Source organism: Pseudochaenichthys georgianus, chromosome 1, assembly GCF_902827115.2.
Source record: "Pseudochaenichthys georgianus chromosome 1, fPseGeo1.2, whole genome shotgun sequence".
Lineage (NCBI taxonomy): Eukaryota > Metazoa > Chordata > Actinopteri > Perciformes > Channichthyidae > Pseudochaenichthys > Pseudochaenichthys georgianus.
Window position 1 is genome coordinate 16441682 of NC_047503.1, and position 120831 is coordinate 16562512.

General features: G+C 40.3%; 4 protein-coding genes across 6 annotated transcripts; 1 reads left to right on the top strand and 3 right to left on the bottom strand.

Annotated features, from left to right (window-relative positions):
* Window positions 1-15328: 15328 nt before the first annotated feature.
* inab (internexin neuronal intermediate filament protein, alpha b) lies at window positions 15329-20251 on the bottom strand. Its single transcript, XM_034096302.2, has 3 exons — window positions 19077-20251; window positions 18512-18636; window positions 15329-18312 (listed from the first exon to the last, which is right to left on the bottom strand). Exons 1-3 carry the CDS (start codon window positions 20199-20201, stop codon window positions 18024-18026), a joined length of 1539 nt encoding a protein of 512 aa, XP_033952193.1. The 5' UTR covers window positions 20202-20251; the 3' UTR covers window positions 15329-18023.
* Window positions 20252-23480: 3229 nt separating this feature from the next.
* Window positions 23481-52302, top strand: nt5c2b (5'-nucleotidase, cytosolic IIb). 2 transcript variants are annotated; one of them, XM_034096104.2, is made up of 19 exons: window positions 23481-23696; window positions 28295-28414; window positions 32983-33056; window positions 40992-41109; window positions 41754-41849; window positions 42376-42467; window positions 42656-42713; window positions 43293-43386; window positions 44126-44179; window positions 44270-44353; window positions 44461-44502; window positions 44635-44742; window positions 46022-46088; window positions 46330-46500; window positions 46783-46863; window positions 47376-47427; window positions 47671-47731; window positions 48168-48344; window positions 49315-52302. In XM_034096104.2, the coding sequence occupies exons 2-19, from the start codon at window positions 28314-28316 to the stop codon at window positions 49555-49557; spliced, it is 1773 nt and encodes a 590-aa protein (XP_033951995.1). In that variant the 5' UTR covers window positions 23481-23696; window positions 28295-28313; the 3' UTR covers window positions 49558-52302. The 2 variants fall into 2 exon arrangements, with proteins under 2 accessions (XP_033951995.1, XP_033952074.1); XM_034096183.2 differs by lacking the exon at window positions 46783-46863.
* Window positions 52303-54912: 2610 nt separating this feature from the next.
* Window positions 54913-113485, bottom strand: cnnm2b (cyclin and CBS domain divalent metal cation transport mediator 2b). 2 transcript variants are annotated; one of them, XM_034096915.2, is made up of 8 exons: window positions 111737-113485; window positions 76762-76905; window positions 73020-73157; window positions 69728-69897; window positions 68279-68372; window positions 67397-67459; window positions 58925-59103; window positions 54913-58282 (listed from the first exon to the last, which is right to left on the bottom strand). In XM_034096915.2, the coding sequence occupies exons 1-8, from the start codon at window positions 113232-113234 to the stop codon at window positions 57986-57988; spliced, it is 2583 nt and encodes an 860-aa protein (XP_033952806.1). In that variant the 5' UTR covers window positions 113235-113485; the 3' UTR covers window positions 54913-57985. The 2 variants fall into 2 exon arrangements, with proteins under 2 accessions (XP_033952806.1, XP_033952872.1); XM_034096981.2 differs by lacking the exon at window positions 67397-67459.
* Window positions 113486-114191: 706 nt separating this feature from the next.
* Window positions 114192-119904, bottom strand: as3mt (arsenite methyltransferase). The gene is made up of 11 exons (XM_034092289.1): window positions 119749-119904; window positions 119409-119457; window positions 118581-118708; window positions 118336-118486; window positions 117799-117935; window positions 117628-117697; window positions 117470-117551; window positions 117261-117392; window positions 115906-116045; window positions 115710-115832; window positions 114192-114772 (listed from the first exon to the last, which is right to left on the bottom strand). The coding sequence occupies exons 1-11, from the start codon at window positions 119763-119765 to the stop codon at window positions 114668-114670; spliced, it is 1134 nt and encodes a 377-aa protein (XP_033948180.1). The 5' UTR covers window positions 119766-119904; the 3' UTR covers window positions 114192-114667.
* Between the last annotated feature and the right edge of the window lie 927 nt (window positions 119905-120831).

Here is a 120831-nt window from a genome sequence, read left to right on the forward strand (position 1 = left end):
CTCAGCTTCGTTGTCCCTGGCCATAGAATCACGATTTTATGGGGCCGGAAAAAACTGGGGTAAAATACACACTAGCCGGTACTACGCTATATGGAAAGGCCACCAAAAACTGTCCTGGCCTGGACGCTAAAGGACGTTAAAACGGGACTAGCCGCTGCAATGGAAATGCGCTATAACATACCTTATTCTTACTCCAAGCACTACTTCTGCTCCTCCGTCGCTTCACACTTGCAGAGGGCGATTTCTCAACTGGCCGAACTGGTGTCCTGGTCGGTGATGACACCAGAAAGACCAATGGTACTGCATCTCCATTAAGTAATGGTTGTTCCATAAATCCCATGTTATGTTTTATCATACTCTCAGAGTAGTCGTCCGGAAATTTGAAATGTTCGCTGCATACGTGAGCCTGTGAATCTTTCGGTTCGGGCCGGCCACATTTCGCTAGCCACTGCCTCCGAATGTACTTCTTACGCTTACATTTTGGCAACAGATGGAACTAAGCATTCCGTGGATTGTTCCTATCAGAATTATGGCAATATTTCGCGATACAGTGAGGCATATTTGAATAGAGAAACTACAGTAAATAACATGGAGATCAACGTGTCCTCGAAAACCAAACGCATGGATTACGTCACGTCCGGAAAATGGCGGCGCCCACAGTGTTGATGTTATTTCGGTATATAATCAGTTTAAAATCACTGATAATGTCATCGGATTAAAAAAAAAGAAAGAAAGACTGGCAGAGACTGGTCTGTTTTATCGGATGATAATTATTTGAAAATGAGTGTCATGAGCATACCATTCCTTTAACTAAGTCTGAATGCAGAAGTCTAGGGCAAATCATTTCAAGTCTCTTCAATGTTCCTATAACATGTGGAGTCCCTCAAGGATCAATCTTAGGTCCAAAACTGTTCCTGATTTATATTAATGACATTATCAACACCTCAGACATGTTAAAATTCATTTTGTTTGCCGATGATACCACCATTCTCTGCTCCCATCATAATCTTGGTGATCTTGTTAAAATTGTTAATGCAGAATTGGAAATACTATGTAACTGGTTTGCAGTTAATAAATTATCCCTTAATGTGGCCAAAACAAATTATATGTTATTCAATACAAAGTCTGTGAGTAGAAATGACTGTATTATACGGATTTGCAATACTGAGATAGAGAAAGTTGGTGCATGTACATTTTTAGGACTCATTGTTGATGAAAAACTCAACTGGAAGCATCATATAAATTATGTACAAACTAAACTGTCAAAAATAATAGGTATTTTGTATCGTACTAAGAACATTCTCGAGGAAAAAATACTCAGAACTCTTTATAACAGTCTATTTCTCCCTTACCTTTATTACTGCTCCGAAATATGGGGAAACACGTACGCAACAAATCTACAAAAAATAATAACATCCCAAAAAAAAGTATTACGAATAGTCTGTGGTGTTGGTAAATATGAACACACAACTCCCATATTCAAAAAACTCAATCTATTCAAATTTGTTGATATAGTAAAACTTAAAACAGTACTGATTATGCACAACATTTACCATAACAAAATGCCTACTAACATTCAAAAGCAGTTCCAAACCACAGTTAGGAAATACCCAACCAGGCATCCTAACTGGTTGTATAGCAAGCCCTGTAGAACAACCATCAAATCACACAGCTTATCCATAATCGGAGTTAGAACGTGGAATGGACTTCACTCAGACCTTTCAAGTATTACTAGTCATCAACAATTCAAAACTAAAGTAAAAACAATTATATTTGCAGATTACTCCAGCTAACAAGTATTTGATATTCCCAGTGTTGCTTATATATGCATTTACTTTTTTCTTGCCCTAACTGTTATTTTATTTATTTTATTTTTTTTCCAGTTTTCGTTAGTTTTCTTTATTTTTTTGTACTCCTTAATTTCTATACGTTTTTGACGAAATATGTGCCATTACTATATTGATGCTAATGGTGATGCACGGGAGGGCTACTCCCCATAAGCTATGCTTCAGCCCTCCCGCTTCTACTAATTTTGTTCATTTGTGTGTATGAATTATACGTTTTTGTTTTTGTATGATTTTAGTAGAATAAATTAAAAAAAAGATAATTAGACCCGAAAGATTAATACTAATTGTAATTCAATTAATCCTAACTGAAGCTGACTGCATACTGGGGAAGACAACAACTCCCATGATCCCACGCTACTTTAACACCAACCAAATTATTATTTTTCTCTTGATTGAGAGACTCCTGGTGGCAGAAAAGGACACATTGTGCCTTTAATGAACTCAGCTGTAGACACTCTTGCATTGGTGTTGAATGTTCAAACCTTCCCCCACATATAATGCAGAATGTGTGTCGAGCTTGTGACGCTATAATATAAGTGAAATAAATGGGCTGTGCTGACCATTAAATTAGAGACTACAGTGTGTCTTCATGCCCGGCCGGGTAACACCGCAGCTGACACTGCCAAAACAAATTGAGTGAATGAGTTAACAACATCTGTTCCTCCCACTCGATAGGGCAATACCTCTGATCAATGGTGACGTTTGATTAATGAAAGCAGCCATTAGTGTGATCTGCTGCCATAACTGTCTCTGCTTTTATTAAGAGGACAATCGCTCTGTTAGCTTCAGCCGGCCAAGAGAATCATAACACTCTAAAGTCATTCTTTGCCGCCTTAAGATCTTGAATGATGCCTTGTAATTACCCTGCACTCACCCATGACTTGCAGGTTAGCTTGAATAATTTACTTCCAGGGTAACAATCAGCCAGCAGTACGACCCTAATCTTAATGTCATTTTTGTTAAAGCTTCAAGGTGGAAATAGATACCGCCGCTCAAACGGGCACAGGGGAGTAAGCTGATGGCGGTACTGCTCGATACTTTAGCACCACTCACCTAAACACACACCATAGGCACACACCCACACACCACACATCATCCCCTGCAAATACATTATCACCTTCTGCGGGTGAAGGCTGAGGGATGCATGCGGCAGTAAAGGGGCAATAAACCCCGGCGGTCGCTTTCCCAGCTAAACCATCCATAGAAATAATTCAACTCACAGAAAATGGTGTATGGTACACTATGGCATGCGACAAATGGCTTTATTAATGATTAATAAATCATTTATGTTTGCATTACAGATCAGACAAAATTACTTCTAGGAAAAACTCTAATTCATTAGTAAATGAATTCAGGTTTCTTATATTAATACAATACAATGGCTTGGCTTGTTTATGTTCAAATTCAAATGGTTAAAAGATGTTATTGTCATATGCACATAAGCTATACAGTGTAGAAATGGCAATGAAATTCTTCTGACCCGAGCTCCTCCTACAATGCAACATATATAATAGAATGTAAAAATACAAATAAAAAAATAGTGCAAGAAGTATACATGTAAACAGAATATTATATGTACAAGAACAGAATATTAAATTAAATAGTCTACATTAAGACAAAAATTAAATATGGTTTATTGCGGTGATAACTATTTATATAAATAAGTATATTGCAAGATGACAAACAGGAATGTTTATCGGGGCACTTAACAGAGCTCAGGTCAGTCTTATGGCCTGTGGGATAAAACTGTCCCTGAGTCTGGTGGTTGTACTCCGGTTTGTTAATAAGTTGTCAAAGGGCAAGTTTGACATGTTGGGGAATATACTGTTTTTCAGGGAGTTATAAGAAGAGTCTCGTCGCATATTATACATGTGATCGGCCACGATATTGCAATTTTTTTCTCCATTAAACAGATTCACACACTCACTTACAGACTTCAGATTATTGCTATGTTACGATGACCAAGCAAACCCCATCCTGCAACCAACCAGTCAAAGTGCCCAATTCATTAACGCTAATTCAACAGCCTGTAATGGACTCATCGGGCAAATGTTATGGTAGACACTGATACCAGAACGATCTCATTTTCTAACATTTACAAAGTATAAATCCCATTGCTAAACCCCTGCTGCCACTCCTTAATGAAGTTGCATGACAAAAACATTGCCTTCCTCCATTCTGACAGCCTCTGGGATTCTGTGTAGCTGCACTGATCGTACCGTCAATATTTACGCCATTGGGTGTTTCCCAAAATGTTGAATTTTTTATAAATGTGTTCTGGTAAGGAATGCTCTGCACCAGGGAGAAGAATACAAAAAGCCAGCAAATTAGACAAAGCAAGAAAGCACAAGCACCAGCCAAAGGGATTTTTCAAAACATGTCATAGCAAAGATTGTTCTTTTAAACAGCTTGTTATGGATCTCAGATTGATAAATTACATGTTAACCACTAAAACACTAAAACACTTGTTTTTAACATTATATCCTTAGGCAATTGATGTATGCCATCCATCTCATTGAAACATGACTGGAGTTATCTGCAAACATATGTAACACTATCATGCTCTTCAGGGTTTATCTTTTTATAGCCAATTTATATTAATTATCTGGTAGTTTAAACTGGTGTGCAGTGATTTTTGTCTGATTAATTCACGTTGTGTACTTCCTTTTGAACCACATTCGCACAATTATTACTTTCTCTCTCAAAACACATTGATGATATTGGAGGATTTTTTCTTAAACCTATAGTCAATGTGGACAGCATGGTGTGTTTATCATGTATTGTCTAAAACTTCGCCTGAAGCAGTTTTCCGTATGAAGAGGACATGTTCAAACATGACCTTCGTGCCTTTAACAGCACAGTGCGTGTGCTTTGCATTTTGATGCAATGAGATATTTTTAATCCAGACCTGATGCAGGTTTTCCAAGGTGTGGCAGCCACGTACGCAGTGTGAAAAAACATGCCTTCTGCAGGCTTCAAGTCATTATCTTTCATATGCAAATCAAATAGGGAGAAAAAGGTTGTTGACAATGAACATTTCATGATCCTTTTAACAATGCTTAAAATGCTTAGCATGACAAAAAAAGACATAAAAGAGTGATTTATTAATGTTTTATTATTGGTTCCTGTATATGCAAGATTTATTGCTGACAGAACAACCAAACACAATATCTTATACGCCTGGCAGAGAAATAGTGTGACATTGAAACAGGTCAGTGGTGTATAATCAGAAGTCATTAATACACAGAGATGTTAACAGTTCTTAAAATTAAGATTATATAAAGAATTAGTTGACAATATAAAGATAAAGCTATCCTACAATGAGTGAACATGTAAGAAAGTGCTTAAGTGCTATCAATCCCTGTCGGTGATTGATCAATGCTGAATGGTAATGCTGTTGTTTTGCAGCAGCAGAGAATATAACATCTCACCTTTATCTCATTATCAAAGAGGGGGCAGGGGAGTATATGGACAGCACCATCCCCCCCAAAACCCACCCCCTCCAATCGGCCCCTGTGCACGTCTGGATGTTTGAAGACTATATACTGCATGGGAGCTTTGACAATAAGCCGGCCTCTGGAGGCAGGTAATCTTTATTCCTCCAGCCTGACAGCCTGTGGTCCTTTGTGTGGGGAGGGGAGTGTCCCCTCTGTGTCCTTTTCCACTTCACACACCCTCTGCTGCACATTGGTAGGTAGCTACTGATGCAGTTTGATGCAAGGTATATATCAAACCGTAATCTCACTCACAGTGGGAGACTGCATGAGAGGACAACTTCAAAAGGGATCTCTTGTATAGTTTGTTGATAAGACAAATAAAAGCTGCTGATTGTTGTGTTGAAGCTAGGCCCCCGTTTACACGGAGACGAAACGGAGACGAAACGGAGACGAAAACGAACCTTAGTCGATATAAAAAAAGTATTCTGTCCACACGGAATCGGCTCAAGAAACGTGTCCGTCCACACTGGAGACGCTGTAGTACATATGCCGGGCCTATAAGTGGTGCTGTACTTCCGCCACAAAATACACCAAAAGCAGCGAAGAAGACCCTCGAGCATGGTTGCCATGGTTGCCTGGTTGCCCTGGATTTAGCAACATGTAGTTCATGTAGTTCTCCATGTCCACTTGTTGCTGATGGTTATGGTAGAGGAGCTGTAGATTTTGCATTAACATCTGTATCATGGTCAGTAGCGTCTGGAGCACGAAAGGAACCCTGTAATCCGCCATTGTTGTTGTTGTTGGCGAAACACAATGACACGGGTGACGCGGGGGTGAGCAGCAGAGGTGGGGAGAGGCAGGGCTATGGCGTCATCGTTATCAGGAAATGATCGTATAGGGCGTACACACGGAGCCGTTTGCCCCCGCCAGAGCGTTTCGTCCGCAGATCTACCCACCTTGGGAGCCGTTATCGTTTGAGGGCTCCGTTTCCGCGTCTCCGTGTCGGCCTCATGTGAACGAACCGTCCGTACGATAGAGAACTGTAGCTGATACAACCTGTTTCGTCTCCGTGTAAACGTGGCCTAAAAGGATCACTTGGGCCTGGGAAGCAGATCGATCCAGTTAAGGCCAGATTAAATGTTTTCAAAAATGTGTTTTATCCTCTCTAAACCAACAATACTGTGAGAAAATTGCAGTGATTCAATTGCAAAATGAACACAATATAATGAGGGGAGTTTTCAAGGTTGGACACTCATCATCTCAAAGATAATCAACACCACAACTGAAAAAACATTGGAGAGAGAGGCAACACAAGCTTACAGCAATTGCCTCATGATCACCTAGGGATCATTTATTTATCATGATGGGTCAAACAGTAATATCTAATGACAAAAAGGCCCTTTTATGAACCCAGGGAGAATTCACCTGCCTCTCTGAGACGTATCCCTCTGAGTGTTTCATTATTATTCAGGGCATCATCTTGGTATAATGTGTCACGTCTGTACCGTTATAGTTCTCTGACTAATAGCGGCCAGATGTTTTAAGCGGGTAAAGACCATTAACCTGGTGTAAAGGGGAAAAGGGAAACTGCAAAGATAGTAACTGGTCCAGCATTTAGCAATATTTCTTTCAGGAGTCTTTGGAGACCATAGAAGTAAAGAGGAGAACAGATAAGATTGTGTTTGTTGATGCGTAAAAGGTAACACTTTGCTAATACACTCACCATTTTTATGGTGGTAATAGAAAAAAAGTGATACTTTGACTGTTGATATACTGACTTGTCGATCCTGCAGAGAGTTGGATAAGAAAATAAATACCAGTGTTATATTTGTCTAATGAATATCAGGCTTCAGCCAGCTGCTGGTTATCTTATCTTAACATAAGAATGGAGACAGGGGTCATTAAATAGTCCAGAATATAGACCCCCTTTGAAACTGAAAATTGGTTTTGTTACACTTCGGTTTTTGTGTGGAATAAACAAATAAAAGCCTATGACTAGCGCCACATCTGACAGCTTGTTCAGAGGCAGTATAGCATCAAACTGTGAGGCTCTACGAACTAGCATCAGTTTTGCACATGAAATATGGCTTCTAGTGGCCACGGGATTAAAAGTGGAAGGTGACATACAATTATTGTTAGGGTTGATGGACACAGAATACAGCTGTTCTTGCCTGTATGAAACCTGACGATGACTTTTTTAAACCTTTTATCGTACATGCCTTACGAAACGACCATAACATACGTACGTGACTTAATTAGTGAACATACTTTTTTTAACCTCAACTATTATCTTTTCCTAAGACCAACGTGTTGATATAGTAGTATGTGAATGAGTGAGCTTTAAAGCTACTGGTAGGCTGATTACCTCTGGACAGAGCCAGGCTAGCTTTCTAACTCCTGTTTGAAATCTTGATGCTAAATTAAGACGATTGTTATCTTTTACATTTATTTCCTTAAACAACTTGAAACACTTCCAGTCTTATCTATGTCCAAAAAGACTGTCATCATTATGAATCCTCCAATTTGGTTTGTTTTCAACTGAGAGGCAAAAGATCCAATTATTAACAATCTCCGGTAGAAGGTGACCTTTAGTATGTCCTTCAGACCAGGGTATTCATTATCTTGAAAATCAGTCATCATGGCAATATCAGGTTTAATTATCCCCTACATGTTGTAGTCCTTTTCCTAGGTTAACCACTTAATTCTGGTTCAACAAAAAGAAGACCATTCTCTTAGAGCATAGTACCTTGTTAATGGGAAATGTGTTCCTTCTGTGAAATAATGGCCTTATTAAACATGATCCTTTAATGTATTTGATAAAATCCTGCAGTGTGAAGATTAATGATGGCACAACGACTCTTTCTGACCTCTGACAGTTTCACAGCTGCTCAGCAGCAGAGGAAATGAATGGTCACACTGATGTGGCCTAATAATGCAAAACAAAGCTAATGATCAAATGTTATATTTAATTCAGGTGAGGCTTGATAATATCACAGGAAATAGATGCTTTTTTAACATGTTGTGAAAATCTGCACACACTATTCAAGAGCAGGTATTTAATGGCAAGTCGGTGGTGAATACTTTTAATATTTTCCTGATCATGTACAAGAACAAAGAAAGAAGGAGCCTTGAAGAAAGATCATGAAAATATTTCATGTTATCTTTCAACTGTTCAGGATGTGTCATTAGGGCCCTAACATAAGTGTAAAAAGGAATTTTCAACACTGAGCATTGAAACAGAATCCGAGACAGATCACAGGAAACCCTTTCAGCTCCTTATTATTAATTATTCCATTTGTCACACACACTTCTTGTGTTTTTCAAATGATTCAGCTGGGTTTGAATCCCAGCTGATTTTCTCCCATCATTTTTATACTTTGAATTTCTCTTTGTTCTCCCTCAGAATGCTGTGTCACAGTCTGCAGGCTGGAGGTTGAATAGAAAGCCCTAGATGGGCTCAGCTGCTCTATTATGGATTAAGCAGCGGCAGCACACACCCCAAAGAGCTGAAGGAACATTTTCGAACATGACGTACACTGTGAACTTATACACCAATTATAAAAAAAACTGTCACATTGTGTGTGCACTTATCCATTTCTGTATCTGAACATGACAGCCCAGGATCAAGATTAAAATAACTGATACAATGTATTTTACTCGATTATGGAACAACAATCTTGAACTGACATTGCTAATATGAAAGACATTTCTGAAATTGGCCTGAGCTTTATGAGGATTGCTTTGTTATGGACCTATAAGCCAGAATGTCACCACCTAAATGGAGTTTTATTTCAAAATACATCCGGCGTTGATACTGTGAGGTTGCAGCCTTCACCTCCAGGTTTCTCTAAGGACACATCCCTGCAGATTGAACTTGTTTTTCAAAAATAATGAGTCCCGTCTGATTAGGACCAAGCATCAATTCACTCTGTAACCCACTGTGTGTATTTCTGCAAACGTTTGACAGAAAGTAACTGTAGGTCAGAATTCGAATTTACTGTATTTGTCAAATCAAAGTCATCACCTATTTCTTCAGGCATTCTTTATGGCTGGAAGACGTTTATCACGCAACAAAGATAATTCCTTAGGTAACTGAATAATGACAGAATGCATAAATAAGAAGCAAAACTAAATATTACAATTTTCTGAAAGGCACGTGCAGGTACTTTTTAACTAGATATTATTATATTAAATTATATTCCACACTGGCTTTGTGGCTCCTGTGCATAACATCAGGGTGCAGTGCTTACGTTTCTAAATGTACATTACTCCCTCTTAACCAAAAATATCTTCTTTTTAACATCTTATCAGACCCTGTATAGGAATAGGTTTCAGTCATTTCCGTTTAATAGCTGCAGGTAGCGATGAATCACTCTTCAAAAACTGAATAAATGATTAGATGTCATCCAAGATAGTCCTTTGCGATGCGTTTTAAATATAGCCTCCATGAAGGTTCGGGAAGATTCCAATGTTGCAAACTGCTTTGACATCACGAATGCAATCATCACATTTGTTTTGGTGTAGAATATTGCAGTATGCATGTGTATATAGCTACTACTCTTTCTCTAAAACGTACGCACACTGTATAATAAAGCATTTGTATTAACCCGTTTCCATTTACTAATTCAACCAACATTTCAGAAACCTGTCTATATGTCTATAAATGTTAAATATAAGTTGATTGAGCGATACATTTGCTTTGTCCGATCATTTGACCAAAGAAAAAGAAAAAAAATGATCAAATCCATAGTTGATAGGGTCGGTTAACCTTTACTCTACAAATGAAATCTTCACACCTAAATCTCTCTACAATATCAAAAGTAATTGATAAAGAACAGAGGCCATGCCGTTTTCCATTTTCTGATGAATGTAATGCGCTTTCCTCCTAATGTGATTGTGTTTCTCTGGTTGAATACCCCCAATATCACTCCATCCTAAGACAGAGGTCCAGAATAGGGCTGTGACCTTCCCCTTTGTTCAAGGTGTTCCTTCTATCCGTCCGTCTGTCTGCATGTCTGGCTCTGCTGGCTCTGTCTATGCTATTATTAGCACAAAGGGAAACAAAGATGGCCTAATAGAGAGAACGCCACGTCACACAAAGGGCCACCTCAAAAAGACTCAGTACTTTCTCCCAGGCATGGAAACAGATTTAATGCTTAATACTTCCTTAATAACTGCTATTTTACCGACAGACTATAATGTTTCTTGTCAACAAACCATTTTTGGGTGTTACTTTCACATAAGGCTTATCCAACATACATTACACCTACAGTACCTCAGTGTGCCATTATCTAAAACTCTGACTCTTCTTCTACTCCCCATAACGTTGGCTTGAATCTGACTTTAGTATGATTTTTATAATCCTCTCTTCAGTCGTATCTTTGTCTGCCTGTCTGGACGAGGGCACACTGTCTCTCTGAGAGCTTTCATTCCCCTGAGGTACTGAAGGATGCTAGCAACAGATTCCAAGGAAACAGCAGCATCAACTCACAAATTAACATTCGGTTAACAGGTTGAAAGAGAAGGAAAACATGCATCTCCATCTGTTGCTGAGTCAAGTGGTTGAATGATTCCTAATAAAACAAAGCTTTGAAAATGTCTTCCTATGTGTAGATAAAAGAGCTCTGATTTTAATCAACCAATTAGCTTACCAAATAGCTGTTTCATCTCTGTGCAAGGTCAGCTACGTACATGTTTAGCCTAGCTTAGCATAGTATGTTTTCTTAATATGCCTCTAATAAATCTTTACGTTGTATGCGAACAAGAGAACTATCTTTCCAGACCAATTGTATCACAACATGTTTGTGTTTGGTCAGAAAAGAGCTTTAGACTCGTAGAAGCTTAGATTAAGGTTAACAAATAATGTCACCATCTCCCTTGTTCAGGGAATAACTGCCTGAAAATGTCTACATTCTATAGTAGTGTGATAAAGCTTTTGTGTGTGTGTGGAAGGTCACACGCCATCACATTCTTAATGTCTGCTGAGCCAACGCCTCAGTCCAGTGAAGAGGGATGGTTTTGATCCCGAGGCGCTGGCATATAGGCGCAATTTACGGCTGTGGCCCCCTCGCTCCACGTCCTGATTCTCATTCTCACCATCACAGCCCCACACAGACACTTATTACTAGACAGAACATAAAACATGCTTTCCCCTCGACACAGCCTCCTTTATTCATCTAAGACCTGGGAAGGAATGATTGCAACAGTCAATGAGAAGTGTGCATTTAAATGATTCAATAAATAAACTACTAATTAACCTCTCCAACTCATACTGTACATCAAAACATTGTTGAAACGTACATAAATGGAAGTCATTTTGAACCCTAGGGTAGCTCCCCAAATGTCTCAATGTGTCCAGACATGTTAGGAAAAATGTTGTAAAAGTGCTTAAAAAATGCACAAGATATGTAGAATATGAAGTAAAATGGCGAATGTAGAGGTTGCATTTTCACTCAGAGTTAACATGTTAAAGCTTCAATAAATGATACATAATCAGTGTTTCCCCTATATACAAATAGTGGCGGCGCAGCGCCGCTGCTGAAATATGCACGTCGCTGCTAGGGGGCGCCAGCCAGTACCCAAAAAAGGAAAAAAAAAATGTAATTTTAAAAAAAAAAATTATAATAAGTGGCGACCCTTTTTCTTTTTTGATTGTTTGTTATGTCGATTTGTAGTATTTTTGTTACTGTATGTTCAATAAAAGTGTATTTTTGCTAAATGTTGAGACATTGCCACTGTATGTACTAGGCAGGGCCGATTTTTGGTATTAACAGGCGGTCGCCTTGGGCGCCAGATCTGGGGGGCGATGCACTGGTAGCTCTGGGAGGGAAAAAACATTTTTGACCGTTGGCGCTCATCCAAATGTTCGGCCTTGATGTAACAACATTCATAATTAAGTAAATGTAACACCCTTTTCACCCCGGTTACACTTTTCATTTGCCCTGTACGATGCGCTGTAAGTGATGAAAGTTGGGGATGTTGGCTTATCAGGCGCCCGCAGCTCACAGCCAAAGTGCGAGCGAGAGAGCGAGCGAGGGAGAGGGAGCACCGGTACCGGCGCTGTTGTTATTAGAATCTAGTGCTCGTAGCGCTAACGGATATAAGAAGTAGATGTTTCTACAACCAGGGTGGAGGAGAGCTCTCCTGTCAGACTGAGAGGCTCAGTGAGGTAAAGGACTCTCTGAGTGTTTAGATAAATTAATTTTAGTCTAAGTTATCTCAGTGGGTCTCAAACATTTTGACCACAAATTATGTAAACACATATTTCCAAGGCACTCCTTTATAATTATTAGGATAAATAAAAACAGGTTTGAAATCATTCCAATGTATACTATAGGACAGTAATCCAAAAATATCGTTTAAAGTTGGAGAGATACAAAAATATGCATAAATAAATAAATTAAGTAAAATAAGTTAACTAGGTCAAATAAGATATGAATGAACAACAAAAATCAAATAAGCTACATTTATTTGTTATTGGCTATGGTAGGTTATTGGTTATGTTCATATACTTATTTGATTATTAAAATGTAAACCGATCTTTTTCATATGGGTGTTTTAGAGTTCCCCTAGATCAGGTCTCTAGTAATTGTGTGCTCAAAGTGCACCAGATTGAAGCTTTTACTTTAAAATGTTCAAAAAAAAATCTTCCCGGGGGGGCATACCCCCAGACCCCCCTAGACGATGTGACCACCCTCCAATTCAAATATGTTCATACAATAATGAATACATTTGAAGCTATTTTGAAGTATATGAACTATGTCAATAAGTTTCTGTTTTTGTAATGTATTTGCCTTTTGTAGAGATTTTTCATTTATTCTTTATATATAAAATCTCGCCTAGGGCAGCAAATTGGCTAGAACCGGCCCTGGTACTAGACCTCAAGAGCCTTTCTTGTGCTGACACATATAAACAAATTGGCGGGGCGCACTTCGCACGTGCACACACCAAAAAATTCCACGCGCTCCACGCTCACATTATACTGGGCCCACGTGCCTTAGCACCGCTGCTATGACTCCATCCTAGGGGAAACACTGATAATGAACATGTGATACTTGCAATGGGTGTGAAATAGGAGGGGATTTGTTTAAGCTTAAAGGTGGGTTAGGTAAGTTTGAGAAACCGGCTCGAGATCGCTAGAATTTGAAAATACACAACCGGAGAAAATCTGCCACTTCCTTATAGAGCCCCTCCTCCAACACACACGCCGATAGAAGGCTGACAGGCAGGTAGGCCATCCAATCCGTTTAGCCGGTACTTTTTACAGTATTACGGCTTCTACAGATAAAAAATTTGTATGGATTTGTTGTCAAAGCACTTAAGATATTCATTGCTATCGGGATGTTAAGAGTATTCCGTGGAATATAACAAAAAGTGTATCTCGAGCCGGTTTCTCAAACTTACCTACCCCACCTTTAAAGCAACATAGATGGAAATAAAAGGTTTGACTGCTTTATTAAAGCATACATTTTACAAAACACAGCAAGTATTTTAAGACAAACAATAGTGCAATAACTACAAAGTGACTCTTGAGAAATCAGCCATTTTGCAATGTATGCTGATTGCATTGGGACTGAAGGACTAAACCCCCTCTGATAGCTTTCAGACGCTAAGTGTCTAATTATTCCCGGAGTTACATAAGAGGCGTTATCGTCTACATGGTATTCACAGGTCTTTATAGCCTCGTAATACTCTCCTGTGTTTTCTATGGTTATTGCGAGGAAGGGGAGCTAAGGTGAAACGTAAAAATAGAAAGTTGAAGCACTCTTCAAGTTTGAAGCATGAGAAGGGAGGGCTGTTTCATAACAGCACTTTTACACCGGCATCTTAGTGGAAGGCTCCCACCACACCTTCTACTCAGCAGCACTGCAGGGGTATAAATCTTTGAAGAACTGCAACCAGCGTCACACACACACGCACATTCAGCGCTGATAATGTCCCACCCAGTTTGTGGGCGAGGGGAGATGAACTAATAAGAGACACAGGAGGCCCAAGGTCTCAGGGTCTAGGACTATCTGTGTGTAAGTGTGTGTGTAAGTGTGTGGAGGGTACAAAGATCAACGTACAGTACAGCGGCTGGTGATCCATCATATTTCCTTTAATACACGTCTGCACTGTGGCCCTGTGGAATGAATATGTCCAGAAAAAGGTCACGGTGACATTGCTTTCCTGCTCGTCTTGTTCCAAAGCAACATTTATGTTATGAGATAAATCAAAGCGAAGATGATTATCTCCTTCCTCGGACCTGAGAACATGATGGAATAATATTTCCATTGCAACACTGAGAATTAACATTGAACCTTACATGGTAATTGATCAAATGGTTTTGCTTTAGATGCGGATTGTTCTGCATTTACTGCATCATTCTAAGGGTGCAACAGATATAAATACATGCATACAGTTGTGAATATTCTCTCCATCCTTTCATAATATGTAATCGTTTATTTGGCAGGGACAATGCGCAGTAATGAACACTTAAAACATTCAAATGTATCAACCAGATTTAGCTTTGAGCTCATTTCCATCCGCAGTCCCTCATAATATCGTTAAATCACATTTAAAAATGAATGATGGACAAGGTCCTCAGATCTTTTACTTTAGTAAAAAGTAAACAATATAGAAATGCAATATGTTTCCACTGAAAGTACCAAAAGTTAAAGTATTCATTATGCAGAATTGCCCCTTTTTGGAATCTTTATATTTGATTAATGGATTATTATCACTGATGCATTCATGCATGCTGGCAAAGGGCGGGCTTGTATTTATTCATTTGCATACTGCTGGATGGCTCGTGAAACTTCCCTCAGTAATCAAAAAAGTATTCCTTAATACAACATTATGGTTGTTTTGTTCATAATATTATGTTTTATTAACTTGAATCTCCATTAAATATGACTGTATATACCAAATATATGTAAATAGTACAATAATACTTTCTGTAGAAACAGCACCTCAATATTTTACTTCCTAAATGTACTTTGTGTTTTACACCACTGTTATAAACATGAAAGGTGGGTGTTGCATCACAAATAAACACAATGAAAATCGTGGGCAGCCTCAATAATGTCAAGTCTTTATTGATATATATATGGTGTCATACAGCAATACATAGTTATAACAGTAAAGAGAATGGTATTTCAACTACATTCAATCCCTATGCTTTGTGTAGCCATGGTAGCTCTAATAAGACATTATAATGATTAAACACCCCACTGGACAGAATCATACACGTCACAAAAAAAGCTGCTTGTGTTTTAAGGCATTTCACATCCTACAGTTATTTGTTCTATGGCTAAATCTTGATTGTTGGTTTTGCACTGGTGACATACTGTATTTTCAGAGAATTCTTGATTTTTTATTCCATGAAGAAGTGGTGTTGCATGTGCACTAAGAAACGTTTGGCAGTGCAGGGGTAGTAGCAGTATGGATGGGTTTCGTTCCGACACCAATGACAACTATTTTGGCTTACAGTGTAAAGATAAAGGCTTGACATTTCCAACCATGAAACATTCATCCATTGTTATAGCTGTATACTATAACATGCTGCTAACATTGGTATGTTCTTGTACATCTCACATCTTTTCTTCTGCTTTACACTTGAATTCAGTAATCTGTTAAACAAAATGCCCAATTTTCAGATTGGCTGCCGCTCTGAATATTCCCTGTTATGATAGGCCACTGTGTAGATACAGTGCAGACACACTCACTACAGTACTCATGAATATCACAATCCTCAAGTAAAACAACCAAACTCGTTCCAGAACAGTCTGCCGTACAATCAGTCATTTTTTTGTTGTGAGTGCAGTTTGTCAAGGCGCGGGTCGCCATGACCAGCAGCAGTACAATAAGATGTGTTAAAGTCGGCAATGTGCAAGCAGAAAAAACAAGCTCTTCCTTAGTCTGTCATTCTGAGTATTCTAGTGGTGAGGTCTTACTACAACAGACATTTGATTCAGTCATGGCCACTGTAATAACGAGAGAGGTCAATTTGTTTCAAGTGTGTTGCAATCTGGCGTTTCCAACTGATTTTGCGACGTATTTTGTGCATTGATTATAGGGCTGGGTATCAGTCATCTGTATCGGGAAAGTCTTGTCCGAAATAAACCAAAACACTCGAAAAACTCTCCAGTCCATCAAAACCTGCATTTGATGCATTTGTATACTCACATCCAAAAAAGAAAGCAACTTTGTGTATGGGTATGCTCACAGCCAATCCATGCAAACATTCTTTGATTTATGCGACGTCTGATTGGCTTACATTCAAAATGTAGTGGTGTGAAATCATTTGAATTTACTGGAGGCAATTCACATAACAGGAAGTTTCCATTTACGTTTTATGTATCCATGAAGTAGGGTAAAAAAAAAAGGTATCAAATCAAGTTCTCTGTTATGGTATTGGGATACTAGTGTGTTGATACTGGTATCGAAAATGTTTTACGATACCCAGCCCTAGGTGATGCCATGGTTTTCTTCTGGCGGGGTGATGGTATGGATTATGGGGCTCACATGTGCTTCAAGCAACATTGATGGCAACATGGGAAATGAAATGGCGTAGGCATACAGCCATATGGATCATACAGAGTCTTGCTCATTTGTGCTGAAGCGCATGTTTCCACTTTAATATCATATTAGCTGCATTTCGTCTCCATTAGGGCATCTTCGCTTAACTTTCACTGTTCCTTGAATCCTTCGACAAACTGTGCAATCTGCTCTCTACATTTGCAAGATAACTTCCTGTATAAGTGCCTAAAGAGATTTCCTTATTCTTATCTTCACAGCGTTTACATCTACCTAACTCCTACCTAGCCTACAGGCTAACAAGCGCACGTCTATGACTTCTATGAGTTTTGTGCATGATGACGCTCAGCATGGAAGATGGTGAAAAGGAAGACATGAGTCGGCCTTTTAACTCCGAACGATGACATTGTGTCCAAAGAGCCATGGGCCGATGGATTCCATGCAATCATCTACATATACAACATGCAAATTATGCTCGATTATTATTTTGCTGTTTGACTTACATTATTAAATAGCTCAGTGAATCCACTTCCGGGAATGAAACTCCCCCGGGGAAGTCAAGAAGGAGTTTAAAGAGAACGCTGTGAAAAAATTGTGCAACGACACTATTTGCTCATGTACCTGATAATTAGTCTTTTAATTATTGGCTCAGCAATGCGCTATGGGTTTCCTTGAACCGTGTGCTTCCTCACTGAACTGGTCGTTTCTTCCGTGTAAGTGGATGCACACACATGCTTCCATTGGAATGTGTTGAGAGTACCTCACAGCTTGTGGTAGCTGTGCCTGACCAGAGTTGTTATTATCTGTCGTGTTTCAGTCGTGTGAAAGACCAGTATAATATGACTTTCGGAAAGATCTGTAAGAGATGCTACGTAAGTGCTTGTTATTGTTTGAGTGTGTGAACTAGAAAGAGAGAGCACTGTGTATTTTGTAAAGAGTGATTGTTACAGACGATTTATAATGGATTTCCTTTGGGGAACACATGTGGGGGAAAGGGGAAAACGGGAAGGGTAAAACACACATCTAAATCCCACACTCACTCACACACTTGTGGACATTTAGCAGATAGAAACCATGACCATGTGCTTATAATACAAGGCAAGGCGTTCAGCGTAGACGCCCACAAGTGTGTAAGTGTGGAGAATCAGGGTTTGTTCTAGCTTGGGAAATGAATAGAAGTATGGCAGGTTAGGGGTCGAAAACTAGCTTACAGTATAGGCTCTTAGTTGTTCTGATTGGTGGAATTGTCGATGGGGTCTTGCTGCTTCTCCATCTTCTTGGTGGTGACAGCGGTCTCCTCGTAAACCTCGCGCTGGGTCACCTTGCCCATGGACTTGCTCTGCTGCTGCTGCTGCTGCTGCTCCTCATCCTTGCTCTTGGAGCTCTTGCCGGAGCTGCTGTACATGCGGCTCTGGTAGTTGTAGCCTTGCCCGGAACTGATGCTGCTCATGGAGGAGCCGGGAAAGCTGATCCCAGTCCCGATGCGGGTCTCCTCACCCTCCAGCAGTTTCCTGCAGAGAGAACCATAGGGGAAAGGTTTGGAACAGATAGAGACTAATTGGAAGAAACAGCATTTTTACAATGGAGAAAGTGATTTTCCTCCCATTTTATGTCTGTATCGTGTCTTTTTAATTCATTGTTATGGTTATCATAACTTATAAAAGTGATTTGTAATAGTGATAGTGAGTTGTCTATGAGAGAACAGCCTACCTGTAAGCGGCAATCTCAATATCCAGTGCCATCTTGACATTCAGCAGATCCTGGTACTCCCTGAGGTGACGAGCCATCTCGCCCTTAGTGGCCCGCAGGTCGTTCTCCAGCTCCATCATGTTGTCCTAAGGGGAATCAAACAATACAGGAAAAGAAGGCCAGGGTTCAACACTTGTTTGAAGAAAAATAGTTACAAAAAGAACAGTTTGTTTGTGCACCTTTCTCTAAAGGGAATGATGGCAGTGCCCAGACATAGACCTCTGTCGATCCTATTTTTAATCCAGTGTGTAGCTGGCATTCTAGTCATTTATAAGCAAAATTGTGTTTGGTTTAAAAAAAAATCCACTCAGTGGGCGTTGTCAGATGCAGCAGTGGCGCGCTGTCCCATGGGAGTGAGTTTCAGCACCACGGACAGAGCTCAGCTGCTCCTTATTACGGCACCGACAATTATTTGTAATATAAGAAGAAATGCCCATACGCAATGTTTACTGTTCAATGTTACAACATCGTTATTCAACCGAAAATGAAATTATTTTATAGCATTTAAAAAAGTCATTAAAGGTACCTGGTAGTTTCCAATCTCCATATTGTGCCTTTCCTCCATCTCCCGCAGCTGCTTTTCCAGAGACTCGTTGGATCCCCTCAGACTCTCTACCTCGATGGTCTTGGACTGCAGCTGCCTCCTGTACTCGTTCAGTTCCTCCCTGCTGGCGCGGATGGCGTCATTGCTCTTGCCGGCCTGCTCGGACAGGTCGGCGAACTTGGTCTTGTACCACTCCTCGGCGGAATGCAGGTTCTTGGAGGCCATGGACTCGTACTGGCCTCGGATCTCCTTCAGGGCGGAGGTGAGGTCCGGCTTCGCCACCTCTATCTCCACGGACACCTGGGCAGCCTGGATCATGTCCGTCAGCTCGGCCACCTCCTCCTCGTGCACCTTCCTGAGGAAGTTGATCTCGTCCAGGAGAGATTCCACCTTCTTCTCCAGGTCCAGGCGCACCATGGTGGCATCATCCACATCTTTCTTATAAGCCTTGAGGGTGGCCTCAGCTTCCTCCCGGGCGCGGAACTCGTCTTCGTATTTTCCTCTGACCTTATGCAGCTCGTCCTCGACGGAATCCCTCTCTATCATGAACTGGGACTTCTCCCCGCTCAGCTCCTCCAGCTGGGAGCGCAGTTCGCGGATCTCTTGCTGGTAGAGCTCCGCCAAGCGGGACGGTTCGGCCTGCCTCTGGCGCAGAGCAGTCAACTCCGTCTCCAGCACTGCGTTGTGCTGCTCCAAGGTGCGCACTTTGTCGATAAACATGACAAAGCGGTCGTTGAGACCCTGCATTTGTTCCTTCTCATTGGTACGGACAATTTTGAACTCATTGTTGAGGGCATTGCTCTGTGTCAGGTCGAAGGTCTCCAGTGGCATGGAGCGGCCGGACTTTCTGTTGTACGAGCCCAGGGCTGATGCGTTGCTCCGGGACGCAGAGGAGGACCGGTAACCTGTCCTGGAGGACATGTTAACGGTTGACCGCGACGGAGAGGACGCATAACGGGGAGAATCCCCAAAAATCTTGCGGTAGGAGGAGGCGGAGAAGGATTCAGACCCGAAGCTCATCTTGGCGTGTATGGAGAGACAGAGCAGAGCAGTGGGCGCGTCTCCTTTATATAGGGGGACCAGCCCAGTCTTATTAATGCAGAACATATGAACATCCGGCTCATTGCTTCCATATGCGTCAGGTAGAACAGCAAATATCAATGTTGCATTTTTTTCTTATTACTATTCTACAATTAGTCTGAGGTAATCCTACTATTGGTCCAGATGTGCACAGTGGGAAGTTTTCTTTTAGTGGAGCAGATGGAACTGTCCTTTTTGGCGCAGTGGTGCGTCAAAGTTGTATCGCTTGTTTTACACTTAAAACTAATAATATAGGAAATGCTCCTCCATAAGCAAATGCTTATATAATTCATATTAAGGGAGCCTCTCCATCTGTTTCTGAAGACGAAATATATTTGCAATGTGAAAAACAACCCTATATTTACATAAAGACTGACATTATTTTAAGGAAGGACAATGATGATGCACTTTCCTTCAAAACGTTTGAAGATAGGCCTATTTGCAAATAGCACCAGAGAATTATAGTTATTCTCTAAAACATTTCAGTGACACTGTCCCACAAGTGTCCCAAGAAATTAAACACGGTGAGACATCGTTTTACAGGTTTACATTTACAGAAACTTTGTATCGTGTTTCTTTACAATGACACTAATATATTAAAAGTTAATTAAAATGGGGGGGGAAATGACGTCTGAGTTTGAACTAGAACCACATCGTAATTCATATTAATTTACCTTTTTCAAAAACAATAGTTGATAACTTTAGTTTGGCAGAGGCTACTCAAGTTTGCTCAACATCCCTTGAACACATCTCTCCACTTACAGGCCTTTGCTGCCCTCTGTCGTCAAATTGCAGCACACTGGCAGACGGGACATTTTAATATAAAGGCAAGGACCACTTGGCACTTTAAAAGCTGTTTTATATCCTTTTTTACAATGCTGATTAATTTGTAGTCACATTTTTAAAGCTCGAATCCCAATTAGTCCAACGTCCATCTGATGTGGAACAATATTAACACAGCACATCGTTTTCATGTCCTCATTTATGGATATGTTTATCTTTATGCCATAAATGAATGAAACAAATATGTTCAAAACCTTAAATATTGCCAAATAAAAAATCTAACTGTAAATTGTGGATTAGAGCATCAGGGAAGGACATGGCATGCTAAGTGTTTCTACCCAATGTGCACAGTATACGATGTAGACGAGAAATGTTAATAGAACTTCCTATTATTGTTTATTTGTATTTACACATGAGTAACCAATATGTGTTTGAGAGTAGTTTTTTGAATTCTTGTTGAGTTACTGTATGTTAGAAAAAATCGGTTTCCTAATGATCTATTGTCTGTCATTGTGCTGCATTTATGTTCTTGGATGGAAAAAATGTGCTAGGGTTTTGATTGGATACTGAGGCAGATTTTCTGTGCAATGAGAAACAGACCACAACCAAACAACAGACACAAAACATACATCACTTAGGGCTTTAAAGAATTAAGAAGCGCTTGTTAGAAAGAATGTTAAAAGCAACACCACTGCTGTTTAGCAACTGCAGTTTCAAAGTTTTTCTTAACCAGTCAAGATAGAGTTAAGAGGTAAGTATGCCTTGCAGCTCATTCAGAGCTTTGCAGGGCATAACAAGATGTGCATATTTGTCAGACTCCACAGTCACTATAATTAGAAGTTTGAAGCGGCCCTATTATGGTAATTCTTAGGTTTTATTTTCTGCCTCTACTGTGACATGTCTCCATGCTTTATTGTTCAAAAAGCTCTCTATTTTTCTCATACTGCCTGTGCTGCAGCACCTCTTTTCACCCTCCGTCTGAAACCAGAGCCCAGTCTGCTCTGATTGCTTAGCTGGCTGGCTCTGTTGTGATTTGCCAACCACTTATGACGTACAATGTGTTGGAGCCAGCTAATAATGTCGAAAAGTGATGTCACTATTATGACAACAAAGGAGTCCACTCGAGGCGTTACAGAAAGGGGGGGGGGGGATCTGAGGGTGGGAGCCATTAAATAAAAGGGTGTTGTTTCGGCCTCTTATCCCAGTTTTTGGTGAGTTGTCAGCAGTTTCACTAAAGAGTATAACTTCTCAAATGGTTTCACTTAGTCGTTTGAGGCCCATAGAGGTTATTGTACAACATTTAACAAAAAAAGCTGAGAGTTGACACATGTTGTGTCACAGAATTTTTTCTTATTTCCTTCCCCATTTTTTATTACTAGACTTTGGAATGGCGACCTCTAAGATGATAACCTCATACACTCTTAACTATCTTAAGCAGATAACTAGCTCCACATTGACCAACTACATAAGGTACATGTTATTGGACATGCATTTATTCATTATCAGTAGTGGACACCGTACATTTACCACTTCAACTTGTTTATTTACATTTTCTGTATATTTTATACTTTTTACTCAAATACATTACTTTGTTTACATTCATTAATTTGGAAATTCAAACTCGGACTATACACAAAATATTATCAATACATGTCATATTATAGATTAGGTGAACATTCACAAGCTACCTGGCATTATAAAATTAAATTACCAAAGTAAAACCTGTAGTAAAGGAAAATGAGAGCTCCACGTTTACTATCTTCACCAGTAAACACGTGATAAACATATTCATTAATGAATCATTACTATTAAACAGTAGTGTAAAGTAGCCAAGTATTTACTTAAGTAGAGTACTTAAGTAACATTTTGAGATACTTGTACTTTACTTGAGTATTTCCAGTATACAAAGTCATTAAAACTAGCTGCACCTTTACCAGCTCTGATAACACTTTAATGCATCAATAATTGCAATCAAAACATAATATAAATTATTCTGAAATGGGCCTATCTGCATAAGAGTACTTTTACTTTTGGTACTTTAAGTATTTTTTGATGCTGATACTTTTGTACTCTTACTTGAAACATTTTGAATGCAGGACTTTTACGTAACAGAGTATTCCTACTCAGATCTGAGGATCTGAGTACTTCTCCCACCACTACTACATAATCATCATTGAGCAGGGTACTTTTCGTACTATATTGATTTACTAGTTCATTGATAATATAAGTAATATTTTGTATGCAAGTCTTTTGTTGTGGTATTGCTGATTTCACCAAAGTAAAATATCTGATACTTATCACAGAATGCATGTTATCATCATAATCACCTAATTTGTGCGGTTTGTTGTGATTTTAATAGGTTTGTGACTGTCTTTAATCCTGAGTAGATAACTCGGTGATCTTTTCACTGCTGCCTAGGTGTCTCTTGTAGTGAACTGATAACAGAAGCAGGACCGCGGTGTCACGTGTCTGTGCCACGACGACAGAGAGTCCCGCCTCCTCCTGACAGACAGGAGACGCGTCGCCCCTGAACGCCTCACAACAACAGCTGGTAGCACAGAGGAAGAGAGTGAGAGCTAAGCAGAGAGCAGGAACAGCACTCATCTGCTGCCTGGCGTTTTACAGTGAAGACACTTTAGGAAAACACAGCGGCTATTTTCCTCCGACTTTTACACAGCTCAAGGCGCATGCTCAGACAGACAAAGTGACGGTGCAGTTGTTTTATTCAGGAACTCGGAGGTGAGTACAGTAATGCCAGTCACGACTTAACGCAGTCAAATCTGTCCCCGACACTTTGTGGCTTTTGTTTTTGCATCAAAGCCAGCTAGCGCGTTAGCTTTGCCCGAATCACTTGTATCCGTCCTTCTCAGTAATGTCAGCTATGAGATACAGAGCCGGACAGAGACTGTTTGAGCGGACTGTTAGCTAGCTTCACAGTTAGGCAAATAACGGGACGTTGTCTTGTACCCCGTCGTTAACCCCTGCGAACAAGGGCTTTATTTGCTGTTAGCTTGAAAATATACTTTCACAGTAAGTTAGCTTAAGCTAATCTCGCACGCTTCACCCATCGTTGGTTTAATAATATCTCTTTTAAATGTAAACAGCTATGTAAACGCTATTACTACACGTAAACCACATCCTATGTTGAGTGACAGCTAACGTTACGTGTACCATTGTTTGAGATGAGCGTCGACCCTCTTTCTCAAGTCTGACCTGCGGCATCAAAGCCTGTAACAAGTTATGTTATGCCCTTTCTCCAGAGAATGTTTGCAGGGTAGAACTGAAGTTTTCCTATTGTTGCAATGTGAATCTCTCCAAGCCACTGCTCCCTTTAGGCTGCGGCCCCACGAGGACGAATTCGGTCGTTTGCGTTACTGTTTAGTGTCATATAGACCGTTCGGCCACACGAGGACGACCGAATATGGCACTAAACGACTGAGGAAACGACAACGGGTCCCAAGGTGGATAGAAATGCATACGCCACTCTCTGGGGGGTCAAACAGCTCCGTGTGTGCGCCCTATACAGACATTTTCAGATCACTGATAGTGATTGCGCAATAGCCCCGCCTCTCCCCACCTCTTCTGCTCACCTCCGCTTACCCCGCGCCAGTGCTGAAGTGTTTCGCCACCAACAACAACAACAACAATGGCGGATCGCAGAGTTGCTATCGTGCTCCGGACGCTATTGACCATGCTACAGTTGTTTGTGCAACATCTACAGCAATAATGATGAGGCAATAGCCCCGCCTCTCCCCACCTCTGCTGCTCACCCCCACGTCAAAGTAAACTGCACCCTGAATTCAGATTATTTATCTTTCTCTCGCGAGTGAAATCTAATCTGACAGGACGGAGACACCAGCTCTGCTCACCTGCAGCTCCTCCCTCTGCAGCAAAACACACACTTCAAGTCAGATCATCACCCTTAGCTATTTTAATTACCTCTCAAACTCCCTAAACTAGTTATAAATATGTTTATGTTTACAGTCGGCCGGGTCACTGATTACTGGATGAACTGCTGCATGAGACAGACACTGGCGCTGTCCGAAGAGTGGGAGGAAAAAGAGAGGCTCCGTGTATTTTATCATTATATTATATAGAGTCGTTATTCATTTGTTTTAAAGCTCAATAAATAACAAAGAAGACCTTTGACCGGCACTTTTATAATTTTGTCCGGAAGATTTCAACTTTAATACACGCTGGCTGGCGAAAAACTCTGCCCGGTTCCCTCGGCCCCCACCGCGGAGAATACACAGAAGGGCAACCATGACAACCATGCTTCTTCGCTGCTTTTGTGGAGGAAGTTACAGCGCCACGTAGAGGCTCCTGCATATGTACTGCAGCTTCTCCAGCGGATGGAGCTAAACGGAGCGGTCTCGTGTGGGCAGACACTATCCGGATAATTATTGCATGTGGACGGAAGCCGTTTGCGATTGCGTTTGCGTTAATCCTATGCGTTTAGCCGTTTTCGTCCTCGTGGGGCCGCAGCCTTAGTTTCAGAGCCCAGTGGACCCAGTTCAGGCAATGGGCCAAGGTGTCATAAAGGCATTAGCTGAAATAATAGAAATGCATTACCACGATTAGAAACATCTTTGAAACTGTCTAGTTATGTTATTTTCAGACCCTGTACAAAATTAGATTCCAGATTGTAAAAGACAGACATGTCAACGCCTTTGTTTACCCTCATGTATATATAGTCAATATTTATTGCGTTGTTAGTACTCTAACGCAGTGTTTGTTGACACTTGCGACAGCGTGCTAGTTCAATTAGCATTTTGTGCTGGCACCAAAAGCAAGAAAGCTGATCTGCCTTTGCTTCCTGCAGCACAGCCTCTCCAGTGACAGGAGAATGATAGGGAGAAAACAAACTTACAACTCTGGCCTTAAGGACAAGACGAGGCTTCATAGCATTCACGAGACATTGATTCCGCACATTATCCTCTCTGTCCTTTCCTCTTTGATCCTTTGTGTGCATCATCTGATGATTCATTGTCAGAGAAAGACTTGATTGTGTTATTTCCGTAAAATACCGTACTATTATGACCTGGCCGTGTTAAATTGTTTCATTAGCTTTTGATTCAGTCTTTTTGCTCATGGCATTGTTCTTTGACTCTGCCTTGTGATATAGTTATGGTTTGATAAACAGACAAGGTTGAATCTTCATGGTTTGATCTGTCTCATAAATGAACCCAGTGGCCTCACTGGCCTGACACAGTATGCCCCCCCTCCCCACCCATCCTCTGCTCCCCCACCATGACCTCTATTTGCAGTTGAACACACCATGACAAAGTCTGCATTAAATGATGATGATGATGATGATGAATGACAGTGCAATGATGGAAAACTACAATTATCAACAGAATGTAAAGGGATTACAGGTTGATGTTATGTCAGAGCGGTTTTGTATAGTTATCTGCTGAAATGAGCATGCTAACTGACTAGCCTGGGCCTGTCCCATCATGTCATTTAGTTTGGTTATAGGAATTAAATCACAATGGCTGAAATGAGAAAACGCAATTCCATCACAGCTGGTTTATCCCAGGGGCTTCAAACTTGCTGTTGCTGCCTTTGCAGGTTACACCAACACTTCTCCAGCTGTGAAACGGGGATGTTTTGATAGGAACCTTTTTTTCTACCATATTGCATCCATTAAAAAAAACCTGCTTACTAAGCTCTTGGCTGCTAAGATGCGTTGTGTAGGTGGTTGAAGCTTTAGGGCTGCACTGCACTCCACCTAAAGAAGATTTATATTATACTCTGATCGTCTGCTATAGCATTCTGGATCAAATATTGCCTCTGTCAAAGGATACTAAGGAAGCACTCAAACCACCTCTCATACGGCTTAGACGATAATATTGGCTACACCATGATTGACACCAATGTTCCTCTGTTTTAAGCCGTCAACCAACGCCTTATTGTTCTTGACCCAACAAGTGTGGATTCCCGTAACTGCATATTGGAACACTTAAAAAGAACAACACAAGGTACCATCGGACCTGTCGCATTCGCTTCACAATCCTTAAACCGCCAATGGGCATAACAAAGAAGAACTTCTGGTCAAAGTTATCAGCAGACAGAAGATTGCTAAACTTTTGGTAGAGCAAAAATGAAGACCGAGATGCGGAAACTGTGATCAAGAAGCTCAAGTACCAGGTAATGACAATGCATCCGAATGAACGGTTGAATGAAAGTCTGAATGAAAACATAAGGACAAAACAGCTGGTCGCACTGCTATTGCACAGCAGTTCAAATACCATGTTGCATGTTTTGAAAAGACCTGCATAACATCGAGAGACGGCAGCAGTGTGTGGCAAGAACCGGTCTACAAGGCACAACTGGGATGCTTCTGTCAGCAAACTACTCAAATCTACCAAACGTGGTCAATGTGGACTTGAACGCCTTCGGAATATTGTGGTCAAAATGTATGACGAGTCAAGTGAACGGATGGTGTTGAGGATGGAGGGCCGGACGTGTTTTCTCGAAGCCATCTCTCCTACTCTTGCAGCTATTCCTGCATGTAATACTGTGCTGACAACCAAGCGGAATGCATATGGGTCAATCAATACTCTCAACCAGAAGCACAAAGTCCTGCAGACTGGGGATGTATCGGGAAAGGTCATCTGCGGCAGAGCTATTGCAGAGCGAGAGTTGGTCCAAGATGAAGTGTGGATGCATATACGAATGCCGTGGAAGGTGCAAATGCTCCAGCTTTGGTTTTGCCTGCACAGCGTTGTGTAGGTGCAGACTGGAAGACTAGGTTCTGATTCAAACCAGAGCATAGTTTGATTATACATGTATATTTAACTATGAGAGGACAGACTAATGTTCAGGTTGTTTAAGTTACAGATGTGTTCAATGATAAGACATTTACATAGATGCTCAAGTGGTCAGTTTGCACATGACTGCATTTTACATATTGCATTTTGTATGCTGGAGAAGTGGTTTGAATAGTATGGCTTTGTTCAGTTCTTCGTTTGCAGATACATTTACCATTTTAGTGCAAAACTTCCAATACAATTAGTTGAAAAAATGCTGTGTTCATGCGTATTTGTTCACAGTGCATGAATCTGAATTTGTTCTATATCTAGAAACTTGTCATTTGACAGCACAAGTAGGTGCACGGACAAAGAGGTTAGATGAAAACAAGCAGGGCTTCTTTTCAGTCAAATTTGGGTGCTTCTTTTACGATTTACAACATGTTCTCTACTTAAATGTGAAGAACCTTATAGTTTAGCTTGCTTGTTACTCAACAATCGTCTAATGTAATGGCATTGGATTGTGTTTGTGTCTAACTGAATATTTTCTAATTGAACCCCTCCATTTGTGTTTCTTTCTCCCAGACACTGAACGGTTTTAAAGATGACCACTTCATGGAGCGACAGACTGCAGAACTTTGCAGACTTGCCTGCAAACATGGACCGCGTGACAATGAAAAAATACAGAAGAGAGTCCTACCACAGGTGAGGGACACATGTGGAGGTACAAGGTGCATTTCTGACTAACTGAAAGTACATCCAGATGGGAGTGTTTCAGGCCATAAAATACACAGTCAGACTTTGAAGTCAGTCCACACCAGTGAGTTGTGTTTGAAATGTATCAAGTAGATGCATCAGCAGCATATTTGATCATATTTATCATGAAACTAAAGATTGAAAGTCATGTAGAAATATACATCCAACATCCATTCCCCTCTCTTACATTTCCACTTAGAACTGACCCAAAATATGTTACATTATTTAATTTTAACCAGACTGTTTTTAAAGCAAGGCCTTTGATAATCATTGAACTCAACTGAAACGTTGACTTTAATTAAATGTATAATGTCAACAAAAATACACATAATTGTGTTAGGTAAATTGAAAGCAATACTTTTGAGTTCAACTTCATATAATTGCTTTCAACCAACCTAACTAAATGATGTGTCAATTGTTGACATAACACTTTTAATTAAAGTCAACATTTCAGTTTATTCAGTGTAGTATGTCTCTTAATGCAGTGTTTGCGCCGCTGCTGAATGTATGCGCGCCGATGCTACGGGGCGCCAGCCAGGTACCAAAAAAAAAAATGAAGATGATAATAATACGTGGCGCTCGCGTCATCGCCACGGAGGAGCACACGGCCTCTGCAAGCGAGACAGCGAGAGAGAGCTATTGAGAGCACACCTTTATCTATTTAATATAGTTGTAAACAGTAAGAAATCATTCCAGTGTGTACAATAGGACAGTAAAAAAAACGCCATTTTGAACGGCGCCCAGGGAGCAGTGAAGGGAACGATGCCTTGCTCAGGGACACCTCGGTAGCACTTGGTCTTGCCGGGACTTGAACTGGTGACCTTCCAGTTGCCAAGCCAAGTCCCTATCGACTTCGCCACCACCGCCCTAAGAGACTAAAGAGTCTCATTCTAGTGCTCACTGCTCACTGGAAACACCCTGCAGTCATTCTGAAAGCCTCATGATAGGAAGCATTCAGCCCTGTGAGAGCTATAAAACATGTGTTGCTGGTCAATGTTTAACTCAGCCTGAAATCTGCGTGTGTCCACTTCTGCTCTCTCACAGGGTTTATGAAACTGTCACTCATCTGTTAGCTCTGCATGTGCCCAGTTGTTGTCTCCCCCCCCCCCCCCCCCCCGCTCCAGACACACTCCTGCAAACAACTACACGTGCAAAGATAGAAACAAAAGGTACAAAGGTGGAGTAGAGCTCAATAGAAACAATCTAAAGTGAGTAGTTCAGCTTAATTGAATTAACCATTGAAAGTGACGTTTTTGTTTATCTCAAGAAGGGACGAAGAGCATTCCTTTTTAAAGTAAGTGCTCGGCTGAAACAATGCAGCCTGACCGTGAGTTGTGGGTATCACATAGCACAGGGCTGACGACTCTGCTCGGAAAAGATAAACTTTCTATCTCAGGGAGTAGAACCACTGTCTGCAGGAGATTAGAGAGCAGTGGAAACAACCTGACAGATTGTCACACAGCTGAGCTCACATGGAGTAGAAGTGGTTAAAGGATTCTGTCCTCGGTGTGGTGCGGCCCATGATATTTGAGGCTATTGTGTTGTCAGTCGGACCAAAGTCCAGGCCGACTCCGTTAATCAAGGTGCCCCCACCCATCGCATCCCCCACCCATTGTCAATATGGGCAAGCTTTAGACCCTGATCTCACTTAGGTTATGATTTATGGCTCTCATTTACTACACCTCCCACATATATTAAGCAAGAGGTCATACATGAAATGACAACTGCTCAACAAAATAGTAAAGAATTCAATTTGAATCCCTCTCTTGAAAAGGCGTAGGCTCGATCAACGCTGAGAAATTCTGACAGGAGTAATATATTGGTTTTTATTCAGGCATATCTGTGCTTCAGAGACGATGTCGGTAATGGAGGGACAGTAAGGCCATACGAATTTGAATTTGATTAGCAACTGTATAGCCAGATAAACTATCAGAAATGGTATTCAAATGCCGCTGAATGCATAACATAGAAATATGTTAATATTTAAGTTTGGCTATTTAAAAAAAAAAGAAAAAACTTTCCCAAAATAAATTCAGATTTTATAACAAAAAAAAAAAAAAAAAAAAAACCGGTCATAGAGCCCATAGAGTTAAAGGTGGTTAATTGTACCTGTAAAATCCATAGATTTAGGAGGTTCCCTAGTGGCCGTTAGCTGTACAAAAGAAATGGGGGAAAAAGTCGCGGCTTATAGTCCGAAAAGTACGGTAGTTGTTCTGGGTTAATGCTTGTTCTAAACTTATTTTTCTTGAAACAACATTTTCTTTCTCTGCTAGCAATTTAGTGGATTTGAGCAATTTAAAATTTGACTTACATTTGAGATGCAATTTGACCAATCAAAATTGAGCATCTTAAACATTTCTTTTTATATTTAACTCTTTTTTTTATGATGTAATGAATGTCTTAAACAACATTCACTATTAATTACATTTAACAATCAGGCAGTGAGGTGCTTAAAATACATCCATGTTTTATAAAAGGTACAATTAGAAAAAACCTAATGCTCCCGTGAGAGAAGTTATCCTTTAAGTGTTTACATAGAACCAAATCTCAGGATGGTAAGCAGCTGCCACTCTGTTGGCGAGTGTGTGGAGGGGGGGGGTTGCTTATTTCTACCTGACTTGTGATTGCTCTGGATGTCTTTGAGGGCGCACAAACACCACGCTGCGCAGCAACAACAACAACAACAACAACAACCCTGACTGACGGCTCACAACAACAGAGAATGACGCAGAATGGCCACAATCATTTTTGCAACAAGTCCGAAAAATGTGTGAATGGCAAGAAAGCAAAGAGAGAGAGAGAGAGAGAGAGAGGAGGGTGGGGGGCTTTGTTTGTGAGCCAGAGCTACAGTGTGTGGCCCGAGCAGTTTAGACCAACGGAGCGTCAAAGTGAGCTTTAATTTTGCTCAGAATGCATCGCCACTCGTCTGCTGGACTTACGTCTAAATGGGAACTTGTTCACTATGGATCTGCCGCCAGGTATTTCTCAAGAGATTTACAGATTGGTGATGATGATAAGATGCCTTGCTGATGGATTAGCTAGAGAGATCTAACCTTGTTTTTGTTTGAGTGTTTGATTACCCTTTGGCCGATTGTCAGCCTATTTGTAGCTTGACTAAATATTGACTCGTGTGGAAAGATCTAGGAACAGGCTCCGTGTTCACTTCAGACACAGATGCTGAGGATAAGATATGAAGGTCCGTCCCGACAGTTTAACTAGCAGCATGTGTCCTTTGGTTGGTAGCCCTGTCACCGTGTCAACACTGTCTGCCAGTGTGAGCTCCGCGGTCTCCTGATGGATTTATGACTCATCACAGGAGAGCTGATCCGGTCAGATGTGCTCAGTGTGGTTTCAACACCCCCTGGTTTTCTGAACTTCCTGTGGTTTTAGCAGCCGCTGGACTCGAGACATGGGGTTTACCATTACTCAACCATTTTGAGTCTTTGTTACCCAAGTCTATCCTTATGTTGTGCAATAATGTGTCACAAGTTTCTGATCCCCGATTAGTTGAACATATTCCTTTTGAATATGTTGATCAAAGTATCATCAATTGCTATGTACAGTTGTGTCTTTTGGTGCCTCCCTGGACTTTATTATATTTAAACAACTGCTGATCTTTGCTTAAGTATCTGTACTTTTGCTTTTGATTAGCTAGGTGTGCTTTTCACCAAGCTAGAAATACAACCCAGATGTAACACTTAGTAAACTGCCTCCTGGTACCTCATGAAGTTTTCACGCTGTAACAGTAGGATTAAACTTGAATGGCGTTCCCTTCTTTAATAGTTGTGGTTGATTTTGGAATTCTTGCAACGCAGAGAAGGTTGTTCGGCGACTGATCATTTAACCTGAGGGAAAAGTGGAACCTCCGCGAAGGTCAATGGTGTTCTGATTTATGGGATAGGAAGTTGTTTTTACAAGCGCTATAAAGAAGATGTGTTGTCTTTATTGCTCAGTGTTAAAGCAACCCGTTAATTGTTCAAGCCGAGTTGTTGGTCCTACTCAAGAGGGCGTTGGGTACAACATTGTTTGATGATTCCGACGTCACATCAAAGTAGCAGAAATACCCTACGGCACTGTTAATACAAGTGAAGCATGAGCTTAATGCCCCGTGATTCGGATCACTTGCAAAATGTTATGGATGCTTCCTTGGCCCTATTTCACGTCAACAAAGTTTCATGAAAATACGGCAAGTCGTTTGTCTTCTTTGATCGGATCAAAAAGAATGTCACCATTTATCCCCAAAGTTCTGAATGCAAATGGCCAAGGGCTTGATCTTTTGTAAATGTCATTGAACGTGTAATTGGCTTGTTGAGTTGCAGCAGTATTTTTAGACCGTTTCACATTGCCATCCTTTCTTCATACCGAATAGACCGATTATCTAGGCCCACAAATTGGTTATAGTGAGTCCATCCAGTTGGAGACACAACTTCTGTTGGGTCTGCCAGATTGCTCATGCTAATCTTATTGTTGAAAATGGCATTGAAACTAAAACATGTACCTCTACTTGTGTCCCACAGAGTGTTTGTCAACAGAAGCTTGGCAATGGAGAAGATTAAATGCTTTGGCTTTGACATGGATTACACTTTAGCAGGTAAGTTTGATGCACCTTTTGATATATTTTCTATCTTTTAAGGAAAATAAGGATTTAAGTCGATGGGTTTTCTGACTTCTTTTTAAATGTCACAATTGAACTTTGGCGAAAGGTTTTACAGAAATGTGACGTTTATTCTAAAACTGTGGCATAAATTCTTATTGTTGATTGGAACACAGTTGATAAAAGTCTTGGTTGATAAAGTCATCTATCGTTCCAACACTGCGCTTTACTTTTTGGTACTTTTAAATGTTCGGTAGCAGTCCAAGTTGGCCAGAGGATTGCATAACAGATCTTCAGTCTCCTGGGTGAATTTTTAAAACAAAACAAATCTCCAAGTATTGAACATATTTTGCATGGAAGTTAAATTCTCACTATCCTATCTTTTCAACTCTATATCTGGCCACCCTACCATCCCCCCAGGACTGCAGCAAATCCACAAAATATTATTTATGTCAACGCCGGTGACACTTAGATAAGAACATGTTAAGCCGAGCTCCCTGGCACACAGAGTTGTTCTTGTTCCTACTGACATCTAACCTGGTTGAAAATACCCTGATTTTAAAGCCACTCTGCGCTGTGACTCAGCTGCAGTTTTTGGTCTCGCTGTCTCTATAAATACATCCTCCCTGACTTTGAAAAGCGGGTCACGTTTGTTTTTGTCCAGTGATGGCTCCCATGAGAACGGGGATCACTCGTAGTCCCTCTCCGGCTCCGCCGTCCGATCCCCGCTCAGGCCGCCGGAGATATTACAGACGCTCAGCTGTTGACATGAGGCTCTTTATGGGCGCTCATAACCGAGTGTTAATGTTTACTTAAAAAGCACGGCTATCATGTATCTTTCTGGATGCTGTTCAGGTTTAGATTCACAGAGGTACTCCATCATCATGGTGTCACAGCCCCGCCGGTATTTGTGTATCAGGGGGTTGTTAACGGCATTTCAAATGTGCAAAATGCTCGAAATGTGGGCTTGTTTATACAAAGTATTTCTGTGAGGAAAAATCCAAAACACAACTTTTTCCGGAATTCAGTTAGAAAGTAGGAAATATCAAGGTGAAAAGTAAATAAATGTGTCTGCTATATATTGAGGAATTTTGCCTTGAAAAATCTAGGTATGAAAAACACGGTACACCCTTTCTGATTGGCCAACAGGAGTCCATTAATGTTGGATACCAATTGCTAAATAACAACTTATGTGAATGATACTAATCAGATATTCTACCATAGAGACGTTTATCCTTAATGACTAGCACAGCAACCAGTTGTTGACTAATCAATAAGTTGGTTGACATATATATGAGTATTTAAGTAGTATTGCTATATTAAACAAGGCAAAACAGATTCTTGATCAAAATTGCCGCTACATTCTTTACTGTTCATCGGTGTTACCTTATTTAAGTTACTGTGCAGAGGTTTGGGGCAGTAATTATAAAACTACAACACAATCCCTATTTATTCTACAAAAAAGAGCAATAAGACTTATAAAAAATGTCTGCTATTCTTAGAGCTAAAATTATTAAAACTGTCAGATCTTGTTGAATTCCAAATTGCACAAATCATGTTTAAGGCAAACAACGTTCAATGACCTGGGAATATTCAGATATTGTTCCATGAAAGACAAGGGAATTATTATTTACGGGGTTAATTTATATTCACTAATGTTAGGGTGCGCACAACAAAGAGACGTTTTTGTGTTTGTGTTTGTGGGGTGAAGATCTGGAACAACGTGAGTGAGGAGCTAAAGGGATGTCCAAACATCCAACTATTCAAAAAGAGGTATAAAGACACACTTCTCACAAGGCACAGGGAGGACACCGCTAAACCATAACTGTTTATATTCTTGTTTTGTGTTCTATTTATGAATTTGTGTTTGTATGAATTTGTGTATGGACATATATATATATATAAATATATATATAGAGACCATTCTCCTAACTTGCCTGTCTATATTATATGAATCATTATATAAATTATTCAAGGTTAAAGTATACATTGATATTGTATGTTAACATATGATATACAAAGAAAAAAGAAAAAAGGGGGAGAAGGGGTCGGATTAAATAAGTGTAAACTTCTTCCGACCTTTTCAGACGTGTAATTAGCTAAAGCTTTGTTGTTTATTGATATCAGACAATGATACTACAGACTATTCAATTATTAATTAAACATTTCGTTTTATTATTGCATTCATTTGTATAGTACTGCATCATGTCTTTATCATCTTTTGTTTCATTTGTATTTTCTTTGGTTTTACACGCTCGAAAAAAGAAAAAAAAACTAAATATTATATTGACAATTATATTATAAGATCATAATAATCACGAGTAATAATACTGTCATTTTTAATGCCAAAAATGTAGATTTTAAAATGTGGAGATTTTCTGCTTTTCTCTGTTTAATAACATATTAGAAAATAATATTGTTGGTTTTTGGAGCGACAAAACAAGACATTAAACATTTCTCTGGGCTTTTAGAAATGTTTTACACATTTTCTAAAACTGAGACTGTTTTATCTAGAAAATACCACGCATACCACGTCACATGTTGTAGTATTTCATAAGACTGCAACCAACATCACACAACATTGCCTCGTCTGTTCTTTGTGGCCCAGAATGTTACCCAACCACTAGCCAAGTTTTACCGAGAGAAACACATATTTGTGTCCTCGTTTCCAAACACACTTTTGGCTGCCCTGTAGACCCAGAGGCGGCGCTTCTATTTTATTCCCGATATCTTTCATGGTGTCATACATCTGTGACAAAGGCCTACATTTGTCAGCAGCCGCAGATAAAATAAAACCGATGACGCGTTCTTCTAATATAGATAGCGATGTGGCATGGTTCAGATTAAGGCACACTTTCATGGGATTGTGTTTGAGGGCTCTATTAGGAAAAGGGTGCGGGTTGTTTACCTTGTGTGTGTGAGGGGGGGGGGGGGGGTACATTACATTTAGGCCTGCGGTGACCTGGCCCGTACACTCTGGAGAGAACTCACACCTCAGCTATCGGAGCAGCGGGAGTATAATTAACTGGCAACGATCTCATCAGACTGGACGTAAAAGAGCCGTGTGTGTGTGTGTGTGTGTGTGTGTGTGTGTGGTGTGGTGTGTGTGTGTGTGTGTGTGTGTGTGTGTGTGTGTGTGTGTGTGTGTGTGTGTGTGTGTGTGTGTGTGTGTGTGTGTGTGTGTGTGTGTGTGTGTGTGTGTGTGTGTGTGTGTGTGTGTGTGTGTGTGTGTGTGTGTGTGTGTGTGTGTGTGTGTGTGTGTGTGTGTGTGTGTGTGTGTGTGTGTGTGTGTGTGTGTGTGTGTGTGTGTGTGTGTGTGTGTGTGTGTGTGTGGTGTGTGTGTGTGTGTGTGTGTGTGTGTGTGTGTGTGTGTGTGTGTGTGTGTGTGTGTGTGTGTGTGTGTGTGTGTGTGTACACTCAGATCTTGTACTTGAGTAAAAGTAGAAGTACCAGAGTGTAGGAATACTCTGTTACAGTAAAAGTCCTGCATTCAAAATGTTCCTCAAGTGAAAGTATAAAAGTATTCTCATCAAAATATAGTAAAAGTAGTCATTGTGCAGATTGGTCCATTTCAGAATAATATATATGATGTGTTTTATAGTGATTGATCATGAAAGTGTTCTCAAAGCTGGTGAAGGTGCAGCTAGTTTGAAGTACTTTGTAGACTGCAGGGTAGCTGGTGGATTTACTCCAGGTGGAACTAAAGTCTGATTTAACACTTGATTATATTTCACATCATTCATCCACATCTGTGAAGTAACTAAAGGGATTAAATACATGTAGTGGAGGAGAAGTACACCATGTACCTCTGAAATGTAGTGGAGTCGAAGTACACCATGGCTGAAGTCGAATAGTCCATTTAGCTTAGGAACCTTCCTAAAGGAGTGAAATGACCCGGAAGTCCCTCAGTGGCAGCCATGATAAGTGCCGTTCGAATTCTCTAGAATGATGAGAATGATAGGAAAGGAGGTTTCAAACTTCCTTTATAACCTCCTTTAGCTTAGGAACCACTGGACCTCCCTAACCGGCAGGAGAAGCGAAAATGCTGCCCCACAATGCCTTGCAGCCGCAGCATTTGCCGTCACTCAACAGTCGGCCGTTCACGGAAACAACCGATTATGACGGAGAAATGATATCATGAAAGTTACGGTGCTTATTAAGCATTTTAAAACATAGGTGGTAAGTTGCCAAAGTGCTTTGTTTTGAACGTTCATCAGTATTATAATCAAAAAGAGAAATATGAACGTTAGTTTTCACTGAAGTTATCAAATAAAGTCAACATTTCAGTCTTTACTGAGCTGTGTGGGGTTTGTTCAACTTTTAAAAGATGTTTGAATGGTGATATACACAGTGATAGATGTTAAGGACCACTAATGTTTATAATAAATACATCTGTATTGATTTTAAGATCTTTAGTTCATACAATCATACGTATTGGGATCATTGGTATTAATGTGGACCGGAGGGAGAGGGTGACGAGCATAAGTTTCACTTTCCTTTTTTATTTCAATTCCAACTTTGGTCCTGAAGAATCTGTTTCTCTGTTGTCTACGTTCATAAAGCAAAGCAGCAGCATCAGAGCACGGGGCAGAGTCTCTAGATGAGTTCACAGCAGTCCCTCGTTCTTATTAAACATCCATGTTGTCGTCCGCTGTATAGAAAACTGTGGTTTCCATAGTTTCCCCACAGCAGCAGACGCACACAATGACGTCCGCTGGCGCATCATAAACACGTCGGATAGTGAAAGTGCATTCGGATTCTCTAAAGTACCGCAGTCTCTTCTCCTAAGTCCTTTTGAATTCTCCTATCCACTATCCCTTAACCCCGTGACGTTTCACTCAGAGGTCAAGGAATAGACGATAGGGTTAGAACTTAGGAGCTGATTTTTAAACTATCCGACTGCAGCCCAAGTACCTCTGAACTGTAGTGAGTAGAAGTACACCATCTACCTCTGAACTGTAGAGGAGTAGAAGTACACCATGTACCTCTGAACTGTAGTGAGTAGAAGTACACCATGTACACCATGTACTTCTGAACTGTAGTGCAGTAGAAGTACACCATGTACTTCTGAACTGTAGAGAAGTCGAAGTACACCATGTACCTCTGAACTGTAGTGGAGTAAAAGTACACCATGTACCTCTGAACTGTAGTGAGTAGAAGTACACCATGTACCTCTGACTTGTGTTCACTGCCAACCTAAAAGTACCTCAACAATTAATCAATAATGTGTTGAAAGGTTGGCTGATAGTTGTATATCGGCTCAGCCAGGTTATATGGGAGGCCCAGTCTACGTACAGGTCACTCCTTTTGAAATATTAAACTTAGTTTTCTTTTCTTTAATTTTCCATCCTCGTGTAGAAGGCTATCACAAAACACACATGTGGTTGTTTATAGCATAAGGAACATCTGATTTAATGTGAGGTAGGGAAATAATCATTTGAGTATGTGTATATAAATATGTAATTTACAACAGCTGTAAGCTGCTGGAAAATGCACCTTGAAAGTGCTTGACTTTGACTTTGGAAAAGGTGTAAGAACCCTGAGTTATGATTATGGTCAGGGTGTTTACTTTTCTGTGAGCACAGATCTGGTTATTATGTCAGACAACATGTTTCTGTGAGAGGGGCTCAGAGGGAAACAAGGTGTTGTGTATTTTTTTGGACAAATCAGATTTAAACATTTGATCTTTTGGTTTCACCTTTCCTTTAGTGTGTTTTTTAGGTCTCGATGCATGAAACGCCTCCATTGGACTCCTTAGTTTACTTCTGTGACATAATGACATCACTATGTAACACTCGCGCTTCGGTTGGCTATCGCTCTAACACAGTGTATGGATAAGGGGCCGGACATCTCTAAACAGTTGACCTATCACAACAGAGCCTGCCAGCTAACCAATCAGAGCAGACTGGGCTCTGGTTTCAGACAGAGGGTGAAAAGAGGTGCTGCAGTAAGAGAAAAATAGAGAGCTTTTTGAACATTTAAGCGAGGAGACACGTCCCAGTAGAGGCACTACATACAAATATGAACCTGAAAATGAGCCTTTTAGATCCTCTGATTTGAAACCAGGTTTTCCATTCGGTTCAATTCAGTTGTGAAATTGATGGCGTGTAACAACCCTTATCTGGTTATTATGTAATAAAACCACTTCCTGCTCCTAAATGACAAGCGTGACTCACTTTGACATTACCTAGAGATGCGATTTGATTGCCTGCTATGCGAGTGGGAGGACCGCCCCAGTGTCCCAAGGTCAACACGTGGAAAGAGCCCCAGAGAGAAGGAGAGAGTGATGATAGCAAAGGCGACGGAGGGCAACGGCTCTTAAAATAGGTTTCTTTGTAGAGCTTAAAGAAGATTATGACAAGCGATGGACGAGAAGCAGGAGGAGTACGGGCAGTTTCGTGGCTGTACGCTGCTGCTCCGGGCACCCGGCCCAAAGCCTGAGTTCTGCTGGGAGACCACAGCGGGGGGGTTGTGGAGGGAGAAAGGGGGAGAGGTTACGTGATTATAATGCAGAAACAGGCTGATGCTTTCAGAGCTGCATCAACAAAAGCTTTGCTCTACACAAGATGTTCCTGTACCCCCGTGCATACATTAAGCTTCTGTGTGTAACTCAGCACGGAGCAGGACACAGATGTGTGTCCTCCAATGCTGCCCCCCCCCAACCCTTTCTAACTGTCCTCTATCCAAGCATCATCAGCCAACATTTCTCCCCCCACTGGGACTGTGGAAAGCAGGCAACAACACAAGCACATTCTCCCATCGTATTTATAACATCTGACATAGTCTCTTCCCAGTGTCACATAGCATTTAAATCCTCTGCGGGGTTATTCTGAGCGCAGCATCAATCTGAGTTTTGTTTATTTTCAGACCCCCCCCCTCCTCGGTTTTGGTAAATATGTAGCGGTGACATGGTTGGGGAGGGCTCATCAGTGACTTTTCATTTTCACGCCTGATCCTGTTTCTTTCTGTGGATTTGTGTGCAAAACACAGAGGGCCTTGTTGATGGCGAGGAAAGACAAGGGCAAGTGTGTGTGGGGGGGGGGGGGTTTCACTGGAGAGTGAAAACATGTTGAGTGACACTGAGCTCCACTGAGTGTGTGTCACCTCTAATGAAACCTTGTTAGTTGTGTAATGGCAGGTCATGTTCCTTTAACTGTATACATATTAATATAGTGTACATTTGACATGTATGTGACATGTTCCACAGGCTTGACCTTTACCACTTCAACAGCTATACATTAGTGACTGTTGTCTCTCAAAGAGCAGGACAGCTTCACTGTCACCTTTTGAAGACATCTGTAGTTATTAAACCAAGGTTCCATACACATTTTTAACTGCTTTGTGATTTTCTGACCAACATATACAACAATTTAACATGTTTTACTTTCAAATGTTGTTTATCTTTTATATTGATCAATTGATCAGATTCTTTCTTGTTTTTAATATGTCAGAAAATAGTTAAAAATGGCCATCACAAGTTCAAATAGTTTGTTTTGTCAGATCAACAATCAAAAAACCTAAAAAATAATAACATTATATTTAATAATAATACTTAAATCAGAGAAAAAGCTGAAGAAAAACTTCATTTTTGTAAAACTGAAATCACGGGACTTTTTGAATTATTTTCTTCATAAATGTCAAATATGATATTTATTATATATTCCTTGTCTGACGAGCGACTAATTGATTAATTGATTCGTTATTCAGTTCAAAGTGACCAACAAAGTCTAACAATAAAGCAGTGATCAGAGTAATCGCTTCAATAAGCCAGAAATAAAACAACATACTGTAAACGTAGCATTGAATCTTTTTTTTTTAAATGTCAACAACAAAAACCTTTTATATAGCAGATTAGACCCCAAATTGTACTGTAGCATCACATGCATTGTTACCTTTTATTGTGTTGAATGTGTGTGTCTGTTTAATTTCCAGTGTACAAGTCACCAGAGTACGAGTCCCTGGGTTTCGAGCTGACGGTGGAGCGGCTGGTCTCAATCGGTTACCCCCAGGAGCTGCTCAGCTTCGTCTACGACCCGACCTTCCCCACCAGGTCAGATTTCATTAATGCTTATAAACCTAGGTATTATGTCAGTAAAGTGTGTGTGTGTGTGTGTGTGTGTGTGTGTGTGTGTGTGTGTGTGTGTGTGTGTGTGTGTGTGTGTGTGTGTGTGTGTGTGTGTGTGTGTGTGTGTGTGTGTGTGTGTGTGTGTGTGTGTGTGTGTGTGTGTGTGTGTGTGTGTGTGTGTGTGTGTGTGTGTGTGTGTGTGTGTGTGTGTGTGTGTGTGTGTGTGTGTGTGTGTGTGTGTGTGTGTGTGTGTGTGTGTGTGTGTGTGTGTGTGTGTGTGTGTGTGTGTGTGTGTGTGTGTGTGTGTGTGTGTGTGTGTGTGTGTGTGTGTGTGTGTGTGTGTGTGTGTGTGTGTGTGTGTGTGTGTGTGTGTGTGTGTGTGTGTGTGTGTGTGTGTGTGTGTGTGTGTGTGGAAATACACACTGGAAATGTCTCGATATACAAATCTATTTTTCAGTCTCTTTTGGTTACTTATTGTACTATACAACTACATAGTTTACAATACACCTATGCAGTTTTTTTGTAGCGCTGTATTACACGGAGAGTTTTATATGTCAATAATGTTCAACATTGTGATACACGGTGTAAATGCTGCACTGTAGACTAATGCTGTTCCCTCCGACTCTCAGGGGTCTTGTGTATGATACCATGTATGGAAACCTGTTGAAGGTTGATGCCTACGGTAACATCCTGGTCTGTTGCCATGGATTCAACTTCCTCCGAGGGTAAGTGTGTCCCACATCCCCGCCCCCCCTATCATCTGAAAAGGATCATAAATCATAATCCAGTTTGATAACTTTGCAGGGTTTGTTCAAAGTGTTGAAAGTTTGGAAAATGCTTAAAAAGAACAGTTTGTTTTCTAGCTTGGTATTATACTTTGATTTCAATTAAACTCCTTTAGAAATGCTTGATTATAATCACATGTTACAAATATGTTATTGAATTATACGCTGTTTGTTGGTTGTCTTCTGGGAATTTAGTTAGCTCAAAATTAAATAAGCGTGATCAAGAAATGAAATGAATGTTGAAATGAACAGCTGTTGGAATAAGCAGTTACATTAGGGTTGACAAATGTTGGTTAAATGACCTTGAAAGTGCTTAAAAAGTGTTTGAGTTGAACTCTTAAAATGCTTTACCAACCTTGATTTAGCTTTTTTTCCGACATTGTCAGCTCTAAATATGTGAGTGAAAAAAAAAAAAAAAAAAAAAGGACCAACACAAATGTACTCTTGTCTCTTTCTCCTTTCCCAGCCCCGAGATCCGCGAACGGTACCCAAACAAGTTCATCCAGAGGGATGACACGGAGCGCTTTTATATCCTTAACACACTCTTCAACCTGCCAGGTAAGGCCTCTGAGCTCAGAGAAGCATCACGGGACTGTTGCAGCGAACATAAACCTGCAAGACTTTTAATCTGATTAAAAGCTGAACATGATGTAATGGGAGATTCAAACGGAACATTTCCCCTGTCAGATGATCGAGCTGCTTCCTCACTAAAGACCCCCCTTCCCTCCTTTCTTTTTCTTTCACAGAGACCTACCTCTTTGCTTGTCTTGGGGATTTTTTCTCCAACTGTGATAGATACACAAGGTAAGGAACTTTTTGTAACGCTATCTGTCATGCAACAAGTGTCGGGTGACGCAAAGACAGTTGCTCACCAAACCTGGGTCAGCATGGGAGGGTGCAGGTGTCTCAACCGCTAATCTAAGCTAATTGTTTTAAATGGAAATCAAATGGGAGTACAGCCATCTTTGTTTCTCTGTAACAATGATTTATATTAATCTCTTCTACTAATGGTAGAAAAGCATGGATTATTATCAGAGTGAGATAGAATGAACGATGTTCTCACTAACTATTTAAAGAGAATGCAATCTTGATATAGCTACGAGATAATCTTTTAAAATGTTACTCGGAGCAGACCTAATTTCCTGTCAATCTGTTGAGAGTGTAATCTGGAATGGTTGCATGTCCTTTGTCCTCTGAAACCTGGTTGTTGGTCTTTTAGGGGGAGAATGCTTTCCTGTTTGGCTGGGGACCCCTCCAACAAGGGAAGGCTATCCCATTTAAAAGCAAACAAAAAAACAAAATGTCATGTTTTTGAAAACCTTCTGTAAAAATGTGGCCTGTCCAACGGCTGTGCTCGTGTGTGTCTGTGCTCCTCTCCCCCAGCTGTGAAAGTGGCTTCAAAAATGGCGACCTCTTCATGTCCTACCAGAGCATGTTCCAGGACGTCCGCGACGCCGTCGACTGGGTCCACTTCAAGGTGAGACCCCTTTGAAAGTCCTTTTCTCAGTCTGTCAGTTAGTCACTGAGTTATCTGCACTCTCTTGACAGCCACCAGTCACAAATGACAAAAAAAAAGTCATTATAAAGAGGCCCTTAAAAATCACGTAAAATTAGTTACATTTTGAAAATGCTCATCTCCAGTTGAAGTAGTTTGTTATCCACCCCCTGTTCAAAGCCACCAGACTCATTCACAAAAACAGTCATTTCACCTCACTGAACGTGGGATTCAAAAGATATTCAGACATTTCTTTGACAAAAAAATAACTTTCAATTTTGATTGATGGGTTGGTTATTTGTTCAGATTCATGAATTCATTGTATTGTCTTTAAATGTTACAAAATGGTGAACAATTCTCATTACAAGTTTAAGTAGTGTGTTATCTAAGCTCTCTAATGCCACCAGACACAAACAATAATTTTACCTCGTGGAAGTTGCAACATTTCCCTCAAAATCCAGAGGCCATTAACTCTCTAGTTGTGAGAAAAAGGGCCAATACATTCGATAGCATAATCACTTTCTATTTCAAATCATTTCTGTTGCAACTGCTCTCACATTGTGTGACCAGTTGCATCTTTTCACTATCTAAAAAAAGAAAAACCTTGCTTACCGCTAAATGCCACGAGTCCTTATGTGCTCTGTGTGGGTTGCCACTGACAACTGTTACTCAACTGTTACCGTGGCATTAATTATTCGGACTCTCGTGTCTCTCGTTGCAGGGTACTCTGAAGCAGAAGACAGTGGAGAACTTGGAGAAATATGTTGTGAGAGATGTAAGTAGTACTTGTATTTATATAGGAACACATTCTTGTTATAATCTGCTGGTTTGTAAAGATGCTAAAGTCTTTTTATTTTCCCTCCAGGGGAAGCTGTCTCTTCTCCTCAGCAGGATGAATGAAGTAGCCAAGGTTTTCTTGGCTACCAACAGCGACTACAAATACACAGAGGTGAGTAACGGTGCTTTCAAGGATTATGATGAACTGTGCACTCCAAAGCTCCCGGTTAGTCTGTTTTAGCTACTCTAAACACTGCGGTGTGTGTTGTGTTCTTTCAGAAAATCATGACCTACCTGTTTGACTTCCCCCACGGCCCCAAGGTAAAACATTGCCCCCCCCCCTGCTCTTCACACTTTTTAATGTGTTGTACATGCAGGTGAAGGTGGAAGACACATTTCTTGCTCTTACCTCCGCGTGGCTTTACTTCCTGTGTGTGTGTGTTGGTTTTACAGCCTGGAACCTCCCACCGGCCCTGGCAGTCCTACTTCGATCTGATCCTGGTGGACGCCAGGAAGCCGCTGTTCTTCGGAGAGGGGACGGTGCTCAGACAGGTGGACACGGTGAGCAGACGCAGAGCTGAGACAGTGTTTATCGATGTGGAACGCAGAGAGTTATGGACATGTTGAAGCCTCTTTTCTAGAAATACATGACCTTTCTCAGACTGAAATTATAATATGTGTCACATTGTCTCCCATTTAGTCTTTGGTCAGTTTGCAGCCATGCTCTGCACACATCTGACACTGCTTCTTGAAAAAACGCTTTTAAAGAATGGATTTCAAATGTGTTGTCTTGACATATAGTTAAAAAATACAGCACCCAGACAAAAGTAGACAACATCTAGATGCTCGTGCTCTTATTCAGCTTCACTCATGATTCAGATCAGAGTGGGCAAAGCTGAATTGATGTCACAACAACAATAATTGTCTCAAACAACCCTAACCCTAACCCTTTCACACCGGAGTACTTTTCCCAGGAATAGTTCCGATAGTTCCTGGGATTTTGCATTCACACCAAAAAGATCTGGAACTAGAAAAAAAATTCGGGAACCTTTTCACCCTTTTTCAGGCCCTGCTAGAGAGGTGGTACTTTCCTGGGGAGGAAAAGGTTCCAATTTCTGATTGGCTGGGCGAATTGCAAACCACGCCCCGTGAAACTCCGAAAAGTTTTGTGAAGCCGCCATTTTATTTGCTTGCATTAGCATTATTAGCATTAGCATTGGCCCAGCGCACCAACGGAGAGAGACTAACTTATGGCAACACAAAATAAAACGTGGGAGCGGTGGAGTGATGAGGAGGTGTCGGCGCTTCTGGTGATTTACCCGGGACTTCGGGCGGCAGTAAAGTTGTTTGCGGCCTGCCAGTAAACCCAAAGCAGAAGAAGAAGTGACGGCAGCGGCTTCATTTGCGTAATGCTCCCTCAGGGACTTATTCCGGTGTGAACGCGATCTACTAGATAGTTCCGGAACTAAAGAGTTCCGGGAACGATTCCTGGGAAAAGTACTTGGTGTGAAAGCGCCTATTATGAGTTGTCTTTGTTTCCCCATTACTTTCTAAACAATCTGATAAATTGTAGTCGTTTGCAGATAGGTTGCATTCTACAAATAAGGACAGATATTCTCTTTGAGCTAACAATTAGCATGAATGACATGGGGAACAACTACAGAGTTTCTAGTTATGCACGAAAAAAGAAAACGTGTATATACTTGATGCATCTTCAAATCTGTTAAGGTGTAAAATGTAGTTTTAGCATGTGGCTTTATTCAGGTCCATTTGAGTGTTTCACCTCTGTGATTGTGCGCAGGCCTTTCTAACCAATCGGATGTTGTGTTCTTTATCTCAGATATCAGGGCGTTTAAAGATTGGAACCTACACTGGACCTCTGCAGCACGGCATCGTCTACTCTGGAGGTCTGATTATTGTCTACCAGTCTTCCCTTTTTTGACCTTGTGTTAGTTTTGTTAGATAGGCAAGGCAAGTTTATTTATATAGCACCTTTCAACACAAGGCAATTCAAAGTGCTTTACAACAATGAAAGACATTCAGAGAATTAAGAAATAGTGCAGAAGAAACACATTATAAAATGGGATTTTAAAACGCTCATTTAAAAGCAAAGATAGATACAGGTATTTTAAACTCCTTCTACTCCAGGTTCCTCTGACATTGTGTGCGACCTCCTGGGGGCCAAGGGGAAGGACATCGTGTACATCGGGGACCACATCTTCGGAGACATCCTCAAGTCCAAGAAGCGCCAAGGCTGGAGGACGTTCTTGGTGATCCCCGAGCTCGCCCAGGAGCTGCACGTGTGGACCGACAAGAGCTGTGAGTATGAAGGCAAACACGTAAACACGGGCCCTAACACACGTGTGTAGTGACATTTAGAAATACTAGCTTGACCGCATATACTAGAGATGCCCCGAAATACCAGCTGCTGAGCGGATTTGGACCATTTTCAGTGTCAAATTGACATACATGCACAATCGTTTACATCATGCACATAGAGACACTATGGCCTGTAAAAAAGCCACAAGCCACATTTTTAGCAAAAATATCATATTGTAAATCATATAAAGTAACCGTAGTGACTGGCTCTTCTGCCAACAGCGGGGGGTCTCTCCCCCTCATCTTGCTGTGTGTGCAGTCAGTGGGTGTGGGTGAAGGACAACGCTTGCTGCAGGAGTGGGAGTTAATATAATTTAATAAACACCTTTTCATTCTTTTAAATGAATTATACAATTTATTTTACATATTTTTAAATGTATAACATATGTCTCTGTGTATTTCTTGTGTCTTATGTATTATTATGAGCACACAGATTTTTTTCAAAAATTACACAAATATTCATGTTGTAAATAATATTGTGTAGAAAGAAGAAAACAAGTCAGAATGTCCCACTTGAAAGACAAGAAAAGTGAGCCGGTGCACCTCTACCATGTATATGTGTATGTATCTGCATTTAGACTGGCTTCCCAGTACTGCAGTCCTAGTGGCATAGAAACCGTCTCAGCAGGGATGTGACCTAGAACAGCAGCCGCAATGTCAGACCTGTTAACGCAGAGAAACACTCTAAGTAAATACGCTAAATGTGATAAAGATCATGAGACCAGAAGGTACAACGGCAAAGCACTGCCTCCGGAACGCTTCACTGATACACTGATACTCGAACCCTGTTTTCACGCTCTTCCTGTGTTTTTCAGCGTTATTCGAGGAACTGCAGGGCCTCGACATTTTCTTGGCAGAACTCTACAAGTAAGATCTCCGACCTTTGACCTCTTCACGTGACTTACATCAGTTTTCTGTTTGAGGGAAAACAACAGGTTCGACAGAGTAAAGTCAAAAGGGTCGACTCTATCCTGATAAGCGGGGTTCACTGACGTTATTTTTAACTGGGCACGACTTGTCGTTGCATCAACTCTGTGACAGATTACCTTTCAGCAGACATATTTATACCCCCTCTCATCATCTCACTGTCTTCTTCTCGTCCTTCCTCAGACATCTGGACAGCAGCAGTAATGAGAGGCCAGACATCAGCACTATTCAGAGAAGAGTCAAGGTACGGCCTTAATCACCCCCGTTTCTATGACAACAGGAGACCTTTCCACATGCCGCCCGGAAACGGGTTAGTTATCAATGCCCGCATTTACAATGTGTATGATACCGTTTATGAGCCTACTATTGGTGAATCATTAACATTGAGTCACTACGGTCTTATCAATGAACGACCACACCTATATTTCTGATGAAGATACTACACTTAATTTTTTTTGACTTATTTACATTTCTTATATTATCTTTTATGTTATCCTTTTATGACACATTCTTACTTTTTATGTTATTATAAATATTTGAACCAATTTCAACTGGGGTAAAAAACTGATTCTGATTTTAAATGTGTTTTTATTGTACCTTTTATAAAAAGTATTTCTGAGCCAGTTGAGCCTTTATCATAGAGACATATATTTTCTTTTCTTCTGCTTTCTCTCTTTTAGAAAGTGACCCACGACATGGACATGTGTTACGGCATGATGGGCAGTCTGTTCCGCAGCGGCTCCAGACAGACCCTGTTCGCCTCCCAGGTGATGCGTTACGCCGACCTGTACGCCGCCTCCTTCATCAACCTGCTGTACTACCCCTTCAGCTACCTCTTCAGAGCCGCTCACGTGCTGGTGAGTGTCTGTGTGGAAATGAAAAAGTACTGTCATGAAGGGAGAAGGGAAACACAAGTGTCAGCAAAGGTCTTTCCTTCCCCAGTCACCAAACATAAGTCTCAAGATTAAAATGCATTTTAGGCAAATGATACACAAGTATGTTCAAATCACAATAACTGAAACAAGGGCGGGATCAACTGCAAAAGTTGTGGGTAATGGTAAACAAGTAAACAAACAGTCAAAAGGACATTTACTAAATGTTGCCTCTAGGACAGCAGACACAGGATGAGACGAGGATAAAACTTAATGCTAGTTCCGCCCTACAGCTTCAGCGCTATCTCAAACTCAAAGTAGGTTATCATATCCTGTTACACAGATACCCACAAGGCTCATAAGTAGGGCACTAGGTCTCATTTAGGTAGTTCTTTGAACTTACCCTGCGTGTGAATCTGGCCATCAGCCCTGAGTGACTCAGGCAGTAGAGGAGTGTGAATACTTTAACATCAAACATCATATTTCAACTCAAAATAAATGTGATTTTTTTGGCAGTGTTACATATGTACATTTTTCAATGATAGGAGCATTTTATATGCATGTAAATGAGTAGAAGGAAAGTAGAAAAGCATCAAAATAAATCTTGGTTATTAAAAAAATCCCCCTACAGAGGTAACACAAATGTACGTTGTTAATGCTATATCGCTCTGGAGGGCCGGTGCCTTGCTCAAGGGCACCACGGCAGGGCCCAGGAGGTGAACTGGGACCTATCCAAGTAGCAGTCCACACTCCATATTTAGATTAATTCGGGGACTTGAACCGGCAGCCCTACGGCTCACAGTCCAAGCCCCTACTGACTGAGCCACTGCCGGACTTCTTCTCTTCTTGTTTTTTTAAATAGGGGGTTATGCTTGTAATAAATCAGCAAGATCATTAAACTGTTCTGTTAAACGATCTTTTTATTCCCCTCACATTTCTACTTCCTCCTCCCCAGATGCCCCACGAGTCGACGGTGGAACACGCCCACGTGGACATCGACATGGAGTCGCCTCTGGCAACGCGCAACCGCACCCACTGCAGCGACTGCAAGGACCTGGAGTGCAAACGCAGCCAGCTGACCCGCTCCTTCAGCGAGATCAAACCCCCCAACCTGTTCCCCCAGACTCCTCAGGAGATCACTCACTGCCATGACGAAGATGATGATGAGGAGGAAGAGGAAGAGGAGGAGGAGGAATAGGCTGGACATGGAGATGAAAGGCACTTCCTGCTCCTTCCTTTTCATGTTCCCAGTAGAGTTGGGTAGTTGTCTCTCAAAGTGAGGCATCTCCAGTGTGTGTGTGTGTGTATATCAATACTGTATGCACACACACACACACACTGCAGATTCCTGAGGAAAGAAAAAACGGACCAGTAGCAAACAGATCATATGACTGTCAGAAGACTGTATGCATGCTCGGTCCTCTGAAAGCTAACTTTCCCTAGCTTCCTTCTTATAGAAAAAAGAAACACTTTATAATTTTTTTTAATTAACTTAATTATATTTTCTGTTTTATTTTCCCCGTCAGACTTAAAGAAAATCCCATGCTGTTTTTATAATCTGACTTTAAAGGCCTGCTGGTGAATGAAGCAGATTGCGTAGATTCCTAACATATTGTTCGCTAAAACACTGCTCAGCTTCAGTGTACACAAAAAGATGCACACTGTATTAAAACACTTTCTTTTTCTTTGTATGCAACATGGGAACAATGTTCAGTGTGCCACCTGTTTAGTTTCTCTGTGTCTCTTTCACTCGTACTTTGTTTTGAACCTTGTGTGTGTGTGTGTTTGTGTCTCACTCAGAGCGCAGCATCCTGAGTGACGGTAAGCTAAGAATGCCTCGTACTAAACTGAAGCACAAGTCGGCGTTAAACAGATGCTTTTATTTTTGGTTGAGAGAAAACACGATATTTTGTTACCAAGCAACAATAAGTACAGAGTTCTGTACATGTGTATTATGCCTGCCGCAGTGTTGCTGGAAATAGCAAGCGAGCGGTTTAATGCCACCAGCTGTTAACATGCAGTGTTTCTTCTGCACAGTGAAGTTGAAGATTGCCTTTTGAAAGGGTAGATGTTGCAGCCAAGCTGATTTAGAGATGGGATCTGTCCAGTGTGTACTGTGTAGTGTGAAAGTGGCCTTAGTATGCAAGGACATAAGGTGTTTTCAGATAACTTTAGATAGACTGTCTTTCTCTTTGGTTTTGGGGCTTTGTTGGGTGTCAAATCTGCTGTGTGTCTAACAGTTGTGTATAGTATTCTCCTGTGCAGCCTCTCAACACTGAAGTGACTATATGCTAATTCTAGCTCTGTTAGCAGTTGAAAACTAGATGATGATCTGAGTTTAAGCGCTTGACTTCACATTTGCATGGCTAAAACGGCAACTCGATAGTTATCAAGATATATACATCGTTCGGTTTCTTTATGAAGAGTTCCGCTTACATGCATCATCAGGTCGTTGTGTTAGGACTTCATTGACAGTACATTATTTTCCATCCATCCATTTTTTTACTCCAAAAGGATTGGAAACGCCAGGAGTTTGAAGACATGACAAGACCTTTTTGTATGCCTGTGTGAGGGGGATAGCACCAGCAAAGTGGGACAAGTGCAATGGAAGCAGTCTTTTTTTAATGAGTTTTTAAATATAATAACTTGTTGCATGCTCCTCTTCTGCAATGACACCACCAACGGTTTGATTCAACTCCTAATATATGCCGAACAGCCGTGTATGTAAACTAGCATGTTCAAGAATGTGCATTAGCCAATTTACTGTCATTAGATTTTGATTGATATGTTCCTAAATTCTGATTGGTTAACAGAAGTGACATCACCGGTTTTAAACAGAGCCCCGCCCACTTCACATACTGGGAAGAGCACAGAGACGAGCAGAAACTCCGATATCTGTTGTGTGAAACAACACAAACTGTTTCCGTCAGTCAAAGGAGTGTTCATGTAAAGACTCCAACACCAATGATAATATCTTTTTTCATCCTTTATTGTTAATTTGTGTTCTTTAAAAACGTCCAAATGCATCAAGAGAACTGCCTGATTTTTTAAAAACACATTTATTTTTCTTTTAACCATTGTATCCTGTATGTTAACGTTCCTCACCTTTTTATATTTAGTCTCTACATGCTGTATTGATACTGTAAGTGTTGGAGCGGCAACAAAAGGGAAGAAACATGCCGTCTACTTGTTGCATCATTTCTTTGGTTTGGCTTGATCTGCTGTGGAGACAGGTGAATTTGTTTAACTGCTACTCAATGGAAGAACAGCTTGTAGGACATTATTTTATATTTCCTCCTTTTTCTTTACAAATGAATCATTTGTATCTTCATTTTTGATTCGTTAACATAGAATAACTGGATGTGCTACACCAGGCAGCTGCACTGCTAATAGGAAGTAGTCTTTTCTTTGCATATTTTGCATATGCATGTGAAAGTAACACACATATCTGCTCTGCTGAGGCGGTGGTTATGGTAGCGTCTGTTGGAATTCTATGTGGACCGTTATAGGAAAGCTATTCTTTTCATTTGTCATTGTAGTTTACACGGGGAGAAAAAACTACAAACCTGTAAGATAAAAGAAGAAAAACGTACATGAGGGGACTTTAACAGATGTTACTTGTTATCAATACCATGGGGTTATTTTTATTTTATAAGCTAGTGTTTTTAAATGGCCCTGGTTTACAGAACTGTAAATAGACCTTTCCATTTTCTTTTTCTTACCTTTTTACCTGACTTAATCCTGGCAAATATGCCCTAATGCATCAACATGAACAGGTGCCAAGACACTCACCTTTCATTTTCTAAACTATCTTTAGTTTTTATGCATATCACTTCATGTTCTCTTGAACAGTGTTTTGTTTGTTTGTTTCCTGAAATTATCCTACAGACTGTACATTGAGGTAAATTACATAAAAATGTAGAATAAAGATAGTTTTTCATAATTTTCTTGTTGTTTTTTCTTTGTACTACTGTGATATAATTATTTACCTCAGGTTCACCTTGTGTCAGGTTGTTTTTACACAAAGGGGCCCTATTATGTTTACTTTCAGGGTCATAATTGTATGTTGTTCCTCTACTGTGACACTTCTCCATGCTTTAATGTTCAAAAAGCTCTTTATTCTTCTCATACTGCCTGTGCTGCAGCACCTCTTTTCACCCTCTGTCTGAAACCAGAGCCCAGTCTGCTCTGATTGGTTAGCTGGCCGGCTCTGTTTTGATAGGTCAACTGCTAAAAAAATCTCCTGCCCTTTAGAAAACCCCACACAATGTGTTGGAGCGCTAGGGGGGGAGACCAATTACATGCACAACAACCTTAACACACTAAAGGGAAACCCCCAAAAAGAACAATAGGGCCTCTTTAATTGCTGATAGCTTTGTTAATAATAATTCAATCAAAAAGTGGACTGTATTCAAGTACACAGAAAACCTCTTATGGGTGGCCAAGCCTTTTTTGATTGTGGGCCATACATTAAAAAAAATTGCAGCCACGGGCGAACAAAAGTAAATGCATAGTTTTCAACCAGTTCTTGATCATTGTTTCTAGACCATAACACCTACATATTCAGATGTAACTATCAAACAGGCATGGTCAAATGGGTTTGTGCCAATCGGAAGACTTCACAAAATGTAGTTGACATCTAGTGTTTGAACTAGGATGTGCAATGTACATCGATACCACAACTTATTATAAATATGCTGAACTGTATTACAGTGTATACAGTATTTAGTATATTCATTTGAGAAATGTTGAAAGAGTTAACAACATTTTGTAAATAGCAATGCTGTCCAAAATATTAATTTAGTATATTGTGTGATAAATATAAAAATGTAAATTGGATGGTAATCTACATGCGAAAAATATAAATATATATTGGTATACAAATCAACTGCTTATTGTGATAAATGTCTTCACGATTAGAGGTTCAAACTCAAATACTGAATTTTGAGTTACTTAACTCGAGTTTTCCATTTTATGATTATCTTTACCTCTACTTCCTCATATTTTGGAAGCCAGTATTGTAATTCAAATTCTAAATATAAAATATAAATCCAATAAATTATGCTGTATTTTTATGGACTTAGTGAGATATTTAATATGAATTGGATATTCTAAATAGTAATTTATTGTTGGTCATGTTTATTTTATGCTGGTATTTATGTACACAACTAGCTTTTGCATGCCAGACTCTTGTCTTTTTACACTGTAGTATTGTTGCTTTTAACTAAGTAAAACAGAATATAAACAGCATTTTGAGTTAACAAGGTACAAATGAACAAGATCTATCAGTAGACCAACACATATCCATAGCTAATACATGTGAGAAAATGTGAGAGACAGGAGGTCAATGAGGGCACACAGCTCATTTTGACCCTGAGGTTGATCATCATCATGGATCTAGAAAGAGGAGAAACAGTAAAGAAGACAAAGGGGTGGAGGCTGTAGAAAGTTCTACAAGGTGATGTTTCCATTGGCGTAAGACTTATGCAATGCCTGATAGCAGACGTGCATGTCATGGTGGTTCACACACGCAATAATAAGTTCAAGGGCAGTAAATACGAACCGCTGTAACTCAATACACATTCATGTTGCGCAGCCAAACGCTGTTCAACCCCTAATTCAATTCAATTCAAAACCTTTATTTATCCAGGTGAAATCCCATTGAGATCATTGATCTCTTTTTCAAGGGAGACCTGCAGGACTAAGAATCGTTCCTCTATTTACCAGCTGGGTCTGAACGCTGGTGGTGTTTTCACTTTGTCAGTCTGTGTCTGTGTCATCATGGCAAAATGTGCGAGAACTACCACAGTGGTGGAAAATAACTAAATGCATTTACTCAAGTATTATACTCAAGTAAACTTTTGAGCTACTTAGACTTGAGTATTTTCATTTTCTGCTATATTTGAAAGGCACAGGTTATGTTTACTTCACTGCATTAATTTTATAACTGCAGATTCAGAATAATAATACATCAAATATATATAACAAATCAATTATGATGTAATGCAGATTAAGATACAACTTGTATCTATTGGGGTAATATTATACCAACAAAATAAGTATGAAAAGTAATTCAAAGATCTCCAACTCTTCAATTCAGTGCATAATGATTATAATGTAGTAATATAATTCACATTATTCTTTATAGGGAGTACTTTTAGTATATTTTTAAGCCAATACTATTATACATGAGTAAAAATGTGACTTTCCAAGTCTTGAAGTGAGACTATTTGGTTAAAAATAGCCACTTTCGTCACAATTACAGGATAGTACTATGCTGTAAAGTAGTATATACAGCAGTAGCAAAAAGCATTCAAGTCAGCAAACCGACCACAGGGTCTGTCACAAAGCAATATCCAGCTAAAGTTTGATTAGGGGTGCATTTTATTGCCCGTGAACTTCACTTAGAATTGCTAATCTTGTACAATACTACAAAGTGTTTGTACATTTCTAAAGCGTACCAATAAAAAACCTGATAAGAGAACATTCAGAAGCAGCAGAGCTTTTAAATCGAGGAGATTAAGCCACTGTCTGTCTGTTAATCATTCACTTTTTTATTAAGCCACCAGCTGCAGGAGGCAATGGGAATGTTGTCGTCAGGAAGAAGAAGCATTATGGACAGCACATGGGTACAGAAGTAGCAGCATTGGGATGGACAAAAGACCAGTTCAACATAGGCCAGCAAAGCATTCACATAATGGACGGATAATAATCTTGTGTTCAGCAGAAGATGGGAGGAAAAGAAGATAAAACGTGTGTATAACAGAATATTCAGTCACAGGTGATGCTTCTTCCCAGTGTTTGCTGTTGTGCGTTTTTTTAATTGTCTCCATGCTTCTTGTTATCCTGTCAGGCACTGAGTCTGTAAAGCACAATGTCACAATCTGATCTCATTCATTGCTGTATCTCCGGAGTGATTGTCCCAGCAGAGCAGGAGCAGCCCGCTGCATAGGAGCACTTTCAAGTAAACAATAAACAACACAGCTGCAAACAATGCAGACGTACTCTATTTCTGGTTATGCAACCGAGACGACCCTCGTAGCCAAGCAGATGGAGGGGCTGTTTGTCCATGTGTGCTGTGTTACAGATACATTGGATTACATGTGGAAACAGCGACCACCAGTGGATTCAAACTGCAACTGAATATTTAAAATAATTCAGCTTTGAGGACACTGTTTGCCTGTAGGGTGGCCAGAAAACTGCCAACCAACAGTTATGTTAATGAACAGGCCTGAAAGTGGAATTTAAGTAATTTTTGTTAGAGTTAAAAATCTACGCCTCTACAGATATTAAGTAAACTGAATATACTCTACATTAAGACATAATGTACTTTTAGGAAACATTTCAAGCACAAATAGCCTAGTATCTTATCACTCATTCCTGTCTTCATGGGGTAAAACAATTAGGGCAAGAAAGTACAAAAGAAAGAAAATACTAATAACATAAAAAATACTTTAAGGAATAGTTTGACATTTACACTTATTTACTTTTTTGCCAAGAATTCCGTGAGAAGATTGAGACCACGTATCCTAAATTGGAGCAAGGAGTGTTAGCTTAGTTTAGCGTGTAGACTAAAGATTATTAATTACTACTCCAGGAGGGATGTGATAGTCCAAGAAAAAAGTTGTTTAAGACTAAGGAGAAATTAATAGGCTTCATATATGGTAGAGTAGTAGTGTTTTTTATTAGCTTGTGGGCAGACCCAGGCTTGCTAGCTAGCTGTTTCCAGTTGTTATGCTAGGCTAAGCTAACCGACTGTAGCTTCATATTTGAAAAAATGGTGGTATCAATCTTCTTGTCTAATTCTCAAAAAGAAGACATCTTAGTGTATTTCCCACAATGTCAAACTATTCCTTGATTGTGTGTTCTTTAAAGTGTGAAAGAAACAAACATATATGGGTACAATGTTTCTAAGATAAAATGAAATCAATATAAATATATCTCTTTAATAGCAGCCAACATTTGTGAAGAATATACTTAAAACGTCAAACTGAATTAAATCAGGAATTATTAAACATGGATTAAAATCCACAATGTGTGGGGAGCCAAAACAAGGAAAGTCTAGTCTCTTTCACATTCACTCCTGTCAACAGCCTTTATCAACTAAACCAAAGGGCTATGTTTTGTAGACACACAAAAAAACACATTCACACACAAACAGTGGAAAAGCATAGCTTTGTATCATTCATGGACATGTTTAATGTCGAGGTTACTTTTTGTGACGTTGATGATGCTCAACATGTTAGATGAGGTCATTAATACTGTGCAATTATCAAGCTTGATTATGCGTAAAATTGGCAAAAAAAGGACAACCTTCCCACAAATAGGTGCCGTGTTGGCACTTTTACACCCTATCCGTTTTCCCCCTCCCCATTTCATTACACTGTGGTGAATAGTGTTGGCATCATTAATCCCATATGGACGTGAGGTCAAAGGATGCAGAAACATGAAAGAGACGAGGAGAAAGAGAGACTGACTAGGACAAATTTGCTTGTGGATGGCTGCTGTTTAGCATTTTTCAAAAAAACAAATATACATACAGTACATACAAATATATCTGTCAATTTATAATACAGTGATTTTTGAAAAATTCATAATCATCTCTTAAATAAATTGCTTTTCATTGCACTTTGTTAAAAATAATTAATTATATGATTTCTCTTAAAGGCAATAGTGTGATTTTTTTAAAGGTGAAAAAGATAGTGTACCATAAGCCTGATTTAGGATAATAGTAAAAATAACAAGATCTGTAATATACATACTGTATCTGTAAAAGACCCTCACCTCCTCATTTACATGAATGGATGTTCGTCTCCATATATGTAGCATGTCCTTTTTGATATGACACGTGCGCCCCTGCGCACACCTTTGTGTACATGCTTATAGGCATGCTCTTATGCCAGTTTATGTCATATCATGTCTCCACGCGTACATATATACATACAATATTATAAAATAAATAAATACAGGATAACATTCTTGGTTCGTGGTTTTTAACGGTTTTCCTTCAAAGCGGTTTTTGGTGCAGTCTTTGACCAATCTCTGCTTGTTTGGGTTTGAGTCCTTGCTGATGGGATCAACAGTCGACTGAGCCTCCCTGAAAGATGCACGGGTGGGGGGGTTGCATTTGTGTGTGTTTGGGGATTGTGACTGTTTGAATATGTGTGTGTTGCAAAACAGTCTGTGTCCAGTGTAAGAAGGGGGGACCAAAGTCTTTGGCCTGAGAAGAAAATACAGCGAGTGTTGCGTTTTGTTGTGTGTTTCAGGCATAGGAACTGGGTTTGCATGCACTCTGTCATCTTTTAGTCAGCGCTATGAAAGTGTCAGATTGTCCCAAAAAGAAGCTCAGTCGCACATACTGTCTGAGTGCACCCCCTGTGAGAGGGTGAGTACAGCAGGGATTCTGACAGCGTTCAGGTAGGGGGCGTTCAGGGGGCGCAGCACCCGTCTTACCCACTTGCCCCTCCATGAAAGGGTCTCACTGACTGACTGGGGGCTACTGGTTGGAGCAGAACCCTCACTCCACCCGCCTCCACTTCCCCGCTTTCCCTCATCACCTACGCCACAACGCTGCGCGTGTCCACGAGACAGGGTGGAGTCTGGGTCTCCACCGGGCTCGGCGGGGGCTAGATGGGTCCCTCGTTGTGGGCGGTGTGGTTACTCCTGTTGAGACCCACACAGTTCTGCTGCTGCTGGTTGAGCAGGTGGGACGTCTCGTTGGCGACGGTTACGGACACGGCAGGGGTGGTGCTGGTGGTGCTGGTGGTGCCGGCTGTGCTGGTGACAACGACGGTGGGGGTCTCCACTCCGTCGTGGAGCTCCGTCAGCGTTAGCTCTATCTTAGTGAACTCACTGTCTGTCGACTGTGGCGTTTTGTCCATCCGGGACGCCATTACAGCGTTCTGGTACTGCTGGCGTGTTACCTAGGATAGTAAGGTCAAATGTCACAGCAGTTGTGATGGTAGGTACTCCCAGAGCAACCTGCCTGATGACCTCACACTTAGAAAATCGTAATTTTTTTTATTTATATACGAAAACGTTATCATATGTGTATTTATTTGTGTATTCAAGTTCCTTTGTGTAAAATAAATAAATAATGTATACAGTATACTATATTATAAGTATAGCTAGTTATTAAAATGTCAAAGTATTAAATATCATAAGAAAGTCACGGTATATGCTTTGATATATTATTCAAAAGAAATTGTGAAGCTGTCATAAAACATAGTCATCATATATTATTCCAAAAACAGTCAGTATTGTATGTCTTAGACAAGATATAGTATTGTACATTATGAACTTTTTGGAAAAGTCATAATATATGATGTCATAAAAAGGTATGTCAAAAAGTCGTAATTAAGTCGAGCATAAAAAAGTAATAGTTTAGTATATGTAAAAATATCATAGTGTGGAATGTAAAAGTAATTCTAAATTATATAATGAAAAAAGTTTTCAAAATAAGTCATAGTTTAGTAAAAAGCCTGTAAGAATCTTCTATTCCAGCATTTATGTTTACACATTTGAGTCTCAGTGGGCCGGTCTTGTTCATCTGTGTGTGTTCTCACCTTTATATACTGCAGGTCTGTGCGCGCTCTGACTGAGTAGTCGGGTACGTAGATCTGCAGGAAGGAGTTGAGCTGGTTGTTGCTGCTGCCGAGCGTCGGGGTGATGGCGTCGATACGGTCGCTTCTGTTCAGGGAGTCTGAGTGGTTGAGTCCAAACGGCCGCGGAGGAGATTTATTTTCTGTGAGGAGTTGATGAGAGAACAGAATTGATTTAAACCAGGAAATGTAAAAGTATCTCAGAAAATATATTTTCAACCTTGGCTGTTGTCAGTGCCTATATGTTTCGTTCACAACTAAAAATGTTTAAAGGTCCCATGTCATGGCCATTTCTACTGATCATAATTCCATTGTTGAGGTCTACTAGAATAGATTTACATTGTTCAATGTTCCAAAATCACATTGGTTTCTCAGCATCTCTGTATAGTATGTGTATTCACTCTCTGTCCTTAACGGCTTGTTGGAGCTCCTCCCTATGAGCCCACTGTGCTCTGATTGGTCAGCTCGCCGACTCTGTTCTGATGAGATCACCACCGTTACAGCGGAACATCAGTGTTTATGTGTTAGAATGGCGTTTGTTAGCAACCAGAAAATGACACCAGCAATGACAAACAGATGAGAATGCTGCGTGGGGTCTGGGTGCCGTGTTGGCGGGACGTTGCGGGGCTCGCTGCTCCGCCCTTTGAGGCTTGAGGAGTGGACAGTATGAGCTGGATTACTGGTGTTGTTTCCTGGTTGCTGCGTGGGGTCTGCGAGACAGCGAGACACCGCGGAGATCCGCGGAGCCGTGGTGTGTGTGTGCTCAGGCTGAGTTCCACGGAGCCGCGGCTGAGAAAAGATAAGGCTGAGTGAGTGCGTCACTATGACCGTTACGTCACTATGACCAGGAAGAAAAAAATGAAAAAAGAAAAATCTCCAACGAGGCGTTCTGGGGCAGCATAGACAGGTCTTTTCTGTGTTAGAATTTTACTCGCTACAGGGTGTACTTTGAGGGTTTGCAGACCGTTTACAAGCATAAAAAGCTACATAACACACAAGGGGACGGGTAGTAACCGGAAAAGCATGTCATGGGACCTTTAAGACGTGGAAAAACAAATCACCCAAAGCTATAGTCATTCAACAACAGAGAGCTCATGTCACAGTCTGATCTCTGCTTGAACTCATTATTAGGGAATGCTTTTACTTCACATGTGTGTTGTCATCTATTCTGTAATTTCAATTGTCCTTCCTGGGTTGCCATATCCAGAGAAAAATAGCTTGAGGCCATTTTTATATGCAGAGTTTGAAGCAGGGACTATTCTACGGAGCCCCCTAGGGGACATGGAGAAGAAACAAAAAATTGGTTAAAAAATATCTTGTTTTGCAAGATCTTGCAATACTTTTGTGAGATCTCGCAAAACTTTTCATTTAGCTCAATGTTATTCCGGGTAATTTCAGCAACACAGAAACCCAGAAACCACAACAATGGAGCGGTTCATCGATTTTTACTTTGAGCTTGGCCTAAAATATAAAGATATAACATCAGTGCTTGGCAATAGTCACGGGTTTCACATACGTGAAAGACACCTCAAGAGAACACTCAGAGCGAGGGGACATGCACGTCGCAAAGCATAACCTACTCTGAGCTGAGTTATTGACAGATTCAAATTTCGCAGATCAATAACTCCCATGCACATAACGTTGTACAAATACAAACAACATGACTTTACAATCATAACGAGCTACAGAGTCGTTTTTATCCAACAAGTCCTCCAACTCATACGACCAAATGGGTCGATTGTTCAAGCGCTTAATACGACCTATAATTACGTTTTAAAGTTGTCGGCCTCTAGTGCTCACGTTGAATGCAAACGTTACAGAGGGTTGTTTATTCACAAATACGCCACATCCGCCAAATCCGCCAAAACTGAATACGTGACGTGGACCATAAATATATCAACAATTAAACAACATCTTCCATTTCTTTTCACACAATACATCTCCTTGCAGTATCAACACTAATTCGGCTGACTTTTATATTTGATCCAATTAGTAGATAGTCTGTATTTACACCATAACGGTGCACAGCTGATAGAAAGGGGCTTTTTTGTAGTTTTTAAAGATATTACTGATTTTCTGAACTCCCTTTCCAACTCCTCATGCAGTTGACTGTTACAGGTCTATACAAGTTCATGGTACAATGCATAAGCTTCACGTCGAGAGACTGAAACAGTATTTTCCTTTACCGTTCTGTTTTAAACTCACAATAAAGTGAATAGTCATATTATGTTTGATATTATTTTGTTTTATTAACTAGACCACTGTTTTTTTAAACCGCAACTCCTAGTGGTTAAAGCACGTTATTGAATTTAGTTGTTGAATAAGTTATATTTGATGAAAACATTTAAATATTAAGAGTAGCCTACATACAAAATAGGGGTCAATAATAGAAATATAGAATAGAAAATATCAAGAAGATACTGTCGTGATCTCTACAATAAAACAGTTTAGTGCAGGACGTCCAAAGATATTAACAGGAGGATGTGCAAAACAGACAAACTGATAAGGCTGAATTTTACTCAGGTGTAGTGTTGTCACGATACCAACATTTTGGTTTCGATACTGATACCAAGTCAAGAATTGCGATTCCGATTCTTTTTCGATACTTTTCTTAAAAAAAGGGAAACACGGAATATCGGCTTTAAAATTAGGAATAACAGATGATTTTAGCAGTCAGAACAACTAAAGCAGCAGTATTACTAAGAACAGAAACGCCAAAGAGTCACATCTAATATAAATATATATAAAAGCATTTATTTTAATTGTGTAGCAGTGAGTTTAACATTTTGGCTGCACTGTTGAGCATTTTGAAATGTATTGTCATGCCTCTGTGCAAGGCTTAGTCTTTCTATCTTTATAGCCACTGGTGTAAAGTAACTAAATTCATAAACTCAAGTACTACTTGGGTACAATTTTGAGATACTTGTACTTTATTTAAGTATTTCAATGTTTCTTTTGCTACTTTGTACTTCTAATCCACTACAGTTCAGAAATAATGGTGTACTTTTCCTCCACTACATGTATTTAATCCCTTTAGTTACTTCACAGATCTGGATGAATGATGTGAAATATAATCAAGTGTTGAATCAGACTTTAGTTCCACCTGGAGTAAATCCACCAGCTACCCTGCAGTCTACAAAGTACTTCAGACTAGCTGCACCTTCACCAGCTACCCTGCAGTCTACAAAGTCATTCAAACTAGCTGCACATTTACCAGCTTTGAGAACACTTTCATGATCAATCATTATAAAACATATCATATATATTATTCTGAAATGGACCAATCTGCACAATGACTACTTTTACTGTCGCTACTTTAATACTTTTACTTGAGGAACATTTTGAATGCAGTACTTTTACTGTAACAGAGTATTCCTACACTATGGTGCTTCTAGTACAAGACCTGAGCACTTCTACTTTTACTGTCGCTACTTTAACTATATTTTGATGATAATACTTTGTACTTTTATTTGAGTAACATTTTGATTGCAGGATTGTTCCTACATTCTGGTACTTCTACTTTAACTCAAGTACAAGATATATACTTATACCACCTCCGTTTAGCCTATGAAAAAAACTAATAGAAAACGAAGGCTAAAGCTAACGTTAGCAGATAGTGATGCTAGTTTGCTAGTTAAGTTTGCTCAACGATAATATTGCGACAGAAAAACTTTTCAGTGCACATCACGCTCTGCAGCTCCGACAGGGAGCTCTGCTCTGAACACCTGAACGGCCCATTCACAGACTTCTGGCGTCTTTTGTGTCAACAAGCCGAGGCGCAGCGGCAGTTGCACTCCCACTTGCAGCCATGCTTCTCGTTTTCTCACATGCTCTGGCAGCTAGCGCGTGGCCGCGTGCACGAGAGAGGGGAGGGACTTAGAACGTGCTTGAGAGGAGCGGGACTGCAGGCACGGCTGCAGTGCAGGGAGTGGAAGCAGAGCGCTGAACACACACGGCTCTTATTAAACGGCGTTTTTTCACGGGAGTACTTTCCCCCGTCATTCTTAAAGTACCGATACTAATGAAACGGAGGAATCGTACCGTTTTTAACGCCAGGGTATCGCGGTACCTTTCAAGTATCGGTACACCGTGCAACACTACTCAGGTGTAACTAAAGTCTGATTTAAGTGTTGTTTATATTTCACATCATTAATCAGCATCTGCAAAGTAACAAAAATAAATGTAGTAGAGTAAAAATACCAGGTTAACCTCTGAAGTGGAGTAGAACAAAGTAGTACATGCTGCTGTAACAAAAACATTTCCCAACTTGGGATCAATAAAGTATATCTTATCTTATCTTAAGATGATCGATGGCTACTGCCATATTTGCTAAATGTGCATCTGAACCTTGACAAGTGCATGTTTCAGGCTTATCAATTAACAACAGGAGGGGTCACAGACATAAGACCAGCTGTTAAATAAAGCTCTTCTGACCTTAGCTGTCATGTGGTATATTAATGCTGCCCATTATGGACACAAGCAATTTTCACCCATGTATTAATTATATGTTTTAAATTTGATAACACCAATGTGTTTCGTATCCCCTAAACCTCCAGGGATGTATACAGTTTAATACTGGCAACTTCTAATTGTGGGAAATACGAAAACGTCTTTTAAAACTACAATTCCCAGTAGAGACGTGCCATAGAACATGTTGTGAAACACACAATAGCCAGCATGTGTAATTCTGGGGGGGAGGGCCGGGCTGGACCCGTCCAAGTCCAGTTTTGGATAGTCTGGCGTGGTTCCATTCCATTTCAAAGAGCTTTGACGCTCAGCGTAACCTTGTCGCACTGCCACTCCAACATCCAATCACAGAGCACGAGGGCTAATCACGGGGTTTGTAAAGCAAGGCGGATGTTGTAGTCCCAAACGATAGCTGGGGATTCTGGGTATTGTAGTGTCTTCGGAAACTCTGTTGTGTCTAAACTCCGAAAAAACAATTTGTTTCTCCGAATCGAAGGTTAAAAACACAAAAGCATTGTACACAATTTAAACCAGTCAATATTGTGTAATTAACAAGGATAAACTGATGTTTTTTAGTGGATGAGTAATGGAGATATCACTGCGTAATCATTTGACAGTGTGGGGAATACTTCCGGTTTTATTATGAAAACTTCGAGACCGGAAATACTGTTTTCACCCACGCTAACTTTACATGGAAGCTGCCCCATATACAGTACACGTTCTCCTGGCGAGACCTCAAATCATCTTCGTATATCTATCAAACTGTAGATCCTACACATCCACTGGACGTAGTACAATAAAATAAAAATAAATAAATAAAAAGTACAATATACACTTCTCGCTAGAAATCTAATAAAAAAGCATTGTAATGGCCAAACTATTCCACAATTTAGGATTTTCCAGAGAGGGTTATTTGTGAATAAACGACCCTCCGGAGCGTTTGCAATCGACAGGAGCATGTTGTTTCTTACACGACCACTAGAGGTGCTACACTTTAAAACGTGACTCTGGGTCGTATTTAGCTGCTGAACAATCGACCTATATGGTCGTTTTTTGTAGGAGGACAGGCTGTTTTTATCAGAACAGTTCGAGACGCGCCGTCAGGGAGGAGTGCTTAGGGACCGTCTACAAACTGCAACGCCGAAAAATATAAAAAATATAATTTTTTTTAAAGATGTAGTGCTACCAAAATCTCTTAATACATCAATGGTTATGTTGTTGTTACAGTATAACACTTATTTTGAATAAATATGCTTTTAAACATTTTTCAGGCTTTTTTATTTAAAACTATTTAAAATTATTTTGACATTTTACAATGTATTGCAACCAAACCCCTTTCACACATCAATAGTGTATTGCTGCTCATTCTACATCAGGGTTGTCCAAACTACGGCCCGGGGCCACATTTTACTTCTTGATCTGCGCTTTTAGTCACACCTGCAGCAGCTTGGTGCAACATGGCAATGTTGGTCAGTCGGTCAGCAAGTCCACGACTTTGGTCCATATTTCAGTAACTATTAGATGAATTACTATGACATTTAGTATAGATAACTGTGGTGCCAAGGCGATAAGTCCTAATGACTCTGGTAATCCCTACACTTGCCCTCAAGCAACACAATGAGGTTCAAATGCGGGCTTTACATGAACTTGCTTCATAACAATTAGACGTATTAGCAACATTGGCTTTGGTTTATGGCAAACATATCTGCAAAACTACTCAAAGTCCTGTCAACCACAGATGTACTTTGTATTGTTGTAACAGGCTAATGCTAGCTTGCTAACATTGTAAACTAAGATGGGGATCATGGCAAACACTAAAACTTCTAGCATCAGCGTGTTAGCAATGTCATAGTGGACATGTTAGCATGCTGATGTTAACCTTTAGCTCCAAGCACCTCTGCACTCAAAGGGATAGTTCCGATTTTTGAAAAGGTATGTGTATCGCTATATTTGGTAGATAGGTGTATGCTATATTTGAAACATTTTTTAACAGAAGACAGTATCTATGCTTTCTTCAAAGCAGACCAGACTAGACTTGATTGACAAAAACATACATGTTATCTCACAGAAATGTAAAGCTACCAGCTGCAAGCTGTGAAAAAAAAATCGAAATAGAGATTACACTATTTAATAAATACATATTATTACTTTTTTAGGATGCTAAAACAGGTTTTTCTGCTGTCCACAGTTTACTTGTCCAGGCTTTACTTCTGTCCAGTTACACCTGTATGTTTCTCCAAACTTGCCAACCTGCATCTACTAAAGGAAATACACTGATCCTGGATATGTGCCTCATACAACCCCACTTAAAAAAATTAATTGAACTATACCTTTAAGTATGGCCTGACAAATCTGCGGTGTGGGGATAGGCGCCTAATCTTAGCTGCTCAACAGCTTCAGCAGCACTTAAAATCCTGTGTTATTGGTGACATTTTTCCAGGTCAATTTCTAAGACCTCAGTAAAGATGCTTGCTGTGATGTATGGAAATCTAATTTCTAACGTAAGTCTTTAGGTGCTAGGGGGGAGTTTCATACAGCAGGTATTGAGTCGGTGGTCTCCAGTGATGCTGCTTCCTTCTACGGTTACCACATGGAAGACTTCTAGTTCTTTTTCTAATATTTTTGTTAGACATTTTTTAATTAAAGCCAGATTATGTTTTCCACTTCTTAAAGAAGCCTAGTGAAAATCACACACAACAAAGTGGAAAAGTCTTGGCCAACGCTAATGCTACTACGCTGACTGGAATGTATGTAATCCCATGTTAGAATGTGTGTGTGTGTGTGTGTGTGTGTGTGTGTGTGTGTGTGTGTGTGTGTGTGTGTGTGTGTGGACCGAGCGCAGTGGGCCAAAGACCTGGCATGTGAACTCTTGCAGATTAGTACTCCAGTTTCTAGGGGCCAGGTCAATACGCAAAAAAAAAATGCAACGATGTGTGTCATGGATACACACACATAATGCATAATTTACATACAGCCACACTCAAACGATTGTGCTTTTCGGGTGAGAAAAAAACATGTTTAAAGGTGCAATGTAGGTCACCGCTACAGAGAGGAAGAGAGTGTATTTGTTCAACTGCATTTCCGGATTCATGTGGGTGTGTTTGTGTTCGTGGCAGCATGTCCGTAGCTATGTGTGCGGACATGTGCATGAGCGTGTGAACATATGTGTCTTTGTATGTGCGCTCAGCGGTGTCCGGCAGGGGGCTGTAGGTCTTGTTTATGTAAGGCGGAGGGTTAAAGGTTAGGGGCGAGCGGGGCGGAGCCTGGGTCCGCTCGGGGGCCTCCAGTCTCCAACACCATTCAGCCACTTGACTAATGGCTCAGGAGATGAGGGTGTTAAGTCTCAACCTGAATCGGTTTTCCTCTCTCCCCCCCCCCCTTCTCTTTCACTTATGTACGCATGGAAATACAGTGCATGTTGCATTCAGGTGAAAACAGACTTTCAGGCATGCTTCCAAAAACATAAAGAGACATGAAACACATACAAAGTGACACAAAATGAAAAGAAAGAGATGCAAAACAACTACAAAGTAACTGAAAACAAGGAAAAAATAAACAACCACAAAGACACAAAATAACTTTAAAGAGACATAACATGACAACAAAGAGATTCAAAACCACCACAAAGACACAAACAACTACAAAAAGACAGAAAGAGAAGCGACATGACAACAAAGAAAAAAGGAACAACCACAAAGACACAAAACAACTACAAAGAGACAGAAAGAGAAGCGACATGACAACAAAGAAAAAAGGAACAACCACAAAGACACAAAACAACTACAAAGAGGCACTAAACAATCAGAAAAGTATATACTACTCAAACAGGAGAAAATAGGATTCAAAACCCTGTGTAGGTTTATGCAAAGCATGCAGGGTTACATGTGGAACATTGTTGTATTCCAGCACAAACAGTACCACAGCATGTTGGTATATGTGAGGATGTGCAGACAGAAAAGGCCACTGTACCTGGAGATCCTGCTAATGATTCAGCTCTACTGACCACAAAGGTACGAGACAGGGACAGAGGCACTGGGGGGGGGGGGGATATAAAAGGAGAAGGGAAATGTGTTCAAGTTGAGAAACAATCGATGCATATACACACATGGTAAATGTGGATTCAATCTGGTAGGGAAGCGTCATCAACAGCAGGCACAACAGGAGCAAAGTTGTCAAGTCTCATCATAAAGTTTGATTTGATTTCTTTCTTGATCTTTGAGTTCCTGCATACATGACAAGAAAAAGTATTCTCCTATTTCACCAGTAGGTGTCTCTAAGATCTCATCACCGATGTGAATCAGAAAAAGGGCTGAGAATAATAGGACTGTAGTTTATGAATGGACTGAGAGGATCACTAGGCTTTGTTATGATGTCACTGCAGGACGGCAGTCAGTATTACAATCATAGTATGTCAACATTCATCAGAGGGAAATGTAGGCCTAAAAACACAGAAGGTCCTTAACGTACATGTACTTCGGTGAAACATGGGGCAATGTGAAGGCAGAAATTGGACAAGTCAAATTTGATCCATATCACTTTTTACATTTTTTTCACTTGACAGAAAGGATGTGAACAAATGTGTCAGATATAGCAAGAGGTAGCTATCTAAATATTTTCCTAATATGTTTTTAAGTAGAAATATAGTAATCGGAGTACTGTTTATCCTGGGAATTTTGCTTTTCGTGACACTGCATTTTAGAATAAAATACTTAAACAAATATTTATATAACATAAGAAGTAAGACTATGAATGAAAAATAAATACATAATAAAGAGTTAGAGTACACCTGCATTGAACATTTTACAAAATTAACCTGTCAAGAATCTTTTTTGAAACTAGTTTTGATCTTACCTGGCGAGGCTGTCAGAGCCAACATCCCGTAGAAGGAAAACGGTCCCGCTTCAAACTTCATCCCCTCTTTTCCCGCCTCCACCTCCACTTTCCCCTGTGACAGAAATATAGTGTTACACAAACTATGTTCTTTACTCTGGTATTTACTTTGTCCACATACAGAAAACATATTCATTGTACATTTGCAGTTTGTAACCATAGTGCTTCGTTGTGGATGTCCGCTACAGCTTTGGAGTCACACTTTCACCTCTGTTTAAACCACTTTCCCTGCTATATGTATTCATGCTGCCGTGAGTTTAGAACAAATCCCCCCTTCCTTTTTACTATTTGTAAATCCGTACTCTTGTTTAATAGCTTCCGATCTGCTGCAAAACCCTGGTCTGAAGGCCATTGACCCGGAACCCCACTTGTTCAATCTGGACCTTATTTGATCCAGGGATATTACACATATTAACTAAGTGGGTGCATAAGGGAAGTGTCTGCAAAATATTAGATTTGATATGGATTCAAACATGACTTTCAACTCATATTTAGTGCCAGTGATTAAGGTATTCTTCTGATCCAATGTATTCAGAGACAGAGCGCACAATTAAAACCAGTTTTCAAATTTATTTTAGTTGCCTGCAAAGAGAGATTGGTAAGGACAGTAGCATGACATTTTGATCATTTTGAATATGAAAACAGATATATTTTAACTTTTGATTGGTGTTTTTTTCTGGAATTTACACTACCGTCAAAAATGAATACATCATGTCTTCTTATATTGTTCATGTTCTTATTATGAGGTTAATATAATGTCGCACTCCAAATTACCTTCTGAATGTTGCACAGCATTTTTTTAAATGTGTATTCGCCCAGTATTTTCCACAGTTGCACTTGGAATTATTATTATGATACTTTTGTAAAATGATATTCCAGCAGGGATGACATTTCTAATAACTCCAGAGGGTTTTAAAGTTAATATATTTTGGTTGGGAAAAAGCTAATATTATTTCTCTTTTTTTTCTATGTCAAACTATAAATAAAATTTTCACTGTGGACAGAGACAGTTTGCTCCCCCCCTGCTGCACACAAAGATAAGAAAGAACAGTGGGCAGACATATCTCCGGCCAGACATTTGTATTGCTAATGAACTGTTTATCTTGGGTACTGCTTCTTGCTTTAATCCTAACTGCCCTGCAGTACAGTCATACCATGCATACCTCTTCAGGATGCCCCTGTGGGAACAAACCTGCAGTACAGCTCTGTTAGGAGGAGGGCTTTACTGTTCAAAACTATGGGAACAAGGGAAATAGAGTGTGTAGCACTAACATTCTATGTAATGTAAAAAGTAGTTTGATCAATTACTGTGATCACTGAATGATACATTGTTACACAAATTGCTTTCTGAGCAGTGGGTCTGATGTTGGACCTTTTTTCTTCACTTTGTATCTCGTTGTTTCCACACACCTGCAATAGGAGGATGAAGTAATCCACGGGCTTGTTCCTGTGGAAGAGGTAGTGCTCCACCGCCCGCTTGTTCTTTTCATCATATTTTAACTCCTGGATGACGTTGGGATGCTTCAGCAGGCGCAGCAGAATCTTTTCTGACATTTGCATCGGTGTGAAAGGCTCGATCTCTGAATAACCGGGGAGAGACAGAGAGGGAGACTGTAAGGAATTTGAGATATCAATTCAAATCCAACACGTATATATGTTAATATACTAGTTAAAAATATATATAAATATTGTAATATATTGGCCCACAGCATTTTATTTACACAACAAATACAGGACAACAATGTGTTTTATTAAGTGCTATAAGGACAGTCAAAACATTTATACCACGTCATCTTCCAGAATAATTGTGATGGACACTTTATACTGTAATCTGACTTTTTTTCAATAAATAAACATCAAATGGGCAGACTGGGCCTCGTGCGGGGATGACTTGTACACATGTTCAATCTTGAAGAGGGCATATAATACTCATCTAACCCTAACCCTATTGTATTTTGTGCCTCTACTGTGACATGTCGCCATGCTTTAATGTTCAAAACTTTGACATTTTTTTCTCATACTGCCTGTGCTGCAGCCCCTCTTTTCACCCTCTGTCTGAAACCAGAGCCCAGTCTACTCTGATTGGTTAGCCGATGTGTTGGAGCGCTAGCCAATAGCAGCACGAGTGTTACATAGTGATGTCACTATGTTCCAGAACTAAACCAAGGAGTCCGATGGAGGTGTTTCAGGCAGGGAGGTAATGTGTGGGAGAAAAAATCCCTCTTGAGAAATGGACACACTTTTGGGGGTGAAATGTTCCTTTAAAAGTTTTTATTTATCCAATTCTAAGGGTGTGTTATCATATGATGCTACATTTGTCCAAGGGAACTAAAATCCAAACCTGCCCAATTTTTATTTTTTATTTTTAAACAACCATACTGCGACTGATCTGCTTCAACCAGCTGATGGGCCAATCAGCTCGTTCCGTTGAGCAGCGGTGATATGTGTCAGCTGGCTCCACCACCAGCAACTAAACTCCCTAATAGCCTTTAGAGCAGGGGTGCCCAACCTTTTTTGAACCGAGAGCTACTTTTAAAGTTGCCAGTCTGCCGAGATCTACCAGTCCAAATAGAGGCGTAGCCATTACTGACAGCCTACTACCAGGTAAATACCCACTTCTACTTGTATAAAACTGACCTTCGTACGATTAATACTTCATAAAATAATGCAGATCCTTTATCTTACCTCTTTCTAATCTACACACAAACAAGTATTTAACTGAAGTTACACAACAGTGTTGTTGATACAGAGTTGGTGTTTATTCACATGTCACATACTACAGTGGGTAATGTTTAAGAAACATTGAACAGTGCTGCCACATATGACACAGGGAAAAATGAAAAGACTCTGAACCCTTTCGTTGCCATTATATAAAAATAGTGTTGCTACAAAAGTATAAATTAGGCTTACTAATAAGACAACTCAGATCTGAAGCTACACAGGAATCTGCTGCCGAAATGCAATAAAAAAGACAAAATTAATAGAATCAAACCCTTTTTTTGTTGCATTTTAGTAGATTATAAAAAGAAATGCCTTTAAAATAGGATGCAAGCAACACTAGTTTCTTAACCTGAATTGATAATAGACTATAATCAATTTAAGTTTGCATTCTTATACCATTTTGTACAATAATTATAACGAATAAGTTCAAACAAACTAAAACTTACAGCTGATTAATAACGGTATCTAACTTGAGTTTTTATTATATCAAAAACCTGTTGAAATGCTACTGTTTTTTACTGTACCCCAAAAGCGCGTCGGCAGCCTCCAGGAATGCTTCTTTCACAACTTTGCCGTCTTTGAAAGACTTCATATGTTTCGCAAGAACGTGACTGACACGTTAAGATGCGATGGGAGCAGCCTTGCTCTTGTTGTTGGGCCTGGTGAAAATGGACTGCTGTGCATTTCGCTGTCCTTTCAGGCCCCTCCCCTTTTGGGACCGTAGGGCAGAATTAGGAGGGAATTCCGTCTCGTAGCATTTGTGCACTGTTTTGAAATGCCGCTCCTAAATTACCCTTCTTCGATAAAGCTACGCTCGCATTGCAGATGAGACAGATGGACTTTGAATTGGAATAGATACAAAAATAATCATCCTCCCACTCGGAGTGAAAATTATATATGTTTTGCTTCTGCCATAATTGCGGTCTTGTTTGTGTGCGGACTGTCACTCCTGTTGACACGGACAACGTTAGCGAATTAGTGCACTGCCCACTAGCCACGCCCCGACACTTGGGGTCACAAAGCTTTGATGCTTTCAAGTGCATTATTCTGGCACAGGAAGATTATGTTATAGGACATTAACGATAAAACAGAATATTGTTGTTCTATTTTTAGACACATCTCGCGATCGACTGGGAATCTCCCCGCGATCGACCGGTCGATCACGATCAACTGGTTGGGCACCCCTGCTTTAGAGGAACTTAATCATCGCTTAGCTGCTAGGTCAAAGTTCTGAAGCAAATCCAAGTGCAGTGAGGCATCGTGAACCTCTGCTGCTGTAGTAGTACTGGGATACTCTGCCACCTGAACAGAAATCCATTTCCCCAGGGAACGCGGGTGAAATATTTCACATTTTACACTAAGTATGTCGACTTGTGTGAGAACCACGATCATAGGCCAAAAATGCTGGATGTGATGTCACTGAGGAACGCGTGTAAGCAAACAGGGTGGTGTTTTCAAAGCTGTGAGCTAAGATCTCAACATGTAACCTCCAGAGCATGACACGCAAGCAAATAGAAGCCTGCATTTTTTGGGGGGGGGATCTGTGCGCAGTCTGCACAGACATCCCGTGTAGCGCTGCCGAGAGGCCTTCACCACCTCTACACACAAACCAACACACTTGTTGTGAGTCCCCACACAACTCATTCCCTCACACACACAAACAACAGATACTCATTCCACATGCACATACTCACTCTTCCCTACACCCACTTGCCCAAAACTCAAAGCCCATACTGACACATACTGACACACACACACACACACACACACACACACACACACACACACACACACACACACACACACACACACACACACACACACACACACACACACACACACACACACACACACACACACACACACACACACACACACACACACACACACACACACACACACACACACACACACACTTTCCCCGCAGCGATGGGGCTGAGGGCACACTGGGGGAAGTCAAGCAGCAACGCAGCCCACTTGCCTGTTGCTAGGAAACGCAGGGTAGCCAGCAGAAGCTGAGGTGATATTTTAACCTTCATTTCATTGTCGTTAGGCTTGAAGGCCGAGAAATCCTGCTTCCTCTCTCGATGGGTGATTTTCTTCTTCGTCTTGTTGTCAGCTGAGGAGGGGAAATTAAAAAGTAAGACACAAACTAAAAAGTTGTAGTGGACCCACGCCACTCCACAGACTGTGAGCTCGTCCCCCGGGTCACAGGGTGACTAAACTTGAGTTACCCAAAGCTTATTGCTTTTTCCTGAAATGTAGCTGTGGCGTTCTTCTCAGAACTAAAAGGGAGCTATAGGGGGCTACACTGTTAGCTTACCACATTCTTAGCATTACTTAAAGCCATATGTATTAGGCCAGCAAATAGACTGGCACGTACGCTATATCTGCTGGCCATTACCATCAGACAGCTCATTGTTTGGTCAAATACACTTATACAAAATATAAAACAGATTATGACACTATAACATTATTGATTCTCCCTCTGTATATTTGTTTTGAAAAACTGCTTTTTAACTTTTCGGTGTACAACACAACATGATAACCTAATCGAATCTTCTAAAAAAAACGCAATTATTAAACTTAAATTCAATTGTTACACAAAATTATGATTCACAATAATCCACATGTAATGAAAGGGATCTCTCGTATTGATGAACCAGCAATTCCTCCCTGTTTTAGCATATTTCAGCTCTATTGTTTTGGTTTTCCTGCTGGAACTTCACTGTTTTGGTTTACACTCACCGAGGCAGCATTGACATATCTATAAAAAACTACAGTAGTGTACCTACCTACTACTGCTACGAACTGCGACGTTAGCGATTAGCTATGAACATTAGTTGTCAACAGGGCCGCCCCTGGCCAACTTGGGGCCCCAAGTGACATTGTGAGATGAGCCCCCCCCCCCCCCCAACCGACAGGAGTGAACAACGTTTTTTTGAAAACAAAGTAGGCTACTTTGCAAATATAATTCCTGTTTATTATTATTATTATTATTATTATTATTATTATCAACAGTTACTTTTGTCAAATACACTTATACAAAATATAAAACAGATTATGACACTATAACATTATTGATTCTCCCTCTGTATATTTGTTTTGAAAAACTGCTTTTTAACTTTTCGGTGTACAACACAACATGATAACCTAATCGAATCTTCTAAAAAAAACGCAATTATTAAACTTAAATTCAATTGTTACACAAAATTATGATTCACAATAATCCACATGTAATGAAAGGGATCTCTCGTATTGATGAACCAGCAATTCCTCCCTGTTTTAGCATATTTCAGCTCTATTGTTTTGGTTTTCCTGCTGGAACTTCACTGTTTTGGTTTACACTCACCGAGGCAGCATTGACATATCTATAAAAAACTACAGTAGTGTACCTACCTACTACTGCTACGAACTGCGACGTTAGCGATTAGCTATGAACATTAGTTGTCAACAGGGCCGCCCCTGGCCAACTTGGGGCCCCAAGTGACATTGTGAGATGAGCCCCCCCCCCCCCCCCCAACCGACAGGAGTGAACAACGTTTTTTTGAAAACAAAGTAGGCTACTTTGCAAATATAATTCCTGTTTATTATTATTATTATTATTATTATTATTATTATTATTATTATTATTATTATTATTATTATCAACAGTTACTTTTTTATACAGTGAGGTAAATGGTAAATGTGCATGTATGTTGTTCAGTATGCGTTTACAGGTGAATACGTCTGCATTTCCTGCCAAATACTAGCCTCAAAAAGATTAGAATATGATTAATGCAAATAAACTACTTCTACTAATAATAATAATCAATTGAATAATATAAATACTATATTATTGTATTGTATTGTGTTGTAATAGTCAAGACAAAACATGCTTATTACATGCTCAAAAACTGATATTTCTTAAATCTGTATTCAAATGTAGTTCCCTCTGTCAGCAATCAACAACTACACACACATTTCTATCAGTATTTCTCTGTGTTGTGGTTGACATGATGATGACTGTTAGGAGTTAAGGGGAGAGGCTGAGCATCACCATGAAATGTGCAAATTGACATACAAATGAATAAAAGGGGGGAAATGCTCCATGTTTTTTAGGCTGTAAACTTTAACTGTTATGTAAGCCAACTAGACAGACAGTTTATCACTCTTCCTCCTGTACATAAGGCATACCATACTTGAATGAATGGTAAATAAAGAATGCTGGAAATAACTGCATATCCATTAGCCTATATGCTATGCAGAGACTGCCTTCTTCATGTCGTGAATTGCAGCTGATGTTTTAATATGGCAATTGGCAATTTGACTTATACAACATTTGCAAGTTGTACATTTGACTCATACAATAATCCACCTTCGAGTGATGCTCTAGTTTCTTCATGTTTTGTTTTTTTTCCCTCTTGCTTGCGCCGGATTGAAACTGTCTTTTCGCCGACATCTCTTCACCTGCACTAGTGGCCGTATCAAAGCCGTGATTGGTCAGATGTCGATTCATTGCAACGGTGTCGAGTTACAGACGTGCTCCCCTTGTCACCTCTCACTCTCGCGTGTCAGCGGGGGGTGCGCGGAGAACTGCGCGGAGAACTGCGCGGAGTACTGCGCACAGCAGCTGAGGCCCTGTGGGCGGGGCCCCCTGCGTGATTGGCCTGTAGGGAGGGGCGGCCCTGGTTGTAAATGACCTAACAAAGTTGCCTTATTTAAGAATAACTTAATTCATTTAATAATTTAATACAATAAATAAATACTTTATTCAAGTTAATATTAAAATCGTTAAACAGTTTAGTTTTATATGTTACACCGATGTGCAGACAGGTAACTATGCTTTGTGACCATAAGGGTTTGTTGTTTTTGGTGCCTCGGATATAATGTTTGTTCATGTACTAGTACTGCGTGTTTTGTTGACACACTAGGCAACTCAACGCGGGTAGACGTCTTTATTGAAGCTCTGCTGCAGCTCGTGACATTAAGCTATCAGCAGAAGAAGAACTTTCAGGATTCAAATAATCTCCTTTCACAACAATCGGCAAACAAGGTATTTGTTTCATGTGGGCGCCATGTCCTATGTTCTTTAATTGATCTGTATGTCTGGGCTATGTATATATGTTGTTCGTTGGTGTAGTTCTCACTGCGTAACGGAAGAGGGGAGACTACAAGATTATCTCCATGAATAAACGCCCATTTCAAAGAACCGACCTGTGCCTGTTACGTGAAGAGAGCTACATTCGTTTTTAAGAAACTAACAATTTCTCAGATGAGATGGTACTTGACGGAGCAGAGTCCAGATGATAATTATTTGTGGGTTCATCAATACAAGCAATACCTTTTCAATTACATGTCATTTGATCCATTGGGCAGTATAACAATATTGATCATTCAAATGTATATTAGGCGCAAACAAAATGTTTCCCTCACTTACAAATGCTAGCATCAGATATATTTATGATGCTAATTTTGGGGCCTGTTTTCTGTCACATGTTTGTATCATGATATATTGTGCCATGTGCCATTTAGGTGTAGCAGCATTGGTGTTTATTTGAAAGCCCCCGAAAGGACACAACATTTATATTTAAATACATTTGCTGCTGGGTTAGCGTACATTAAGTTGGTTAAGATGGTCCCCATCTAACCCTAATCCTAACCGTTAAATAGAGCCCTGATACTTTAACAGGCTATATACCTGTTGTGGTCCTACAGTATAAGGGTGAGAGAGAGGGACTTACTGTACAAGTCAGTCTCGTCCAGGATCTCCGACTTGATGATTTCTTCAATAACGTCCTCCAGGGTCACAATACCCAGAACCTCGTAGAAAGGGTCTCCCTCGCCCTCGTTGTTCACCCTCTGAACTATGGCCAGGTGGGATTTACCTATCAAAACACATAGATACACACAGCATATAAAGTCAGGGTCATACATTGATAAAGGGAGTTATATAGTATAGTAAAAAAGGTCAGGTGATGATGGAGGTACAAGGGAACATACGTACAGGCAAGGAAACACATGGCTATATCCACTTTGATTTGAAAAGTTTCTCTTTTTAACACCCTGTATCATAGGTCAATAGTGGTATTTTATACTGTGAAATAGGGCTGCTCAATTAATCGTATTTTAATCGCAATTATGATTATGGCTTGCAACGATTACGAAAACAACGTTTTTATTTTTTTATTATTGGTTTTTCAGTTGAGTTATACTTAAAGTTCAGGGTAATCAACTGTTAAAAACATACTGTTCCATTTTTTTTCTCCAATAAATTGATGTTTTCAAAGTATCAATTATTGACCCAAATAATCGAGATTATGATTTTTGCCATAATCGAGCAGCCCTAGTTTCTAGCAAAACATCTTTAAGAGATGAGATGATACCAGCATTTGCCATGGTGGCCAAAACATTTTTATTTGGTCTTAAATTGTAGTTCAACATTTATTTCCTGTTACTTCTGGACCATGACGGTGGGCCAGCCTTTAATGTTTAACTGAGTGGAATATGTTGAATATGTTTTACCAAAATGTTGGCTATATGTTAAGGAGTTTTCAGGTTGTGACAGTGCACTGCAACATGTTTGTTGATCTTGTTTATTGGTATTTATTATTTTGATATTATTTATTTAAATGTAGATATGAATGTATAATTTATTTTATTTTATATTGGTTTTTCAATTGATTACCCTGAACGTATAATTCAACAGTTAAAAAGTTCAAATTATTATTTGTTTTAAAGTACAATGAATGGATGTTTTCAAAGTCAATGAATAATCGCAATTACAATTATTGACCCAAATAATCGAGATTATGATTTTTGCCATAATCGAGCAGTCCTACTGTGAAATAGAAAAAAAAATAATCACTCATGTCAGCTAAGACTCACAGAACACTGATGCTGCAGTTTGTCATACAGCAGCTGACACAAAGTGATCTGAAGGAAGAATCTTTTCTCTATATCAGTTAAAATAACCAGGGATGCAGGACAATGGTAGTTCAAGTGTTTACAGTGCCATCTCAAACAGCCATAGAGACATTCAAAGTGACAGTCAAACAGTCAGAATGTCATCATATAGCTCCCCTTAGCCCTCCCTCCCTCCACATCTGTGTTCCCAGGACCCTCCTGTGAGCCGTACCATCCGGGGGAAAAAGGAAAAAAAGAAACAAACCGCCATGTATGCAGAGAATACTGTCAAGCAAAACACTAAACAAATTCTTTGCCTTTTCTCAGCTTGTGATCATTTAAAAAGGAATTTTCCAGAGGCCCAGGCTAATATTAGCCCGTTCAAAATGAAGTTTCCATTCCGCCCCGGCGATATTCTCACCGAGCGGAGGAACAGACCCGGCGAAGCCTCCGCTGTGTGATCAGATTGTCTCGGAATGGGCCGTTTGCATGCAGATACTCCAGTGTGTCAGAGTGCATGAGTGTACGAGTGCACACGCCTGTGTGCGTGTGTGTGTGTGTGTGTGTGTGTGTGTGTGTGTGTGTGTGCGCGTGCGTGTGTGTGTCTGTCTGTTTCTGGAGAACACAGGTATATCACTGAGTCAGTGCTCACATGCTGTTTCAGTTAATGTTGGCTGCTTTGGTGCAGGACTGAGGGCTGAGCAGCACTGATTGTTTTATTGCACTGCAGCTTCCATACTGATGTGCAGAGCCTGAGAGCAGCAATGTGAGAGTGTTGTGAGCATTAGATGCAGAACTGATGCTTTCAAAACATGTACTCGGGTTACACTTAATAGCCTGGCAGGGAAAGGTATTAATAATGTAAACACCAGAAATCCAACATGAAAAATAGTTTTTCAAATGGCAGGAAATCTGGGAAAAAGGTAAAGGCGTCCTATTTCTAGTGAAATGTCAATGAGATCTTGAGCGTGCTCTTTGTCACTGAGGGTTGAGTTTAACTAGGACAAACACACATGGAGCCTCAGTGGGTTAAAGCAATCAAGCCTCAGAAGTCCTTGGGCAAGCAATTTACTCTACAAAGCCGAGTACAGTGAAACAGATCAATGCTACTTCCTTCTCTTCAATGGTATCCACTCCACTCATGGCAGGTGGTGGTCAAACTTAATGTCACATAATTACACTGTTAGAGTGAACAGAACATGAAAATCCAGCTGGGAAAGTGAGATCACCTAATTTAAAATGGTTAGTTTTTTTGCACAAATACACTTGTCAATACTTTTTTCTGTATAACATTGGAGTCTTTATTTATTTCTTAATATTTGAAGGAATACATTTTTGGAAATAATTTCGTTATCTTTAGATGAACATACACCACGTTCATGTCTGTATGATACATATAAAGCTTCTGTCAACGACCAGTTAGCTTACCTTAGCATTAGGAATCAAAGAAAGAAGGATACCGCTAGCCTGTGCAAAGGTGAAAAAATCTACCGACTAGCCAGGCAATAGTTTACTTATATCTTACATGCTATTCCATAAAAGAAACATGGTTCGAATAGGACATTTCTGTTGTTGCTTTTCTGTACTTATGCTAAGCTAAGCTAACCAGCTGCTGGCTTCAGCTTCAAATGTATAATACAGACAATGAGTGGTAATGATTTTCTCATCTAACTCTCAGCAAGAAAGTTGACTTTACCAAATGGTTAAACTATTCTTCTAGGGCAGGGGTATTCAACTAAAATTCAACGAGGTCCAGTTAGAGAAAATCTCCCCATGCAAAGGTCCGGAACTTCAAAATGTCTAACTTGCTTTATGAATTAGTGTGATATATATTGAAGTAGCCTGTAGCTTTATCAACGGCTGCATGTAAGCAACAACTGACTGCCAATCAAATAAAGAAAGTACAATTCAAAAACCACAATATTTATTGTCAATTAACATTGAACTATACAGTAAAATACTGTGGATATGTGTAATGTTCCTCTCGGGCTGCATTTAAAAATAGAGCAAATAAATAAAATAGCTTTTGAAAATGTGTGCATCTTAAAAGTGCTTTTTTTTTCGATAAATAAAATAAAGTGTAGCAGCAGCTTGAGTTTCTCTTTGTTAACCGTTTCACATCATGACTTAACAGTTTCAGCCGATTATAGAACAATATCAGTCTTTACACATCATAACAATTGAACAGTTTTAAAGTTTCTCTTTCTTTCCCTCTTATATTGCAGTCCCTCACTCACTTTGTTTAAATTCAGTGCGAGAATTGAGCTTGAGCTTGTCCTGCCAGGAGTTTAGATCTGGGCTGAAATGGTGTCAAGGCCATTCTCATACACACATGCAGGTGATCATTGGTTAGCCTCGGTTAGCCTGCGCTGGAACGATATTTAGTTTTTGTGACCTCAGTTCTGACTTGAGAGGGAATGTTTGGTCAAACACTTTGTGTTTTGTCTCATAGTGGCGTGTTGGCACTTTTAATGAGCGCCACGGTCTCTGAACAAATGAGACACAATGGTTCTGTGCTCCCAGTGGGTAGGATGAACACGAATCAGTCCACTCAGGGTTAAAAGCTCTGTTCTCACTGTCCATTTTCCTCTTCTTGGAGAGCGCCATGTGTAATTATTTGTCTCTCCCTGTCTGCCGCTAACACGCCTGTTCACTCTCCGCTTCTCTCCCTGTATCGCTTATTATTCTCTTCACTCACTCTCCTCTCCGCTTCTCTCTGCCGCGCTCTCGTCTCTTCTTCTATGTTTCTCTCCCTGTATCGCTCACTCGTCTCTTTCGCCCCCTGTCGGTGGCGGTTCAAATAGAATCGCCCCGTCAAAATTGAAATCCTCTATTAATGTATTGATTATAGGTCCGGGTCCGTATAGGTCGGCGTCTGGGTCCGGGTCCGGATCCGGACCGCGGTCCGCCTGTTGCCGACCCCTGTTCTAGGGGATGTGGTGGTAAGCAAAAGTTAAGGTTGACCAAATAAATCTTAAATCAAAACTTTGTCAAGAGCTTTCAAGAACAAACCGTTATGTCTGCTTCCGTCTGGCAATGTTTTATTCTACTCTCTTCTACTCTGTTTCTTCTTCAGACTTACATTTGTTTGAATACTTATATATAAGGCTGCATTGTTGGAGGATCTTGGGACTTCAGAGTTTCATTGCCATATCTATGTAGCTACTGTGCATATGACAAAAAAGCCTTTGAATCTTGAATCAACCTCTTCAAATAACATTATGAATAATTTCCAAAGAATCCCTCATTTCTGTTTAGGCATTACAATGTTTTTATCTAGAACTACTTACAATGAGCAACTACTGTGTGATTTAATTGAAACCAAAATCAGTTGATAAAACTCTTTCAAATCACTACATAATGCTCAACAGAACAAGAATCTTGACTGAACAACATTAAAAGTCAAATCAATAATCAAAATCGAGGTCTTAACTTTTTTAGTTTAACTATTGTCATACTGATATGTACACACTGTGAAGTCCACTGAGACAAATATAACATTTGTTATATTGGGCTATATAAATAAACATTGATTGATTAACAAAAAGTGATCACTCCAAAGACATAAAAAGGCCTGACCTACGACTTTTAAATGAGCCACCTGATAAGAAATGGAGGCCATCACTGATACCACTCACAATCTGTTCAGCTCTACAAGCGCACACTCACTAAACACACATGGGACAGCGCGAGTCACTTGTTTGACAAGTTAAACTAATCCCATCAGGATGTTTGTTCCCATCAAGAGCACTTTCTATCACCTCCTTCAACACAAAAGTTGACATGGGGTTAACCATTAGAGATGACCCGCTTTAACAGAGGAAGCATAGGTCACTAGTAGAAGGAGAAAGAAAGGGGGGAAATGGGAAGCTAATCATTTAAAATGACAAAAAGTAAATATGTTTATGCAAAATATAGGAGTGTTTATCTCCCAGTCTTTCCAGTGGGCTCTAAAAAAAGAACAAAGACATTTCTCAAATTCCTTGCATATGACAGCAAAGTGATATGGATACACCCATCATTCCATCATACTATTTGGTATGTTTCATGGAAATAGAAACTAGTGACATCTATTGAGCACATATTTTGCCACAAGTGCCAAAAATGGCAATGTCTGTCACAGTGTTGGTTAAGCAACCACTTTATGTAACAAGTGTCCATCTGAGATATATGAACAAATATTGGATGGATTGCAATTCATGTTTGTACAGACCATGATGTCATGAAGTCCTTACTTTTCCAATAACGCCATCAGCAACTTAGATGTATTACTTATCCTGTGAAATATTCCCATCTTCTACATGGATTGGCACAATGTGCGGAACAGACATTCAAGAAATGGCTACGATATAACAAATTGTAAGGACTACAAAGTGGTTAATTCCCATTTCCCATGGGTTAAATTGGAACAACTTTGGGGAACTCTTGACTTTTCCTCTCTAGCAACCATGAACAGGTCAAAGTGTTCCCTTACCCTGAGATGTATCTGAACCATAATTGGTGGATTGGTACAACATGAAATTCGCTTTTTGTGATAACTAACACATGTTAGCATGCTAACATGGTTAACTCAGATGTCACCATACTAAATATTACCTGTTAACACCAACATGTTAACATTATTTTTGTGAGCATGCTAGCAAGCTGATGTTAGCATTTAGCTCAAAGCATCACTGAGTCTAAGAACAGTCCTGTTAGCGTGGTTGTAGACCTTTAGAATTGCCATGAGCAAGACTAAAGGTCAGTAGAAATGTACAACAGTTCATGGCAATTAACAATTTTTGGACTTTACTGTTGGAGTGATGGACAGCCATCCCCAGAGCCATGCTTCAAACATGGGTACATTCATGCAGACAGACCTATCTGAATACAGCCAGATAGATATACAGCTTCCCTTTTTCCACTCCAAAATATAAATGTATTTATTTTGTGTCATGTAACATATGTCAGTACTTTCTCTGAATATCGACTGATAGAACATAAGTCTTTATAAATAAGAACAGACATCAGAGTTGAAAATATACAGTAGAATTTGACTTTCAAGACAAAAGGATAGACATATATTTGGATAATTGCTTCCACTTAAAACAAATGTTTTTATTTTGGAAGCTTTTGTCCATTGCGACAAATAAAAAGTGCATTCAAATGCAGTGAAAGTCTAAATGCAGCCAATTTACCCATGTAAACCACTCTGGTGTTTCTGCCTAGTCTATCAAAAATCTATTTCTGTCTATATCAAGACACACACACAGTCACACACACACACACACACACACACACACACACACACACACACACACACACACACACACACACACACACACACACACACACACACACACACACACACACACACACACACACACACACACACACACACACACACACACACACACACACACACACACACACACACACACACACACACACGTCTTTTGCACAGTAGCTCCACTCCTCATCGTTTTGTCTCGCAGTCCCTCAAGATGAGTGCATACTTTCCAGTTTCCCACAAAGACAAAATACCACACAAGCGACAGAAAAAAAAGCAGCTTCTGTCTTCCATAAATACAGTGCGAGACAATGACAGACTGTTTATTCATAGCTCCTTAGCTGCTGTTGTGACAGTGGGTTCGGTGAGGGGGAACTGGAGGTAGAGTGGGGAGGCTGACCCTCTGGACCCTCTGGAGCCTGAAGCTTGGCAGAGGGCCACAGGGAGAGTGTGTCCTTGCGAGGACCAGTCGTCTGGGGTCCTATACGCCATCACTACTGCCTGACATCTGGGGGGTATACTGCGAAGCAGGATTTTCGCTTAGCCGGCTAAATTCAGGGAAAACTCCGGCTTTCCGGTCATCCGAAGCTGGTTCTCTTTTTAGCAGGCTAGATCTCCATGGTAATATATGCTAAGCAGCTAACCTGGTCGGGACCAGGTTAGGTTGCAGGCTAAGAGCTCAACTCAGTGAAAGCACCGCCTGCTGACCAATCAGAGCTCAGTGTGCGGAGTTTAAAGCGATCAAGTCAGATTACAGGAGAAAGGAAATACAGAAAAGCTGCCGTCGCAGGAAAGACGGCCGGCAAAAATCACCGACTGTGTGAACGTGAACATTAATAGAATATCACCTCCATCTTCAGAGCAATCTGACTATTATAACATTAGCGTTAAGAAAGCTTACTTAAATATCTGCCACAACATAAGTAACCGGATCAGAGTACATTAAGTACAGTCCGCGGCATATCACTTCATAATGTATCATATCTCTCCTTATCTGAGTCAGCTGAGCCGTATCTGGCCGTGCAACACTCACAGTGTCACAGACTGTATGCAGAAGTATTATTTTAAGCAACACATTAAGTTGACGAAACACTCGAGACAAATGTAATTAAAGTCAGATCGTGTGTTAGACGGGGCAGTGATATCATAAACCTGTTAATGTACGCATTCAAACACTTTTTCTTTTGCCAGCTGTATTCACCTTGCAGGTGCAGCTATGTGGCTTTTATCCTGGATAAAGTGTTTAAGTCATGGATGTTTAAAGTTTAACTTCTTCATTTTTGACTAGTATTAAAGTTCACTTTTCATTCAGGAAGTATGACGCTGCGCTGTCAGTGCGCTTCTCCATGTTTGTGATTGGTCGAATGCTCCAAATACCACCCCTTTCATGTGAACGCGCACCTAACTAGATAGGAAACGGCTGGCTTGAGCGATCCACTTGATAACCAGCGTCGTAGTACAGTTTAGCGAGAGCGCGTATGTTTTGGATTAAGCCAACCGGCTAACTCAAACATATCCAGGTTAGGTTGAACCAGCTTCGTAGCATAGGCCCCTGGGGCTGTCTAGCTGGGCTAAGCCTGAATGCATGCTGGGTATTTCAGCACACAGGCACACTGCACATATCGGGGTCGGGGGTTGATTGTTTTCTGAAAGCCTAAAATGCACTTAAAAGCTCTCTTATTCCATTTCCAAAACACTTCTGAGAATAATGGTTGTGTCATTAGACCTGTTACCGGCAGGTTTAGTTTGCATTTGTAATTGGGTGACGTACGTACGCACGCACGCACGCACGCTTCTTTTAATATTCCCACTATGTGTAACTTTACTCAGTGAAGTTTTATCTCAAAAATGTACACTGACTTCATCAAACTCTTCATACTCTCTGATGATACAGGTTAATTGCACCCATTGTTCACTAAATAAATAACATCCATTGGATGAAAAAAAATGTTTTAAGTTACAATACATCAGTCCATCGATAGAAGGTCATCGCCAACTATTTAGCTATCAATTCATTGCTGAAATTACATTCCAAGCAAAATGGCAGAAAATGCTGTTTTCAGCCTCTCAAATATTGAGATTATTACTTTCTCTCTTTGACATTATATTGAACTGAAACACTTTGGGTTTTGGACTGACAAAACAAGACATTTTAAACATAACTTTGGACTTTTGAGTCTATTAATTGATCAATCGAGAATATAAAGGGCAGATTATTCGATAATCGTAAAATGTAGCCCTACAGCAGATTAAAACAGACGTAAATCATATTTGTATTCTTTAATGTTCAAAAAGCTCTTTATTTTTCTCATACTGCCTGTGCTGTAGCACCTCTTGTCACCCTCTGTCTGAAACCAGAGCCCAGTCTGCTCTGATTGGTTAGCTGGCCGGCTCGGTTGTGTTTGGTCAACTGCTTAGAGATGTCCCGCCCCAAAGTCTATCACTTCCACTGGTTGGCGTGCAAGCCAATAGAAGTCTGAGTGTTAAATAATGATGTCACTATGTTGCACCTTTATAACATTACAGGGAAGGGAAAACCTCAACAAGCATAATAAGGCCCCTCTAACAAAGGCCCACATTAAAAACACTCAGTTGAACCAATATATATATATCTATTCATCAGTCTATTTATCCGTGATCCAAAGCCAAGCCTGAGAACCTCCTCTTCAACCTTCAGAGACCAGGCTGTGTGCTCTTTTCCACCATTCCCAGCTTATTTATGGAATGAAGCTTTGTCATATTTTTCCATAGCGCGATTTCCCCCTATAAATAGGCACGTAAGGCTCGGCGAGTTGGGGTGGGAGTATGAGGGGTCAGTATCTGTTGTGGACACTCATCATTGCCCCCCTCCTTGCCTTGCTCTCCCCCTATTTTTCCAAATATTTGAGCACTGACAAATATAGTGCAATATTAGGGTGATGGGAACCCATCGGAAAGTCCTTCCTCCAAATCTACCTCCAGTGAAAGTTTCCAGCCATCCTGACCCCTTTTTCCATTGACATAGACACAAACTTTACCCTGATGCTGGTGGCATGTCGACCATTTAAAGCTTGTAGTCCGAGTACACATGCAATGTAATAACATTATTCTATGTCTTGGCCTGTGTTATCTGGAGACACAAGTGGAATGTGTGTCTGCCTGTATGTTTGTGTTTAGTAGAGTCTGTATTTTCTTGTCTGGAATCATTATGGATACATTGAATGCTATTAATATAAATGAGGGAACAAATTAACCATAAATAGTCACTTTCCGGGAAGTACAGCTGCTCCAAAGAGGATCTGTAAAACCCAGAGGAAAACCTAACAGTGACATCACTCAGAAAATGTGACTACCCAAGGGATTCTTTGGTTCCCACTTAGTCATGATTTTTAAATGTTACGCACCCAGCTTATTGACATGCCATGACTTTATTGCCTCTCTTTCTAAATCGAGGATAAGTTGGGACTTAATACAACACATCAGCAGTTAGTGGGACCCATGTGCCAAAAAAAGGCAATGTTTGTGCTTTCCCTACACATTGCTCAACATTTAATCTACATGGTGCTTTATTCACCATATCACTTTGTTTTCTTACTGAGATTTAGTTGTGAAAAAGTAGGGTTTCCTAATCTCACTTTATTACCTCTGAGTAAGGGGAATGGTCTGTTAATCACAGGTCATCCAGATAGATAGCCAGGAAACACAGATATGAGACGCATTCACACAAACAAGGTTGAACACTGCAACAAGTCATTAGCCGAGGCTAAGTTATGGCACAACAGTAAGCAGTCTTGTTTTTAAGGGGGTTATGGGAAATGTAGTTGCCGGCATGAAGTGAGACAGATTTGTGCACTGTCCTATGTTTAAAAGACATAACATTTATACATTCAGTGAATACGTTAACATGCACAAAATATTCCGTTTTTTTTGCCGTACTACGATAAACAATTTAAATTGCTAAAGAAAATGAATATTCAATCACAATGCCGTTAACATGCAAATGTCTATATTTGGATTTTTTTTTTTTTTAAATATTCCACTGGGGGAAAGTTCCCTCTTACTCACTCTATATTTACACCAACCACATTCCTAAAAAAAACATTGCGAAACAAAAACATTTTTGTGTCGTGAAGGGCAGTACAAACCCAATTGGATGTGTGTACACGTGCTTCATACATGTCCAACGAATACTCAACGAATACTCCTAAACCTAACTCGCGACCATAATATCGGCATATCCTACATGTGTAAAGAAAATGCTACGTCCTGCATATTTTACGATATCCTAGCGCAATATGTCTTTTACATGACCTGTATCACATTCGGAGCCTGCCGCAACAGAAATCAACAAGCGGAAGAAGTCTACAAGATCACTTACTTTAACCATTTGTAAAATACATTCAATTATTAAGCAGAAAATGTGTAGACATGTGTACCGTACTTTTCGGACTATAAAGCGCACCTGCATATAAGCCGCAGCAGCTAAATTGTCCGTCTGTCTTGCTCTCGTTCTGTCTCTCGGTTCCACTTTTACTTTGGCGCGCTACCTGTCTCTTTTCCGGCCTCCAGCTTTTCCTGCTGGAGCCCGCCGCTTAAAGGTGGCGGGCGCGGACCGGTCATAGAGCCCATAGAGTTACAGGTGGTTAATTTTACCTGTAAAATCCATAGATTTAGGAGGTTCCCTAGTGGCCGTTAGCTGTACAAATAAAATGGGGAAAAAAGTCGCGGCTTATAGTCCGAAAAGTACGGTACATGTATTTAATTACATTCCAGTCCCTGACACTTGGGTCCCTTTTCCTCCGGGTCAAACAATAGTTAGCATGATAAGTGCCAACGCAGAGAAGTAAGTCTGCTTACAGCTCCTAGCTAACCGTCATTAAGGGGCTTTGATCACAAGATCACTCTGCTGCTACTTGCCAGTGGTGTTTCACTACACACACACATACAGTACAGCCACACACCCGCACACTGCTGGAATGACATTGTTGTTCATTCAGAGAAGCAGCTTGCTGTCGTAGCTGGCTGCGTTTGTTGTTGAAAGGTCCCCTGGGTGGAGATTCCTTTGGGCCTCAGTCATAAGGAGAGGCATCAATGGGAAAGCAGTGGGGATAACTGAATGGGCCGGGTCAGGTGCTGCTCTGTTAGTGAGTGTTGCAACTGCTGAATGGTGAGCACATCATACAACAATGACAAGAACTGGGGGTGTTTTTAAAGTAGCTAAAACACATAAAAGTACACATCTTGCTTTACTATTTTTAGCTTTAATGTTGCTAAGTAAAACTAAATGGTGTTCTTATGAACTTCTGTGACTAGTTTGTCCAAGCTAAAACCAATCAAAGTGCTAAAATCATTCACGTTTTATCACTAGGGTCATTCATTTCTGGTTCTTGATCAAGTTTAGAAATACAAGCTTGGCTGCTCTCATATGGCATCTATATACACACGTTAAATTACTTTTTTGACAACATACTTAAAAATCTTAAGCCCTAACTTGGTGCAACAGGTAAAAGAAAGTCACAATTCACAACCATTCCTTATGATTCATTAAACACATGTGGAATGGTAAGAACTTGTTATACTCAGTATCAGTAATCATTTAGAAAGTTTCAATGTTGAACAATCAGAAAATGATGCTAAATGTTCTGTGTATTTAAATATTATACAAAAAAAGCAGCAGTTTCCTCACATGTTGTGAGCTATGTTTTTCATTTTTTAGGTGGCAGGAAATTTGTCTCATAGTTTTAATGATGTTTTTAGTTGGCTAGGTTAAAGGTGGGTAGGTAATTTTGGAGAAACCAGCTCGAGTGCGCTAGAATTTGAAAATACACAACCGGAAAAAATCTGCCATTTCCTTACAGAGCCCCTCCTCCAACACACACGAACGCGCACATGACCAATGAGGGCACGAGATACGTTTGTGCACAGATGGAAGGCTGACAGGCAGGTAGGCCATCCAGTTATTTGAGCCGGGCCGGCTCACATGATTGGTCGTGCTTTTTACAGTACTACGGCTTCCACAGTAGTGTTAATTTCGTCAGCTATTTTTTTATTTAGTTTTAGTCTTAGTCCTGTGTTAAATTTCCTTTTTAGTTTTAGTCATATTTAGTCACCTTCATCCTGTTTTTATTTAGTCAAGTTTTAGTCGACTAAAAGTCTGAGCATTTTAGTCTTATTTTAGTCAAAGAAAACTAATTATTTTAGTCTACTTTTTGTCAATGAAAACTGTTGAGTCTTTTTTTTGTCATCAGATTTCACATTTCAGTCAAACTGGTCTAGCCAAAACCAATAGTTTGTCATTTTAGTCAAACGTATTTCACAATACGTCTGCTGCTGTGAGGAAATATGGAAACTACAGTTGCTATACAGCGGACTACAACATGGATGTTCAATAAGAACGAGGGACTACTGTAAACTCATCTAGAGACTCTGCCCCGTGCTCTGATGCTGCTGCTTTGCTTTATGAACGTGAACAACAGAGAAACATATTCTTCATGACCAAAGTTGGAATTGAAAAATTATCGTGAAACTTATGCTCGTCACCCTCTCCCTCCGGTCACATTAATACAAATGATCCCAATACGTATGATTGTATGAACTATGAAAAGATCTTAAAATCAATACAAATGTATTTATTATAAATGTATTTATTTATTATAAACGTTAGTCCTTAACATCTATCACTGTGTATATCACCATTCAAACATCTTTTAAAAGTTGAACAAACTCCACACAGCTCAGTAAAAACTGTGAAATGTTGACTTTATTTGATAATTTCAGTGAAAACTAACGTTCATATTTCTCTTTTTGATTATAATATTGATGAACGTTCAAAACAAAGCACTTTGGCAACTTACCACATACGTTTTAAAATTTAAAACCGTAACTTTCATGATATAATTTCTCGGTCATAATCGGTTGTTTCCGTGAACGGCAAGCTAAAGGAGGTTATAAAGGAAGTTTGAAACCTCCTTTCCTATCGAGAATTAGAACGGCACTTATCATGGCTGCCAGTGACGTACTTCCGGGTCATTTCACTCCGTTAGGAAGGTTCGCTAAATGGACTATTGGAACGCAACCTGACTATCAGAGATGTAACGTTATCTTTGATAATATTTCGTCTCGTCACTTTTCGTCAACGATATTGCATGATGATTTCGTTACAGTTATTGTTTACTGCCGTCGGTGCCGTCTCGTCATAGTCTCGTTTTCGTCATGGAAAAAAAGGTCGTTGACGAAGATATTTCGTCATAGTTTTAGTCAACGAAATGAACACTATTCCACAGATGACATTTTTTATGGATTTTTTGTCAAAGTACTTAAGATATTCATTGCTATCGGGATGTTAAGAGTATTCCATGGAATATAACAAAAAGTGTATCTCGAGCCGGTTTCTCAAACTTACCATGTAATTTATTTCAGAAACACTTTTTGTGTGGCAGATTTCTTCCGGTTGTGTATTTTTAAATTCTAGCGCACTCGAGCTGGTTTCTCCAAAATTACGTACCCCACCTTTAAATGAGGATAATTCTCAAAATGTTGTATTTTCTAAAGGTAAAAATTACTGTCTTCTTTGCTCCATCATATTTTGTTATGCCATATATGTTGAACTTGTGCACCTTTACATATATTGTTTCATGATTTGGATAAAGCTAACCTCAACCATAATAATAATAATACATGACACTTATATAGCACTTTTCTAGGAACTGAAAGACGCTTAAAAACTTGGTATTTAAGCCTGATGAGCAGGTTTTTGCAGGATAAATGTATCAGGGGTCAGACAAAAGTCTAAAAGGTAACGCTAGTTGTGGTTGCGGTAATACAAGCAGAAAACATTTAAGTGTATTTTTTTCTTATCGATGTTCACAAAAACATAATATCAAATCATCTTAATATAAAGTAACAAACAGATATACTTTTTATTTTGAGGTTAAGGCAATCATTAGGTTATTATACAACCATGTTTCAGTGTCCTTTGGGTATCATGAAAGGCGCCTTAAATAAAATGTATTATTATTATTATTTAGGGTACAGTGGGGAAGACAACCCACTAAGCTGATGGAAATATGTTTCAGGCACACAACACTGTATGTGTCGCACACTGAAATAACAAGTTTTAGGGGAGTCCCATCTTTGTAAAGCTCCACATCAGGCCATATTTGCTTAGCCACATCTGCTTTTGATCCACCAATACATTTAAATATCAGGCCTTCTTTAAATTATACCAGACCCACTATTCTGGTTCACTTGGAAATACTTAACGCTATGGAACCTAAAAACACTCCAACTTCACTGTCACGTTAAAATGTGTTGACATATGATTTGTGTTTAATGTTGTCAAATAATAATAATGTCATACCATTCAGCTTACTTGCCAGCTTTTTATTAAAAGGGCCCTATAATGCTTGTTGGGTTTCCTCTCTCCTGTAGTGTGTTCTATAGGTTGTTGTGCATGTAATTGATCTTTAAAGACTAAAATCCCTGTGTTTCCACCAGAGGGAGTTTTTCTACCACATCCCCCACAGGGTTGGCAGTTCCATGCTGTGTGTATGAGTGGGAGCATTATAGGCTTGTGTAAAGTTCTTTGAATACAAGTACTAGAATACAACTTGTTTAAGTCATCTCTTATTACAGTATGTATAAACGTGTATGTTTTGTTTTTAAAATACACGGTATTTAATATGCATATCATTTGACACACTCTTCACTTGTGACACAGAAAGCTAATCAAACACCTGAAAACACGCATTGCTGGCACCGGGTTCTTTGAGCTTTGAAACTAATAATTAATACCTTAATAAAAACAATTAGCTGGGGTAAAATCCTTAAAGCTAGAATGAGCTAAGTACTCTATAAAAAACCTCTCGTGCTTTGTGCAATAAGCTTTGAGAATGTGGGTTGATGAGGAAAACACGAAATCTGTAAGAACTTCCTGCGTTTAAAATGAAAAACGACCGATGATTTGTGTCCGCAAATAATGTAAAGCCCTAACAAAGAAAATCAACACACATTTTCTATAAAAATTATCTGAAAAGATTCTGGTTAAACTATTAAAATGCTTACCCTGCAACTCTTCAAATGGCATACATACTGTGTCTCTACAGTATACACAAATTCCCACTAATTAACCATTGCTTCTTAAAATAACACAAGGATTTAAACAGCTCTTCTACCCAAAGGGAAAATCCACCCTAAAACCAAATATGTGAAGTTAATATCTACAAATACTGACAGCTGTCACCTGAGATCAGGACATAGAGACTTACTCATACCCACTGAACACACATGTTTTAAACACTGTAAGCATTGCAAAATCCCCATCTGCACCACCTGGGTCTGGGGCTCAGCTGGAGCAGAGGGGCTTTACTAGCAGTTCCCCCCATCCCCGCTGTTAGAGGGAGACACTGGAGAGGGTAAAAGTGCAAATATACTAAGAGCTCTATATGACCTCAAACATGTGCATTTACACCGGCCTGCAGCTGCAAAGGAAGATATTTGGTTTCCCATTGGTGGAATTCTTCTTACAAATTATGCAAAAATGATCTGTAAACAGTGTTTTTTCAAGCTGCTTTTTCATGTTGACACTAACACGATACATGTATTATCTCTTTCTTATGACAGAAAATAAAAAAATCTGAATGGTGTCATGAAAGAAGCTGAGGTTACACTTTTTGGAGCTTGTTTGTTTTAATTGTGAATTGGTGACGAACACTTTAATAGTTTTGATGTGAGCTCATGCATCCAAATGGGCTTTTGGATGCATCAGTGCACGCAATTAAGGTGGGCACAGCACATTGGGTTGGGAAAGTTCCTTTTTTAGGCATAGGTGTGTAAGCAATAAGTTACTTCACACTGAAAATGTTGAACTACAGCAATGCTTATTGTAGTAAAGCCTATAAAAAGTAGTTTCAAAGCTGCAGTTCATCCAATGGCCACTTGAGGCTGCCTCCAAAAGGTGTCAATCACCATTGATAAAATGGCTAACTTGTTGTCTCTATAGCTTTTCCCATATTAAACAAAACTTTGCGTTCTATATAACTGAAACGTATCAGTAAGGCTGAAAGGTATGCATTAAGAGGGCTGCTTTGAGTGACAGGTGGGTGCCACCTCAGTCCGCTAACCGGCGCTGCTAGCTGTCAATTCTGCTGCATCACCCGTTTCAATGCCAAGATGAGTTTTACACTGGCTTAATAAAAATGTGGAAGACATGTCGTTGCACCAGGGATACAATGTGCATATTTCATAAAGTATTGGGTTCACAAAAGTAAATAAATAAAAATAAACTGGAGTTTGAGCGATCATAGTTTGTTTCAGCAGATTACATACCAAAACTAGCCACAATTATAACTACTTGAGCCACTATTTGTATTTCCCGACACAGGGCTTACATTTCAAAAAGTCCTGAAGCGGGTTAAAGGTAGGGTCGGTAATTAACTTCAGAAACACTTTTTGTTATATTCCATGGAATGCTCTTCACATCCCGATAGCAATGAATACATTAAATGCTTTGACAATAAATACATGAATACATTTCCTCTGTGGAAGCCGTGGCGCTGTAAAAAGCACGACCAATCATCTGAGCCAGCCTGGGTCAGATAATTGGATGGCCTACCTGTCTGTCAGCCTTCCATCTCATGCACACACTTATCTCGTGCCCTCATTGGTCATGTGCGTGTTTGTGTGTTGGAGGAGGGGCTCTGTAAGGAAGTCTGATGGAAGGGGCAGATTTTTTTCGGCTGCGTACTTTTAAATTCTAGCGCACTCGAGCTGGTTTCTCCATCCTTACCTACCCTACCTGTGTCTGCAGTGTGAAACTATTTGAAACTGTAAAATAAAAGCAGCGCAAGCACCTCTTGTTATGCTTGCAATGTCAGTGGAAACAGCTAATTCCAGTACTGTGTGTGAGGGCACTAAACGGTCAGATGAACTTGTGAGATTGACACTTTATGACCTGTTGGCTTTGCTAATAAATGCTTACCAATGTTTGCTGCCAATTTCTCTCAAACCAAAACAGTGTGTTCCAAATGCACCCAAAAAATACTTCTCATGGACAACTTTAACCCATGAATATTTAAATCATAAGGCATCTTGTAAGAATAAGCCTGAGGTCTCTTTTACTGATGTACTTATTATTGTTGATGTGTTCTACACTAGTGCTGGTGAAGTCTCACAGAAGTAGGCTTCATCAGTCGATTGTAAGAAAGGCGCTGGTGTCTTTCGGGCCTGTGAACGGTCTGTCTTGGGCATTTCCTCCTGCCAGCAAATGGAGAGACGGACAGTGTGCCCGGTGTTATCAATGAAGCCAGCCTCTTGGCTCTCGGAAATGTGCAGCTTGGAAGGCGTCCATGGCGAGGCATTAGGCCTGGAGGTTTGTGTCGTTTGTAATTTATAACACAGAGGGAAATGGGCAAGAGGACAATATGGAGAGAAGAGGGAGAGAGGGAATGTGGGAGGAGGGGGATGGGACCGCTCGCTGCACAAGCAAGTGGCTCTGCTTCCCTGAGTGTGCTGCACAGAGCCTGGTTACTAGGCTGACCAAGCTGGAGGGCTTTCTGTCCCTCTCGGGGGCACAGCCTGAATGGGCCTCACTTTTCCTTTTGCTCTAGTTAAAGTTAGAAGAAACTATTTGAAGCTTCGGTTGCAGAAACACACATATAAGTAAAGATTCAACTGTGGGAGGAATGGAGCGTGTGTTTTAAAGAATAAATAACATATTGACAGCAGTACGTGTTTGACAGCTTGTCAAAGACTCACAAGGTGACAGAAAGAACATGACATAAAGAGCACATCTTTCACAATATGTACATTTCAACCGTCACTGTAACACCATTCTCCTCCTCCTCCTCCTCCTCCTCCTCCTCCTCCTCCTCCTCCTCCTCCTCCTCCTCCTCCTCCTCCTCCTCCTCCTCCTCAGTATCTTCACACAGCGACACTAATAGCAGTCATTTCCCTTCATTTCATGAGGATGACATAATGCACAACACCCCCATTACCATGATACTATCTTAAAGATCTGACTGCAGTCAAAAAAAACCTCCTCTCTCATTAGAGACGAAGAAATATGGATTTTTACTGAGAACAGTGTGAAAGTTTTATAAATAACCTTTGTTTGGTGTCTTTGAGTAAGACAAGATCTGAATGAGTCAGTGTAAGTCAGTATCAGCAGTGTTGTCATGTCTTAATGACACTAAAGATTACATTACACAGTGAAGTGTTTTTCAGCTCCAGGAGAGAGTTTTTATGTTGGCAACGCTGATTGAATGGTCTTGAATGAACTTTTGTGTCATTCTTTATTGTATTTTCCCTCAGACAAAGGAGATGTAACTTCATGATTGCCTCGACCATTCAATCAACACTGTGGACATTCACAATGTCTCTCAGAGCTTGAGAGCACAACACCAAGAACTGAATCTGGAATGCGATCAACATGGACAGCTCAGAGATGCTAATGTGGCATTTAATTAGATGGGATATGTTTTTTTTATTTGATTTTAAGCAAAATTGTGTTGGCCACTCAAACATACAGAACTTAGTTGTCAGTGTTGGTTTAGGTATTATTTTACAAATTAAGATTTATAGACAAAAAAAAAGAAAGTACAACAAATTAAAGGTTAAAAAATAATTGTTGAAAACTAAAGTAGCCAGTAATTTTATCAAAGAACAACTTAGCTTTTAAATCAACAAGCTCATTGAGATATAATTATTTTGCATTGTTAAACATTAAATAAATTTTCGAGTTTTGTGGGTGTTTGGGGGATTTTTGCTTTGGATACTTGTACTTGTAATACTTTGAGTAGATTTTGAGGATTGCTCTTACTCACTTTAACTTAAGGGACCTGTACTGTATACAGGGTTCATACACTTTTTCACCAATGATTTTCAATGACTTTTCCATAACTTCTCAATGACCTTTACCTCATTTTCCATGACCAAACAAAAATTACCACTGAAAATGGTTTATTTGAACATGTAACAGGAAAATAAGGTCTGCATATGAAACATGTTGTGCCTATCTAAAACAAATCCAATAGTAGGCTTACTAGCTTTTACACGTTAAAGCAACTGTAGTCAGGGATGCAAACTCATCAGGTATGAAAAAGGTGACAAGGATCCGAGCCCCCGACCCCACGGAATATCGGCTTTAAAATAAGGAATAACAGGATGTTAGCAGTCAGAACAACTAAAGCAGCAGGTAATAACAGAAATGCCAAAGAGTCACATCTAATATAAATATATAAAAGCATTTATTTTAATTGTGTAGCAGTCAGTTTATAATTCTGGCAGCACTGTTGAGCATTTTGAAAATGTATTTTCATGCCTCTGTGCAAGGCTTAGTCTTTCTGTACTTCTACTCACTACAGTTCAGAGGTACATGGTGTACTTTGACTCCACTACAGTTCAGAGGTACATGGTGTACTTCTACTCACTACAGTTCAGAGGTACATGGTGTACTTCGACTCCACTACAGTTCAGAGGTACATGGTGTACTTCGACTCCACTACAGTTCAGAGGTACATGGTGTACTTCTACTCACTACAGTTCAGAGGTACATGGTGTACTTCGACTCCACTACAGTTCAGAGGTACATGGTGTACTTCTACTCACTACAGTTCAGAGGTACATGGTGTACTTCTACTCCACTACAGTTCAGAGGTACATGGTGTACTTCGACTCCACTACAGTTCAGAGGTACATGGTGTACTTCTCCTCCACTACATGTATTTAATATCTTTAGTTACTTCACGGATGTGGATGAATGATGTGAAATATAATCAAGTGTTAAATCAGACTTTAGTTCCACCTGGAGTAAATCCACAAGCTACCCTGCAGTATACAAAGTCATTCAAACTAGCTGCACCTTTACCAGCTTTGAGAACACTTTCATGATCAATCATTATAAAACATATCATATATATTATTCTGAAATGGACCAATCTGCACAACGACTACTTTTACTGTCGCTACTTTTACTATATTTTGATGAGAATACTTTTCCACTTTTACTTGAGGAACATTTTGAATGCAGGACTTTTACTGAAACAGAGTATTCCTACACTCTGGTACTTCTACTTTTAATCAAGTACAAGATCTGAGTACTTCTACTTTTACTGAAGTACAAGATCTGAGTACTTCTACTTTTATTAAGTACAAGATCTGAGTACTTCTACTTTTATTAAGTACAAGATCTGAGTAGCCTACTTCTACTAAAGTACACGATCTGAGTACTTCTACTTTTAATCAAGTACAAGATCTATACTTATACCACCTCTGTTTATAGCCTATGAAAAAAACTATTAGAAAACGAAGGCTAAAGCTAACGTTAGCAGATAGTGACAATGTATGCTAGCTAGCTAGCTAGCTCAACGATTCCTTAAATGATATTGCGACAGAAAAACTTTCCAGTTCACATCACGCTCTGCCGCTCTGCTCTGAACACCTGAACGGCCTATTCTAACAGCTGTTCACCAGCGGTGCCAGGCAGGAAGACTCGAGCACACAGCTCGCACTTCATATATTAAAAAATACCACCATGCGCGTCATGATGGTACATAACAGCTCGCGACCCCAGATTATTTCAGCGATTAGATTAAATGTAAATTATATTTGACGCAACTTTAGTTACATTTCCATGACTTAAATATTGTTTTCCATAACTTTTCCAGGGCCTGGAATTTGCATTTTCAATTTCTAGGTTTTCAATGACCGTACGAACCTTGTGTATATGTCTTCCACCACTGGTTGATATCAACGAAGCACCAACCAGTACCATTTACAGCATAAACAGACAACTCGGTCTCCGTTTGCAGTTAGGGTTATAGTTCTGCTATCATGTCAAAATCTTTTAACACTTTAGTCCATCAAAAAGAAGAAAAAAGCACACAGGTCGAGTGTGATGTCTGTTTTTGGAAACCGGTTATTAAAAAGAACGTGGGGGTGGTTGCATTCTCGATTGCGTAATAATCGATCAACTTTCCCTCAGTAGTGCATGGCTACAGACAAACATGTTGCTGAAAGCAGACTCTGCTCCTTAACTACGTTCACAACACAAAAAGTACCAACGCCTTTCTTCAGGAATAGGCATCATCATGAGTAAAAAAGCTACAAAAAGTGCCTCAGATGAATCCTACTCATGTCCTGGGTACAATATGGGACTTATTCTTATGCGCTCTATCTTAGTAGGCCATTGTGCCTCTACTATAAGCAGTCTTTTGATACATCAGTGTTGCCATACAGAGGCGATGAAGCCGGATCACAGAGGTTTGGATCAAAAGTCTTTCATGAAAGACAAATTCACACAATTTGTTCTTCAAAGTGAGGCTTAAAACACTTGACATCTTATGCGAAACAGTAGCACGTTGTATTTTCAGTTTTACCTTTTGTTGATTGCACTCAGGTTCTGCCAAGTGGGGCAAATGTATGGGGTTACACATATAGCAACTTATGCCGAATATAGCTGACACCGATACAGTTTGATAAAAGACAGAAGCTTATATGAAGCATCATGCTAGAGACCTTAAGATATGACCACACACTAGGGGTGTAACGGTACACGTACCCGTACCGAAATGATTCGGTACGGGCCCTTCGGTTCAGTACACGTGTGTACCGAAGTGTACCGAACGCATATAACGTTAAACGTAAAAAATTGAGAATGTGAACAACTTCTTGGAAGTAATCTCAAGTGCTGCGTCGCAGCATTCAGAGTAATTTGCTCCCATTGTGTTCAACGCGTCATAGAGCGAGCAAGTCATTTCATTGGACTAGCTGGTCAGAGGGATGCGTTCAAATGTAGTCAGTAATTTGAGGAACTGTCGAAATGGCGAACGCAGATAAAGTTGAGCTCGAAAATCCTCCAGCATCATTGAAGTCTCCGGTTTGGGAACATTTTGGTTTCGCAGTTACGTACAAGGATGACGGACAAAGACAGGTGGACCGAACCAAAGCTGTTTGTCTGCATTGTTCAACTAACATTGGTTACGCGGCTGGAAATACATCAAACTTGCACACTCATTTGAAAAGGCATCACCCGAACGTGAATATCACCGGTACCAAAAGACTGAAGTGCAAACCCAACTCCCGCTAGCATTAACGGAGCGTCCACACTACAGCTCCAAAAATAGCTTGGAGCTGGGCGTGTCTGTAGCTTGGGGATTTTATTCAAGCAACACGGCCAACAACCAATCACATGAATCTCCCGCCCCCGACATACAAAGCAAAAACCCCCGGGGATTTTATGCTTGCAATATATATATAAACTCCCCAAACAGGCGAAAACCTACCAGTTTCCCCCACTGTCTCTGCCACCTCCCTCCATGCCTGGTTCCTCCGGTTTGTATCCCGGTAGGTGAAGAGGGTCTGGTCATACAAAACCGGGTGATTCGCTACGGCGACAGAGCGATATTTCTCCTCCGACTTTTTTTGAAATATAGAAATGAACGGCGGGATATCTCTCCCAGCTTAGACGCGGTTTGATTGGCTAGCGCTTCAGCTGTCAGATTTTGGGAAACGGGATTTGATTGGCTGGCGCTGGCTACTCCGGCGTCCAGGCGACCAGAAGTTGAACAATGTTCAACTTCTGGTCGCCTGGGACGCCTGAGACGCCTCGCTCTGCTACCCACAATTCAGTTCGGCGAAAAAGCGCGGCTACGTGACGTCACCCCATTGAAAGTGAATGGGCAGCTTGGAGCAGCTTGGAGCTTTCGACGCTGTCGACGCTGTAGTGTAGACGGGCCGTAAGCCTCGACCACTCGCAGAGACTTCAGACCGAGCCAAAGCTATTACAAACGGCAAATATCCTTATGTAGCCATGTTAGCAAAGTGCTACCTGGCTGTATCTGCTACCTCTGTCCCTAGCGAGAGGGTGTTCTCCACAGCAGGAGACATTGCTAGTGCCAGCAGATCTGCCCTTTCGGCAAGCAATGTGGACAAGTACATTTTTCTTTAAAAAAACATGAAAATACAGTACAGTACAGTACAGTTCAAATACAGATTATTTCAGTTCATCGAAAAGCTGCACCTTAATGTTTATTGTATTATATTTTATATTTATTTGAGTGAATATTCACAGTTTAATAATAATTAAAAACCCAAAACTAATAGTTTATGTTTTGTGAGTACTAGTACAGTAAAGTTCAAATACAGATTATTTCAGTTAATCGAAATGCTGCACCTTAATGTTTATTTTATTATATTTTGTATTTATTTGAGTGAATACATTATTCACAGTTTAATAATAATTAAAAAAAAATATGTTATGTTTTGTGATAATTTTTTCTGCTGTACCGAAAACGTACCTAACCGAACCGTGACCTAAAAACCGAGGTACGTACCGAACCGAAATGTTTGTGAACCCCTACCACACACACAAAGAGATTTTTTTATAATAGCATCACCTTGTGAACCGCAAGTGAATGATGTTTCCGGGGGAAATACCTAGCATGGGGTGCCCAGGAGAAAATACAAATTTAAAGTAAAAGACATAATGCCAGATCAGACAGGCTTTGGGAATGCACTGCGCCTTGATTCACACTCCTCAACCGTTGTACTAATCGGGTCTTAAAAGCCTACTCCATGTTGTACCAGAATCTGAAGAATGTAGGCCAATTCAAAAGCCAACACAACAAACCCGAGAGTTCAATCAAGACAATGTCCAAATCACCTAAAGTCAATCGAGAACTCGTTTGCTCCTATTTCACGTTGTGATTAACAAGTCTGACGTCTGAATAAACGTGAATAATCAATTTGGAATTTCCAAACAAAGATACTCTACCCTGTTGCTACGTTCAACATTATCATCCTATATCACTACTAAAGTAGGCGGATGGATTATTGACAAAAACTTTACATTAACAAACTGTGTTTTAGATGGATTTTCTACCTTCAACCACATCGGGACAACTCGACTTCACAAAATCTTTTAGAGTAATGATATCAACACCTTCATTCTTTATCAAAATAATTATAATGTGGAGTGCTGAAACTGTTAGAATGGACCATTTAAAGAGAAAAACTCTACTCGGTTGTTTACTGATAGACATAGGATATTTAGCGCTGTGCATTCATGAAAAAACAAACCAAGAAGACAAAGAACAAACAATCATATTATAAATAGATAATGTCTGTTTAGTTTGATGTTGTTTTTTTAAATTAAGATTCCTGAACCCCGCTATATATATATATATATATATATATATATGACCAACGTCTACAGACCATTTGAGCGTCTTTTAGCCCAACATTTTGGTTTTCCACCACACAAACTGTTAATCCATAAATCCACTAGAAGCTAACAACTCAACATCAGACAGCAGACAAACACCATTAGCCACTAGCTGGTTAGCATAGTTGAGTATTAAGCAGGTAAAGAGCCAGATATATTAACCTTGTGAAGTTGGTGTAAGCCCAAACTGATTTGAAAAGAGATATGGACTTATATTTACCAAATGTCTGGAAAAAAACTCAAGTCTAAGTCTGCTGTATACATTTCCTTGGCCAAAGCAAACTGTTTTTGCCATTTGCCATAGCAACATTAGCATGTAAGCCCTACTGCAACAACATGTAAAGACAATGACACTTTCACTGTGATGGATTACCTCAGACCTTTCCAGATGGTTTCAAGTCTCTGCAGAACTATGCTTTGACTGAAACAGTTGGCAGATACATAAAGTATTCATGATTTGAAGCAAAACCATGCGAAAGACCAGGTGGTCCTTAAAAGTTACCACGCAACAGGTTTCTACAACAGCAGCATTGGCCTTTTCTCCAAAGGCGTTGCATAAAAACTCAAACACTGATGATTAATTGATGAACAGGTTAGATTTGACTACAAAAACTAACTATGGCTACATAAGAACCTTAAATAGCAGCACAGGTTACTTGAAACATAAGCAAGAACAACAGCTGCTGTGATTTTTAAGTTGACAGCATGTGTCAATGTGTTAACTGTGCTGTTTGTGCGTGTGATATGAACGGTTTCCATCAAATGACATTCCATGCATAAGCAAAAAACTACTACTACTGCAGTCTCTCGTAACAAACAATATTGCAAAATGCAGACAAGCTTTAATTTGAGTAATTAGTTCTAAGAAAGCGAGCGGCTGGCAGGAGAATTCTCGCTGAGTTCAGAGGGGTGTCCCTCATCAGGAAACATTAAGTGTTCTTACCAACATGATGCCATTTAATCCCAACACTCATTGCAGCATTAGCACCAGGGGTTACCAGGCAAACACACAGAATTCTAGACATTCTGCTATGATACGCTGCACACAAACACCCAGATAGAAACAAAGCGTTTCAAGCAAACCACAAAACTCCTGTCACCATTTTTCAGCAAGGCCGACAGAGAAAAGAGTTTCACTTTAAGACAAAGTACTGAGCAAAGAGACCGTGAAGGCTGTTGAATCTGAATTAAGCATAGATTGGCCTATATTGCAGCAATCGGGGGGAACTAGTTCAAGACGTGCCAGGCCTCATGTAGGCTCTTTTACACTGGGGACCTTACTTTAAACAGAGCAGCATGTATACCCTGGGCTATGAGACACTAGCTGAATGGAGAACTAAACAGACAGTGGGAAGGTGAGAAAGAAGTACTGTTAACATAAATAAAAACATTAATATAATTGGATGCAATAAGGTGAGACACCAGAGGCAAAACCATTGCTGTTTCCTGCATTGGTAAGTTTAGAAACTTTGGGCAATTTTGTCTTCTAGGGGTAGGGTTAGGGTTGTGGGGAACAGGCTCTCGGGGGGCGCCGGCGGGGGCTACGGGTTTTTTCTTTCACGAAACTGTGTCTCAGGGCTTCTTAACATTTAACAACCTATTAATGTGTCGTACCCACTTAACGGGAAGAAACTCAGCTAACTGACGATTTGAACATTTTTTTACCGAAACAAAACACAACTCTAACGCCAAGCGTCTGAATTAGCACTAAGCGAAAGAGTGCTAACGCACTTAGCACATAACTCACGGTAGAAATATTTTATACTTCATCAGATCTGCACAAACAAGATATCATAGCATCTGTGGAAGAGATTCCACAGATTCATCACTCCACGACCAAAGCTCGCGGCAGCGAAGACAAAACCAGACAACACACAACTTAGCTTTACGGGGCCAAAACGGCAAATATGTCTTACCTTTGCTGTTTTCTGATCAAAAGTGGTGTTCAATGGCATTAAAACGCATATAAACGCTGCTGAAGGTTAATCCAATGTCTCTGTGTCACTTTGAAATGATTACTGACAATCCATCATAACATTTACGTCAATAAGAGTAGTTTTCATATATAGCTGCTATGAGAGCTACGAGAGTGTATGAGAGCTTCCGATTTTGCATGCTGGCTGCGCATCACTCATTCACCAATGGTAATGTTTAGATGGATTTAGGAACTTCCCTCTAGATTCTATTGGCTCTAACGGTTAAAAAGGTGTCAATCATCAAAATCGACCGATGGGTTCCAGAGATATGGAAAATATACCCAAATGACCCCAGAAGTGGGTTTTCTTTCTAAATCTCTCTAAAAAGGTCAGATTTCACTTGTTTTACATCAATCTTGATTCACGGTACTTATATGTTATAGTTTGGATTCCTAAAGCTTTTTGTCTACTATCCCATCATTCAAGGGTGGTTTTCACTATAAGTAATGGGCTTTCTTTGTACGGACACTATAGTTTACATGTTTTACTGTGTTCAATCTGAATTTACTTTAAAATAAAAACATCTATATTAATTCTGACACTCCTACATCCAACTCACAGGTGTATCATTGCTTTGAGAAAAAAGATTATTCATGTAACCCTTTTAGAAGTGAAGATATAGTCATTTGTTCTGGGCATGTCATGTTCGAGCTTGAGACCTGAAAAACAGGCTCAGGGCTTAACAGGTTAAGTGTGTCTTTTTCTCATTCTTTTAGCTAAAAATGTCCACTTCTGCATCACTCATCACTCATACACCAAACCTCTAAATTCCATTCCTATATATATTCTGAAAGACTTTACTGAGGGGTTTGTTCATGTCATTCTTAGTCAGGATTATATATTTGACCTCAAAAGTCTGTATAAGATATAAGCAGTTGTTATTTAAGCAATAGCTCTCGACAGGCCGTGATATATGCTCATTATATCACAGCTGTGATATAATGAGCATATACCACGGCCTGAAGTGAGCTATTGCTTTTATAAAACGGTTACCAAGTGTGGCAATATGAAAGAAAAATACACACTCTAATTTAAATAGTTTTTATTAGTAAACAGCTAGCGAACATTTTAGACAGAGAGTGTTGATCCATTATTTGGCTATTTATTCACATTAATTTGTATGTTGCCGTTTATTGTGCACCCACTGAAAAACTGTCCAGCATCAGTAGAATGGCTAACGTGGTTACTTGTATAGGTTGAGGTTGTTCTCGGCTGCTGCTTGGCGTGGCGAGAATATTGTTCCACTTTCTCTGGTCCCTGAGATTCGGCTTCCAGTAGCTCTGGAGAGAGCTTTCGCACCTGTGGCCACTAACGGTCATAATTTCTCTGCTTTGTTTCAAGACCCGCATCAGAAAGCTTTTGAATGGTGGTACTTTTCCAGTTGGTCTACCTGCTCTTCACGTAGCTCTGCATATTGTCCCCTTGCTGTCACTGAGGAACTGCACACGGCTAAAGCAGCCTCCCTCTCCTCTGTCATCATCCTTTTGGACCTGTCTGCTGCATTCGACACGGTGAATCATCAGATCCTCCTTCGCACTCTCCAAGAACTTGGAGTTTCAGGCTCTGCACTTTCCCTCCTCACCTCATACCTCAAAGACCGCACCTACAGGGTTACTTGGAGAGGGTCGGAGTCAGGGGTCCGTCGGGGCTCTGTTCTTGGTCCCCTCCTCTTCTCCTTGTACACAAACTCGCTCGGATCTGTCATTAGCCTGCATGGTTTTTCATACCACTGCTACGCTGACGACACCCAATTAATTCTGTCCTTTCCCCGCTTAGAGACCCAGGTCGTCGCACACATCTCTGCTTGTCTAGCTGACATCTCTCAGTGGATGTCTGCTCACCACCTCAAGCTCAATCTTGACAAGACTGAACTGCTTTTCCTTCCAGGAAAAGATTGTCCCACTCTTGACCTGACTATCAACATCGGCACCTCTGTTGTTTCCCCGACTCAGACTGCAAGGAATCTGGGTGTGATCCTAGATAACAACCTGTCCTTCACTGCAAACATCGCTGCTACAACCCGTTGCTGCAGATACACGCTTTACAACATCAGGAGGATACGTCCCCAGCTGACCCAGAAAGCGACGCAGGTTCTGGTCCAGGCTCTCGTCATCTCACGCCTAGACTACTGCAACTCCCTCCTGGCTGGTCTACCTGCATGTGCCATCCGACCTCTGCAGCTCATCCAGCGGCTCGTCTGGTCTTCAACCTTCCTAAATTCTCCCACACCACTCCGCTCCTCCGCTCCCTTCACTGGCTTCCGGTAACTGCTAGAATCCACTTCAAGACAATGGTACTTGCGTACCATGCTGCGAATGGATCTGGCCCTTCCTACATCCAGGACATGGTTAAACTAGGGATGCACGATAATTATCGGTCCGATATTAGGAATTATGACGTCATCCCGATAAACCCGATACCAGTATTAATAGCCCCGATAATATACAATATATTTTTGGGGTAAAAAAAAAGAAAAAATACTGCGTTGTGGGTGGATTGGGATGAGGGGCGCTTGTTTTTCACTCGGCTCCTCCCGTTTTAGCAGTACTGTGGTATTAGTGGTTTAGGAAGAGGGGAGTTCTTCACAAATCCAGCGCTCCCTAATACTTCGAACCTGATCAGTCACCTGAAACATCGCCATCGCTACGATGGTGTGTTAAAAGCGTACGAAGACAATAATACAATACAAAGAGTGTGTGTGTGTGCGCGCACGCGCGCGTTGGAGCTATGTGCAACTCAAGGCATATGCTCGAACCGGAGCTGCCTGGAAGCTGCAATCATGTTCATGTATCCGTGCTGAGTGTGCTGACTTTTTGTACAATGTCCCACTGTCTGGCTTCCTGCATCAAGTCAAGTGCTCGGCGCAGTTGTGGCGAAATGTCGCTCCTCTGTTTTCATTTAAACAGCTCCTTATATCCGTTAGCCCAGCTAGCTAGCACCAGATGCTAACAACAACAATGCACGTAAGGTCTCTCTCTCGCTCGCTCGGGCCACACATACACACACCCTCCCGGTCCTCCCAATAGCCAGTTGGTGCCTGCCGGTGAGCGTGGAAGTGTGGTCTGCCACAAGCGGGCGGCAGGAGCGGGGCTGTCAGCATCAACTTGTAGATGGTATTTTAAACTCGATGCGCTTTGAAACTACGGGGCGGCCGAGAAAAAAAAATACACATGCGTTAAAATAATTAGTGGCGTAATTTTTTTTTTATTATCGGTCTTGAGAAGCAGGAAGTTATCGGTATCGGTTTCAAAAAAACAATATCGTGCATCCCTAGGTTAAACCGTACACCCCGGCACGTGCACTCCGCTCTGCATCAATCAAACAGCTCGCTGCACCCTCGCTGCGAAGGGGACCCAAACACGTGGGTCTGCTATCCTGGCTCCAAAATGGTGGAATGGGCTCCCCATTGACATCAGGACAGCAGATAGCTTACACACCTTCCGGCGCAGACTGAAAACTCATCTCTTTCGACTCCACTTCGAGCGATAGAACTATTAACAAAGCACTTATATACTAATAAAAGACTGGCTTATCTAAAGCCAGAGTAGCACTTGAAATGTTTTTGCTCTATGAAACCTGATGTCAGGGCTCGACATTAACGACTGCCTGATGGCCCGGGACCATCTAGTATTTAGCTCGGGCAATGAAGCCTCACCTGCTGGTTGCCCGATCGGGCAATCTATTATGCCAGTATCATGCAGCTCGCGGATCCAGTAATGAGTGACCCGACAGTAAAACGAAACATATCTATAACTAGTTTAGGTCATTAAAATAGCTACGTGTGATATTCTAACCTGAAGTGTGTGTTTTGTCCGCTCACCGCTGCATGTGATCATGCAGAGCTGCGTGTCGACTCGTCAGCAGCAGCTGATCTCTCTCTCCCGTCAGATTAGACTTCACTCGCGTTTATGTCCATATCGATCAGATCCAGCTAGTTCTAGCTAATGATATGACTACCTGCTTATTAAAAGACACCTAAACAATAAGTGTCGCTATGCAACCGGGTGAGGCCACAAAGTATAGCGCAGCATTATACATTTGTTTACATGCCCACCGGAACCCCGAAGCATTACCAACAGTGTTAGACATTAGAATTGACTATTCTTGTCTGTCACATACTCTTCTTGTCTGTCACATAAGTGGCGCAACTGAAGCGGTATTGCTCTAAAAAGGGAAATTATTTTTACATGACATTTTAACCGAAGAGATTTAGATTTGCCGGCTAACGGAAACTCTGACGTCGCCATTTTGTGTGCTTCGCGGATGCGCTCGGCTCCTCTTGACTGCTGCTCGGTCAGCTTCCGGATGAGGAGGCATTCGTTCGACCAACTTACAGTAGATAACATTACAAACATTTGTAACAGGGGCCATAATAGTGTAAATAATGTTTGTTTTGGCAGTTATAACTGAATGTAATGTTTTCTACTTTTTTACATCTGGGAAGGCATTTGCCTTCATCAGATGGAAAGTGTCTTGACCAACAACTTAAGTATTTCTTATAGCTATGCAGGACATGCAAGCGAGCAAACACAAACAAGAACAAACAAACAAGTGAAATGAAGAATAAAATTGAAATTGTAAAATATAATATTGTGGTGGTTCATCATATAATTCAGTCTCGAGAACGCACCAGACAGCATCTAAGACCTGCAAAAATCTAAATGTTCTAGGGGGAGGACCCCCCAAACCCTTCGTGCGTCATTTCGTCCGCGCGCATTTTTCAGGGCAATCTCTATTGGGCTCAGGGCCATCTGTAAATTAGCTTAGATGGCCCACAGGGCCATCTCCCAAAATCCTTAATGTCATGCACTGCCTGATGTACTTATGATTCTGTTTTCTTCAAGTTTGTATTTTGTTGGTCGAACGCACTTATTGTAAGTCGCTTTGGATAAAAGCGTCAGCTAAATGCAATGTAATGTAATGTTTAGGTGCTTTTTTCTGGAGATAGGCACTCCTCAATCCACTCTTCCATAGTAAGACCACCCGGGAGGTCGAAGTTAACCTTAAATGTTTCCATTGTAAGCTTTGTAAGTTTGTTTCGTAATGGACAAAATGTAGATATATTTATAAAAACGGACAAGTCAAATCAAGCAATCTGATTGGTCGATAGCGTGTTTGCGGACCTTTTTGATTACAGATTTGAAAACATCGTTGCTTGCTTTAAAAGTAGCACATTTAAATTAGTAGCGCATCAGATTGCTTGATTTGACTTGTCCATTTTATAAATAGATTTAGAAACCAGGTTTAGAGATGAGAAGAACTGAGAGTTTGTGTCTGTGTGTTTGTTGCTAGCAAAGCATGGGGACTGTTTTAGACAGTGTTTTCTCCTTGCCTCTGTTGGGTCAAGTCCCAGTCCCCCGTCTGGACTCCCACATTCAAGTTAGACAAGTACTCTGCCTTCCCCAGGGGAACAGAACACACATAACCTGATTTGAGCTCTCCAAATCTCCATACAGTAGATCCTGTCTTCCCCCCCCCCAACAAGGCTGGTTCGGTTGCATGTGAGCGAGTGAATAGCTTTCACTTTCAGGAATATCAAAAATAATTGAAGGTGAGAAGGGCAGCTAAATTCCTGTTTCTGACTCAGGTGCTGCTTGCTTTGTTTCCCAAATGGTGCACAGTGACCCACTCATTAACCGGTAAAGCTGCAGCCTGACAAGCAACCCCCTGGATGACAGTAATTGTTGCAATCGCAGACGGAGAGTAATTAAACAATGGGTCAGAAGTTTCCAGAGGGGTGTCTGCTCAAATCAAAATGCTCCTGCATGAATCCGACTATAACCCCTAACCTAGGACCAGGGTCAAGCCGGGTAAAACCTAAACATGTGAGCATTTTTCCATTACCAATAAAACGTAGAGCAAATCTTACATTTGAAGCTCCATTAATACCGTTCAACTACTTATATGTATAATTATTTTAGGATTACTTTGCTTCAGTTTGATTTCGGAGTGCTTAAACTAGTATAATATTGAAATTTGAATAGTTTTTAAGTTGAGAATGTGAGCGTGAAAGTAAATCCTATAAAACTGGAAACTGAAACCACCTCACCACAAAGTTTATACCCAATACTGTGATACAGTCTCTAATATGAGCGTTTCTTCAGACGTCTATGCAGCTCGGCAAGCGGCATCAAATTAATTAACAATGACTTACAATACAAAGCACTTTGAACTGAGTGTGCGCTGCGCACAGAGCCAGATTGACGGGAAACTTTGACCCTGCAGCCCTCCCTACAACAGTCACTTATGACTTACATGAGAGGCTGAAGGCGAATCCCCTCCGGCAAGGGGCCAGGCGCAGAAAAACTCTGCCACTACACATCAAAACTGGACATATGTGAAGAACTATGTCGCCGACAAAATGCGCTGTTTTGGGTTTTACTGGGAGGAAAAGAACAGAATTAACAACATGAGTAAACAGATACACCTGAGACTGCTATAGAAGCAGTTGACAATTTAGGCTACTATTCAACAAGTGTCCGACTAGCATACAAGCTAAATCAGTTGGAAAAAAACTGGTATAATGAAAACTATAATAAAAGACCAAAAAACTGTCCCTCCCTCTAAAACTGATATTGCAAACGTAGCTTATAACATTGCAGTATTGTAGGACTTTATATCTACCACACATACTATAAGACTATTTTCAAATACAGTTACATACGTTATTTGCTGCACTTTGTTACTTCCGCCAAGGAAGTTGTGGTTTAAAATCTGAGTGACAGCTCCTTAAACAGCAATGAAGTATAACAGAAGTATTGATTTCTGTTGAAAAATTATAAAAACATCATGTGTGTGATTTGATGACACAACTTCTAATCACCTGTTGTGTATGTATGTGTATTTTAAGAAGTTGTTGATGTAGCGTGATATACTTACATAATTCCTATCTGATGTTTTTCATACCCAAAATAGTCTTACACACAGACTCACAGGTCAAAATGATGTAATAATATTTACAAAGTAACATCTCCTCCCTCAGATGAGCACACTCCACTTGTACTAACATAAAAAGTGAATCAGGGGATACTGCAGGGGTCATATTCGGTCACACGGTTATTTTAATAATCCAGCGGAACATGGCACCCCCTGGTTCTGTAACATGCATATTCTTTTGAACTTTCTGCGTCTGAAACGATCAACAAGGTCAAGGGAATCGATGTTTCTTGCTGCTAGCGTGTCTGTAAATAGTCTGTGATGAAAACAAACAAACCCATGTATTATGTAATGCTAATTTGGCAATGAGCGCTACAGCTAAATTCTAGTAATGGAGCTCAATGATTTGCCCTGTTTTCCCCCCAATTAATCCTCTTAAAAGTGAAGTGAATATTCCAATGAGCACGCAATGCAACAATCATGCATTTTCCACCATATTTTAAGCATTGATAAATGAGTATCTGAACATGTGTGCCCATGTATCACTTGGTCACACCTGTAGCTGCTTATCTGGGAATAAAGAAAGTACCAAATTCCGCACACAAACTGCCAGGAACAACTGAGTCAGAGAAAACAACAGAGAGGGGGGATGGCTTTGCAAAACATCAGGTAAACCATGGGTGAGGTAAACATATTTCTTAAACGCCATTCGCATACACACAAAACACGAGTGGGGGACTTGAGGGTGTTAAAGGCTGTTATTCATTATCCACACGACTGCATTCCAGGGCTGGACAAAAGGAGTTATCGCCACCATCATTCAGAGGCAAGCACAAGAGAGGTAGAGAGGGATTTAAGCAGGTTCTCAAACAAGATGCCCCCACCTGATAACCTTAGCACTGCCGTTGCACCATTCCCACATGTCCTAATGCATTCACTAATCAGAGAGAAAGAGAAGGAAGGAGGGGAAAGAGTAAAAAAGAGTGAATGAGAGGGCAAGGTTAGAGCAAGAGGAGAGAGAAACCGTGTGAACATTAACAGTGAATGGAAGCGATGGAGAGAGATAACCTCCTCCTCCCCTTTACAGGAAATGACCTGTGAGGCTGTGGGCAAGTGTATCTCCCTGGATAGGAAATGACAAAATAACTTTTTCTTCCTTCACTACCTAGAAGTTTCTTGTTCAATCTTAAAGGGGACACACATTATTCTAAACCCTTTATGTCCTGTAGATAGGTTTTTTTTATTTTACCATTCTCTCAAACAATACGACCTTTTCATGAGGCACAATGTGACCTTTTCATGAGGCACTCCTATTCACTAATAATTCACCTGCTATCCTCCCTCATCCACAGGAAGGAGGATGTGCCCTGACTTTTTTCACTTGAGATTAAACTAATAATAAGCAGGCTCTCTTGTATAGTTGTATATGGAATCATATTTATAGATACATAAGAAAACATGTGAAAATAGTGCATTCTATGTTGTTGTCTCACCTTTTTTAAACTCCTCCAGCATTGTATCCAACTTCGTGTCATTGAACACAAAATGCAGTGGGTGGCTGTAAAACTTTGTGATGGTTTTCAGAGGAGTGCAATCATCCGGGTCCACGAAGGCCAGGTCCTTGACATAGAGCAGATCCACTATGTTGGACTTCTCGCCCTCAAAGACTGGGATGCGCGTGTAGCCACTCTTCATGATCTCAGACATGGTGTTGAAATCGAGGGTGCCATCCCCGGGGATCATGAAGCAATCTCTCAGGGGCGTCATCACGTCCTCCACGGTCTTAGTCCTGAGCTCCAGCGCGCCCTGGATGATGTTCAGCTCCTCCTTCACCAGGTCGTTGTAGGGGTCCGTTACGCGCAGCATCTCCAGAAGCTTCTCCCGGTTGTACACGGTACCTATCTCCTGACCCAGGAGGTAGTCGAGGAGTTTGCTCACCGGGTAGGAAGCAGGGAAGGTGAGCAACATGAAGAACTTGGTGAGGAAGATGGTGTTGGCCCCGACAGCGAGGCCGTGTCTGGAGCAGATGGCCTGGGGAACGATTTCTCCAAAAATCACTATTCCAATGGTGGACATGACCACCGCGATCAACCCAGAACCGGCGATGTCATCCAGCAGGATGGTCAGCGTGGTGTTCACTAACACGTTCCCCAGCAGAAGAGAGCATAGCAAGTAATTCCCTTGGCTCCTGACCGGCTCGATTTTTTTGGCGTAATTCTTCTCCTTCTCGGTGCCGCAGTTCTGCACTATCTGGAGCTCCATGGGGTCCAGAGCCATGAGCCCCAGGTTCAACCCGCTGAACATGCCTGACAGGCAAAGCAACATGGAGATGACGATTACCTGGAGCCAGAAAGGCAGCAGAAACTTTTTCTCCTCCACCACTATCACGTTGGTGTCATCCCCGTTGTGGTAGATCCAGGTGTTCTCCGTCCACGGGTCGTGCATCCCGCCCACGGCCGGTGTCGCGGTAGCGATGCAAAGGTAATACGATTTACTCTTCTCGGTCTTGCGCAGAGGTTTGACCTCAATTTCAACTATTCCCGACGACTTTCGATTTAGGATGATATTGGGTAATATAATTATATCCGAAGTCCTAATACCGCAGGGATGAAAGCTGGACGAGTCCTCCTGGCTCTGGTTATCCCCCGAGGAGCTGTCAACACTCCCTACCGTCCTGCTCCGCTCGTGTTCCGTGAAAGAAATTTTGGACCAGGTCTCGTTGTTGATGTTATGCCCGTACACCCTTAGTTTCACCCGAGAGCGCTCACTCAACCGCAGGTAGCCCCTATCCATGAAGGAAATTTCGTCCGTGTCCTCCAGTCGGAGTCCTATGATGACGGTCTCCTCGGACCCTTCCTTGCCACTTGTCGGGGCGACACAACAGCCGGTGACAGTCAAGAAAATCATCGCCAAAGCTCGGACCCGGTTAAGTGACGCCATTTTTGCAGCGGTGGGTGCTTGGGATGACGGCTCTGCCATATTGATAACCATTGGCAACCTACCGTCTGAATGAAAAGAGTTTTTAAAAATCAGAGCCAGTCGGAGTCCGCCTTCATCTCCGCCGAGGGTTGCCGTGACTTGTGCATCGGGACCTGCTCGTTCCCACTACGTGTCCGACACTGATGACTCGCGAGCGCAGGCTTACAGGCCAACTCGTGCCTCCCCTGATGTCCCCAAGACAGGCGACGGAGGCGACCAATCAGGAGAGGCGTTTGACCGGAGGCGTCCGTTTGGGTCAAAACAAGTGCACCTCATGTTAAGAGACAGACAGGACTCTACTGGTGACTTTTTTTTTAACATACAGAAGATAACTAATACAACTTAAAACGTATTCAATTAAAAAATGACATATCAATAAAGATAAAAACGGTAACATTAGCAACTGCCCAATGTAATGCAATATAACCTCATTGAAATGAATTCTACTTTATAATGATACATTTATATTGAAAATGCCCATTAAACTACATTGTTACTTTTGAGGGAGTCCATATTATGATCTTGCAATGCATTCAACACATAATAGAAAATGCAATGATATGTCTCCTAAACCAGTAGTTTCCAAACTTTGTTGAACTGTGAACACTTAAAAAAAAGCAACATCCAAATCCTAATGTGTATGTGACTTATATGCAATTGGATAAAATAATTCGAAGTGTTTTATTTGAAGGATTCCATGAGGCCTGAAGAGGTTAAATGTAGCCTTTCTTAATGAACAAAATCACATTGACAAGTTTCACACTATAAAGATTTTTTAAAGCAGATACAAATTATCTATTTTTTTTCTTATGTTTTTTTAGATTTATGTTGGGAACCATTGCCTACATTATAAAGTTTCCGAGAGGGTTTGTATTTATCAGCGATCAGTACCGAAGGCCTTTTTTAAGTCATACCCACCTGTTGCTGTAAAGATCCCATCATATGGCAAGTGCAATAAATGACTATTAATTAGATTGATTGACAGTATTTATTATAATAAAAGATATAACACAAAACAATTAACAAAGCAGTGCACTAAAACACTTATGGCAATATACTCCCTTAACGAATGAATTCAATTAGAGGTGTTACAGAAAAAGGCTTTTTTATATAATAAAGATGGAAAAGTCCCAATAAAAGAATTCAATGACACGTATAAGAAAATTCAGATGTCTAGGATTGTTAAGAAATATGAAAATGATAGCCTTATAAGAAGATTGTGCACACGTTTTGAATGTGTGAGCATCTTGATTTTGCCTTGATACAAAGCCAAAGTCATTTCATTTATGCAACATTATTATTCACATAAATTAAAGTCATAATTTCAAATGTTAATATGGCACGACATAATAGCACCGAATGAAGCATAATGTCAGGACATTTGCGCTTTTGTTATTATGCTATATATCATGATGGGGCTGTATTTCTGAGTGCTCTGCACACCATCACTTGCAGCAGGCAGACTGAGTGCTGCAGCATCCCCCTGTGGCTGAACCTGGCTGTTGTTTCCCCAGCTGAAGGACCAGCTGGAAGGGATCCACAGTGCCCGCCTGTATCAAAAGTAAAACAAGGTAGAAATCAGTAGGAGTTAACAACACACACACAGTTTTATGTACGTATGTATTATACGTATGGTGTGAAAGCAAATCTAAGAATTATAGAAAAGTTTGAAAAGGTTATTCTCACTTTTTTTCAGATATTCCAGGATTAAACATCCTAAAAAATATTCATAATAGCAGAATAAAAAGGTGTTGTATGTTGAGTTTTTTTATTCTTGTGTCCACATGCTATTTATTTTATGAGATACTAGTTGTTCGTGAAATAAACATTTGACATTAGCAATGCTTTCAAAAACAAGATCAAAGGCTATGTATTACCTATTATCACCAACTAGCCGCGCTAATAAGGGAAAAGTATCTTGGACATGATTTTACTTCAGAGGGACAGGCCGAAGGGTGAACCCAGGGACAGATTATGATACATTTTCAATTTCGTTATTTGCTCCACAAAAACCAAATGGAACTTCCTCAATAGCAGAATAAAATGTTGCAAGTGATCATAGGATTAGGATAGTCATTGAAAAATATATAGTGGCGTTTGTAGATGTGAGTGTGTGTGCACAGAACGACCATGAGAGCTGATAAGATGGCATTCCGTTAGCTGAGAAGAGAACATTCCTTCTTGTTCAATGTTCCCCAGCAGGACTCCACAGTCTGGTTATGACTCCAAGACAGCTGCTTGACCTTGTGCGTGTGGATGTGTGCGTATGTATGTTTGAGTGCGTATGTGAGTGTGTGTAAGAACTTGCAGCATGCGTCCTGGTGCACACATGTGTGTGTGTGACTGTGTGCACAGTTCAGACAGAGGGGCTCTCTGGGTGTGTCACACACTTGTAACGAATACGACGAACACACTGACCTCTAGTGTTTAACAAAAAAACAATCATACAGACATTTACATATCCTGGAATTCAGTCGTGACACTGACCTTAGGTTTGACTCCGCAGGACTCACGGGGGCCTCCTTGAGGCTGGAAAGTGAAATCTTCCCTGAATCTGGAATGGGTCAGTATGGTGGCCACTTCTCCATCAACCTCCACCACTTCATCCACCTGTGACATCCACACATGTCTTATAAAATGTGCATACAGAGCTTGAGCTGAAGTAACTGTGGTATGTACACACCTTGAATGTGAACTGAGTGTCAAACTGGAAGCTGTCCTCTACTCCTGTAATGCTCCCATTATATATGACCTGACAGGGCTTGGTGGCGCCTTTAGGGACCTTGAACAGGCGGTATGTCGCAGAGACAAACTTGAAGTCGCCTGTATTGTCAGAACAGGTCAGAGAGAACAGAATCAGTCAACATCGAGAACAATCTAAAATGTCTTGTATGGTATATTCAATGAACAACAGTTTCACAAACACAGTTTGGGATACGACTTCAGTAGAACTCAATTTAACATAAGTTAAACATTAACCAAAGCTTTGCAGCACAATATACACCTACCCTTAGTTTTGTAAATCTAAATGAAGCAAACCTGAATAAATTCATTTACAGAGATACTATAAATATTTTTAACATGTAGATGTTTTGAGTATTAAATCGCTGGAAAAATCCCAATACGGAATCTGTTCCTTTTTTTTATATTGTTTGTTCCACAATGCAACAAACAATGTAAAAGTTGGAGCTGTTCAATGCTAATGGAATTTCTAAGAATTGCAATGTTGGGTTTCTCAATTTCTTTTTTCAAATTAAAGTTGGATGTAAGAATGTAATATTTTCTGTTAAATACAACACATTCCTTGGAATTTAGCTACCAGAGAATGCCACTGTCAACATAACTGAACAGAATGTAATGTATATGACAAGAACATGAAACTCTAAAGAGAAAACTAGTGGTCAATTAGGTATTCGGTGACCAGAAAACATGTCCAGAATGCTACTAGATGCACAGGACTAAAGGTAAGTAAGGACACATCGTAACACATTTAAACCTAATGAAACTGTCTATTAACACCTGCACAATCCACACAGGTGTTTCCAATGTATGCCTAATTAGACCTCTCTGTGGGCGTGTGCAGACTGTGCTTGATTGACATCTCCCCCACTGTACTGTGAGCTTAACGCACATGTTAGTGTGGGACAAGTTTCACTCTTAATGGTTCATGTCTGGTGACCTCATTAGATTATCTGCCCCCTTTCGACCAGAGCCTACGTCTACTTAGCAAAACAAAAAAAAGTCGTAAAATGATGTTGGCAGAACCTTAATTATGTCTAGTTTCAAAATGAATGCTTGTTACTTCAACAGCTAAACAGCGTGATATAGAAAGATGAGTAAACAAGAAACATATTAAGAATAAAATAGAACCAATAGCAGAATCCTAACTACCATCACATCTTTTTGATTAAAAGATTACATTTCTCTACTTAAAAATCTATCACAGTCTGGAAATGTGTCTTTCCACTTTTCCTTTATAACAAAAAATGTGTTTAATAAAGAAAATTACGAAAAAAAAAATATAATAAAATATCAAACCAAGGATGTCCTGCAGCTCTTTGTTGTCCACGGTGATGACGCTGGCTGTAACAAGGTGTGGCGGGCTGAAACCAACTTCTTCTGCCAACTGCAGCAGATCCTTCCACCAGAGCGCTCCACCAATACACTCGCCTGCCAAGATAAATTACATCTTGATGGTACCACTATCTGTGAGCTTTTTATGGCTGTAGGATATTCATCTTACGCACCCCAGAGGACTTTATGATATTTTATTTCCTCTGTTAATCTTCCACTGCTGTAGACATCACTGAAGTACAGCTCACCACCATCCTAAAGATCAACAGGTAAACGGTGAATGTTCTAATTATTTTTCATTTATTTCATGTTGTGTGAGAGAGAAGCATACCTTGAGCACACTGTAGGCTTCAGCCAGTACTCGCTTCTTGTCTGGAGAGAGATTCACCACACAGTTGGAACTATGACAGAAAACAAACATTTGAACACATTATTTCTAGAAGTATACAGCATTACAATTCAAAATAAAGACAGAGGAAGAGAGTTGAGAAATACTTCTTACATAATGATATCAAAGGAGCTCTTTTCCAGACCCGCTTCTGTTAGAGCCTCGATGTAGCCCTGGACAAAACTCACATTGGGCTTCTTGAAGCCAAACTCTTTCGTGTGATAATCCACATACGTCCTGGCCACGTCAAGCTAGAAAATAGAAAACTCTTTAAAGCTGAAATATATATTTTTTTTTGTAGGTTGGTAGCAAGATACTGAACCCCAAATTCAACAGTGTGTGATCTGCTTCTGTAGAGGTGCTTTGGATAAAAGTGTGAGCTATTGAAATGTAACGTAAACTTAAGAGCAGTACAGAACAATTACACACTCACCAATTAAAATAAATATAAATAATAATGATAAATTAAAAAGGGATAATTATTATTATAATAAAAAAACACATACATTATTATAATTAAACAATTAAATGAAATGTACAAAGTATTCAAACATGCTATACAGCTACAAGAAACATTGATACAGAATGAACACAATGATGTATATCAAGAAGAATACAAGATTTACCATAAATATTTCTAACGTACAATACCTGGTCCTCAGTCATGTCAATGCCAGTGACGTGGCCCTTCTCGCCTACCAGCTCACTCAGCATGTATACGTCCCTCCCACTCCCGCTGCCCAGGTCCAGGATCCTGCAGCCCTCCAAGCACTCTGGCACCACCAGACCACAGCCATAGTACCTGAGGGAGAAGAGAGACACCAACAGTACGCTTCTGTGGATCAGTGATTGTTGCTAACACTTCACTGAGGGTGAAACAAAAGCTGCCCGGTTACCTGGCGGTGACTTCAGGGTGCACTTTCTTCAGAGCCTGGCGGATGAAGGCAGGAATGGGCTGAGCTGGAGCCACACAGGCATTGCTCTTCAGGTCAGAGGTTTTCTTCAGCACCTTGCCATAATAATCCTGTTTGGGTGCAGAAAAGCACACACAGCAGGTTGCAGATGAGGAAGAAGTACCCAGATGTTGTACTTAAAGTAGAATTAAAGTTCCAGAGTAGGAATACTCTGTTACAAGTCAAAGTCCTGCACTCAAAATCAAAAGTAGCCTACTCATTATGCAGATTTGCCCATTTAGAATGATACCATTTGTTTTGAATGAATTCATATGTTTGTCACAGCTGGTTAACACCGCGGAACTCATTTTTATTATTTTATTTACTGCTGGGTATTTAGTCCAGGTGTAACTAAAGTCTTATTTAAGTGGAGTAAAAGTACACGATTAACCTATGAATTGTAGTGTGGTAGACATACAAAGTAGCAAAAATACAGATACTCATGTAAAGTACAAGTACTTCAAAATTGTATTTAAGTACCGGTACAGTACTTGAGTAACTGTACTTAGTTACATCAGGTTGTCATCAATGTGTATTGTGTAGCCCACATGGCACGGTAGTAGTAAACTGACTCATACGGTGAGATGTACTTTGATCGTTTAATTCACCTTAAAACCGTTAAATAGAGTTCTGCTCTAACGTTACGTTTCAACATTACGTTGTAACTACACGTTGTCAGTGGTTAAGCTCATGAAAGCACACGTTTAAGCTAAGCTAGCAAACACTATTCATGACATGTTCTGTGTGAATATGTAATGCACGTGAAATTACCTTGACGTCGACATGAATGCTGCTATCGACGAAGCCCTTGGCACACGCACTTTAACAACAAGTTTTTGAAAGTGAACTTAACTTCAAATTGCATGTTCGTCGTTAACTCTAACGTTATCTATCTGCTATGTGCTAACTCAGTTTGCTAGTTTGCAACAACAACATGACAAGTTATAACTGCACACAAGCTATTTTTAATACGTAATATATGTGACGTTCCACTATGGTCATTAAAGTTGAAGGTTCGAATGTCACACGCCACTCGTTCAATTTATTATGATAGCTTACATGAACATACAATATGATGAATGAGAAAAGAGGCATGTTTTGATGTTCTTACCTGTTTTCTTCGGCCATTGTCTCGAGTGTTTCAAGTACTGAAGTAAAGTATTATTTTATTTGTGGAGGAAAGCTTTCTGATGCACACCTATTTGCTCTCCGAACAAAATGTATATGAAATGACTTCCTGCTTAATAGCACGTCCTGCCCCTCACGGTCTGATATCACATCTGAACCCTGGACAATGTCCAGCAACTTCAGAGTGGAAAGCAATAGTTCAGGAGATTCATATTATGGAACAACTGTCTCTCTGAGACATGCCAAGACAACAATTGAGTAGGCTACTAGAACAACTGGAAATGTTATTTGAAACCCAACTGATGTCCATATCAGAGGTGGGAAGTAATTTACTACATGTACTCAAGTAGCCTACTGTACTTAAGTACAATTATGAGGTTCTTGTACTTTTACCTGAGTATTTCGATGTTATGCTACTTTATACTTCTACTCCACTACAATTAAAAGGGAAACAATGTTTTTTTTAATCCACTACATTTCTTGTTGCTGCTTGAGCTACTTCTAACAAAATGCATCCCTCAACATTAAACTAATGGACTCTTCCAAGTCACAAAAGAGTACAATTATTTAAATATTTTACAAAAAGTAAATCAGAACTATGTTTGTCTAAAACAGTTAAATGCTACGTGATTCAACAATAGTATCTAGAAATGTCGCTTACAAATATAATGATATACACACATGAAGGCAATTTTTCTGTGCACTGTTTATCTTAACTTTTTATACTTCAAGTACATTTTGCTGATAATACTTTTATTATTAAAGTAAGATTTAGAATGCAGGTCGTATACCTGTACTTGTAATTAGATATTTTGAAAATAATGTATTGGTACTTTTCTCAAGTAAAGCATCTGAAGTCTTCTTCCACCACTTGTCCTTGTCCTATACTTGCTTTGTTTGTAAAACTTGCTTTACTTAACCCTGTGCTAAAGCCAAATAAATGGATCTCAGTCTATAGATGGAAGAATCAGACCAATTTAAAGGTCAATCATGGACAGAGAGGACCCAAAGACTCGGGTAATTTGATGTAACCTTGCCTTCATTAGCCATGTATTTTAATGTATGT

Excerpts from the sequence above, each read along its gene's own strand:
- inab (XM_034096302.2), bottom strand. The coding sequence starts at position 20,201 with ATGTTCTGCATTAATAAGACTGGGCTGGTCCCCCTATATAAAGGAGAC. Across the intron at positions 18,637-19,076 it reads TGGAGATTGGAAACTACCAG|GACAACATGATGGAGCTGGA; the intron begins GTACCTTTAATG and ends GATTCCCCTTAG. Across the intron at positions 18,313-18,511 it reads ATTGAGATTGCCGCTTACAG|GAAACTGCTGGAGGGTGAGG; the intron begins GTAGGCTGTTCT and ends TTCTCTCTGCAG.
- nt5c2b (XM_034096104.2), top strand. The coding sequence starts at position 28,314 with ATGACCACTTCATGGAGCGACAGACTGCAGAACTTTGCAGACTTGCCT. Across the intron at positions 42,468-42,655 it reads CACACTCTTCAACCTGCCAG|AGACCTACCTCTTTGCTTGT; the intron begins GTAAGGCCTCTG and ends TTTCTTTCACAG. Across the intron at positions 46,089-46,329 it reads CGGCATCGTCTACTCTGGAG|GTTCCTCTGACATTGTGTGC; the intron begins GTCTGATTATTG and ends CTTCTACTCCAG.
- cnnm2b (XM_034096915.2), bottom strand. The coding sequence starts at position 113,234 with ATGGTTATCAATATGGCAGAGCCGTCATCCCAAGCACCCACCGCTGCA. Across the intron at positions 69,898-73,019 it reads CCTGCGTTTCCTAGCAACAG|AGATCGAGCCTTTCACACCG; the intron begins GCAAGTGGGCTG and ends CCGGTTATTCAG. Across the intron at positions 59,104-67,396 it reads ATCATTAGCAGGATCTCCAG|AAAATAAATCTCCTCCGCGG; the intron begins GTACAGTGGCCT and ends AACTCCTCACAG.
- as3mt (XM_034092289.1), bottom strand. Across the intron at positions 118,487-118,580 it reads CACCCTGAAGTCACCGCCAG|GTACTATGGCTGTGGTCTGG; the intron begins GTAACCGGGCAG and ends CTTCTCCCTCAG. Across the intron at positions 114,773-115,709 it reads CCTGCGGAGTCAAACCTAAG|GCGGGCACTGTGGATCCCTT; the intron begins GTCAGTGTCACG and ends CTTTTGATACAG.